This window comes from Sminthopsis crassicaudata, chromosome 3 (genome assembly GCF_048593235.1).
Source record: "Sminthopsis crassicaudata isolate SCR6 chromosome 3, ASM4859323v1, whole genome shotgun sequence".
Classification (NCBI taxonomy): Eukaryota; Metazoa; Chordata; class Mammalia; order Dasyuromorphia; family Dasyuridae; genus Sminthopsis; species Sminthopsis crassicaudata.
This window is the reverse complement of record NC_133619.1, coordinates 87,351,264-87,495,442: the sequence shown is the minus strand read 5'-3', so window position 1 is coordinate 87,495,442 and position 144,179 is coordinate 87,351,264. Positions and strand designations below refer to the sequence as shown.

Genomic DNA, 144,179 nt, shown 5'->3' with positions numbered 1-144,179 from the left:
TTTTGCCCCAGTAGTTTGAATTTTGGGGTTTATTAAATACTGGATTATTATAGTCATTTGTTTCTGTATTTTATATGCCTAGTCTATTTCTCTGATCAGATTATTTCAATGATTGCCACTTTGTAGTGTAATTTAAAAATGACAAGACTTCCTCTTTCACTTAAAAAAAATGATTTCTTTGATATACTTGATCTTCTGTTCCTTTAGGTCAATTTTGTATTTTTTCAAGTTCCATAAAGTAATTCTTTTGTAGTTTTATTTATATGGCACTGAATAAGTAAATTAATTTAGGTTATATTGTTATTTTATTAAGCTGATTTAGATTGCCTGTAAGCAATTAATATTTCTCCATTTATTTAGCTATATCTTTATTTGGATGAAAAATATTGTATAATAATGTTTACATAGTTACTATGTATCTCTTGGTAGGTAGACTCCCAAATATTTTATATACTATCTCCAGTTTTTTTTATTGATTGATTGATTGTTGAGGCAATTGGGGTTAAGTGACTTGCCCAGGGTTACATAGCTAGGAAGTGTGATATGTTTGAGATCAGATTTGAACTCAGGTTCACTTGACTTCAGGGCTGGTGCTCTATCCACTGTGCCATCTAGCTGCCCCTCTCCAGTTATTTTAAATGAAATTCCTCTTCCTGTTTGTTAATGACAAATTTTATTAGTAATAAATAAAAAGGTTGATAATTGATATGGATTTGTTTTATATCCTGCAACCTTGCTAAAGTTGTTCATTGTTTTGGCTATTTTTAAAATTGATTTTCTTGGGTTCTCTAAGTATACACATTTTCTGTGTAAAGAGTGATTGTTTTGTTTTTCATTGACTATTCTTACTCTCTTAATTTTCTTTTCTTTTATTGATATTATGTTTCTTTTGAAGTTAACTCAGGGGATTTAACTCAGTAGTCCATTTTAACCATTATGATAATTTTTAACCCAATGTAAGGGTCATAGCTTCTATGTGGTCTTTTCCTGAATCTTCTTATTGGCAATAGCCTTTTCTCCCTGGGGGACCATATAACACGTGCTGATGATTCTTTAGTAGACTGCATGCAACAATAACAACAATAATAATACTTTCCCTATATCATTTGATCCTCATGCAGGAGGTAGGTGCTGTTATTATCCACATTTTATAGATGAGGAATTAGAACCTGAAAATCAAGTTATTTGCCCAAGGTCACGCAACCTATAAATGTCTGAGGTGGTATTTGAACTCTGTTTAGTATTAAAGCTATCTATGTATGTCTCATCTTTGTATGAGACTAACTATAAGTTTCATGAGGGCAAGGATCATGCCTTATGTATACTATTTATTTCCCCCACTGTCCAGCACAGTGCTTCACTATTAAACAGTGATGCTTAATTTTGTTTGTTGACTTAAATTTTAGTAACCTCTGCAGTGAGGCACTAAATATAATTTCTTGTAACATAGTAAGTTTTCAATTGGATGCTGATATCACTTACCTATATAACTCCATCTCCAATTCCAGATAGTATATGAGCAATCTCGCCTGACATAAGGAGGTGAATACAGGTTTAACCTTTGATTAAGAAAATTCTTAAAACTTCATCTTGCTTATTCAAATAATTCTTCAATTACTCTCTTTTAAATTATTAAGCTAATGAAAGAAGGTTTTAATTAATTTAATTACACAGCAAAAATACAGAAAAGTTTCATATTTGATGCCATTGATTGTCATAAAAATATTTTCTGTTTTGCCACATGGGCTTATTTTAGAATTCATGACTTATGATCATAACCTCTGTTGTTTGAAGTTGCTATAAAATGAACTGCCTCCCCATGAGTCACAGAGTCTGCACAACTCACAATATTGATGAAGAGCAAGATCTGGGTTTATTTCTCCTTGTTGTAGCTCTGTGCTTTCCTGCTCCTGGTCCCCTTTCTCTGGTTCCTCTTTCTCTGATTCCCTGCCGCATCAATTCTTTTCCTTCCTCCTCTTTCAGTCTCTGATGCTTTGTCATTAGTTTAGTACCCACGCCTGGCACTGACCCTTTTCTCCTGGGCTTTGTGGTTATAGCAGTTTTCAGTGTAGGTGTGATTCAGTGTCTCTGCCTGACATCAGCAGATGTGCTCCAGATACTGCTGACTCCAGATCCAAGCAGTATTGCTCCATATCTGTCTGTTCACTATGACCCTCATAGCTTCTTTCATATGCATACAGGTCCTCTCTCACATTTGTGTCACAGTCCTGGCTGTCAGCCTTAACCTGATGCTTGACATATATCCAAAATACATGTAAAGGGATATATTCAAAGAAATATAAACAAAAATAAAAGGAAGTATAAGGAGAAATGATATTGCAGACAACAGTAAAGAAAGGAACTACCTCAATTTAACTCCATGATAAGGTTTTTCACTTCTAAAGAAGAGATTAAATGTGCTGATTTTTGTAGCAGGAATGTTCATTAGAGCAGCAGAGTGATTAGGGAAGTGAAAATTCAGCAAGCTAAAATAGTGAAGTGAGTGACAATTTGTTTCACACAGCTTTGCATTGCAAACAAAACAAAACAAAGCAAAAAAACCTTAGGTATAATCCAGAGAAAGGATTTAATTGGAAACCAAATAGCTTTTTTTGTTAGTTTTGTAGCCATGGAAGCAAAATCTGCCATTTGCATTGGGATCCACTAGACTCCTCTGTTATTTCCTGAAAGAAGAAGTGAGCTCCTTAAGACAACCTGAGAAATCAAAACTGACAGGTGCTCAGCCATTCAATGTGCCTATCAGAAATTGTTTATTGTGTCTAGAGCAAATGATGGTGGCTGCTTTCTCAGAATACAAGAGTAGCAAAACTGTCACCATCTCATTGATTCTAGTGCTAGAGTCCTACTGTCTGCTTATTGATTTCCCTAACATTACCTGTCTCATTGGAACGGCTGGAGACTAAGTCACTTATTAGAATTGCACATAGGTTTGGATTTTCTCATCAAAAGCCCATTGTGGCAGATCAAAGGATTATTTTTAATTTAGAATTCATTTATAGAAAATCCCTACTAGATACCAGTCCTTTTTTTTTTCTTTCTGTAGAATTATCAGTTCATTAGAGAAACAACAACAAAAAACCCACCACAACTGTGCAAGATTATATTTCTTCCCCTCCCCCCCAACTCTTCACAATACTGAGGAGCAATTGATTTTGCTTTGAAGCTTTGTTTTATGTGCCTGGAAAGGAAGTTGATATAAAGAGCATCCTCAAATGAAAACACCGACTTTCACTTCCTCTTGGATAATCCCTTTTCTACTTTAATGAGAGCTAGCTCTCACCAATTAGGTGAGCAAGAGACTGAGAATCAGGATTCTTCAAGTCTGAGTTTCAGTTTTATAACATATTATTTCCCTCTGGTCAAACTGAGAGGATTGTTGTTCGTTTTTGTCAAGGTCTAATATAAAGCCATGTCTGCATATGCAAAGCAAATGATAATACCTTGAAGAAACAGTGTATGTTGAGTTCATTCATTAATGGATCAGGGATATGAAACAAGTAAAAATGTTGCAGACAGTTAAATTGAACAGTAATTATTTGCAAAGCTTCTAAGAAAACCATCACATTAAAAAAAATGACAAATGTGAAGAACTGGGAGGAATATAGGAAGACTTGTATGAATTGGTGGAGAGCAAAACAATAGAAATGAAAAGTATTTAATGTCAGATTAAATTCGGTAACTATAGTTGATCTCAGTGTTTATAATGGAATACCTTTCCCTTTCTTCAGTGGAAAATTAAGGAACTTTGAATGCCAAATGTCTCATGTATTGTCTGAAAAATCACATTGACTTTTGTATAATTATTCTTTTTTGTTAAATGGGAGAATTTTTAAGATTGAGGGAATAGCTAAGACAATGACTTTTTAAAAATAAAAGTAATCAATAAAATGATTTTTAAATAAGAAAAAAATAAATTCATATTTGTAGTCCTAGCTACTAGAGAGGCTGAAGCTAGCAGATCTCGTAAGCTTAGAGACCTTGGGCTGATTGGGTATATTGAGTGTTCCCACTAAGTTTAGCATCATTATGGAGATTTTCCAGGAGTGAGGATTGTTTAAGGAAGAGGAAAAATTTCAGGTAAGATCAGGTAAGAAATGCAGTAAGTCAAACCTCTAGTGCTGACTAGTCATGGGATTTGGCTCATGAGCTTCCTTTACATCCAGACTGGCATACAAAAAAGGACTCAGTCTTTAAGAAGAATAAAGCAAAATTGGAGTCTATGGCTTGATTGGTAAATACTTCACTATACATTTTCCTATGTTAATCAATTTCCTTGTTTTGTCAAAGAAATTGTCCTTGTTTTCTCCTGAAGAACAGCTTTTAAAATTGCCTATTTTTGTGCTTTATTCTCTCTAATAGCTTTATATTTTCAAAATACATTCAAAGACAATTTTTAACATTCACCCTTGCAAACCTTGTGTCCCAAATTTTTCTCCCTTTCTTCCCTCCATGCCTCTCCCCTAGATAGTAAGCAATCCAATATAGGTTAAACAAGTGCAATTGTTCTAAATATTTTTTGCCTTGTTAATTTGTGACATTCATTAATTTTTTTTTTACTTCCTAATTATTTCCCCTCACTCCTCCATCCTGCCAAAGATTCTTTTTAAAAAAGGATGGCATAGAGCTTTCTTGTTTTTTAAAAATTTCAACAGTATTTTATTTTTCCAATTATACATAAATATAGTTTCTGATTCATTTTTGTGAGATTTTGAGTTTCAAATTTTTCCTCCCTCCTTCCCTTCCCTTCCCTCCCTCCTCTCCAAAATAGCAAGCAGTTTGATATAGGTTATATATGTACAATAATTTTAAACATATTTTGACATTAATTATATTGTGAAATGAAAATGAGATCAAATGGGAAGAAATCACAAGGGGAAACAAACAAACAACAAAAAAGATGAAAATAGACAGCATTCAGTCTCCATAGTTATCTCTCTCTCTCTGGATGTGGATGGCATTTTCCATTCCAAGTCTATTGGAATTGTCTTGGATCACTGTCTTGCTGAAAAGAATGAAGTTCATCACAGTGGATTGCCACATAATCTTGTTACTATGTATAATGTTTTCTTGATTCTTCTCATATCACTTAGTATCAGTTCATGTAAATCTTTTCAGGCTTTTCTGAAATCAGCCCGCTCAACTTTCTTATAGAGGAATACTATTTCATTATATTCATATACCATAATTTATTCAGCCATTCCCCAATTGATGGACATCCACTCAAATTCCAATTCCTTGACATTACAAAAAGAGCTGTTATAAACATTTTTGCACATGTGGGTCTTTTCTCCTCTTTTATGATCTCTTTGGGACACAGACCCAATAGTGACACCTGAAATAGACTTTTAATTGATCTCTTTGAATTCAGTCTCTTCCATGAACTACCAAGTTGATTTTCCCAGAAAATATGTTTGATCATGTCACCAATTGTTCCAAAAACTTCAGTGATTCCCTCTTACCAAACTCCTATGTTTGGCATTTAAAACCTTTTACAACATAGCTGTAGTCTATCTATCCTTCCTGCCTATTTATGTATACTCTCTCCTCTTTCCAAATTTTATTTAAAATGTTATAATTATTTCCCCCATATTTAGCATTTTAATCTTCTAATATCTATGTCATTGTACAAGTTACCTCCCATGTCTGGAATACTTTTCTTCATAACTTCTCCCTCTTAGAATCTCTAGCTCCCTTAAGGGCTTTCTTCAAGTATTATCTCCTACAAAAGCCATTCTTAACCTCTTCCTCCCTAATTATTAATTCTCACTCATGCTATATTGTAGGACCCCAATGGCACTGTTTCTAAACTTGGCACGCAAAAGTTAGATTTGGTCCCTGGGAAACATGAGCTATTCCAGGTGTTTTTTGTTTTGTTTTTGTTTTTGTTCTTTTAGTTTTAAAGAAAAATTTCCTGTTTTGACTATATAAGAAAACATTAACACATATGAAGAAATCAGTACCTGAGTTGCCCAAGTAATTGTTGCTTTCACTTTCATTTCTTTGGGTTACTATAGCAACTAATAAGTATATTTAAAGAAAAAGAGAGGAAGAAGAAAAAAGTCTTTTGCATTACTTTGTTTTTCTCCAGTACCACAATTTTTTTTGTTAGATGAAGATAGTCTGACTTCCAAACATTATGCAAAAGATATTCATGCAAAACATACTCAAATAATGTCTCCAGGAGCACAATGTTCACCCAACAGACTTGTGTTAGATGTATGAAGATGTATGTATGTATGCATACACATTATATACATATACACAAAATTTAGTCAGCCAATGACTAATTCCTTCAAGGAAAACTTCATACTTTGCAATAGGTTAACAAAATAAAAATATTTTCACCTTAAGACATCAATATTTCGTTGTTTTTATGACCTATCCCAATCACTTTCGCACCCCATTTTCTATTTGTTTTATATTTAATGATCTGTTAATGATATTGTCTCCCCTATTAGAAGAATGTTAATTTCTTGAAGGCAGAGATTATTTTATTTTGCCTTTGATTCCCTAGACCCTACCACATTATCTGACATATAATTTATTTTCTTCTTCAATAGTATTTTATTTTCCAATTACATGTTAAAATAGTTACCAACATTCATTTCTGTAAGTTTTTTTTCAGATTTTTCTCCCTCCCTTCCTAATCCTCCCCTCTCCAAGATGGAAAGCAATCTGATATAGGTTATATGCACAACTATGTATATTGTATATGCATAATATATATATACAAAATATATGTATATTATATATACACGTGTATAATAAATTTAAACATATTTCCATATTTGTCATGTTATAAAAGAAAAAATCAGAACAAAAGGGAAAAACCACAAAAAAGGAAAAGCAAACAAACAAACAAACAAAAAAAGGTGAAAATGGTATGCTTTAATCTGCATTCAGTCTCCATAGTTCTCTCTTTGGATGCATATGACATTTTCCATTGCAAGATCTGAAATATCCTTAATAATTTTTTAAAAATAGAACTGAAATTTTGCTTTAAAGAACTAAAACATATCAGTTTTTATAAGCTCCAATTGGGGGCTCTGCTCCCCTTCCTATAACATTTATAACAGTAGAAAATTTTTAAAAAATTAAAAATTATCTTCAGAAAAATCTAAATGTAGATGGAAAGTAAAGGCTTCCTCTTTTTACAAGATATGAAATATGAAGCATGTAGAGAAAATTAGAAATGTGCTCTTTGAGTTGAGATCTAATTTAACTAATTTTTAAAACTAACATCTCACCAGATGTGCTTGTTAAACCTTTTGTTCTTTCTTTAAAAAAATCTCATGCAAATAAAACCAGGGAAATATATAACTCAGCTTTTCCTACCAACTACAAGGTTTGAGAAATTGTAACTTCTCAAAACTTTGTTGGATGTGTGTACTCTCTTTTTTGTGAACCCCTCACTTATCATAAAATTACTATAGGAAACAATTTTTAAAAGATAATTCTTTTGGCAAAAATAAATATAGATTTCTGCTTTTTTCTTTTGGAAATTGCAAACAATGCAACAAACATTTATTAATATTTGCCTATGTCACTATGTACTAGATACTGAGAGTTGAGTAGTTTCCTGCTCTCGTGAATGTTCTAATCTCCTATGAGACATTTTCATAGGATTTAAAAGTTTACAATGTGCTATCCTCACAATAATCATATAAGGTAATAAAGAGTACAATCATAATTCCTATTTTAATGAGGAGAAAACAAGTTCAGAAAGAGGAAGTTATTTCTCCCTGTTCTCAAAGTAAGTATCAAAACAGAGTCAAACTTTGTTTCCTAACTTCCAAGTCCATGACCCCTTTTCTCTAAACCAGGTCCTCTTAACCTGGAGTTCAAAAACTTGTTTGTTTGGGTTTTTTTTTTTTTGACACACTTGGATAGGTATATTTCAATATATTTGATTTCCTTTGCAATTCTGTGTCTTTTATTTTATGTGTTAAAAACATAGTTTTGAGAAGGGGTCCACTAGCTTTGCCAGAATGCCAAAGAGTTAATAGCACACAAAAGGTTTAGAACCTATCTCTAATATGCTGTCTACCCTATCTTGCACCCATTTCAAGGACAGATTTTCCTCAGCAACCCTATCCTGCTCCATCCTGTTCTTCAGCTCTATAACTTAATATTATCCTATACACATAGATGCTCAGTCAATTGTTATTGCATAGATCCAATACTTAAATACTTAGGTATTTGAAATACTTAAAAGCATTTAACTACTTAAGTATTTAAATTACATAATATTTTAATTTTAGACAAGTCAAAATGGTACATTTTACACAAGAATGGGTTTGCTAAAGACACAGGTTTCCTCATGTTTCAGCATTTCTTTTGTTGAGAGGCAATTGTGACTAGCTGTTTTGCGACATCAGACTCCCCTATGGAGTTCTAGAGCAGCAATTAATTTCACTGGTGGCTTTCAATAAAACAGACCACAGATGGACATAGGTTGGAAGATAATGCACCAGGGTCTACTTTATCGCTTCTATTAGGTTTTTGTTCAGCACTTGTCATATAAAGTCATTTTTAAGTGCTGAAGAGGCAAGCTCAATGAATGGAATAAACCCTATTTGTAAGAATTTTATTAAGGAAATAAGAGGAGCCTTCAGTGGCTTTTGCAATTGAATGTGTGGCTTTCAAGGCCACTTTTAAAAGTTGCTTCTACTTATTATTTTTTTTTCCTTTTGTTATTGTCTTTTTGATCTTGCCCCTCTCTACTTTTTTTTTTTTTTTAAATCCTGCCGAGTCTCATTATTAGAAATCTCTGCAGGTGATAAAGAATACCAAAGTATTGTCCCATGGTGGAAATTTTTCACTGTTCTCATTATGCAGCTCATTACTGCCCCCTACCCATCCCATGATCATTTTTTCCCTTTTGCCACAAAACCTCCTCTTTTGCTTCAAGTATTCCCAACACTGAGAGGGTTTTTTAATTTCCATATTCAGGCAAATTGCCCTCATTTAAGATCCTTGTCTTCCTTTCCCCTGGGAATCTTCTTCTAGGGGACCCTTTTCCAACAATGAATCAAGCAAATTTTACCCTTTTTTCCTATTTCAATCTTCCCCTCTCCTACTTCACCTAGTAGCACCTTTTCTTTTTTTTTTTTGAGAAGCTACCAGATTTATTTTTCCTTCGTTGCTCACCATTGATTTGATTTGAGTTCATTCCTCACACACGCCTCTCTATGTACTGCACCCTTTGATTCACTGTCCTTTGTTCATTTTATTTAGTTACACACACACACACACACACACAAGAATCTATTTCCCATCAGAAAAATATATTAACTTTTCCATTTTGGATGAAAGTGTACATCTTCCTGAAACATTTCATTCTTTGAATCTTATGGTTACCTGAATATTTTATGAAGTCACACAAAAGAATTTGGTATCATGATCAAGATACCTTTTAAGGTTTATTTAGAACTTGCTCCCTGGTGCTAATATAACAGAAGTGTGTTGAGTACTTTTTCCTTCTTTTGATTAATTACTTTAATTTTGTTCTCTCCCTTGACACAAATGTCTTAGCTACCTTCAGATTCAGAGCATGAACAGGTATTCTGACCAGTTTTCCCCTTTACTTTTCACCAATTCCTGAGCCCAAAGTGAGATACTCAATGTGTCTCTCACTCAAATACAATCAGGTGAGAAAAACAACAATCCTATTCTAATTAGTCTCTTTTTTTAAAGCAGACTTCTCACCTCTGACTTAGTGTCAAATTGAAAGACTCTTCTTCATTCTGTATGGGAACCAGAACCAGAATACATCCATGTCTGCTCTGAATTGGGAAACAGGTAACCTCTCATATCTATGAAGTTTCAGAAACAAACTTTTTCCCAGGCTATTCTAAATGAACTTGAAGCAGGCATAACATACTGTGTATGCTTTGGGAATTCAATGGCTAAGTCCTCATTAACATACCATAGGCTAAAAGATTTACAAAGTAGTTTACCTAGAACAATATCATTATTTGAATATTACAAATATAATTACATTCATTTTATAGATAAGAACATCTGGGCTCAATGGAGAAGGTACCTAGGGGTTGGAATATTTTCTCTGATGTTTTCTAATCATATGTAGTTTGCTGTCTACTTTTACAGCACTGTGGAACAAAAGAAATGTTCTTGGCCTGCAGAGTTCTATAGCATTTTTTTTATTTTTATTTAATTTGGGTTAATTTTCTGACTAGGTATATGTAGAAACATTCTCCATGTAGGCATATATTAACCCATTGAGGATGCAGCCGAAATTAGTCAGGAATCATAATCTGCATAACAAGAAGGTAAATAAATCATTGTTTCCTTATGAGACAGGAAAAAAGAGGCAGAATCAATTTTTTTTGCTGAAACTTTTCTGGAGAAAAGCCAAACTTCTGTATATTGCACTAAGATAAGAAAAATCAATCAGTCCCAAAGCAGTCTTTTTTTCTTTGCAGTTTTCCATGTGAAAAATTACCAATAAATCTGCCAGTCATTATACTTTTTATAAATATAATAACACATTCATTCAAGAATAGTAGAATAGTAATTACACAGGGCAAAACTGTCAAGATACAAAAAATAAAGTATATCTCACCAAAATTGAGACAGGGAGAATAGGTGAATTATATCACAGTATTGCAGATGAAATCAATCAGTGAGAATTAGAAATAAAGACTACCTAACAGAAAAAGGTGAAAGATATTAGAAAGCAGACTTTATGTAAGAAGATGCAGGACTATCAGTAAAAATGCAGATTCTGTGGGGATATAGACTTCATCTTATTTGGAAACTAGTTGTGAGAAAATTTTTCTAAAGAAAAGACTAAGGATTTATGATGTGAAAACATCAAGGGGAATGGTGTTTGGGATCATGTGAAATGTATTTTGCCAGTCAGAGGGAAGAAGAGGAAGTATGAAAGGGCATGGAATGGGGATGCCTGGAAAATTCTTACTCTTGACTTCTAATGATCTCCCTCCTGTCCTTTAATATTACTTTTGATTTATACTGCACCTATCATGCATTTATATAATTATTTCTATATTTTCAGTTCATTAGAATGTGAGCTCCCTTGAGGGCAGGAATTATGTTTTTTTTTTCCTCTCTAATTTTTCCTTCCTTCCTTCCTTCCTTCCTTCCTTCCTTCCTTCCTTCCTTCCTTCCTTCCTTCCTTCCTTCCTTCCTTCCTTCCTTCCTTCCTTCCTTCCTTCCTTCCTTCCTTCCTTCCTTCCTTCCTTCCTTCCTTCCTTCCTTCCTTCCTTCCTTCCTTCCTTCCTTCCTTCCTTCCTTCCTTCCTTCCTTCCTTCCTTCCTTCCTTCCTTCCTTCCTTCCTTCCTTCCTTCCTTCCTTCCTTCCTTCCTTCTTTCCTTCTTTTCTTCCTTCCTTCCTCCATTCCCTTTCTTCCTCCCTCCCTCCTTCTCTCTGTGTGTGTCTCTGTCCCTCTTTATTTCCTTCCTTCCCCCACTCTCTCTGTCTCTCTCTCTGTCTCTCTCTCTGTCTCTCTCTGTCTCTCTCTGTCTCTCTCTGTCTCTCTCTCTCTCTCTCTCTCTCTCTCTCTCTCTCTCTCTCTCTCTCTCTCTCTCTCTCTCTCTCTCTCTCTCTCTCTCTCTCTCTCTCTCTCTCTCTCTCTCTCTCTCTCTCTCTCTCTCTCTCTCTCTCTCTCCTCCTTCTTCTTCTTCTTTCTCTCTCCCCCTCCCCTCCCAAATCTTAAGTCTGGCATCTAGCAATCACTTTTTCCTCCTTCATTTTTTGAGGAAGACCAATTACATCATTCATGTCTTGGCTTGCATACCTATTAGACTTAATTGAGGCACATCAGCCTCACTCTCTCTTCCACAATTATCAAAGTCTTGTAGCAAGACAAAAATCAGGAGACTTGGTGCAGGCCATGAAGCAGCGAATGACCTTGCCATCTTCAATGGCTTTGAATGTTTCACAGCCTCTGCTTCAGCTGCCTTCATGACTATTAGAACAGCTTGTTCTCATCCATCCATTCCACTGAAGGAAGACTTCACATGCTTGGGTAGACATCTCCCTAACTCAGGAATGGGTTTGAGGCTGGTCAATGACCCTCAACTTGTTTAGCTCATCTGTTGGGATGGTTTACTGGGGTGTGGCTGCTGTGCATGCTATAGTTTCTTGGAGCCACAGGTAAGAGTTGGGTGATAGGCAAATGCTTGTAACCTCATTGAATAATTTGCATTTACATAGATATTTATAGGATGCTGAAATAATAATAATAATATTAATTTTATTTAGTGCTTACTATGTGTCAGATAGTGTGCTAAGTCCTTTACAATGATCTTATTGGGAGGTAGGTCCTATTATTATCACTATTTTACAGATGAGGAAACTAAGGCAGAGGTTAAGTGATTTTCCCAGGATCACACAGCTTGTAAGTATCTGAAGTCAGATTCAAAATAGATCTTCCCAAATCCAGGTCTAGCATCCTATCCACTATGTCACCTAGCTACTTAATGTTTTCAATTTACCTTTCATGTCCTATCTCATTTGAGTTTCACAACAGCCTAATGTTATAGTCACTAAAGATAATAATAATAATAATAATAATAATAATAATAATAATAATAAAAAATAGCATTTACATAGTACTTAGGTTTTTTTTTAAAGCACTGTACATTATAAATATCATTTCATTTGATTCTCACAACAGCTCTTGCAAGTGAGTGCTATTATTATCCCCATTTTACAGAAGAGGAAATTGAGATATAAATTAAACAACATTGCTCTTGGTCACAACAGCTACTATGTATCAAGGTGAGATATTAATAATACACATTTTCCTGACTCTAAATCTAGAACCTATCCCAACTGTCTCTCTAAGTCTAAAATAATTTGGGAAGTCAAAACTGATACTGTCTGCATGAGCTTTTGTTCACTATCTGAAAGATTTATTTTGTTGAATAAGTACATTAAATACTTTACTATGAGGATTAATAAAGCATTCCTTACTACCTGACACTAATCTTGAAGAATTTAACATTGATACTTCCCATTAATGATTTTGCCATGTTCGTTCAAGGACTTCAAGGGCATCCATCGGTCTGGGAATCTCATCTCCAAATCCTGGGGGTTTATGGTACAGATGCTCTTTGCAAGACTCTCTGAAGTGTTCCATGGCCCTTCAAGCTTTATGAAAGTTATTTCTTTATTGTTTTCATTTATCCTTTTTTAAGCCAACTGTTCTTTCTAGCAAATAACTCTAAGAGCCAACAACCTTTTGTATTGTGTATCGGGAGAAATGCCATCTGAATAGTCTTCTCTTATGTACACCTCCAAAAATAAGAAGAAGCTTCAGGACTTCAGTGGGAGCAGAGGGAGTTCTGGGGGCATTTCCATGATCTAATTGCAAGCTATACACTATGGAATTCCTGAGGAATGTGGACAATAGAGAAAAATACTGGGTATTTTCAAAGGGCTAAATCAAATTTAAAAGCTATATTATATAATTTTTTTTCAGAAAACCTCTATGTTAGCAAGCCTTTTGTTGTAGACAAAAGAAAATAAAGTTAATGATAATGGTTGATAGCAATGTTTTTGATGGTTATGAACTTGTCTGCCTAGTCTGTTTATGGTTTGTGGTTCACTGCAAAATCTGTGATGCCATATAAAATAATAGAGCTGTGATTTGGGCCTTCCCCTGGACTGTAAATTATATTTCTCAGTGTGATCAATGGATTTTTATGGGATGCTGAGTGGTCACTAAAGATGGATATTATCCCACAGACTAGTTGGTATTGGTGGGAGATCTTAGACCTATCTTTAATTTAATTCAAATATATGTTCTGTGGATGTCTCTATTGCAAATGAATTTCCCTTTTTGCAACTTCTTTTTTTCTCCTCCTCACCCTGCCTTTTAGTATTGGTATAAGTTGCAATTTCTTTCCAGAAGATAGGGAATTGACTTCTTGATCAACAATCAAATATTGAAATTATTTGTCCTTTTAAATTAACTCAATTTTCTTAAAACAAAGTGCTGGGAACATAATAGACAATCAATGAATACTGACCAAGGTAAGAGAGGTTTCATCTCTTAATATTTTTTTCCAATATACATAGTAGCTGTTGTGACCAAGAGCAATGTTGTTTAATTTATATCTCAATTTCCTCTTCTGTAAAATGGGGATAATAATAGCACTCACTTCCCAGAGCTGTTGTGAGAATCAAATGAAATGATTTTTATAATGTACAGTGCTTTAAAAAAAAACCTAAGTACTATGTAAATGCTATTTTATTATTATTATTATTATCATTATTATCTTTAGTGACTATAACATTAGGTTGTTGTGAAACTCAAATGAGATAGGACATGAAAGGTACATTGAAAAAAGAATCCAATTTTGATCCATTTTTGCTATGATCTCTAACTGAAGTACCTTCGACTAATCCTTATATTCATCAATCTGAAAGAGAAATATCCATTTGAGATATTTCAGATTTTACTTGGACTCTAGCTATTTCAATTGGCATATGCCTCTATATTTATTATGCCGTATGTATATTTTCAAGCATGTATATATGCACCAGGAATATAGTGTATAGGATTACAAAGTAGAAAAAAAAGAAGGGAAAATTACTCCTAAATTAGAAAACAGTAAGCTTGAATACATTCTCATAGAGAGGTAGTGTGGAATAGTGAATAGAGAGCTAGCCTTTAGGACCATGGAGACATTAAATTCAAGTTTCATTTCTGCTAAATACTGACTATGTGAGTCTAATAGGGTCATTTAACCTCACAGGATTCTAGGCAACTTGCTAAAACCAGAAGTTACTACTTGACAAAGGTTAGATAGAGTCTCTTCATCTAGGAGTAGCCTACACATTTAAAATCACAGGTCAAGTTTATATCTCTTAATCTCTTACATTGTTATTAAGAATATTTAAGCTTCAATTATGTTCTTTCTTCAACTTAGATGTAATAATAGAAAAAATTCTGTTTTCACATTCACAGTTGAGGAAGACAGAAAAAGGTTGATTTTGTTCTTTGGTCATGTGATTTGACATGGATCTCTCATCTTCCCCCACATCCTTGGTTCCTTTTTGGATCTGTTATAACTAGCGAAGTGAATCTTGGGAAGTCTCACATTTCTCTGGTGTTGAGCAACATGGTTAGAAGAAGTACTTCTGATAATGTGTAAGCTATCATCAATAAAATAATATCTGTAGAGCTCTGAGCATAGTGATTGGTACATAATAGGTAGTTAATAAATGCTTGTTCCCTTCCCTTCTCCCTCCACATTCCCTACTGAGAAAACTTGGTTGAATTAAATATTGACAATTAGATATTATCAAGAGTAATTAAACTGTTTGGAGGAGAAAATTTCATTCCTTGATAAGCTTCTAATTGTGTTAAGAATTTTGACTCTAAAGCTACAGTAGACTCAGACTACTAGATATGGCAGGGAGTCCTTGGAGGAACAGAGTTGAAAACAGCAATAACAATGCTCATTTGCTATTGAAGAATTGTGCATCTTGCCACCAACACTGTATTCCACTTACCTAAAGGCAATAAAACATGCACCCTATGAGGATGCACCTTCACAGAAAACACTGCATTTAATACACAATGTGATTGTAAGAAGAAGAGACAGATGAGATGCAAGAATGACAAATATGCAGACTGCTGAACTGGTCACAGACTTATTCTCTCCAAGCTGAATATTCACATTCAATAAAAGCGGTAGCCCCAAGGCAAAAAGACTACTTGAAAAAATATATCACTCTTGATTAGAGAAATGAAAATTAAAACAAGTATAAGGTACCACCTCATATCTCTCAAACTTGCTAGGATGACAGGAAAAGATAATGATAAATGTTGAAGGGGATGTGGGAAAACTGGGACACCAATGCATTGTTGCTGGAATTGTGAATTGATCCAATCATTCTGGAGGGCAATTTGTAACTATGCCTAAAGGGCTATCAAACTGAGCATATGCTTTGACCCAGCAGTGCTACTACTGAGTCTGTATCCTAAGGAAATCATAAAGGAGGAAAAAAGGATCCATGTATACAAAAATGTTTGCAACAGCTCTTTTTGTGGTAGCAAAGAATTGGAAAATGAGTAGATGCCCATCAATTGGGGAATAGCTGAATAATTTGTGATATATGAAGGTAATCTAATATTATTGTTCTATAAACAATGATGAACAAGCTGATTTTTGAAAGACCTGGAAAGATTTATATGAACTGATGCTGAGCAAAGCAAGCAGAACCAGGAATATATTTTACATAGTAACAATAAAAATATGTGATGATCAACTATGAAGGACTTGGTTCTCAGTGGTTCAATGATCCAATGAAATCTCAATAAATGATCTAAGGTAATCTCAAACTTTGAATAGAAAATGCCATCTACATCCAGAAAAAGAACTACGGAGATTGCATGTAAATCAACACATGCTATGTTCACTTTTACTTTCTGGTTTTTTTTTTAATCTCTCAAGGTTTTCCCCTTTTGTTCTGATTTTTCTCTCCCAAAATGATCCATAAAGCAATGTGTATTTTTTTAAAAAGAAAAGAAATGGACATCTTTCAAGAATTTGATGGACAGTATACATCTGCTCACCTAGGTCAGAACATCAAGACTAATTTGATGAAAATGATGGGGAAATTCAGAAGGTGCTAAATGAAAAACAAGAACTCCATAAGGTATATTAGCAGGGTAGTTTGTCCATCTCTAAGAAGGTAGCATGCAATTCCATCAAAAGTAAAATACAATTGAGACTTAGAGACATCTAGGATTCTTGATTCAGTAAGAAGACAGATGAAATTCAGTTTTATGCTGGTGATAACAATCCAAAGTGTTATTATAATTCATTGAAGGCTATTTCTGGGCCCAAGATCTATAGTACATCTCAAAACTCAGAGTTGATAATACCACACTGATAAATGACAAACATCATCCTAGAGAGATGGGCTGAACACTTCCACAGCATTCTCAACAGTTCAATGCTGAAGCTATTTTTGCACTTCTTAGCTGAAATTCCAACTGAAGAAGAGGATGTAATTAGGCTACTTTTGTGTGGTACAACACAGTGTTGACTCTATTCCAACTGAGATTTACAAGCTGCTCATACAAAAGCTGACTGAAACTTTCCAGGTTATATGACAAGAGGAGGTTATGTCACAGGAGATCAAAGATGCCTCAAATGTCCATCTTCAAAAGGGAAGGGGAATAGATTTCCTGTGACAATCACAGGGTGTTTCTCTCTTAGTCATTGCTGGTAAGATTCTTGCCAGAATCTTTAATATACTGACCATACACCTGGAAAAAGGTCATCTATCTGAAAGCCAGGGTAGCTTCAGAAGGGATAGTGGATACAATCTTTACTGTCTGACAACTCCAGAAGAAATTCCAGGAGTAGAACAGAGGTCTGTATACAACATTTGTTGATCTGGCCAAGGCCTTTGATACTGTCAGTCATGAGGGCTTATGGAAAATTATGCCAAAATCTGGGTGCCAAGAGAAGTTTATCAGTATAGTATATCAATTTCATGATGGCAAACTTGCCCCCAATTGCTTCTTAATAATGGACAATGCTCTTAAGCTTTCCCAGCCACCGAAGGAGTGAAACAAAGTTGTATGCTTGCTCCCATGATTTTTAGCATGATGTTTTCAGCCATGTTGTCAAATGCATTCAATGAGGACAAAAATGGAATCAGCTACTGCACAGATTCCCCAACTTCAAGCCAAAACTAAAGTGGAAGGAGTATTGGTGCATGACTTTTTTGTGTACTCAATGCAGCCTCTGAAGCTGAGATGCAACAAAATATGGATAGATTCTCTGCTTCTTGTGCTAATTTTGACCTAGTAATTAATACCAAGAAAACACAAATCCTCCATGAGCCAACACCACACTAGCTATATGTGAAACCATTAACAAAAGGAGCAGTTTTGAATTCTGTGGATAACTTCTCTTACCCTGGTAACATATTTTTCAGGAAAGTCCACTTTGATAAAGAGATCAACACATAAGTTGCTAGAGCTAGCATAGTTTTTGGGAGGCTCCTAAGGAAAGTGTGAGAGAGGAGAGGTATTAGACTAAGTATTAAATCGAAGGTCTTCAGAGCCATTGTGCTGACCTGATTGTTGTTTGCCTGTGAAACCTGAATGCTATGAACTGAATCACTTCCATTCGAATTATCTTAGGAAGATTTTGAAGATTACCTGACAGGATAAGATACCAGATACGGAGGATTTTTCTTGAACTAAATTGTCAAGCATTCCAACTCTACTGCAGAGAATACAGCTCTGTTGAATTGCCCACATTGTTTGAATGTCAAGCATAAGCTAGCCAAAAAGATTTATTTTATGAAGATCTGACAAAGTGGTCAGAAAAAATAATATAAGGATGCTCTGAAGGTCTCAAGAACTTTAGAATTGATTGTACAAGATGGATGATACTGGCATGGGACTACCCAGAATGGTGTGCCTTCATCAGAGAAGGTCCTGTGTTCTATGAGCAAAGCAGAATTGAATTAGCTCAGAAGAAACATAAATGTGTAGTTAGAGAAGCCACCCTAAATGTTCATAGAGACTATTTTGTATCAGACCTGTGGCAGAGCACGCCAAGCCATTCAGTCACACTGTAATTCAGCTCTAACATAGTGATGTCATTTTGGTCCTCTGAGAATAAAAGGACAACATCCAACCAAACTGCTAATACTACTTTGAATTCTAGACTGATAAGTCTGGGTCTTATCCAATAGGGAACTATTATAAGTTTTCTGAATAAGAAAATACCATAGTATTCTGGAGAAATATGTGGTTTTGTAGAATGGGACAATGTATATTTCCTCTACTTCCCCTACCTTATTTATATTACCTCTCAATTATTCTCTGGTCTTCAACATTCTTTCTGTTATGGGTCACAGCACAAACAGCACTCTTGTGCTGTTGCTACAATGATCTCCTTCTTTTGGTTCCTACATCTTCATTCTCTCAGGGTCGAAGTTGCACAGTAATCTTAGATTTTGAGTTAATAGTAATACATGAATTTGTTTTTGCTGAAGTGCTATTTGTGACAAGACTCAAAACTTCAGAATTATAATAATAATAATAATGATGCTTACTATTTATATAATATTTTTAAATTTTGCTGAGCAATTTACACAGATTATCTCATTTGAATTATCAAGCATGAATTAGGTCGGGCCTTCTTAAACTTACTATATAGTTTGATGAATCTTCTTGCCTATCTCACAAAAACTATGTAGTTCTTAGAATAATATTGTTTTATTTTGTTTTGAATTTAATATAAATGATAGATTTCAGTTAGAGGTGGGTGAAAATAAAGATGTAAGTTATTTTCTCTCTAAATTCATGGACCTCCCTGAGATCTTGTCTATGGAATCTAGGTTAAGAACTACTTCATCTCTGTTCCCTTGGGAATGATCTTAGGTTCCATCTTAGCTCATATCTTTGCTACTGAGTTGGCATTTGGCATTTGGTAAGACAACTCTTGGGCACTTCATTTTTTTCCTTCTGCAAAATGAGCATAAAATATATTTTCTACTTATGTAAGATGTTAGTGAGAATGAAGAATATCACAATTTCCAAACATATCTTACAGAAATTCAATGAATTTATATTGTTTTCATTTCCTCTAATATTATTAGATATCATGAGACTGTCATGCTAGGCAAATGTACGGTTCTTATTTGCTCTGTTTCTGATAGTAATGGGCAGAAATGGGTCAATTCTTATTGAATTAAAACAGTTTCATTCCACTTATAAGAGCATTTTATTTATTATTTTAAATCCAACATTCTTTCTATGAGAATTTCTTTTAAAATAATAGTCACTTTTTTGTGACTCCCACAAATAACAATCTTCTGTCTTCTTGCTGCTGACTCTGCACTCAAGAGCAGTTAAAAACATACCAGTTCCCAGGGCTGTCTTGACAGTAGGCAGCAATGCTAATATGACACAGGCCAGATTTTTTTTCTTTCTGTAACAAAGCACTATCAGAGCTATAGCTGTTACGCTTAAACAAACTCACCGACCTGGTTGGTGTCAATTGCATTTAAAAATGCAGGATGTTTCATATTTTCCAAGGGCAAAAGATATAGTTATCATGTGCTTACTTTTGCACTTTACCTAGGGAATTGTACTTGGTGAAAGGTGAATGCATTATAAGTTATAAAAGGTAACTGAAAGACTCTTGGGATGAATATGACCATTTGTTATAATACAAACTTCTTAGTTTATTCATGTGATTTTGTTTTTATTTTTTTAATCTCTATTAGCCTGATTCTTCCTTTCAATAGGAAAGTATGAGTTGTTATAAAGCTCTAAGTGGAAAGGTATCTTCTCCTATGTGGGTTTATATAGCTGGTTAAGTACTACAGTGTGTGTGTGTGTGTGTGTGTGTGTGTGTGTGTGTGTGTGTGTGAAGATTGGGGGCAAGGAGAATAGAGGCTGCACTTCCCATTCTGTGTACTTCTATAAGGGGTTTAGTCCATGACTTGTCAAGGATTAAATAGATTGCAAATTATATTGCTGCAGTATTTCTGAAGTAACAATGATGATTTGAGCCATGTAAAAGTAGAGTGGGCTGCCTTATGAACTTGTTCTTGATACCTGAAGGTCATTAATTGAAAGGTATGAGTTGTGTTGGATTAACTCCTATAGTCCTTTGGACAAAAAGTAACTGTTGGAGGTTAATTCTGTTTTGTAGCTGATAGCTTAAAAATGCTCTGCCCTTGGTCCTAACCAGGACCAAGGATGAACCAAGTCCCCTGATCCACCAAGTGCAAATATGAAACAAGGGCCAAATGGTGACAGTCAAAGAACCCAAGGAGTTTTATGGTCCTTGATGACACAAGGCTGTAGGGGCCCTTTTGAGGCTACCTCAGACTGAATTCCACTCTGCAAGGCACCCCAACAGAAACATCCACATTCATAACTAAGACTGCAGTAAACCCAAACCAACCTATGGGGGAGGCTGGGATGCTGTTTGACTAAGTACACGTTTTAGTGGACTCAGCTCACATAGACAGAGCAAGCTCTTTCTCATGTTATTCCTGGAAGACATAATCTTGGCAGACAATCACCACGAGTGCTTTGTGGTCTCAGTTTCATTGTCTACTAGCTTACACGGTTTTCTTTTGTTTGTTAGGATTAACTGCCGTATGATCCAAGAGTTGACATTATATTCCACTCTGGAGAAGAGGGTTGCCAATCAAGAAGTCACATGGAAACTGCAACAGTATGATGTCTCTGGAATGTAAATCGAATTCTAAAATTTATATAATCAAAATTAGCTACATTTTATCAAGGGCTTTTGGTGTTTTGCCTCTTCAGAAAATAGAGGAAAACCAAATTCTAGACTTATGGACCTTGATAAAACTGGTGTCTAATTTAAAAGCAATCTTGATTTCTTGAGATGTAATGTTGATTACCATCTAGGTTCCTTCACTATCTGCTTCCTTAGACTTAAGTGACTGAATCTCATGGAAGGTATTGGGCTGTAAATTATAATGGCATCAATGTATTTATTTCACTGAAGCAGGAAAAAGCACAGTCAAGCTTGGGCTAATGGTGTATATTCCATTTAAAATTTCTGTCTGGTTTACTCAGCATATGTTGGAAATGAAAAAGAACATGTCAGTGATATCTGTATATTTGGTTATTCATACAACCTTTTTGTTGTTGTTGTTGGCTTTTTCCTGGCATTGTTCCAAGGCATCTTACAAGTTATCAATCTTGCCAGGAGGCAGTATTGTCTGACCACTTCCTTTTTGCAATTAAGGACTGTAACCACTCGCTTACGCACAGACTGAGACCATCATCTCTAACCCCAAAAGAGGCCAGAAACTCCCAGCAATTCCCACTGAAGGAGGGGACCAAGATGAAAACAACATATTGGGTATTTTAAAATTGAAACTCTAACTGTGACTGAAAGGACTAGGAACACCCATTAACACCTTGCTTTTACTTATCCTACTGCTTCCTTGGACCCAATAGCCATGGAGCAGAATTATAATTGCAACATGTTTATAAGAACGTTATTCATATGTTGATTTTTTACATGGCCATATTTCTAATATTTATTTTTAAATCATTATTGAACTACAGAAAAAAAAAAACCTAACTAAAAAAGAATTCTTTCCCCCACCCTCCTTTAAAAAAAAAAAAGAAAGAAAAAAGAACCCAAAGAAATCCAAGAACAACAACTGCCTGTCTTTATTTTCAGGATCACCAACAAATAATCTGGGTTGGTGTTGGTTGCCATGAGCCATATGTTTCCAGTCTCATTCCTAGAGTTGGTTAGCTGCTCCACAAATAAAATTTGGCCTAGACACACAGTGGGCAGGTTTTGTTCACATAGGAAACCTGCCAGTTTGGTGACATGGATAAAAGTCAGGTCACTGTTGGCGTGGTGAGCTTTTTGAGTTTGCTTATTGTCACAGAATCTTGGAATGTTAAAAATAAGAAACCTGGGAAATTATGGAGGTCAACCTTCCTTTTTGTCCTCTCGGTTTGTCCTTCTCTGTGTAATACTGTGTTACCCCTTTCTAGGTTGGGAGTCTGAGTTAAGTCTCCTAGATTATTGCATGTCTCCTTCTTTCTTGGTGGTTTAAACAAAAATAGGGAAGTAGGACAAACATAGTGAGGCTTATTGTGGGTAAGAGAGAACTGAGGAGATAGGGCTGATTTCGGTTGGAGATAGGAAGGTCAGGTTAAATTGCTTCGGGATCATCTAAGCAGTCAGGAAGCCCCCCCCCCCCCCCCATACATAGCCTTTAGAGCTGGAAGAGCCTTTAGAGATCATTTAATCTTACCATGTCTTTTTTATAAGTAGAAAAAAAAAGCAAGCCCCAAAGAGATCAAGATACATGGCTAGTTACTAGTAGAAATGAGACACAAACCCAGTTCTCATTCTGTACACAATAGTCTTTTTATGTATCTCATGGCCTCCTTTCTTATATCCTTTTCTATCTCTTGGACAAAAATAAAAGCTTCCTAAGGTATCGAAAGAGAGAAGCATTCACCAAAACAATGTACATGTAATGTAGGATATGGCCCATATATACTGAATATACTGAATACACTTTCACTATATTTGAATAGTTTTGAGATATTTATGCTATTTGCGAAGAACAATATAACTTATTTTTTATCCCTGAGGCAATTGGGGTTAAGTGACTTACCTTGGGTCACACATCTAGGAAGTGTAAAGTGTCTGAGACCAGATTTGAACTTGGGTCCTCTTGGCTTCAGGGCTGGTGCTCTATCCACTACACCAAATAGCTGCCCCATCTTAGGAAGATGAGGACTATATTTTCTCCATGAGTTTAAAGGAACTAAAATAAATTGGAAGAGAGAAGGCTAACATATATTTCAAGAATATAAAAGATATGGGATATAATGGTACACCCACCTGTCACCCCAGCTACTTAGGAAGTCAAAACCAGATGATTTCTTAAACTCAGGAGTTTTGAATTCTATATTTGTCAATCACATGTCTGCCCTAAAGCCAGCATCAATTTGATGGGTCTGGGAATAAAGGGTCAACAGGTTGCCCAAGGAGGATCAGAAATTTATCAAGTGAAAGCCATTGTGCTACTCAGTGGTTGAATAGGGAAAAGTAGTCAGTACTTCTGGGGTGGGAGACAGAGATAGAAAGACATTGATAGAGAGCAGAGAGACACACACAGAGAATAATGATAGTTTCAAATAGTTCTAAAAGTGTGATTTATAGCCTGAAGAATTTAAGTTTGCTATAAGGAAGACTTCTTTGAAAGTGTTTTTAAATTATGAAATGAATTCTCCTGGGGAGGGATAAGTGGATTGGGAGGGGAAAGTTAAAAATAGAATACACATTTATCTGGATAACATAGGACTAGAAGGATGGATGCTCCTGGACCTCTAAGCATTGTGAATTTAATAAATAGTAATTAAATTGTTGAATCAGGGTGAAGATAAAAAATGATAATATAACCAAAATTGGAAACTCTTTCCATTTGTCTTATTCTGAAATACTGACACAATATCCCTTCCCTTCTTTTTTCCACTGTCACCAGATCAAACCAATCATAATGATCATCTGCTTGAAAAATCTCAGAAACCTATTAACAAGTATTTTCACTGCTATATTCTCTTCCCCTTTCAATCCATTTTTCTCACTCATCTTTCTGATGTATAAATCCAAAATTATCATTCCTTCGATCAGTGTGGTTTAGAATAGGGGGAAAATCTGCTGAATTTGGAAGACTGAACATAAAGTCATGGGATCTTAGTTTTCACAAGACTCTGTTATTTACTACTTAAACCTTCGGCAAGCCATTTAACTTTTGGGGGTCCCTCATCTTCCAAACAAGGAGACTGAGCTAGATTTAAGTCTATGAACCTATAAACAAATGTTCTATTTACCTCTTAGATAGAAAGAAAGCACTTTGTAAACTTTAAAGTGCTATACAATCTTAGTGCTTTTAGTACAAATCTTCAATGACTCTTCAGTCCCTACTAAGCAAAGTAGAAATTACTTAGCCTATTATTCAAAGCTTCTTCTTAATTCTATAGGCAATCCTTGTGTGGATTATTTTGATTAGCATAGGTAATTTTATGTATCCAGAAGTTCTGGTCAGTTTTTTATGGTTATTTCTTATATGGTTATTTAAGATTTTTTAATTTGTCATTTTTAGGTAAAAACTATAATTCTTTAGTTGTCTCTATGCACTTTGTCTTCAAGTTCAATAAGTTTTATTTGTATTGAGATTTTTTTTAAAACATTATCGATTTTTTGCTTCTTTTCTTCCAGATTATCCTTTGCTTCTGTGTGTTTGGATTCCTAATCAGTTATTCTTTTTTTTTGTGAGATTTGCCACCATGGAATAAAATTTTTCTACTTTTTCAATTATTTCTGCTATTTAACCATGAATTCTGTTTTTAAAATTCTTGTTTTTTCTTAATTTATTCAGAAACATTCTGCTATGGTTCCAGTCTATCTTAGGTTTGAGTAATGGACTGATTATAGAATGGAAGAAAAACCAGTTGAATGGGTCTTCCCCTTCTAGTAAAATCTGAGTGTCCATGTTAACACAAGGGCATCTGAGTCAAATTCCATAGTCTATTGCTCTAAATTTTGAACAGGGAGGTGAGAGGTAGGGTAAACAACTGGTGATTTGAATCTCAAGAGCTCTTTAGAGATATAGTTCTCAAAATGTGATCTTTAGACCACTGACAGTTGAAAGGCTAGTCATATTTGGTACTAGGAAATCGTGTAGATTCCAAAGAACATGAGCCATTCATTTCTTCATATTCTTTAATAATAATTTATTTAATAATTTAATAATAAGCAGATAAAATAATAATAGTAATAATAATCACTAGCACTTATACAATGTAAAAATGTTTGGAAAAATCTAATCTTATTTGATCCTCATGTGAATTCTGTAAAGTGGTTCCTATTTTAATTCTCATTTTACAGATAAGGAAATTGGGGCTGAGAGTTTGGGTAACTTGCTCAGAGTCACTATTACCAGAGTTATCATTAGTAAGTATCTGAGACTTTAAGTCCCAGTATTGTAAGTACTGAGACTTTAAACTTTAACTCAAGTCTTCCAGACTCAACATTCAGCATTCTTACCTACTCCATCACTTAGTTGCAAAAACATTTATCTCAGTATGAAATGTAGGAGGTTTTGTTTTGTTTTGTTTTTAATGATGAGAAACTAAGAGAGGTAGGTCATTTTGGGGGTCTTCTAGTCTTGCCAAAAATCATACCTGGTTTATAATCAAGTCTTATCTGAATTTCTTGGGCCCTCCTAGGACAGTGTGAATTAATCCAGACTGTCCATTTTGAGATTAGGTGTGGTCTACATGGACCTGAAAGGTTCTGATTGTCTTTTGCCATATATTGTGTGAATTCCTCCAGGAAGTCCAGCTCAAACTTTGGGCAGAAGAAGAGCCAAGTGTTTTGAATGACTCTATTCTTCTAACATCCTTGTTTCTATTGCAGTAAAGAATAAAACATCATGTCCCCGTTAAGCAAGCTGAAGCATGACAGAGGAGTCAACAAATGGGTGACCAGTTCACTCCAGACCATGGACCTTGCCAAGATGGTAAAATTGCCACAACCTCTTTCGGTGTTTTGAGGACTGGGTGATCTCAGTCTTCTTCATTAGAGGATAGAGTAGAAAGATTTAGGAAAAATCCAGGAGCAACTTACTGCACTTTTGTGATACTGGTTGTTCTCCTTATTGATTCCCAAGGGAAATTTGGATGAACATTCATTCTACCAAATGTAGAAAAAACAGTCTTACAATTCTACCATGGATCTAAAACAATTTGAAACCATGACATTGTCCAGACTGACTGGGCAGTGGAGACCATTACTTACGATGTATTACAATTATATTTATTTGTCTAGACTCTTCTTGGTGTTGCAAAACTGACCCCCGTGGACAATTTTTTTTTAAAGTAAGACATTATAGCTTTATTCGTTTCACTATTCTCTGTGGCTCCAAATCTTGTGGTGAAGAAATTCAACCAGACTGCAAGAAAAACCCAGCCACAGTGGAACTAAGTCGACAGAGATGCAGAATCTACTAGAAGTGGAATATAGTGAGGAGTGGTCATTGAGGACCCTTCCTGCCTGGACTGGCTTTCCTTCTTGCGGCTATTTTACATTCAAGATGGGGAGGGTATCTGGGTCACTTGGGCAGAAAGGATCTTCACCTATGAATGGCTTTACAAAGTAAAGTTAATAAGAAGGAGCGAGGGGGAAGGGTAAGAAAGAGAGGAAACAGCACACATAAGTCTTTCCTAAATATCTTTTTCCCCTGCCCAGACTGTGGTAAAATAGCATGGAGACCAGCCAGCCAGCCATGTTTATCTAAGCTATTGACTAATCTCTGAGTTCATGTGGTGAGCTAGTTCATGAAGTTCTTGAACTTTTATTATCCTGGGGCTTCTGGCTGGGTGGGAGTGAGATAGAAAATTGGCACAAATGAAGAAGGGGACCTTTAAAAAGAGTCAGTGTGGCCTTGCCTTAAAGAGATCAAGAGATCTGAATTTTTCTCTCCAATTCAGCTATTCTCTGAGAGAGCTTGCAAAAACACTTAGCCAATTTAGGCCTTCCTTTCTCTGTTCCAGAAATGAAAATAAAATAATTTAAGAAGACTTAAGGACCTATACATAGATATATTAAATCATACTCATCCTTTAAAACTCAACTCCAATTATTTATTTCACTAAAATTTTCCCTGTTCTCACTCCAACCAGTTGTAATTCTCCCTTTTCCCCCTCTTAAATTCTGAAGAATTTAATACTCCTCTTATGACATTTATATCATTCTGCTTTATATTATAATAATTAGTTTACTTGTTTTAATACTCACTAAAGAGGGAGATAAATAAAGCATTTATTAAATACCTACTATATGCTAGTTACTGTGCTAATCATCACTAGAGTATAAGCTCCTTGAAGGTAGGAACTATGTCATTTGTTTTTGTACCTTTCCTAATTCTTTGCATAGTCCTTTTTATATATTTGCTACTCAATTCATGTTTGTTAAATTAACAAATAAAGAATGAAGTATTATGGACATCAGTTATTGCACTGGGTTATATAGCACTCAGGTGTTGGCCTTTATATGAAATATCCCTTAAACACTATTATTTTCAATAAAGCTTTTTTTTTTCCCCTAGTCCCCCCATTCTTAGCAGTACAGCAGTATGGACAGTATAAGCAGTACAGCTTACAGGAGTGAACCTTTTAGTCAATATGACCTTACTGTTCCCAATCTGCTGCCTTTCATTTTTTAAAAAAAAATTCACATATAAATGCCTGGAGAAGAACTCAGGAATATTGCTTCTAGCAAGTAATGTTCACAGTCTTGGTTTAAGCTATTTCCCTTGATGCTCAATGTTTTTAAAAATTAATTCCTACTAATGGTTGTGATATAGACACTCTGCAGATGTAAACCTTTGAGGAGTTAGGAAAGAAGTTTGGTACTGTCTTTTGGCACATACGCATTTGAGGTTCTGGCTGTTAAAAATTAACCTGATTCTTATTGTCATACATCAAGAAAGATTATGATTTTTAGACTCTCGAGACCCTGTCCCAAAAGAACATTACCTCTTATTAGTAAGCATGAAGTTGATTTGGTTTAGATGCTTGGGATCTGCATTTGCCATTCTCTACTGGTACATGTTGTCAGAATTAGAAAAGGATTTATCCTCATTATAAATTTCTTCTTGCCTCTGCACTTTTATAATTCTGGAAGAAAGAATGAGAAGGATGACTTTTTGCAACTTACCTCATGTGCATCCAATTGCTGTGTAAGTTAAGACATCATCCCATGATATCATGAAGAATTAACATCTTCTCACTGAAAGATTTCTCAGAATCTAGTGTTCCAGTAAGTAGAACTGTTATTACATGTTTCTATCATTTTAAATGGATTGAATGTGTAAATGTTCCAAAAAAATATTGAAACGAATTGATCAGAATCTTTTTTAAGAGAAGCCACTGATCTTCATCTTCTGTAATGAATGTGAACCTTTGGTGTATTTTGGGAACAATACAAGAAAGTCATGTGATAAGACAACCAGTGTTTCTGGATGGGTCTTGAGCAGCTACTAATAATGTGCATATAGGTACTTCTCAACCGTGGCTTGTTTATGATGATATCTTGTATGTTTGTTGATCATGAAAAATATTTGTTCAGTGATATATTTAGCTTCTTATGAGAACAGAATGATTATTCCAATACTTTGAATCCAGAAGGACCCAATCTGTCAACTGTTTAAAAATATATTTAGTAATACTTCATGATATTCTTTTTGGAAAATTAAACTGATCTTCTCCTAGTCACATCTTTGAATATTTTCTTTATGTTTCTTCTACTTTTCTCAAGACTAGGCTAAACAAAAATGACTAAGTGAAAGTAAATGCTTGCCCTGGAAAAATTGGGAGAGTTTTAACTCTTCCATCAGTCTGCCATAATTCCTGAAAAAGTGGGTATTATAACCTGAAGTGGTGCCAAGTTCAAATGGAAATGATTTCTATCAACAGCACATTTACTTAAAAAACACAAATTAATCTTATCTGTTATATTATACTTTCATGTATTTTGTTAAACATTTCCTAGTTATATTTTAATCTGTATCCTGTAGTTCTCTAGACTTTTGCTATTCCCAACTAGGTGTTGCAAGTTTGATACTTCTGGTATAGTGGATAGTATTCTAGACTGGAATCAGCAAGACTTGAGATCAAATCCTGCCTCTTCCTAGCTCTATTGATCTAGGGTCAGTCACTGTCAGCTTCAATGTTCTTATCTTTAAAGTGGGGACAAAAATAATATCTACCTTAAAAGGTCATTATGATAATCAAATGAAGTAATGTTTTGTAAACTAAAATAAAATGATAAGCTATTTTTGTTATTATTAGCTCCAGAAACTCTGTTAAATACTTGTAGAAGGAGTATCACCCTAGCAAATAATTTAATCTCAATTACATGTATGTGTGTATATGTATACACACATGAGTGTGTATGTATAATTATGTGAACAGCTAGGTAGCACAATGGATAGAGCTCTGAACCTGGAGTTAGGAAGACTCATTTTTATAAGGTCAAATGTGACCTCAGATACTTACTAGCTGTGTGACCCCAGACAAGTCACTTAACCCTGTTTGCTTCAGCATCCTCATCTGTAAAAGGAAATGGCAAACCATTATTGAATCTTTGCTAAGAAATGGGGTTGGAAAGAGTCAGTTATGATTTAAACAACAAAAATATAAATATGTTTCTATGTAATTATTCATATGTGTGTATGTAGAAATGGGTAAATTATAGCAGAAGTACAAGGCAATAGGAAGCATGTGCTTGTATATATTCTCAAAGAAGACCTCAACTGCCCTTCCTAAGCCTCAACTTGCCATTTGAGGTTCTTTTGGAAAAGATACTAAAGTAATTTGCCATTCCTTTGCCAGTTCTTTTTAAATTGAAGAAATAGAAGCAAACAGGATTAAATGACTTGCTCAGTTAGTGTCTGAGTCTGGATTTGAATTCAGGTCTTCCTGACTCCACACCAGGTGCTCTATCCACTCATTATCTTATTAGCACTTAGTAAGAACCTAACAGCTCCATGATATCTTTACCAAGTACCAAGACTGCTTGAACTGGAAGTATATTCTGGTTGATTTGTTTAATTTGTCCCTTGAAAATACTGTTTGGCAAAACAATTACCTGGGAGTCATTCATTCCATGTTTTTGTAATAGCAATGTTGCAATTGGTTAAACCATATTATAATAAGAAAGACCAGTGTTTTTTTTTTTTTTTATTATATATATATTTTATAATATTATCCCTTGTATTCATTTTTCCAAATTGCCCCCCCTCCCTCTATTCCCTCCCCCCGACGACAGGCAATACCATACATTTTACATGTGTTACAATATAGTCTAAGTACAATACATGTGTGTGAATATCATTTTCTTGTTGCACAATAAACATTAGAATCCGAAGGTACATGCAACCTGGGCAGACAGATATTAGTGCTAACAATTTACATTCGCTTCCCAGTGTTCCTTCTCTGGGTATAGTTATTTCTGTCCATCATTGATCAACTGGAAGTGAGTTGGATCTTCTTTATGTTGAAGATTTCCACTTCCATCAGAATACATCCTCATACAGTATTGTTGTTGAAGTATACAGTGATCTTCTGGTTCTGCTCATTTCACTCAGCATCAGTTGACCTAAGTCTCTCCAGGCCTCTCTGTATTCCTCCTGCTGGTCATTTCTTACAGAGCAATAATATTCCATAACCTTCATATACCACAATTTACCCAACCATTCTCCAACTGATGGACATCCATTCATCTTCCAGTTTCTAGCTACAACAAAAAGAGCTGCTACAAACATTTTGGCACATATATGTCTCTTTCCGCTCTTTAGTATTTCTTTGGGATATAATCCCAGTAGTAGCGCTGCTGGGTCAAAGGGTATGCACAGTTTGATAACTTTTTGGGCATAATTCCAGATTGCTCTCCAGAATGGCTGGATTCTTTCACAACTCCACCAGCAATGTATCAGTGTCCCAATTTCCCCACATCCCCTCCAACATTTGTCATTATTTGTTCCTGTCATCTTAGCCAATCTGACAGGTGTGTAGTGGTATCTCAGAGTGGTCTTAATTTGCATTTCTCTGATCAGTAGTGATTTGGAACACTCTTTCATGTGAGTGGATATAGTTTCAATTTCTTCCTCTGAGAATTGTCTGTTCATATCCTTTGACCATTTATCAATTGGAGAATGGTTCGGTTTCTTATAAATTAGGGTCAGTTCTCTATATATTTTGGAAATGAGACCTTTATCAGAACCTTTGTTTTTAAAAATATTTTCCCAATTTGTTACTTCCCTTCTAATCTTGTTTGCATTAGTATTATTTGTACAGAAACTTTTTAGTTTGATGTAATCAAAATCTTCTATTTTGTGATCAATAATGATCTCTAGTTCTCCTCTGGTCATAAATTCCTTCCTCCTCCACAAGTCTGAGAGGTAGATTATCCTCTCTTCCTCTAATCTATTTATTATCTCCCTCTTTATGCCTAAATCATGGACCCATTTTGATCTTATCTTGGTATATGGTGTTAAGTGTGGATCCATATCTAATTTCTGCCATACTAATTTCCAGTTTTCCCAACAGTTTTTTCCGAATAATGAATTTTTATCCCTAATGTTGGAATCTTTGGGTTTGTCAAAGATTAGATTGCTATAGATGTACCCTTTTTTGTCCTTTGTATCTAATCTGTTCCACTGATCTACCGGTCTATTTCTTAGCCAATACCAAATGGTTTTGGTGACTGCTGCTATATAATATAGCTTTAGATCAGGTACACTTAGACCACCTTCCTCTGAGTTTTTTTTCATTAGTTCCCTTGCAATTCTTGACCTTTTATTCTTCCATATGAATTTTGTTGTTATTTTTTCTAGGTCATTAAAATAGTTTCTTGGGAGTCTGATTGGTATAGCACTAAATAAATAGATTAGTTTGGGGAGTATTGTCATCTTTATTATATTCGCTCGGCCTATCCAAGAGCACTGAATGTCTTTCCAATTATTTAAATCTGATTTTATTTTTGTGGCAAGTGTTTTGTAATTTTTCTCATATAATTCCTGACTTTTCTTTGGTAGATGGATTCCCAAATATTTTATACTCTCAACATTTGTTTGGAATGGAATTTCTCTTTGTATCTCTTGCTGTTGCATTTTGTTAGTGATATATAAAAATGCCGAGGATTTATGTGGATTTATTTTGTATCCTGCCACTTTGCTGAAATTTTGAATTATTTCTAGTAGCTTTTTAGCAGAGTCTTTGGAAAGACCAGTGTTTTGATAAGGTTTTGTTACCATGAATAAAGAGTGCTATTTCATCTGTGTTATAGAATAGAAAAAGTACCAGACTTGGAGTTTAAAAAAAATCAGATCCAAATCTTAGCTCTATTTTTTTTTTTTTACTAATTTGTGTGACCTGGGACAAGCCATATAACTTATATGAATTAGATAATTTCTAAGATCCTATTTAAGTCTAAATTCTAAGACCTCCTCTATGGCTAGGGAATGGTAGAAAAATAGATTGAGTTAATTCATTTCATAGGTAGATCATAAATTGGGCAAACATACTGAGGTAGGAGAATGCAGGATAGGATAAAAGAACAACTAGTCATTTAGTTGGATTGGAATGGAGATAATAATAAGTAGATGATATTTACAAATGCAATACAGACATGATATTAGGCTCCCCCCGCAGCACAACAGACATTTTATTCTCTAATAACTGGTTTAGATTGGAATTTTAGAGTAGAGAATTCAGTAGAGAATTCAGTTTCAACAACAGTTTTTATGATTTTGGCACACAAAAAGAGGCTTACAATTTACTGGCTGAAAGGACATGTTCAGCAAGAGAGATTGACCACATTTAGATCCTTATTGTAATCCTGTTTGCAAGCTGTACAACAATGCATGATGAATGATGAATAAATAGTAAATAATTATAAATATTTATTTGCAACTCTATACAAGTTATATTATTTATCTACTAAGTATTTTTCCCATAGTTGAAGAGATGGTCTTCCCATTTTCTTTATAGTAGATATAAAAAAGAGCAGAATGATTGGTAATAGACCTGTTTTCTTTATTTCCATAGTTACTTGCCATTATTGAAAAAAAAATCCTACAGAACTTTCTTTGTATTATCTTTATTTGATTTGATATTACTGATTAAGTAATTTTGTCTGAAGTTTCTATTATTTAAATAAAATACTGATTTTATCGTGTCAAAAGGAGTTTTTGTTATAATTTGTCTTTACAAATTCATCATCAAAAAGTATGAGATTTGTATTAAAGAAATACTATTATGCTCCATACATGTTTTAAATGTCCACAACAAGTCAGATCACACGACCCTACAAAAGGAAAGATGTAATCTGTTGATATAGAGGAATTTTTTTAAGAATTCAGGATGAAGCTCTGGTGAAGAGGTACTCCAATTTTAAGTCATTTCTTGATATAGAGGGATAGAAGAAAAAAGAGAAAAAAAGGAGGAGGAGGAGGAAAAGAAGAAGAAGAAGAGGAAGAGGAGGAGCAAGAGAAGAAGAAGGAGAAGGAGGAGTTTAAGTTAGGCATGTAGGAACTGCCAGCCACTTCTTTTTTTCAGGGACATGATGTTCCATTTTCTTTGGGTTATATCCCTAGCATGCACATTCATTTTGGGCTGTTATTATTTTTTGGGGGAAACATACTTTTTTCATCAGACTCTTGGGAGAGACAAGAATGACAGAAGAAGGAATCTAATAAGGAAAAGAAAATCTTTTTTATTTAAAAAAATGTGCTCCAAATGATATCAATTCCCTTATGAGAAGAAATCCCTTAACATGTCAAACTAACCTTCCAATAGTGAGTTTAGGGATATGGACAAGAGTTACACAGGAATGGGCAGAAATATATTGATATTTGCTGGAGAAGAGACTATCCACCTCAATGAGAACAGATGTCCTTTGGAGTATTAGAGAGCTCCATACAAATGTAAGTATCTTCAAAAGACTTTGTAAATGCAAAGTTAGTACAATATTTCTGAGATATCTCTTGTTGGTTCCCCTCATATCTATTTAGCATATTAATGCTTAGATGTGACACAGTCATTTGAATTTTCATGCAAGAAATTTGAGTTATCATGTTATCATCAGATAGCCAACTTTCCTGGAATTTAATCTCCATCTTGGTATTTCCCTGTATAGTAATATTTTCCCAAGTTACTACCAAGATTTTTGTCATGATTCTGCTCAGGAACACATTTGTCCCTTCCTCAAGGCAGAAGTTAAGAGTCAGGTAGATTATATTGAGGCCAGAATGGAATTGCCTAATGGTGTATTGGCTAAAGCTTTACTACCCAGAGCTCCAAGATGGCTTAGCGTCAAGGTGGCTGTGAGAGGAGAGTGAAAGACAAAAATTAAAACAAAGAGCAAAGAGAGAATGCCTCATTTTTTTTCATCTGAGGAATGAGCACATTGGATTAGATTGACTCAGAGAGTTTCCAGCTCTAAATATAAGATAGTCAATAGTCAATAAACATTTAAATGCCTACTATATGTCAGGCACTATAGTAAATGTTAGGGGTACAAAAAGAGGCAAAAAATTGTTGGAAGGCAAACTCAAGAAATTTTACAGACAGAGGGGGAAAGTAGGAAAAGGAATTATATAGGAATATGATTATATGCAGATGGTATTTAGATAAGAGAGATTATCTGACAAAAATAGTCCTCTGAGTATATTGGCATTTCAAAGGATTTGCTGTAAGTCTTTAAAATGAGTGTTTTCCTCGCTCCAATCAAGTTGTAATAGTTTGTTAAGACATTTCCTAGACTTATTCAGCTATTAAATCTACAACTTAAATACCACCTGGGGTAAGGAGAAGAGCAAATAACAAAAAGAAATGAAAATGAAAATTAACTTTTTTAATAGATTAGTAGTGTCCTGACACAGTAGGTTGTCACTCAGAGCAAGACTAGGTACAGAATCATTGGCCTTGCATATAATTAGGAGATTCTGTGAAGTCACAAGTTTACCTTTTTGTTAACCAAAATTGAACTTCAGGTGAGTACTCTATTCACCTTTTCCAGCTCTGTGTTCCTGGCAGTATCAGTGGCCCCTCAGTTTTTCAAACACCTTGGCACTCTCTGGATATTCTTCCTGGGCTTTGATGCAACAAGACAAGCCCTTTGTTTGGAATAATTAAACACACACATATTGTGGCCATGTCATTAAGCATTGTCAGTTTGTTGTAGCGGTGGTTGATCATTTGCTGCATGATCTTGAAAGCTTTTATGTAGGTTCACTGAAGCCCACAGCAATCAAGTTGGGTCCATTCATGCTATGGAAACTTTTCAGATACAGAGCATCAGCCACTGGCACTGTGGAAACAGCTTAATCCCTGAAAGCATCAGCTAAGATTTCTGCTCCACATTGACTCGTCCTTCTGAAGAGACACACAAAAAAGTTCCTGTCTGTGAATAAAACATCTCCACCATCCAAGGCTTCATGTTCATCTGTCATTTATACTATGTTGAGCTGAAGGATTTCTAATGCTCCATTCCCCTGGCTCACTAGCCCAGATCAGTTGGGAAGGGCTGTCTCCTAGCTTACCACTGCCATGCCCTCCATGAACACACAATCCTGCAGACTCTAGTCCACAGCTTCACCACTTACAGTGCCATATAGAGCTAGTTTTCCTGTTTGGCCCAGGAGAAATCCATCTTGATGTCCTTTGCCATCAGAGCCCATGCTGGCCCAAGGAATTGGGCATTCTGTGCACTACAGTGGCGTGAGTGACCTAGACAAAAGTAGACAAGTGGCTGAAGGTGGTCATGGCCAGCTGCAGTTGAAATCTTATCTTAGTGAATACTATTAATAATATTAACAAATAATTGATATCATAGTGGTCAGTCTGCCCATCTTTGCCACCCACACCTCTTGCCTCCTCCAAGATATCATGGCCTGGGAGACTTCAAGAGGCTCTGAGTTTACAATAATATATCCATTGCACAGGGGCCACTCAAAGAAGGTCATTTTCCTCTTTAGTTCTGCCCTAAACTTGGAACAAAATTCCAGAGAAATATTAGAAATAAAAGGTATAGCTGGAGCCTGCCCAAATTGGCTTTCAGCATATATAATGGTTATTGGGTATGAGCAAACTTAATGTTTTTCCACAGAAAGTGTACAAGATGCTCAGGACTCATTGGAGCCCATGAAGAAGTACAGAACCAGAAAGCAAGCAAATAATTCTTCAGCCCCACCCTCACCTTCAAAGGGAATGTAACTTGGGGTGGCTGTAGGAACAACTTTCTTTTGTTCCAATGAATCTCCTTTCCTTAGAATTATACTAAGCAAACCTAAGACTCATTATACCACTCTGTCATTGAGACTTTACCACCTCTGCTCCTGCCATCCCCTGAAAGTAAATATTATTTGGCATTTACTGAATAATCTAACCACTTTAATGTAAGAAATGTACTAATATGAGTAAATAAGAGGCTTTGCCTTCCAAGCAAGATGCTTCACAGGAACCATGTGACCCATCTTCTCCCTTATTCAAGAAATAGGAAACCTTTTCTCTCTGGAACTAAATTAAAAAATGCTGGAAGCCTTCTTCTTGAAGTTACCCATAACAGTGAGCTTCAAAGCAGATCTTATATAGGAAATCTCCCTTTGTAATTCTTGTGACCTAAGAAGTTCAAAATTTCTCTCCTCTATAATGGGGTCATGAAGAGTTAGATGAATGAACAATAACAAAACACAGATCATGGAGTTAGAAGATTCTTAGCATGTCATATAGTTCAATAGACCCTTTTTTCCCCTAAAGAAGCAAAAAGAAAACACTATATGAATTAGGTAGACAGATAGGGAGAAAAGGAGACAAATAATAAATATTTAACAATAAAACTTAGGCCCTAAGGAAAGTTTATCAACCACTAGAATTGAATCTGGCAATGGGGGGGGGAAGCACAAGGTTTTGTTCTATTTCCTGTTAACTATGGATAGTTCTTCAAAAAACCTCAAAGACAAAGACTTTTGCAAGACTCACATAAAAGTAAGAGTAGCTAAACAATTTTCTATCAACCAAAGCAGAACAATGTACAAAGTCTTTTAAAATAAGGAAGTCTAAGCTTTATATAATGCAACACACATTTCCTGTAGAAAATATACAGCATTTGTGAGCATATTGTCATACATCAAACCCAATGTTGAATTCATTTATCATTAATTTCATTAATTTATTAGTAACATATCCCATCTTCTTTTATAATGAATTGGAAGTGTCTTCTGATTAATTAAAAATCAAAACATGAGCTGTAAAACATTAGAACAAAGAACTTTAAGGAAAATGACTACATACATATGTACACAATGAAACATTATGAAATAAAATGTGAATTTTTAAGATTAATTTTGACCTTCATGTTGACATTATAAATAATAGAATGAATAAATAATTTCCTTTTTAATTTTTTATAAAGGTCTCTATATTGTGATTCCAACTACCTTTCCAAATTTATTTTACATTTATCCCCTTCATGCACACTATGTTCTCACCAGTCAGTCTGATTTGTTATTCTCCACATTCAGCTTACTGCTTATGAATTACATTTCTTTGTACATGCTGAGTTCCATGTCTAAAATGTGCTCCTTCCTTACCTCTTTATCTTAAAATTATTAGCTTCATTCTAGATTCAATCTAGATTCTACTTTGTAGAAGAAATCTTTCATGTTCCCTCATTTACAGTAACTCTTCAAATGATCTTTTCTTTAATTAACTGTTTATACATTACACCCCTCAGTAAAATGTAAGCTTCTAGAGAACAAGGGACTATTTGGAGACTTTTGGCTTGGTATACCCAGACTTTGCCATGGTACAAGGGCATGATAAATGCTGAATTAGACTAAAAAATTGTCAGTGGAAAATTATGAGAATCTGCACACACCAACAACTTTCAAACAGAGATAAACATAAGCCACTGAAAGGGTTTTAAATAATCCTTTGAAATTTAGGGGTCAGATAGATTATTTCCTACTAAACCACCATGATTCTTTACTTACATTGCCTCTATAACCTGTTACCTGAACTGCAATGTATTTTTTAAGATTCCAACACAAATAGAATGTTTTTGATGATTAGGACAAAAATATCAAAACTAAAGGGTGAGCAAATAGCCTTATCTCTATCCTGCATCCTCTCCAAATCATCTGTTAAATAACAAACATGGGAATACAAAATCCTTGACAGAATACATACATACAAGCTAGTTTTTCTGAAGTGTTCTGGCTTTAAACGTAGTGCATATTTAAGTAACATTAAGCCCATGAATTAATAAGCTTAGAAAGAGAATATTATAGCTTGTAACTCACATAAAGAAAAGAATGGTAAACAATAACATCATCCTGCCATCAATACTGAATAAGGCTAAACAAAAACCAAAATATAGCTAAGTATGGTGATAGTTATTCATCTTTCTTTTTCAAAGAGGATCAATGACATCATGGGTGAGATCTTGCCTCAGTTGTGAGTTGGATTCAAGTGAAACAGGGTTACACAAAGTCATTAAGCCTTAGTTTTCTTGGGGAAATGAAGTTCAGTGGTGAGACAAAAGTCAAGACGATTGGCAATGTCCCAGGATGCAATGGATGACCTTGACATCTTTGAGTCTGACAAAACTTCAAGCGCCTTGCACTGCCCACTTCAGCTGCCCTCATAGCCGTTGGAACAAGTCATTCTCATGCACCTATTCTGCTGGGGGGGGAAGTCTTCACATGTTTGGGGTAGATGCCCCTTAACTCACAGACAGGTTTGAGGCTTGTCAGTTACCCTTAACTTGGTTTAGTGGTTTTACTGCCACACAAACTACAGCTTCTTGGAGCCACAGGTGAGAGTTTGGTGGTAGATGGACATGAGAGATGGATGAGAAACTCTGAAAAAAGATCAGCAGTTCTCATGAGAGAGAGACAGAGATAGAGACAGACAAAGAGATGGAAGCAGAGACAGAGACAAAAAGGAAGAAGGAGAGACAGAGATAGAGACAGAGACAGAGACGTATAACATGGCAGTGTGGTGTATTGAATAAAGAAATGACCTCTGAATGAAAAAGACCTGGATTCAAATTTTGTTTTTGACACTTGCTATCTCTGTGTCTTTGGGCAAATAGCTCAATCTCTCAGATTCCCAGCCTACTTTCCAGAGTTCTATATTATTTAGCAGCTGCCTCTCTGCTTGAGAAGAGAATATATTTACTTACTGGGCATTCCCCATATCAGTAAAATCACAAATCTGACTAAAAAAAAAAAAAAAAAGAAAGAAAAAGTGATAACAGTAACTGATTTTATACATTGTATGTAATGATGGCAAAACACTTTGTATCTTATCTGAGTCTCCCAACAACCCTGTGAAGTAGTCACTACAGGTTTTATCCCATTTTAGAAATATGGAAATAACCTCAGAAATAAAGTGATTTTGACTGCAATTTTGTCACAGTGGCTGAGCCAAGGCCCACCCTCAGGTTTTATGACTACAAATTCTTCTAGTGCACCAAGCTACTAAATTCGGATAGTTTGCTGTTCTTTTAAACATATTAATGGAATGCTTACAATATGTTCATTGGTATGCAAAGCATATATCAGGCATAATCGTTGCTCCCTGGAAATATATAATTGGCTTTTGAAAGTTCCAGAATTCTGCTACCTTGGCAGCATATTGTCAGGGTTCTATAACCCTTGAATGCCAAATTCTGTAACTATTCAGACAGATATACAGTGGCCCATAATTCCCTTGGCAGTTATTTCTTAGAGGAGGGCAATCAAGTACCTATATGTATGTCCCAAATGGGAGGACCCTTTTCCACAAATCTCATCTGGCTCTAGCCTTTGCTCTCTTTTCACATGCAAAAAAGCCTGTCTTCACAATGCATAGTTATAATGGCTAGCTGTTTGTTTAAAAATAAATCAGTAAACACTATGACCATAGCCAAAGGCAGATCAATTAACCTGGCCAAAGCTACTCTCAGTAATTAAGATATAGTGGAAGTCTCCTGCAGATGTTTTCTGTTCTGGCACTCCACAGAATCCTACCTATACTTTCTTCCTATTCTGTTGATACACCCTATTGGGTGCCCCAGTGGGAACTAAAGTGATATTATACAAGGAAAGTATATAAAAGGAAGGAATATTATAAAAGTCTCTAGATCTGAAGATATGTTAACTATCACACAATATAGTTAATGTAATCATCTCCTATTTCAAAGAAGGCTATTCCCGTGTGACTATGGCAGGTCCTATCAATTTGGGAAAGCTTTGTATATGGACCTGGTGACTGAATGTTCTTCATCGAGAGAGAGAGAGAGAGAGAGAGAGAGAGAGAGAGAGAGAGAGAGAGAGAGAGAGAGATGAAAATATCTCCTAAGGTATAGAAGAGTTGCAATCAAGAAGGGACAGTGTATTCTCATGAAATCCTTGATCTATAGAAGTTGGACAGAGGCTAAAATAACTTCTCTAATAAGACCCTTTCCTTTAGGAGAAAAACAAAACAAAACAGTTGCTATAGATACATAGGACAATGCAGCAGCTACCTTATAGTAAAGAAAGAAGCACTTAAGATCAAATCTAAAAGTTCAAAACAGACATTTTCCTCCACTTTGTTCACCAAAAAAAGAGAAGTGTGAAAGAAGTAGAACGGTGCTTTCCAGAACTCTAGGAAAATGCTAGAAGACCCAAGAAACTGAGAATTTGAGTATAAAGATATCAGAACACTAAGGTAGAGAGTAAGAGGAGGAAAGAGTGGTCATGAAATAAATTTTGCAATGAATTTATTGCCCATTTGGAGTAAATTTTGAACAGCACTTTTAGATGCAGTTTTGTAATAGGAAAAATGAAGTCCATTATGCTAGTATTTGTGTAATAAACTTTGATTAATAAATCATGTTTTTCTATTAGCTACATTTCCCCTTGTCCTTTCCAGCTGCACCCCTGATAATAAAGGTTTTTTTTTAAAAAGAGAAAAATAGGAAGAAGAGAGATAAAAAACTGGTAAAATGTGTCAACATATTGAAAAGTGATTGATTATTTGTTTTTAAGGAGGATTGGAAGTCAATAAGAATTTGGAAATGATCATACATTTTGATAGACATTATGTTGAAGAGGTAGTAAATAGTAAAATGATACCACATGTCCCCAAACTATGCAAAAAGGAAGAAAAATCAGATTACTTATTAAATGAGAAAAATACCCAAAATAGAAAAAATAAAAATAAATGTGGATTGAACAGATAGTTTGAATCAAAGAAAAACATTTTCTTAGAATATTAACTAATGATTTTTGGCCAAAATTGATTATACCTTATGAATTATTTTTTAGTTTATGAATTATAAAAAGTATATTTCTACCATGTTTGACATATTGGATTACTTGCCATCTAGGGGAGGAGAAAGGGGAAGGGGAAGGAAAATTGGAATACAAGGTTTTGCAAAGGTTAATGTTGAAAAATTATCCATGCATGATTTTGAAAATAAAAAGCTTCAATAAAAAATTAATTACAAAAATTTTCAGTGCTATTTGTTAACATCCATTCCCTAGGAGCAAAATTACTGAGAAATCATTTGATCACAGAATACTGTTAAGCATTGAAAGGATGTTACTTACTAATTCCTCTGAATATTATTTCCTTTATGACTCCTACATCTTCCCTTCACTAGATTTCTTGTTTGGTTTTCTTTAGATCTGTGGCTCATGAACTATGCCCTGTTGTCTTCATTGTCATTTCTGTGGTCTTGAAGACTGGCCCAATCAGCTCATAGTAATCAATGTACAAAGATCTCTAGCATTTCATTAGTAAAAGGTAGATGGAGAGAAAATAAAGTTCCCATGAAGAAAATGATGAAGCTGTCTACATCATTTTCTTCAGTGTACAAAGCAGTACAAAGTATTTTTTCTTACAGAAAAAAAGGCAGCAGAATCAAGAAGAAAGAGAATGTCATTAGAATACAGAGAGAATTCGGTTTTGTTAAAAGTAGCATCATTTTGTAGAATTTTGAAGTTAGAGAAACTTGACAAGGTGTAAATAAAAATTTATCCTTACTGAACTTGGAACCTTGCACTTAAGTGATTTTTCAGATTCAATTTCATAAATGGTGATGATGATTGCACTTGAATTATATAATGGTCTGTATTGTAGTGTATTTCACCTCAAGAGGGTTACTGCTAAAACCATAAAAGCATTTGAGTATAACCAAGTGCAATTAGTCTATCCCATGGAAACTAGCCTATCACTGTGAGGATGGGTTGTAATATGCAAGGCTACCCAGTAAATGAGTAGCTGTCTATATGCCTAGATGAGAGATATGAGTCTATACAAAGTAAGATTAACCACTCCACCTGAATTATAATCTGAAAACTTGTGCACTGGCAATTTCTTCTCCTTCTAGCCCATTCTATAATATTTATAGGCAGCTAGATGGTGCAATGGATAGAACATTGGGCTTAGAGTAAGAAAGAAAAGTTCAAATTTGATCAGACACTAATTGTGTGAATCTGGGCAAATCACTTAAAAAAATTCTGTCTCAGTTTCCCCATCTGTAAAAAGAAGATCATAATAGCAGATAAGTCCTATGGTTGTGAGGATTTAATGAGATCATATTTGTAAAGTGCTTCACACAGTGCCTGGCATATAATAGGTACTCTACAAAGGTTATTATTATTTTTATATTGGGAGTTTTTTTGGGGGTTCCTTTCACATAGAAAGGGAAACTAGGTGATTTAGTGGATAGAGTACCAGGTCTGGAATCAAGAAAACCTTATTTTAAATCTGATCTCAGACATTTACTTGCTGGGTGACTATGGGCAAATCATTTAACCTTGTTTGCCTCAGTTTCCTTATCTTTAAAATAAGCTGGAAAAAGAAATGGAAAGCTTCTAGGGAAAAAACCAAACGGGGCCATAAAGAGTCAGACATGACCGAAAATGACTGAACAGCAACAATTGCATTGAAAGGAACTTCTTGTTTGGAATTCATTGAACCATTTTGTGTTCCCAATCTCTGTGGATTGGGAAAGTTAAAAAGCACAAAAATAGGAGAAGAAACACTGAATGAGGGACAATAAGGAGGTCACTACAGCTGCAAATACTCTTTTACACATGTTGTGAGCCAGAATAAAGAATAAATAAAAATAAAGGGAATATAGCAAGGCACCAAGTCATGATGTTTGCTCTTCTATTAAACAACAACGACAACAACAACAACAATAACAACAACAACAAAACAACTCCTATGTTTGACATTTAAAGGTCTTTAAAACCGGTTTTCTTCTTATCTTTCCATTATTTTTGCAGATGATTCCCCTCCTTGTACTTCATGGTCCAACTATACCTACCTACTTGTTGGTCTTTAATTCATGTCTCTGAGTTTTTCTACCATCTGGTTCCCGTTCATAAAAATCACTTCTTCCTTTTGTCTTCCTCGAAAAATCCATGGCTTCTTTCAAGAACCAGATCGAACATCACCTTCTATCTGAAACCTTCCCTGATCTATCAGCTATAAGCATACTCTCTCTCCAAACTATTTTATTCTAACTTTGTATATATTATGCATATATGTGTGTGCAATACATGCAACATACATGCAATTACACGCAATTATATGTTTTACATATGCACATACATACACATATATAATATAATATGCTATCTTCTCCTTGAGAAAGCTGCTACATTTCCAGTAACATCTCTGTAGAGATGGGTTTTGTTACCTGTGAAACAGACATGAGGCCAGTATGATTAAAAGGCAAATTGTATATATTCTTCTCATTTTTCAAAAGATTCCTTTTTAATGTTACTATTTTGATTTAAAAAAGAGAATACATAGAATAAAAGAAAAAAAGGAAAGGGAACTAGTCTGAAGTTTTATCTTTCCCTTTTGAAATCACAAAGAGAAAGGGTAGTATCCTTCACAAAAATTAAAAGAAAAGGAGAAGGAGCAGTTTGTGGGGAAAAAGTAGCAAAGATGTATTAGCAGGGATACCAAAAACAAAAACAAAAACAAAACAAAACACTAGCTCAGCAACTGAAAAGGGCTATTTGCAAATCTCAGGCTGATATTAGTTTTTGGGAAGCTCAGTGTTAAGGCAATCTCATAATGTGTTTGCAAAATATAAGATATGATTATACTCTGTATTAATAAATAGATACGTAAAATATGAGTTTTTCATAGCAAGAATGTGTTAGGTTGGTTAAGGACTGAAATATTACCCCAAAGCACCTGTTAAAGACCGTGCCTAAGTGTGAAACCCAGAGAGTCTGTAAAGGTTTAAAGGGGACTGTAACATTAAGGGCAGGTCCTTTCTCCTAAAGCTCCCATAGCTGTGAATTATCACAGTTGAAGGAATTACAAATCATACTTTACTGAGGCAGATGTTGCTTATGAATTGGGAATGAAATAAATCAGAGGGAAGAGGGAAGAGGAGAGAGGTCAGAAAATGCAACAGTCTTCTTGTATTGTTATCATCCTCTCACATGAAAGTATCTATTCTGCTGATCAGCAGCCACTAGCAAATGGCTCCCATAAGTACCTATCTTCAGGATCTAGATAGTGCCTAGAATATTTCATAGGCTAGGATACAGCACATTCCTTTCTTTTTTCATTTTAAAAATTTACATTAATGCATATTCATGGAATAAACAAGCATTTCTATAATGTAGTACAATAAAAATGATTGCACATGAAACTGAAAGTCTACTATGAACAACTTACTATTTCTTTCAAACATACAAGGAAATGAGTAAATTTCTTGTTGTTCTTCCTTTTTTTCTACCTTCTTTCTCCCTTGCCATATTTATCTATTTATCTGTTCTTTCTCTGGATGCATATAGTGACTTTCTTCATATGTCCTTTATACTTAATTTGGGTATTTATTATGGCCAAAATAACTTATTCACTAAAATTCACTCTCAAAACAATATTGCTATTACTACATACAATTCCTCTTGGTTCTGCTCATTTTACTCTTCATTACTTCATGTAAGTTTTTCCATGTTTTTAAAGATCATTGAGCTCATCCTTTCTTATAGCATAGTAATATTCCATGACAATCATATACTAAAACTTATACAGCCATTCTTAATACATTTTTTTTGGCAAAGAGAATTCTTAATCCAACGGATTACTTTTAAAAATTAAATCTAGACTAAGAATAACTGGCATATTTAATGTGTTTTAATGTTTTTAAGGCATTTGACTCATTTCAATTGAGCTTTATAACAGTTACCTTTTACAGAGAAACGATTGAGAAAACTTAGTTGATTTGTCCACATTCACCCAAGTAGCAAAACATTTCAAATTTTATACTAGGCAGGTTTGTTGACACATATTTCTAACTCCTTCTATAGAGGAGGCTGATATTGGAGATTTCTTGATCTTAAGACTTTTGAGATGCATTGAGTGGGCTAAGCTGATCAGGTATTCTCACTAATTTCTGTAGTAATGTGGTAAAAAGAGAACAGGTAAGTACTGTTGACTGAGGTTGACTGAGAGGGGGCAAACTATCCTATGGTCACTAGAAAATGGTGTCCATTAATGTCCCTATGCTGATCAGAGTGAAACTAAAACTTTGAGTGGCCTCTGTACTTCTACTCTGGGTCTGAGTGATTCAGTGACCCAACTTCCAAACAAAACAAAACAACAAATAAAAACTTCAGAATAAATAGGGGGAAAAACCCCTTAGCTCAAGGCAAAATAATAATAATAAAACAAGTCATTTAATCAACAGATAAGAAATTAGCATTGACAGAGAAATCCTCAAAAGTCATTCATAGCTTAAGCATTAATTTAGAAAAATAATTTAGTTGGATTATTTTGTATTTACACTGTATAAATTTATGTGTATATTCTTTATCACGATGTCTCACTCAATAGAATTTAAATTCCTTGCAGACAGAGAACAGCTTATTTTTAACTTTGCAACCCCAGTACTCAACATAATACCTATATGCTTGTTGAATTATTGTTCATATATTTCCCAACTATATTCAAGCAGACAGATGCTTCCAACTTCTGAAAAAGTAGCTGTGGCTCCATGGAGGCAATAGTTTTATCACCATCTGTGCAAATGTTGCCCAAATTTTATTACCTTAGGAGACAGAAAATCCAGAATGATTCAGGAACAAGAGTCTTCCCCAGGACTCTGATCCAGTTGGTAAATGTACCCTTACTTCAATTTTCCACTCCATAATAAAAGGGTAGCATAGCCTCTTCTTCAATTTTATATTTTACATAAATAAAGGTAATGTTCACTGACTTTTTCATCTTCTTTTCTTCTAGCCAGCTCTTATTTCAGTACTTCCAGGAAGTTACAAAAACTGGCTTTGAAAGTGAAATGCCCCATGGCTTAATGCTTGCAGCTTCTCACCTTCTTCATTCTCCCCTAAACTGGTAATTAACATTTTGTTTGATAATACTTTCCATTCAAGAGATAACAAGTCTTGCCTTCCTTCTGTCTTAATACCCCCCTTTCTTCTTTTCTCATCTACAACAAAGCTTGGTGTTATAAATATAACAAATACTCAATTCATACTTGCCAAATAAACTGAGGATAACATGTCAGAAGAAAATGGACTTTGAAAAGCAAACTCAATTGAGAGATAGAACCTCAGAAAATATACTAAAGACTGTGATTATTCCGGAAGTGGGAATATGGATGCTTAATATGAAAAACTCTCAGATCAGAAATGCTTAAATACTTGATTCAGAAATTTTGGGAAACAACTTTTGTGGGATATAGTTAGGGGATATGCTAACAAATGTTTTAACAATGACTTTCTGGGGAAAATGCATCATACACTTTAAAAATTAGTCTACTTTAATCACATTTTATCTCTTTTAAATATCTAGACAATTAACAAAATAATAAATCAAGCTCTGACTTGCAACATTTGTTGATTTCTGAGATGCAAAATTGAATACTGAAAATTTAATAGTCTGCTCTCAAGTTAACTCCAGCAAACTTGTGGATAAAAGAATCCAAAAATCAAGAGGCCTAAATGGAATGAAATAGCACAGGCATTGTTTTACATATTTAATTTCAAATTTCCTCAAAGAATGTTGGATATAAATAGGATCTGGGGAGAGCCCATCTTACTTTCTGCATCTCTTTTTTAGGAGGAATATTAGTTGACCTTTGAGACACAAGAAAATGAAAACCCTTATTGTAGAGTGAAAAGACAATAAAAAATGATGGCAGAAAAAGATTAGAACTGAAAGCAGGCAGAACAACAGATGGTAGTTGTAGCAGTTAATAAGAGAATTGTAATTAGCAGGATCATTCTTTCCCCTACAAAGGACAACTTTATTGTTAGCCCCATTACAGTCTGGGTCTTCTGTTAGCTTTTAAAATTTTCATTTGTACCACTAAATTATTTGATAATGCTACAGAATTACATGGTCATTGATTTTTTTTTTCTGGGATGGAGAGAAATTGACAGTTGGTTGGTTATTCTTTATTCTTGATGATGACCAATATAACATCTCTTATGTTGGAGTCAAGGTACTGAAAGCCCAATTATGGCTGATCAGACTAATATTAGCTTGGAAGGTTCTATCACAAGTTGGGCACAAATAATTCATAAGAACATCGAGAGAGGAGATGGCTCTAAATTTGTAAAAAAAAAAAAATGATAAAATGGTATGGGTGATTTCTTTTGACTCATACATAAATTAGATTTAAATGAGGCACTTAAGTCTTAAGTCCTCAGTGTCACTTTCTTTTCAAGAGTTTAGTAGCAAGACAAAAATCAAAATGACTGGCAATGGCTTGGGATACAGTAGTGACCTTGGTATCTTTGTTATCTAACCAAACAAGCTCTAATAGCTCCACAAGCCCTGCTTCTGTTGCCTTCAGAACCTACTAGAATTGAATTCTCACATTCCATAGGACGTCTTCACATGCTTGGGGTAGACAGCACCACCAATTGGTTTGAGACCCCTTAGTTACCCTCAATGTGGTTTAGCCATCTACTAAAATAGTTTACTGAGATATGGCTGCTATGCATATTGCGGATTCTTGGATCTACAACTGATGGAATGAAGAATAGCAGCAGCAGAATGGATCAGAAACTATAATCTAGAAATATGTTGTTTTCAAGAAACAAAATTGCCAAAGGACACATAGAATTAAAATAAAGGACTGGAACATAATCTATTGTGCTTCAGATGAATTTTAAAAAAAGGAAGGGGTAGCAACCATAATCTCATATAAAGCAAAATCTTTACTTAAAAGGGATAATCAGGTAAAGGTGCATTTTTCTGGAAGGGCCATAGAAAATAAAATAATATAAAACTTTTTTTACAGATGGGTTTCTCTGGTAAAGACCTCATTTCTCAAATATATACTGAGTATATAACTGAGTCAGATTTATAAAATAAGAGCCATTATCCAGTTGATAAAGGGTTTTCAGGAGAAAAAAATCAAAGCTATCTATAGTCATATTAAAAATGTTCTAAATTATATTAATTAGAAAATGGCAAATTAAAACAATTGTGAGGAACCCCCTCACACATTATCAGAAATAACAAATAACAAATAGGCATACTCATGGGCTTTTATTAGAATAGTAAATTGGTCTAACCATTCTGAAGAATAATTTGTAATTCTGCCCAAAGAACTATGAAACCATGTATATTCTTTAACTCAGAAATGCCAGTGATAGATCTGAATCCCAAAAGTATCAAACTAAAAGAAAAAGGACTTACATGTACAAAAATACTTCTAACAGCTCTTTTGATAGTGGCAAAGATTTGAAAATTGAGATACCCATCAATTGGGAAATGACTGGAGAAGTTGCAACAATTGATTGTGATGGGGTATATTGTGCTACAACAAAATAAACAAGGGAAAAAAAACATGGCAAGACCTATATTAACTGATGCAAAATGAAGTGAGAAGAACCAGGAGATTATTGTATACAGTAACAACAATGTTGTAATAATGATCAACTGTGAAAGATTCCACTATTCTGATCAATGCAGTGATCCAAGATAATTTTACAGGACTCATGATGAAAAAATAATGTCATCCAGTTCCAGAGAGAAAACTCTCTGAGTACAAATTACAATACAAATAAAAAAGTATATATATATATTTTTTCATTTTCTTCATTTTTCCTGCTCTTTGGGAAATTATGGCTAATATGGAAATGTTTTGAATTTCAAATGTAAGTAAAAAAGTAATTTTTTTATCTGTCTATTTGAGATTGAGCAGAGGAAATTAATTTATGGGAGAAGAGATTTCTCCAGTTTATTATAGGGTAGGGGGATGGGTTGTGTCAATTAAAGAGCCTATTTATACAATTTTAGTAATTCCAGAGCAAAACTACCAAATGAATTTTGAACCCAAAGAGATACAAATTAATAAGAAGATGAATTAGTATCACTGAATGGATTGTAGGTTTGGGAGATTACATCTGAAAGAATCCCACAATGTAAACCTAAATAACAAGAGATTTTGGACACAATTAGTTAAGAGATGATTTTAATGCATTTTTAGGGAATCAGTTAGCAAAATAACATCTCTTGGAGGACGTGACATCTTCAATGGTCCTTGGTATTTCAGTTGTAGAGGAGAAAATAATTATATTGTTGCTATTTTTTTTGCTCCCAAACCAAAAAACATTTATTAAGTATCTCCACTATCAGATGTTATGGATACAAAGATAGAGGTAGCTAAACAAAAAAATAATATGGGGTACCATTTGCCTTCAATGTTTTAAAATAAGGCTTATGCTTCAAAATAGCTATCACAAGTGATGAAATACAGAATAAACTAATTAAAAAACAATGAATATTCCACTTCCAAAGATTAAATAAAAATAAAAAGTCCAGTGAAGGCTATCAAGCAAAATGGATTTGTTTCATATATGAATGTTTCAAATATGAAAAAAATTAATTTCTTTCTTAGAATACTTGAACAAATTAAAGGCATTTTCTTACTTTTGAATAAAATATTGCATTTGTATTACATTTTGTTACTATTCTTGCCTCAGTGTCCACATCAATATGACAGTGTTGATCAAGAAAATCAGGAAAGCAGAGAAAGTGCTATCTTTGACTAGTCTCTTTTTAAATACACACCACAATGTCAGCTATAGAGCAGGGCTATGATAATAAGTACTATATGAAAATGCTAAGATTTATTCAAAATGGCCCTAGGCTTTGATTTCCTCATCTGTAAAACATCAGAGATGGGAGTGTTAGATTAGATCTCTAAGGCCCCTTCCAGCTTTAACAGCTTGATTCTATAAGGTAATATGACTTTAAGTTAACTAGCCTGTAGGTGATCCTGGGAGCATGTCTCATTGTCAATGCTATCCTCAGATTTCTAGGACAAATTCCTTTCTTCAATGATTTTAACATTTGGTTTATAGATTTTCTCTTTTGGCCTTAACATACTTTGTGATTTTAATATTTATATTAATAGCTCTTCTAATATCTTGGTCTATTAGCACCTTAAGCTCCTCCACTTTTCTGGCTTCATTTCTATTCAATGTCAACCATTTATATGGGATGGCCACATCCCTTGAGAGTGCCTGACTTCCAAGACTGAAATTCATTTTTTTTACCACAGTCTACAGTCTTTCCATCACAAATATCTTCCCATTTTTCACTCTTATACTGATTTATTCATTGCTTTTCATTCTCTACTATACCCTTCTCCAAGCCCAACACTCTTGTTTAAGTTTTCCTTCCTTTTTTTCACCATCTGGTGAGTCATTCCAATAACCTATTTCTCTACCTTTGAACCTACTTAACTTCTTAACTTTCCAATGTTTCTTTGCCAGTATTACCTGCTTTATCATCTTTATTTCTATCCCTGAGCAAGAGCATGTTTTTGGAGAAATATTGTTGAGTAGGTCCTCTACAACAAAAGTTCTTTAACTGTAAGTCTTAGTTCCTATATGGGATCCTATAACTCAGTGTGGGGGGTCATAAAATTATGATTTATTACCAACAAATGTTTGATTTGCATAACTATTTTATATATTTATATACCCAAGTATACCTATTACTTATACATAAAAATTTCTCAGGGAAAAAGGGGTTGCAAGTGGAAAAACTTTAAGAAGCTCTGCTCTACAAATCATTCTAATTTCAACTAGAATATCACTTCTCAGTAATCATTTTATTAATCTTCTAGCATACTATGTTTCTTGTACTATTTGTCCCAGATCTACTCCTTTCTCCATAACCCTCTAAATTTATCCTGCTATTTTTTGGAGTTAAACTTCTTACAGTATTGGAAAAAGAGAAGCCTTTCCTTGTGAATTTTCTTAACTTGTCCTCTTTCACAAATCTAAACCTCTTCTGATCTTGTTTCCCTATCTTTCCCCTTCTCTTTCCCAAAGTGAATCCCTTGCTTGGAACCATCTCATACCCTTTCAACTTCTCCAGAACTTCACCCTATCTAATCTCTATAACTTTTCCCATCCCGCCCTCCCATTTTCTCAACTTCTCTCTTGTACGAATGTCCCCTAAAGCCCTGTTCTCCTTCACTTTCTTTTCTCTATATATATTCCCTGACACTTGACGATTTCATGCACACCCACTTCAATTACCACGTCTAGGAGCATGACTACTACATTTGTATTGCCCATCCTAATATCTTCCCTGATCTTTAGACCCACATTTCTAACTTCTGGTTAGACATCTAAGAAATCCTTACTAGAATGTCTTTTCTATACTTCAAACTTAATAATTTCCAAACTCAATTATTGTGCTTCCTCTAAAAGCAGATCTTTTTTCCATTTGTATTAACAACACTACCATTTCCCAGTTCCCCAACTAAAAACTTCAGAATCCTTGAACTTTTCTCTCACTCTCCTAGTCCAATCCATTAAATGGCCAAGTCCTATCAATTCTTCCTGGCAACAGCTCTGTTCCTTCTCTCTTTCATGGCTATTATGTCATATCAAGTTCTTATTTCTGCTAAACGAATGTTCTTCTAACTGGTCTCTCTGCCGTCAATCTCTCCATTCAAATTACTGTTTAGCCATAATATCTTCATAATTTTTTCTAGTACACATAATCATGTCACCCCTCTTTTCAAAACTCTTTGGTGGCTACTGAATGCCTATTGAATAAAATACAACTGGCACTCAAAGCCTCCACAAACATATCAAATTCAATATATCCAAAACATAACTCATTATATTTTCCCAAAATCTATTCTTTAAAACTTCCCTATTTATTATGTCAAAGGTACCAACATATGTCAGGTCAATAAAGTTTACAATTTTGATTGTACAATTGCTTCCTCCTTCTCCTTTTCCCACATATCCAACCAGTTCTTAAATCTTGTGGTATATCACTTACATTCATTACCATATTCCAGCCAACCCAGCCAACACACTAGCTTAGTCCATCATGGTCTCTCTCCTGGACTACTATAATAACCGCCTAATCCATTCAAAGAGTGTTTTTTTTTTTTTTTTTTTTTTTTTTTTTTGCAAAAAGTGCAGATTTGACAATATCACTCCTCTTCTTAATGCACCCCAATAATTTCTTATTGCTTCTAGGAATAAATGTATCCTATTCTATTTTGATTTCAAAAAACCATCAGAACCTGGTGCCAAACTACCTTACCAATCTTATTATATACATTATTCTCTTTTCTAGTCAAACTAACGTTTCTGTTCTTCACACACATTATTATTAACTCCTGTCTCCATACATGAATGCTTATATTGGCTATCCCTAATTTCTGGAATGCATTCCATTTTCACCTCTGCTTCTTAGGGTTTCTTGTTTCCTTCAAAATCCATTGCAAATGCCACCTTTTAAGAGATGTAGCATCTCCAGCCCCTTAATTACCTTGTGTTTATTTTGTACCCATTTATATGTGTATCTATCTCCTCCAAGGGGATGTAATAAGTAGGCTGAGAATAGGAAGTTCCATTTTTTTCACTTTTCATTCTGAACACCTAGTTCATAATTGATGCTTAATAAATTCTTGCTGATTGACTTACTTAGCTAGTTTTAAGAATACTCTCTTCTTTGGTCTATAAAGCAGCAATCACCAGAATCATTTGTCATTGGCTAAGAAATAGACTAGTTGATCAATGGAATAGGTTTGGTTCACAAGACCAAATAGTCAATAACTATAGCAATCTAGTGTTTGACAAACCCAAAGATCCCAGCTTTTGGAATAAGAATTCACTATTTGACAAAAACTGCTGAGAAAATTGAAAACTAGTCTGACAGAAACTAGGCATTGACCCACACCTAACACCATATACCAAGATAAGGTCAAAATCGGTTCATGATCTAGACATAAAGAATGAGATTATAAATAAATTAGAAGAACATAGGATACTTTACCTCTCAGATCTGTGGAGGAAGAAGGAATTTGTGACCAAAGAAGAACTAGAGATCATTATTAATCACAAAATAGAAACAAAATAGAAAACAATAGAAAAGTTTTTGTACAAACAAAAGTAATGCAGACAAGATTAGAAGGGAAGCAATAAATTGGGAAAACATTTTTACATTCAAAGGTTCTGATAAAGGCCTCATTTCTAAAATATATAGAGAATTGACTCAAATTTATAAGAAATCAGGTCATTCTCCAATTGATAAATGGTCAAAGGATATGAACAGACAATTTTCAGATGAAAAAATGGAAACTATTTCTAGCCATATGAAAAGGTGTTCCAAATCATTATTGATCAGAGAAATGTAAAACCCACTACAGACCTCTCAGATTGGCTAGGATGACAGGAAAATATAATGATGAATGTTGGAGGGGATGTGGGAAAACTGGGACACTGATACATTGTTGGTGGAATTGTGAATACATGCAAACATTCTGGAGAGCATTTGGAATATGCTCAAAAAATTATCACACTGTACATACCCTTTGACCTAGAAGTGTTATTACTGGATTTATATCCCAAAGAGATCTTAAAGGAGGGAAAGGTACCCACATGTGCAAAATGTTTGTGGGAGCCCTTTTTGTAATGGCAAAAAACTGGAAACAGAATGGATCATCAATTGGAGAATGGCTGAATAAATAATAATATATGAATGTTATGAAATGTTACTGTTCTGGAAAAAATAACCAATATGATTTCAGAGAGGCCTGAAGAGACTTACATGAACTGATGCTAAGTGAAATGAGCAGAACCAGGTGATCATTATACATGACAACAACAAGGCTATATGATGATCAATTCTGATGGACTTGGCTCTCTTCAACAATGAAATGATTTAAACAGTTCCAATTGTTCAGTAATGAAGAGACCCATCAACCCAGAGAGAGGACTATGGGAACTGAGTGTGGACCACAACATAGCATTTTTTTTCTGTTATTGTTTGCTTGCATTTTTGTTTCCCTTCTCAGATTTTTTTTTTCTTTCTAGATCTGATTTCTCTTCTGAAGCAAAATAACTCTATAAATATGTATACATATATTGGATTTAACATATATTTTAATATTTAGCATGTATTGGACTACCTGCCATCTAGGGGAAGGGGGAAGGAGGAAGGAGGAGAAAGTTTGGAACAGAAAGTTTTGCAAGAGTCAATGTTGAAAAATTATCCATGCATATGTTTTGTAAACAAACAGCTATAATAAAATAAAAAAAGAAATAAAAGGACAAACTGGAAATAATTCATAGAGAGAGGGTACAAGCATTAAGGAGAGTGGAAAAAAGATTTCTTATACAATATAGGATTTCAGCTGGCACTCAAAGCAAGGATGAGATGAAGAAGGGAAGTATTCCAGGAATGGGGAAATGGCCCAAATCGGGTGTGGGGTGTCTTTCTGATCATCTTCCCCACTAAAAATTTCTAGCATTACATTAAAAAGTACTAATCATTTTAGAAGTTACTTCCCTAGTAGAGGAAATACTGTCTCTTCTTTTGCCAGTGCTCCTAAGTGGGAGTGAGATCAGAGGAGTGTTGCACTAGGACAGGACAGAGAGGAAATCCCCCTAAATAGTTCTTTCCAGTCACCAATGACTCCTTTAGAGTTTTCCCAAAACTTGATTTCTGAAGAATTTATGACTTCTTCCATAGGCAATAGGGAGCCACAGAATTTGGCGGGTGGAAGGAATACCAGCATCGGGATGGTCTTATTACTGGAACGATATGCAAGCAATGGGATGAGGAGGCTGAGTTAGAGAGTTGGGTAAAGCGAGAGAGAGAACAGCTGGGGAGGGGGCTGCTCTTCCAGGAGTGGGAAAATTCTTAGCCTCTGCCGTTAGGACTTACTGTTAAAGTAGCCCCAGGCGGGGAGGAGGGTGTGCAGGGCTAGCGAGAGGAAGGGAGGGAGGAAACCAGGGGAGATGAAGAGGTGGGAGTGGAAGGGCCAACTTCTCCTCGGGCTGATTGGCTCCGAGACCCAGCCCTCTCCTCCCGGTTTAAAAGAGTTGGAGAGGCCGGCGCTCCGGCTGCCTGTGCCCAGGAGGAGGAGTCGCGGACCCCAGGCTCTCCTGCTCTCTTGTGACCTAACCCCCGCCTCCACCCTCGCAGTTGCTTTGAGTTTGCCGCCCAGGAGGAGGAGGTAAAGGGTGGGCACGGATCGCGGAGCCCAGAGAGCCATGCGCCGCGCCAGCCGAGACTACACCAAGTACCTGCGAGGTTCGGAGGAGATGGGCAACGCCGCCCCTCACGATGGTCCCCTGCAGCCCGCGCCACCCCCAGTTCCGCACCAGCCTCCGCCTGCCTCTCGCTCCATCCTGGTGGCCTTCATGGTGCTGGGGCTGGGCCAGGTCGTCTGCAGTGTAGCATTGTTCCTCTATTTCAAAACTCAGGTGAGTACCCGCCCGCCTGCATCCGTGCGCCCTCTGGGTCTTAACCTGGGGTCACTCGGACCCTCGGTCTCATTCCATCATCCCTTTCTCCCGACTCCCCAAGGGGCTGGAGCGGCCCCGAGAAATGATTTGTTAATTCTCCTCTGTTTTTTGTTCTTTTACTGTGTCAGAACTCAACTTCCCTCTGAACTCCACCTTCCTCATCCAAGTGATGTGGGATAGAGGACAAAGTTGCAGTAACTTCCAAGCCAGCTGTTGGCTGCTGGTTTCTGCCACTCTAGCAGCCTGAGTGAGAAAGGGACTCATCATTTATCGATCGTTTCTCTCTGTGTCCTAGTTTGACTCACCTGCTTTTAAATGACCTTTCCTCCTTTTTCTTTCCTTTTCTCTCTCCCCACTAATAGGAAGTTTATCCACTTCCCTCCTCTCCCCCTCCAAGGAGATGACTGCAGACTTGGATTTTATTACCAACTTGGAAAAAGTACTAACCCAAACTCATCTAGCAGAAAAGCTGGTCTCTCCTCGCTTAGCCTCCTGCTCCCCGTTGTCCCAGCCCCGATGGGGTTTTAGCGTTTGGTTCTTGGGGTTTTCTCAGGCACCCCCTCAGAATAGAACTCCATCCTGGGTATTCGAGAAACAGCAACCTAGTTGTGTCTCGGAGAGGAAGTTTCAGCGGTGCATGAAGCACCAAGTAGGCTCTTGAAGAATAATTCTTCTTTAGGGCTGGCATCTTGTGAAGGTCTGATGTGTGCAGAATAGAAAAACAACAACAACAATTAAAACAAAACAAACAAAACCCCCCCAAAATCCACTATACTTGTTTCCTTACTCAAAGCTGATGTTCCTGAGCCTTTGTATGCAATAGTTTCACTGAACCATACCAGTGGGTTCTCTCTGTGCTTTCCAGAGTGAAGCTGAACAGTGATTCCCTTTCTCTCTGAGATTGTCAGCTTGCAAATCACAAAAATCTGGCAAATACTCCCCTCTCCTTCTCCTCCAGCTGTGTGACCCAGGACAAATTGCTTAATCTCTCTGTGCTTCACTTTCTCATCTATAAAATGAAGAATTTGGACCTCATGACCTCTGAGGTGACTTCCAACTTTAAATCTGTGATTTTCGTGATGCAAGCACTGTTTTATGGATCAGAACTAGAGGAAGATAGTAAAAAGGCATGGTTAAAGCTGTAACATTATGCTTTCTGGTGGTTTATGCTTTTAAGTCCTTGTTTTCTTGGAAATTGCAGTGCAGCTGGTTGGATTCATTTAAATCCCTTGTCTGCTACTCTGAACTCTTTCTCAGAGGAAGTGGGGGGCTGACTGTGCATTTCTTTATGGGAAAAGAAAGAAAGTTGAAGTTGGGTTTCTTTGGCTTTTAGGCTTATGGAAAGGTGATTTGCAACTGAGGTGCACTAACGTGGGAGGTTCTGTGAGTGCTGAAGATGAGTAACAGGGGGTTTGTGTATGTATGTATGTGATTTGTGTGTGCTCACAAGTTTGTAGGGCTGAAAAAAGAGCAGTAACCCTTGGTTGTGGGATTTTTGTTGTGTTCATTGAAGGGTCTATTTTTGCCGAAATATTTTTTATTGTTTCTGAAAGGGAAAGTAGTTATATATCATGACACTCAGAACAGTAATATTAGAAGGTAACAAATTGGTTATTTTATGTTTATTTGGAATCAACATTTAAAAAAAGATTTGCTTTTAAGATTGTATAAATGTAAGCAATTGATGCATTAATCAAAATCATTTTAAAATGCAATTCATTCATTGGCAGATACTACTAACAAATGCATATACTGCCGTTGTTACCCATTCAGTAATTTTTTTAAATGTTCTAATCCAATTCAAATTTATTGAGTGCCTATGCTGTGTATCATGTACTACTAGGTGATATGAAATGGGAGTTCAAAAATGCATCATTTAACAAACATTTATTGAACTCTTAGCTATTTAGTAAGTGTTGTTAAGGGATACAAGAAAGAAAAACATGTTTGCATACAGTAACTACTTGCAAAAATTTTATATGATAATCTTGCTATAATAGAAATAAAAGATAACTCCTAAAGAATATCCTTTGTCAATGCTTGTGTTCAGCTAATTGAGTTCCAATGTCAAAGAGCTTATGATGAAAGATAGCCTCTCCCTTAAGGGCTCTGAAATCAAATTCAAGCAAAATAGAACAATATGCAGAAAAATAAATGGGAAGTACAAGCAATGTAATGTGGAACTTACAAAGGTAAGCAATCTGAAAGATATTGCATTATTTTATTACATTGATGTAGAGTAACCTGATTGAAGGTTTCCTAGAGGTGAGATTTTAAAGTGGTTGGCACATAGTGGAGGGGAAAACTGAGGGAATAGTAAGTAGGAACTCAGAGGACCATTTAAAACAGGCTTCTTTGTCAGGAACAGAATAAGAATGGGTTGAGCAGTAACAGGAAATAAACTTGGCAAGGTGGGAGGAAAGGAACTGGTGGTGTGCTGCTATCACTGATTTTTTTTTCCTAAGATAGTATCAGATTAAAAGTGGTTAGTGGTATGAAACTTCCAGCTGAACGAAACATCTATTGTAAGGGTAATGTCAGTAGTATTTTTTTAAAGCAAGTTTATGTAGCCTTCAAAATTCAAGTGTTGTTTTGAAAAAAAAAGACTACAATTTTTTTCTAAAGTCTGCATGTCTGTTGGTTGCAATTCAGCAAATGAATGTTTCAAAGCACCTACTATGTGCAAGAAAAGCCACAGGCACTGTAAATACAAAGATGAAAAATAATAGTCTCTGCCCTAAGAAAGCTTACTGAGTGGAATATAATGACATGGACAAGTGAATTCAAGTTAATTTGAAGAGGAAGAGACTATTAAAGGAATTAGAATAGTTCTATTGGAGGTGGCTTATTGATGGAGCATTGAAAGTATGTAACCATTACAAGAGGAACAGAGTAGAAGGTAGTATATTCTAGCTTGTGCAAAAACATGAAAGCTGGATATTTATAGCAAACAACTAGTATCTTAGCTTGGCTTAAATATGTTGGTTTTGGTATTCTAGGTTTGGTGTTGTTCAGTTGTTTTCAGTCATGTTCAACTCTTTGTGGCAGAGATACAGGAATGGTTTCCCACTTCCTCCTCCAGATCATTTTACAGATAAGGAAACTGAGGTAGAGTTAAATAACTTGACCAGATTCACACAGCTAGTGTTTGAAGCCAGAATTGAACTCAGGTCTTGACCTAGTGCTCTATCCATTGAGTTATCTAGTTGTCTCCTAGGCAAATAGGTTAAGTGACTTGGCCAGGGTCACATAGCTCAAGTTCAAGGCTGAATCTTAATTCAAGAAGACACTAGTCTTCCTGAGTCCAGACCCAGCTCTCTATGCACTATGGCGCCACCTAGCTGCCCTGGGTTAAGCATGGTCAAAAGAATCACAAACCAGAAAAATTTGAGTGGGAATGGATCTTGGTGGCAACCCAAAGTGAAAGGAACTCTTCTTTAATATAGCCAACAAAGTGTTATGTAGGCTCTTCTTGAAGACTTCCAATAACTCAATTACTCATTAAGACCATTTTGGACAAGAAGGCTTCTCTGACTTCAAGGTTTAAATCTCTATCTTTGCAATTTTTACTGAATTATTACTAGTTCTGTTCTCTGGAGGGAGAGCAAAACAAAGTCTATTCCTCTCACCCATAAGACAGATCTCTGAACCCTTGAAGAAAGCTTTCTTAACTCCTTGAAGTCTTATTTACTCTTGTTACACATAGCTTGTTCTTGCATCTTCTCATGAACTCAGGACCCTTTACATCTTGGTTGTCCTAGACTGGACACTCTCCAGTTTATCAGTCTTCCTAAAATGGGACACAAATGGAGCACAATACTCTAGATATCATCTGATCAGCGAACAAAGGGATCATTACTGTAGTTGGATTTAGAGGATATGATTTTAAACCATAGCTCTGTTGCTTATTGCCCTGTGGCATGGGCAAGTTAATCAATTCTTTTGGAACTCAGTTTCCTCATCTGTAAAATGATAGGGTTGAACTGGATTACCTCTCTTAAAAAGAGGTCCCTATGACCTGTTTGAAATCTTTTCCCTCCTAATGCAGCCCATGTTGGCAACCATGTCATACAACTGATTCAGAATCTATAGGATTCTTCAAAGAATGGTTTAACATCCTTTATAAATTGTCAATTTTAATTTGACAGTTCAATTAAAGGGGCATCCACTGTTTTTATCATATACGGGATAAAACTATTGTTATCATATGAACATGGTTAGAATATAAATTTCTTGAGAGTAGGGACTGATTCATTCTTTGTACCTTCAGTACTAGAAAAATGTTAGCACATAGTAGGTACTTAATAAGTGGGCAACTAAGTGGCACAATAAATAGAATCCTGGGCCTGAAGCCTGCAAAACTCAACTTTTTGAGTTCAAATCTGGACATTTACCAGATTTGGAACCCTGGGCAAGTCCCTAAACTCTGCCTGCCTCAATTACTTCATCTGTAAAATGAGCTGGAGAAGGAAATGGCAAACATTTTGGTATCTTTGCCAAGAAAACCCCATGAAAAGTGAGATGACTGAAAAACAACAACAAGGTACTTAACAAATGATTATTGATTGGTTGATTTGAATAGCAAAAATTAGCTTTAAGCTTTTTTGTATTATGCCCATATCTAGAGGGGAAAAACAATGTATAGCCATATTCTGTCATCTTTTAGAATGAAAAATAAAACTATGGTTACACATTTATTGTTTATTCTTTAATATACAGAAGGATATAATTATTTTCATAATGTTGCTCATAAAGAAATCTCCATAAGTTTAACTGAATGCTTAATTGGAGATGAAACTTTTCCAAACACTCAAACTTTTACCTATTCAATATTGTCCCTTGTATGCACAAGCCATAGGACTACTGTGACTTACAAAAAGTTATCTGATGTAGGGATGTGGGGGCTGCCTATTTGAACTTACAGATAACAAAATGCTAGAAATGTCAAGCATCCTGCCTCACTTAACCCTATTGAAATGAATTAGAAAGCTTTGGTGAAATATGAAAAGGTTAACTTATTTTATAGGAAATATGGAAACAGGTAATTGTCATTTAAATATCAATTATAGAGATAATTAAGATACAAAGCCATTCAATACTGTGACATATTTCAAACATGGACATTTATAATTACTCTGTACTCACTAAACATTGCTGAGGTTTTTCAAATAATTTACCTGAAATAGCAAATGATCTATTCCTCATACAGAAACTGTATGTTTGACAGAAATCTATTCATTAATTACTGAGTAATTATACCTAACAAGAAGCCGACTTTAAAAATTTGCTTTTGTTGATTGATTTAGTTAATTATGTACATAGTGGCCCAGGGTTCAGAAATGAAGGCTGCTGGGTAGCTAATATCTTTCCTCAACTTAAATTCTTTCTTTGGTATAGTCACACAGACTTGGAAGCCTTGGAGTACAACTACTTCCTCCTACAAGGCTGTGCTCTGTCTTGGCCTTTATTTTCAGGAGGGCAAGAACTGGAAAGGCACTAAGTTGAGATAATTATAACTTGTGATTTTTTTCTAAATACAATAAGTCTACATTCATCTCTAAATTAATTCTGAAAAATTTTATTAGCTGCCTACTATATACAAGCCACTGAAATTGGTGTAGAATATCAGGATTAAAAAAAAAACACATGATTTCCAAGCTCTAGGAATTTATTGAATGAGATAAGATTTACCCTTTTATTTTGTGACTCTAATAGAACTCTGATGAAATATTTCCTCTAATGAGGAAGATGCTTACTTACCTAATGTGTCTTCCCATCAGATTACACGAGTCGCTCACTGGATAAATCAATAGATGAATATAATCCTATGCATATTTTAAAATATCTGCAAGTAGAATAAATTAGATGTGTTTATAAGAATTATTTTATGCAGAAGAGAACAATATTTTGCTGTTTTTGGACATTTCAGTCATGTCTAACTTCATGACCCCATTTGGTATTTTCTTGGCAAAGATACTACAGTTTTTACTATTTCTTTCTCAAGCTTAATTTACATTTGAGGAAACAGGATTAAGTAACTTGTCTAGTGTCACTCAACTAGTAAGTATCTGAGGCCATATTTGATTGCTGGAAGATGAATCTTACTGACTTCAGGCCCAGAATTCTATATACTAAACCACCTAGCTGTTCATTTGAGCATAGCATGTATCTAAATGTAATAGTTTATTTGGAAATTTTTCTTTCTCCCCCTAAAAAGATATGGATGCATTTTTTTTCTCCTCCTGTGTGATTTTTGTCCATATTCTTCCACAAATACTCTATAGAAGATTCAACCACTATATTGGAAGACTTCTTCCAAGTGAATGAGTGGCTATCCATCTGTTATCCATTGTTCTAAACATGTGACTGGCCCATCTCCTTTTCCCAATCATATATTTCCCCAATGAGAATCATTGAAATATGCTTACTTACCTCTGTAGTTCATGTATCTTTTCATCATCCACTGGGTCATCCTCAACTTTGATTCTTCTGTCTTTGTAACATCATTTATATTCAGCATCACCATGCGAGTTTCTCCACTTGGGTCTTTTCATGGGTGTTTTTGCATCATTAGTGTCATTTTAAATACATACTAGTATCAAATTACATTAAAAAGAAGATGCCTAAATTGTTATATATTAATTGTCATCAAATCTCAGTGTTGCACTAATATCATGTACATAATAGACGCTTAATAAATGATTGTTGACTAATATTGTAATCTGTTGTGGTCATTTGTGTCACCTGAGGTCATCAATAGGTGGACTTTTGCTTTCATTCCAGTGAGATCCAAAAGTATGAAACCATTGTAACTGCCACCAAATATAGGTCAATGCCCTTTCTTCCCATTTTATCCTTTCAACCCCCAACTCTTTTAGACTTATTTGACATTTCAGTGTGATCTATAATCAATATTATTTGTTACTTCTTTTGCGGGAATATATGCATTTTTCCTTCAAAGATTTAATATTAGGAATTCTAACTATATTTGGAGATAGATCCTTTGAAAAGAAAAACAAAAAATCTGTTTTATTTTCTTTGTGTTGGAAGGTCATATATCAAGTTTTACATTGTCAGTAGGAATTAAATTTGACTAATTAACATATGAGAGTGCACCATAGACACAGGCATCTGCCAAAAAAATACATACATACTAAGGTCTCTATCTCTGATACTTTCCCTACTGTCTGATGCTACAGTATTCTTTTGAATTAATTGTCTTGGGTTTTTTGATGGGGGCAAGAATGTTATTAAGTTAGAAAAACAGCATTGTACTAAGTTAGGAGTGTTGGATTTTAATCTCATATCTGATGATTACTATCTGACTAATCTTGGGTAAAGCAATTTAACTTTTCTCTGGGCAGAGTGGTCCAATGGGCATGGGATCAGGAAGGATACCTAAATTTAAATCTGACCTCAAGTACTTGATAGCTGTTTTACTCCTAGTTTAGTCATTTAGCTTCTCTTTATCAAAGTTTCCCCAATTATAAAATGGGGATAAAAGTAATACATACCTCCCCGTGGTTATTATAAGGATCAAATGAAAACATATTTGAAAATCGGTTAGCTCACTACATCTGCATGATAGATGCTTAATAAATGCTAGTTTTTTCTCCCTTCCTCCCTCCTTCCCTTCCTTTCCCTCTCCCTCTTCCTTCCTTCCTCCCTCCTTCCCTTCTTCCAGTAATCCAGGGAAAGGAAAGGCATATTAGGTGAAGATTTGAAAAAAATTGTGCAATATACAGAAATGGAAAATCTTGGGAAACAGCCAAAGGTGTGCTGGTAAATATTTAATAACCCTCTTTCCAAAAGCGGTTAGCTCACTACATCTGCATAATAGATGTAGTTAGATAGATAAATAGATAGATAAATGTTAATTTCCTTCCTTCCTTCCTTCCTTCCTTCCTTCCTTCCTTCCTTCCTTCCTTCCTTCCTTCCTTCCTTCCTTCCTTCCTTCCTTCCTTTTATAAAATGAATTATTAGACTAAGTTATCACTAACTTCTTCAGGTCCTACATTCTATGACTCTTAAGTCACACCTTTTAAGTAAGCAGTTGTTATTTGTTAGTCAAAAATGTTCGTTCCTCTTGGGCATTCCTTGTATCTTCTGATTAGTGTCAGTTTTTTAAATGAAACATGGGAAATAAATATTTATTTTTACATCATTACTTTCTGTGTTCCTCTTTCTAACTAGTTAATGTATTACCAATGGAGATAATTTTCATATTTGCAAAAGTGAGAGGAAAATCCAATACATAGTTGAACATCAGTTATAAGCTTTCTAATTTAGACTTCAGTTTTGCAAAAATGAATAAAGAACCTCCTAGGTTCTTACTGTTGAAATCAGCAAATTTTTTAATAGAAAATTGGACCTAACAATTAAATACAGCTTTATTGAAGGGAAGATTAAAGCAGGGGTCTCTGGTATTATACTTCTATACCCACTTGAACCATATTGGTAAAAGTTAGGAAATGTTTAGGGTTTTCTTGAAAGAAGAATATTACTAGAATCATTATCATCATCATCATCCTTGTCATAGTCATTATCATCAATTACAATGATGCATTACATCTTCAGTTCTCTTCTTGTCCCTGATCGTGTAATTTTCCTTTTAAAATTTCTAAATAAGATGTTAAGGATTTTCTCACTTTTCACAAATAAATTGATTCTGGCAGCTGCTGGTAGAATCCCTTGAATTTTATTGCCTCAGGCTGTTGGCTACTGAACTCCAGTAGTTCTGTAAAGCAATCTTTTATTTTTTCCTTTACTAATCAGTTAATCTTTTTTTCCCCCTTTCTTTCTACATCTATTTGAGAGGCAATGTGGTGTGATCAAAGGGTTCAGATCTAACTCTGTAACTTTCTAGTCTTGGGATCCCTGTTTCCCCCCTTATAAAATGAGGAGGCTTGTTTTTGAAGCTGCCCCTAAGTGTAATCCTTTGATGTAAAGTTAGAGATTCTAGATTAAACACCTGAATCTGCTTTTTGCTGTCTGTGTAACTCTGAACAGGTCAGTTAAACTGTCTGGGCTCTCATTTTCCTCCTCTGTAAAAATGAGATGTTGGACTCTGGTCTTTTCAATTCTAAATCTTTGATTTGATGTTCCTAAAGTGGGCTTTGCCTTAAGAGATTTATAATCTCTTGAGAAGAAATTCTATCCTATTTAATGAAAGCAACACTCTTTCTAGGAAATATTTAATTTCTACAATTCTAATTGATTTCTAAACTTTTATTGAGCCACTGAAGTCTGAAAATAAAATAAAATTCAAAGACAATGACTAGTACCTAGCAAATAGTAGGTGCTTAATATATGTTTATTCATTTATTGAACATTATCCTGAATGTTATCCTATTCCCTCACAAATGGTCTTTCATTTATTTTTTTAAAGACTCACACTTAAATGCCATATTATTATTTTGGGTTTTTTATGTTTGTTAAAAGAGAAAAAAAATCCTTGAAATTTTTTGGCCCATTTCTTTGATTCTTAATATTTGTATTGATTCCAAGTTCTTACTATGTTTTATCCCAATAAACTAATAAAATTGTTTTTTAAAATTTTAGAGAAAATGTTTCTTTTTGGACTTCTGACATTTTTCTCTAAACCAAATTCATATCACTTTAAAAAAGGAGTGGTCTTATTTATATTCCTAACTTTTTTATTTAACTCTTGTGTAACAATTTCTAACATTTCATTCTTTCTGTTGTAGATGTAGATGTAGATGTAGAAAGTGTTCCTTTATTTAACCTTTGAAATTAACCTTTGTTTGAAGATATAAATAACCAAGTTGCCTCTACATTTAGATAGTTGAGGACCTCTACTTGATGGATTGTGGGGAGAAAGTTGGTGTATTTGTGGGTTCTTTTGCATCTCATAGAGAATAATTGATTGAATCTTGGTATAATGGATCTGAGTTGCTTTTTGGATTATAAAAGGAAAGAGGCAGATCAAATGAAAAGAGCAGATGAGCCATAACACAAACAAATTCACAAAATCAGAATACCTCTATTGAGAGAAAAGACTTTGTATTTGAACAAAATCTCCTGGGAGAATTATTCCTCCTGAAATTTGGCATTTATAAAGAGGCAGTAGAACCTCTCAGCTAGAAAGATGATGAAAAATGAGAGAAGTAGTCGACTGGTCAGAGTTCCTAGATCTAACTTCCTAGAAAGAAGGAGAATTTTTTTTAACAACATCAACTTCTTGGAATCAGACTGTTGAATATAAGAGAATCAAGGGCATGATCTCAGAGGTAAAGGAACAGAAAAAGGAAGAACCATTATGTGGAAAACAGACAAATTCCTTACCTTCAATTACTATTTTGAATTGTGTGCCCTCTGCAAGTCTAGTTGTAAAGGGGTTGATTAGCAATATCATGTGCAAAGTTTCCTTTTGGGGGAGCCCCAAATCTTAGGAAGACTATATAATGCCCTAAAGGAAAATAGAATTCAGCAGAGGATAAAAGATTATTTTTATTGACCTTTAGAGCATTTCTTTCTGAGGGGCATCTAAATCATAAGGTTGCACTATTAGTCTAGAAGACTTTCATCTTGGAAAACAGAACAAAAAATGGGACTAATAGGGATTTGATACTTAATATAAATACATTGTTTTTCAAATTAAATCTCTCAGATTAACAAGTACATATGAAAATACTGCCAGATGTGATTGATGATTTAAGATTGTAGAGATTAGGTATAAGGGAAAGAGTAAATGTCTTTATTTTAAACACACGGGGAAAATTTAGAGTATGTCCAGTGGTCCTCAAACTTTTTAAATAGGGGGCCAGTTCACTATCCCTCTGACTGTGGGAGGGCCGGACTAAAGTAAAAACAAAAGCTCACACTCTGTCTCTGCCCCTCAGCCCATTTGCCATAACCCGGCAGGCCATATGAATGTCCTCAGGGGGCCGCATCTGGCCCAGGGGCCAGGTTTGAGAACCCCTGATGTAAACTATGGGCCATTTTGCTTGATTTCAATTCTGGCAAAATTAGAGGACATAATAATAAGAGTTAATTGCTGAATATTTAGTAAAGATTATAAAAAGATGACTGTTTCATTAAGAAGGTCATGTCAAATAAACCTTTTTTTTTCTTTTGTTTTGTTTTGTTTTTTTTTAGCTAGTGATCCTAAAATATTAGAGGAATTATATGGATTTAATTTGTTTAGATTTTTACCAAAATATTTGATAAAATCATGTCATTCTTCTTGAAATGATGAAAAGATATGACAGTTGGAGTTGGGATTGTTTGAAAGACATCCATACTTGAAAAAATAGTTATTAATATTCCAATGTCTACTTGGAAAGAAGTCTACAATGTTGTACTCCAGAGATCTGTGCTTGACCTAGTGGTATTTAATGTTATTAATAATGATTCAGAATAAAAGCTTATAAAATTTTCAGATGATGCAAAGACAGGGGAAGGATAGTTAATACAATGGGTGACAGTAATGTTTCCAAAAGATCTTAGTATATTGGGCTGGAATATAAAAAGAATGAAGGCAAAAATCTCATATTTGACTTAAAAAAGTTGTTTCACAAATTCAGAATGGGGATTGTGTGGCTACAGTTCATGCAGAAAAAATAAAGATCTGGGAATTTTAATGAACTGCAAGTGCAAATAAGTAAACAGTGTGAGATATCAGTTAAAAAAAATCTAATTTTGATGTTTCTGAGTGGCATAGGGAGGCTTAACTTCCTGGAATAAAGATGTAATTGTCCTGTTGGACTCTGCTTTAGTAAGATCATATTTGAAGTATTATGTACTTTCTGAGCATTGTTGAGGAAGAAGATTGGTGAGCAAGAGAGTGTTTGGAGGAAGGCAACCAGTATGGTTAAAGGACTTGAGTTCATGCCCTATGAGAACTAGGGATGTGTGGCCTAATGAGGACTAGTAGCTGTTTTGGGTATTTCAAAGAGCTAGACCTTTCGCTCTTCCTCCTCCTTCTTCTCCTTATTTCCTCCTCCTCCTTTTTTCCCTCCTCTTTCTTCTCCTTTTCTCTGTGACTGTCTAGTCTTTATTCTGTCTGCTGGTCTTCCTTGTGGATCATTCTGATTCTCACCATTCTTATTTTCAATGAGATGAAATAAAGGCTGTGATTTCTAACATCAGATATCATCTAAATGGATGCGGTCATAAACTCATTTCAATATTTGACCAAGAAAAAAAAAAAAAAAGCTGTTCACTGTAAAGAACATTAATTGATTGCTTGCTAGGGATTTGAAGGACTTTTTAAACCTTTCTCTGAGGAGACAAACAAAATTATATTACCCTATTTCTACAGTAAACTAGACCCCAGATCAGGCAAAATAAAGCAAATTCTAAATTTTCCAGGGGGAAAACTTGGATGGAGAGGGGAGATGATGAATGAAAGTGTTATTCATGGGAAGGAAACTTCTTTGATTGAACTTGATCTGTGTAAACCCAGAAGCTGAGTTCTGAGCCATGGTTTATATTACTACAAAAAAGTAAAGCAAAAATAGAATTCTTTTTGCATGCTCCACCATTTTTGCCAAGTGTATTTTGTTATCTATAATCTTGAGGAGTAAATAAATGTATTATGTTCACTATGAATTCTTCTCACCCTACAAATAGGCGTAGGATTTCCCCATTGATTACTGTTTTGATTATTATTAGGAGGTAGTCTGGAATTTTGAGCATAGCTGATAAAGGAAAAGGAAGAGACTTTAAATAGATATTTATATCATGGTCCTACAAACAGAAGTTTTTCCAGTTCCAGCTTGTTACTTGGAAGCACAGAAACTCTATCTCAACTGTATTCTTTACTAAGAAAAAGGGAGAAATTATGCAAAGAAATATGGTTAACCAAAGAGAAATCATAGTAATTATTAATAAAATAGCACTTTAAGATTTGTAAAGTGCTTTGCAAATGTTATCTCACTTGCTTCTTACTACAAGCCTGGGAAATTAGGAGCTATTGTTATTCCATTTTACTAATGAGAAAACTGAGGTGGATCTAAGTTTATTGGCTTGCCTAGGGTCACAGAGCTAATAAATATGTTAGAACAGACTTGAGCTCAGGGCTTCCTGACTCCAGTTCTAACATGCCATCTACTTTGCCATCCAGCTAACTTGTCACGAGGTACATACTCTATATGCTACCCTGCTGCATCTCTTTGGTATGTCAAGCATGTTTTCAATTCCACAAGCACACATTTACTAAATGTCCTCTATAGGTAAAATACTGTGCTCTGTGCTAGGGATACAAAGACAGGATCAAACATCTCTGCCTTCAAGGAATTGACACATGAACACAGATAACTAAATTGAAGAGGGTATGAAAAATGAGAGAGCAGCAGATCAGAGAAAGCTTCCTTCTTTCACGAGGATGCCAAGGTTTCTAATATATGGAGATGAAGACGGGAATTCATTCTAAGAATAACACAAAATCTCTTAAAAAAAAAGTGAGCCAATTTGAACATAGAACTTTGAATATGATATGTAAAGGAGAATAATGTGGAAAAATGGCTGGAAAGGTCATATGGATCTGGCTCCTTGAAGAGATTTAATTAAGTAGCTGAGGGGTTTGCATTTTATCCTAGTGGCTATAAACTGTGGGGAAAAAAATGTACCCTTCTCCTCCCTCTACTTGCTATGCAATGAATTAATCAATTCATACTTTCAGCCAATGTTTCACAAACATTTATAGTAAAGGTGGTGTGTTAGACATTATGAGGAATACAAGGAAAACTTGGTTCTTCTCCTTATGAAGCTTCAAATTATTTTCTCTTACTGTTAATATTAAAATCTTTAATATTATGACAAAAGATATTTAAAGAATTTTACTTTTTCTCAACACTTCTTTGAAAAGTATGTAATCACTCTTCAGCCTGAACTGAAACAACTTGAATTATATTGAACAGGTTTTTAATATGCTTCTGGGGAAAGGAGACATCTTGAAGTAATGACTTTGTCATACCTAAGTTCCACTTTGTTAAATAGCAGGATGAATTACAGTTTCTCTAACATTCTTAAAAATATTATTTCAGATGGACCCAAATAGGATTTCAGATGATGACACCTGTTGCTTTATAAAACTTTTCAAACTCCATGAAAACTCAGATTTGCAAGATTCTTCTCTGGAAGGTCAGGATGTGAAATTAATGTCTGATCCCTGTAGAAGAATCAAGCAAGCCTTTCAAGGAGCATTGCAGAAGGTGAGTGGGCCCCACTCTCTATCATTGAAGGGTCATGGGTAGAGATTTGCTTTTCCAGTTTTCAGAATTAAATTCATTCAGATACAGCCATCTTTGATGATTCTTTAAGAAAAGAAAAATCACTTGTAAAAGAACCAGGCTGTGTTTTTCTGTACAGTTAACATAGAAATGCATTGGTCAATACCTTCCTGACATCACAGGACCTCAGAACTGGAAGGAGTTTTAGGAGATGTCTATTCCAGTCTCTGGATAGATCAGAATGTCCTCTTTAAGAGATGTAATAAAGGGTCATTAAGTGGTCCTCTAGGAAAGGAGAACCCACTCCTTCCTGAATTGAACTTTTGGATAGCTTTTTTCTTAAGAAGATTTCTTAATGTAAAATCTAAGTTGCTTCTTTGCTACTTCCACCCTCTGTTCTTAGTTCTGCCTTCTGGGGCCAAGCAGAACTACTTTAATTCCTCATTTCCTGTGATGATTCATCAAATACTTAATAATCCCCAGATTAATTAATTCTGAGTGAATGCTCTCATCTTCCATCTTCCTTCTCTTCCCCTACTTTCCTCCTTTTTTTTTTTTAATGTTTTTAAGAAGATGAATTTGAATTCATACTTGGAGGAAATACATGTTGGTTTGTGGTAAGTTGATGGGTCAATTTTCTGGCTTGAAATCAGTGACCCAGAAATTGTTGCCCCACTGAATGACTTCATTTTTTTATAGGTATACATTTTTCATATTATATTTTTTTCCTTTCCAGTGAAGATAATCATAGCCCACACTTAAATGTCACTATTAAAATTTTTATTTCTAATTCATGGAATAAAATAGACATTTCCACAATATAGTACAATAAAATAGATGATTATACATCAAACTGCAAATTCCTCATATGCAATTTTTTATTCCCTTAAAACATACAACAAAATTGTCATGTAAATTTATTCTCATTTTTATCTACCCCCACTCTAGAGATGACCACCATTATACACAAATAAGGACATATACATCCACATCTACATATATATGTAAATGTAAGAATCATTCTATACGAATGTCCATTCTATACTAATGTCTATTTATCAACTCTCTCTGGATGTGGGTAGTGTCTTTCTTCATATACCCTTTATAAGTAAAATTGAGTATATTAATTAAAATTACTTAGTTGCTCAAAGTTGTTTCTTAAAACTATATTATTGTTACTGTATACAATGTTAGAAAACCATGGAAAGATTTGCATGAAATCATTAAATGTGACTTTATAGTTTACAAAATGTTTTGTAGTAGCCATGTGAGCTAGATTCTTGCATAAGGAAATTGTGGCTACTTAAGTGAGGAGAGAAGAGATTGAAGTGACTCATTAAAAATTACATTGATGGGAAGTGCTGTAGACAGAATTTGAACCCAGGTCTTGGGACTTCAACTCCAATGAGAAGACTGCATTTAGTGATTATTAAATAGTTAACAATTAGGATAGGAAATGATAGAAGGTGGGGAGGGGGAAGAAGAGAGAAAACTGAAGATAAAAAGTAGTTTTTTAATAAAACTTTACTAAAAATAAAGAAAAGAAAGTTAGGTAGGCATTAGTAGGGCAAAGATAAATGACATCACTTCTACAAACTAGGAGATATTGGGAATCATGGAATCAATCATAAATTAGAAGGACAGAATTGAAATTTACACATTGCATTTATTATATTTTTATTTATATTTAAATATGGATTTTAAAAAAGACAAGCAGTTGCACAGAATTGAAATTTGCAGTTTCATTTACAGCCTTCTTTTTTTGTAGTATATATAGAAATATCCATCTTATTTAGCATTTTAGCTCAGAATAAAAATATTTTTTTAAAAAAGGAGTGATAGAATATTTCAACTTTAAGACACCTTAGAGATTGTTACTCAGTGAATAGAATCAGAATCTCCAGTGCCTAGAGTCAGGAATTCTGAATTTACATTTGAGCTCAGACATTTATAAGTTGTGTGATTGTGAGCAAGTCAGTTAACTTCTGGGGATAATATTATATGGGAATAAAAATAAAACTTTACAGTTGGTTATAAGGATTATATGAGATTGTATTTTTCCTCTTTTTTTTTCAAATCTTAAAGTGCTATATAAATGTTAACCACAATAATCATGATGAAGAGGAGGGATCAGGAAGATGAGAAAAGGGAGACTAAAGCTTAAAGTGGGAAATAAACTGTTTATAAATATGTAAAACCAATTATTTCTCTTAATTTCTAGGAATACGGTTCAGAAATTCTTTCACAACTAGGTCTTTGCTTCTCTTGACATTGTTTAGATGTTTGATAAAAGAATTTGTATATACCTCAGTGAATAGAGAACCTATACATCTCAATCTTAATTTTTGGATGTTCCCCCCTTGTCCAGGTTTCTTCTGTTCATTTCATTATGGAAGCATCAACAAGTCTTCCAAACCAAATTACCATTTAAAAATCTCACCAGTAATTTTGATTGAATGTACATATTGGAAGGTTGGGAAGAGAGAAAGAATCAAAGTCAAAAACAAATTAAAGTCTCTCTACATCTCTAAAAGGTTTGGGTTTTATTGTTCTAAAATTTCTAAGAGGAAAATATATTGGTAATAAAAACCAAAATTTTCAACCACATTGGGTATGTTGCTATGCTAACATAAAATGTCTGCTTTCATTCTTGCAAAATCAATGAGATTCAAGCACGTCAACAAGTTGATTGGCTCTGTGGCTTTTAGCAAAAATAGTAATATAACATTGGGAACTTGCAAGAATTTAGGGGGGAAAATCCATTCTATAAAATTAAAGAAGTTGTTAGTTCCCCTTGCCACCTACCAAAAAAAAAAAAAGTCACCACTTTTTAAAAGTAGACCACAAATATCAGTTCCTTTCCAAGTTGCTGCTGCACTACAGAAATATAATTCTCTTGTGGGAGGAGCTTGAATTTGCAAAACATTTAATCAAAACAAGATCTCTATTCATTATATGATATCACTCAGTTTATCTTTTCCAATTCTAGATGTCTTCCATCTTCTATTCAGTTTGATGATCTCTTCAAAAAGTCATGTGAAATTCTAATTGTCTTCCAAAGTTTTGTCTTTAAAAAGTTTCTCATTAATTTTTTGTGGAAATATTTAAATTTCTCTCACATCCTCTTCCTGGTGTCCTGGTGTCCTAAAAGAAATTAATGTTCTCTCGGAAAAAAATATAGGAGGTAGAAGCAGAGTCCCTGAATATTCTTTTTAAAAAATAGTATTATATTTCTCCAATACATGCAAAGATAGTTTTTAACATTCACCTTTGCAAAACCTTGTGTTCCAATTTGTTCTCCCTCTCTCCTCCCCTGCCCACTTCCCCAGACAGCAAGCAATCTGATAAAGACTAAACATATTTCCGTATTTGTCCTGCTACACAAGAAAAATCAGATCAAAAGGGGGGAAAAAACACAAATAAAAGCAAACAAAAAAAGCCAACCAAAAAGGTGAAATACTATGTTTTGATAACACATTTAGTCTCCATAGTTCTCTCTCTGGATGTGGATGGTTCTTTCCATCACAAATCTATTGGAATGGCCTTGAATCACTTCCTTGTTGAGAAGAGCCAATCAAGTCCATGACAGTTGATCATCACATAATCTTGTTACTGTGTACCATATTCTCTTGATTCTGCTTACTTTACTTAGCATCAGTTCATGTTAAGTCCTTCCAAGCTTTTCTGAAATCAGCTTGCCTGACACTTCTTATAAAGCAATAATATTCATTATATTCATGTATCACAACCTATTCATCCATTTCCTAATTGATGAACATCCACTCAACTTCCAATTCCTTGTCACTACAAAATGTCTCACAGGATTGTCATCAGCTTTGTCTGAAACTATGTACATAAATCCCTTTGTGAACCTAAAGGGTAATATCAATCATCATTGATCATCATCAATTATTAATGGTAGTAGAAGTAAACAACAGTCATCATCATATATTGTAGCATTATTGCTTTTAATAATGTTCAAGTAAGACATTTTTCAGTTGTGTTCAACTCTTCATGACCCACTTTCAGAGTTTTTTTAGCAGAGACAACTAGAGAGATTCATCCATTGCTTTTCTAGCTTATTTTACAGATGAGAAAATTAAGTAAACAGAGTGAAATAAATTACTCAGAGTCACACAACTACTAAGTTTCTGTGGTCAGATCTGAATTCTAGAAGATGGGTCTTTTTGATTTCTAGCATCCTATCCAAGGTGCCATCTAGTTGACCCATATAGGTTACAGGCAAATATGTTATGATGGATTTAGCAGCTATGAGAGAGACTATATAGGTTATTCATTCTCTCTCTCTCTCTCTCTCTCTCTCTCTCTCTCTCTCTCTCTCTCTCTCTCTCTCTCTCTCTCTCTCTCTCTCTCTCTCTCCTTAGTAGAACAAAAATGTTGACTTTCGGAAACTCAATGTCCTACTTCGAGAGACTAGACATTTTTCTCTAAAAGCATTTGTTAAGCTTCAGCTTGTAGTTTGCACTGAAAAAAGTGACAACTACATACGAGCCTTCTTAATGCTCTGCAAAGTAAGATATGATGATGCTAAAAGGTAAATAGGGCTGTTCAAATAACAGAAGAAAAATATTACACTTTTTATAAACATTATAGTAAAAGTACATCAGAGACCTAGAGGTCTTCACTGCAGTATCATGATTAAGGTGATATAAGGAGTTTCTTTTAATAATAACTGAACTACTTTGGACAGGTTGCATATAATCAGCTCATGTTTATACCAGCATATTGATTATGTTGTTTCATCAAGCACTACTATATTTATAAATGATATTAAGGATCAAATGCTAGCAAATAACTAAAGCATGGAAGAACAAATAGGAAATTCATTGTTTGAGATATCATTTACAATCTGGTGCTAAGGCTATATATTTATTTAAATAAAATATTCTATCTTAATTAACATCATGTCCATGAATCATATCAATATAGGTTTCAATTTCCATGTACTTTATATTTCAAAATTCAGGCTAAGGCATAATTATTGCTTTTAGGTACTGTTGCATAGAATCAGATCTGGCTCTGAAAACTTATTAAATTGGCCAAATGTCTACTGTTAAGTTGGTTAAATATGTTTTTAGTGTCTTCTGACCTCTCCCTCTTGCTCAGATCTCCTTATGTCTTGTTAAGTGTCCAGTGCCCTTATGCTGTCTCTTAACTATTTAGAAGCCCTATTATTATGTCTTCCCCTAATACTAAATCATACCTATTCTATGTCCCATTTCTCCTCTTCCTTTTTAAGGGACTGACTAGTGATAAATTCGTGTTAAGGTGTTAAAGGAATATCCTTCAGAGGAAGTGATGAGTCCTTAAACTATTGAATTATAAGAACTGTACAGGACTAGTAACTTAATATTATGTAACATTTGCATTTAAACAGAGACCTTTGGGAGACATAATACAATCCCTCATTCAAAGGAATGGTTAATGCTAAGAATTTGAGGTGCTATAAGTCAGTGAGGAGAAATTTGGAACAGGCAAATCTTTTAGATTCATTCAAATCATACTAGTGGGAATAAAAGAATAAGGTCTGACATAATGGGCAAATGTTCTTCTTAGCAAGATAAAGACTCGCTTCTCAAATTTGCTCATTATACTTTCTTGTATAGTAATTGTTCTCACTCCTTTTTAACATAAATAATATACTAATATTATAATTAATACTATAACTAACAAATAATATTGGACTGCTGTGGTGGAATAGTGTCAGGCCTGGAGTCAGGAAGACTCATCTTCCTAAATTCAAATCCAGTCTCAAATATTTAATAGCTGCATGACCCTGGGAAAGTCATTTAATCCTGTTTTTCTCAGTTCCTCATCTGTAAAATGGCTGGAGAAGGAAAACCTCAAATGGTGTCTTCAAGAGTTAGACATAACCGAAATGACTATACAATAAATAACAAGGGGAAATTCTTTTGTGGGGCCAAAGAACAGTGTGTTTGTATCTCTCTCTCTCTCTCTCTCCCTCTCTCTCTCTCTCCTTTTGAAATCCCTATACCCAAATAGAAGGGCAACAATTAAAAAAATCTCCTTTCCTCCATCAAAAAACTTACTTGAAGGAGATTATTTATTCAGTCAATAAGCATTTATGGCCCAGCACTGTGTTTATAAGAAGTTGAATGAACTCAGTTATGTCTAACATGCTGAATTTATTTGGGGGATAATTATTATTAAATTATATAAAATTTTGCACACACTGCAAAATAAGATTTTTTCCTTTAAAATAGGCTAGTTCAATTTCAGAGTATACTTAAAAATATCAATAATTGCCACGCAATATTTTTTAACAAAACACTTTGTCATCTCATTTAATTCTTACAACTATCCTGAGTTAGGCAGTGTAAACATATTTATATTTATTCTTATTTTTAAAAGGAGGAAACTGAAGATCCAAGACATTAAATTATTTACCCAAGATGATATCAAGTAAGGTGGCTCAAGCCCACTGTCTAGTATTGCAGCTATTTCTTACTTTTCAAGGATATTCAGCTTAGTTCTAAGAGTGAATATAAAAGTAATCTTCAAACAACATTAATTTGGGAGTCCTTATACAGCACAGTTGCCTCAGACATTATGAAGGGATCAAACTGTTCATTGGAAACAGATATAGGACAAAATTTTACCTCGGATGTGCTCATGAAAATGTTTACATAGTACGTCTTTGGTCAGACAAGTAATGCTGTTTTTTCTCTTTCTTTTTCATTTGTGGTTGGGTTTTCTTGGCTTTTTTTCCCCTTTAGCACAGAACTCTAAAAGCCTCTTAGTGATCCAACCTTACCAACTGCAATTTATGAAGTCTATTATAACAGTCTATGACAATTTAAAAAAAACAAAACTATTACATATCTGGCACCCAATGTATAAAGTTATTTCATTTCTCCCCTTGTTTCCCACTTTTGGCAATATTCCCAGTCCTTGCTGTCTTAGGGAGTGAAGTAGCCAGCTTGGGTTTGAGCTCAGAAATCCTTTGCACAGTAACAAGAACAGTTGGCCACCAGACCACTCTTTCACCCGTTCTTACCCCTTGTCCTTATAAAAAGACATTTGTTTATTTGCTGAACAAATGTGGAACACACAGGACTGGTAACAAGGTCAGAATTATGAGTACACTGGCTAAAAGACTACTACCATTTGTATTTAGAATGTCAGGCAGTGAGTTATTGTTTCTACATTGGGCAACACCACTGGGAAACAAACATCGAAAGATGGCTTCAGAGAAATTTAAAGGGATAGTCTGTACAAGGGACCAGGATCTCAAAACTGCTAAGCACTTTGCATTGGAAAATACTGCTGGATCCTTTGGGTAGCATCAGAATGGTGCCATGTATTGTCTGCCTTTATTTTCTCATCAGTGAAATTAGAATAATAATAGCACTTACCTTGTAGGGTTGTTCTGAGGATCAATGAGATGTATGTAAACTTATTTATAAACCTTAAAGTGATTTATAATTATATATGCATATATAATTATATATAATATAATGTAATTATTAGCTATCATCATTGTCATTGGAACCTGAAGCTTATTTGATTGACTCAATTCTTTTCACTTATACAACTAGAGCCAAAGTAATTTATGTACAACTTTATGAGTCATAACACACTTAGATATAGATGTTATTACTATTAAGAGTAGTGGACACAATAACCTAGGGAAGCATTCAGTCTATGCTTTTTTCATTTTTTTTTACCTCTTTTTGTCTGACAATTTCAACCTAGACCTGCTATGGGGCTTTGATAGACTGCACAGATGAGTGAGATTCATACAAAAGTGAATGATTCTGGATTGTATTTACTATGGGAGGTAGGTATTATATAAGTCTCCAAATATTAAAGCCCCACTCCTAATCCCATAGCACCATTACACTAAGTTTCATTGTCTCTACCTGGTCTTACATTGGTGGATTGAGTTAATTTTGGGGAATGAACTTGGAAGAATTTCAGAAGGCCAAAGTTATTACACAGTGAACCTTAGCTGGAGTTTTTTTCTTTGTTTCACTTTTAGGTAGATACAGGACAATAAGAATAAAGCAATGATTTAAACAAAATAAAGATATAAAATAAACCACTATGAAAATCTCAAAGAGCATTGACTTTGGATTTTAAAATATCTGGGTTCAATTCATTCCCCCCTTACTTACCACTAAAAAAACCTTGACCAAATAACTTCTTCAGGCCTTAGTTTCTTATTCTTTAAAATAAAAGCATCGGACCACTCATCTTTATCTCCTGAAACTTTTACAATTTTGCATAGTGATGACTGATGAATAGAGAGTAATGACACTGAGAATAGGCAAGTTTTTTTGGTTATCAAAGAAATATTTAGTAATATTTATCTAAACCTTACTAAATCAGCAACATGAACCAATATATTTTTCAAAGACTTTTAGCAAAAGGGGTTAAAAAACAATGGATTTTCTACTAAGTCCTGAAATAACTTTTATGGTTAGGAAGTCTTTTTATCATCCAAAGGTTAAAGAAAATCTGGATATCATAGACTAAAAAAGACTTAGGGTTGATTTAATAATAATTAACTTAGAGAGTCTCAAAAGATTCCTTTTAGGCTTATGTACTTAGAATATCTATGTATTCTTGGGTAGTTAACTACATATTTCACCTTTAAAAATTCAAGTTTTGTTGCATTTTGGAGCTTTAAAATAAAAACAAAACTAGAAATTGATGGAATAAAACTTTTTTGATGTTTTATATTTGCTGATCCCAGCACCTCAGTCTAACTCCCCTAAACAATATTTTCCCAAACTTCAAAAATGAATAAGAAATTAATTAAATTTAGGAAGGTATAATATGCTTTCCACAATTTGATTGCATCTGTGATTCTAATGAATGGAATTTTTTGATTCAAACCATATCTTATTTTTTATATGGTTAGCACACACACACACACAAGCAAGGAAAATAAAACACTCATATTTTTTTTGGTTGTTCTCTTAGCATAGATAGAGCATACGTCCCAAGGAGGTTTCTTGTAAACCCACAAGGAAACTTGAGTTTCTGGGGCTCTGGTGTTCCCAAATCAAGATGTTAGTCATGTAGTGGTTTTCTAATGGGATTTCATTGTCCTTAGCCATAACACTTTTGGGAAGTGCAATTCAAAACTGATCATACTTAACTTTTGTGAAAGCTGTCTTTATGGGAAAGTTGAAGCAATTCCCACATTTTCCCCTACAAAACATCTACCACCTTATTGCTTTTTTGCCTAATATCTTGGCTATGGTAACCTGCAACTCAGTAGAAGATTGAGAAAACAGGATCATGTGCAAATGGGGCATATTGCAGGCCAGTCTTGTGTGGGTTTGTATGTGTATATGGGGAGTAGTAGTCATCCTGATGCAAGAGGCAGTAATCCAGGGAAAGAAAAGACATATTAGATGAAGATTTGAAAAAAATTATGCAATATACAGAAAATCTTGGGAAACAGCCAAAGGTGTGCTGGTAAATATTTAACATCCCTCTCTCCAAAAGCATGATACACTTTCAAAACTGGTTTGCATAATTAACACCTTCTCTGTTACTTTGTTTAGCCCCAAAGTTAACAAAATAATCAAACCCTCATTTTTAGTAGCCTTTGCCAATTTCTGAGTGGCTAAGTGACAGTGAACTAGATGGTGTAGTATATAGAGGACAGGTCCTAAAATCAGGACCTATTTTTTCTAATTTCCTAATTTCAAATCCTTCTCAGACAACTAAATGTGTGACCCTAAGCAAATCTCTTAATCCCATTTGCCTCGGTTCCCTCATCTGTACAATAAATTGGAGATTATCTCCTATATCTCTACCAAGAAAACTCCAAAAAAGGAACATAAAAAGTTGAACATGACTGGAACAACTGAACAACAATGAGAAGTGTAAATACTCACACTGAAAATTTAACAGTCTTCCCTTCTGAGAGAGCTAGCTCCAGTGTCCCTTTAAATGCAGCTTAAGATCTCTTAGACTAAGTAATGTGTCACTGAAGGATGAGCTCAGTGTTTACTGATGGAATGGAATATTATGATTATCTTGGAGATGAGTATAGTTTATAAGGAGAAAAGTCTATATCAAAATCACTTAAAATGTAGGTCTTGACCCCATATGGGGTTTCATAACTGAATGTGAAGGTCACAAAATTATGATTTATTATCAGTAAATGTTTGGTTTATATACCTATATACCTAAGGTTGTAAAAATTTCCATTCCTTCTTCATCCAAAAAATTTTAAGCTGGCTCTCTCAGTCCTGACTTATATAACTTGAAAACCAAACATTTAATATAGTGAAAAGGGCACCATTGATCTCTGTAGTTAGTAGCTATGAATCCACCTATTTAACTCACCATGTGAAATGGAACAAACCATCTCAAGCCATCATTATGCGTTTGTTAAGCATCTGTGTGCCAGACACTGTTTTCATTTATCTGTTCAGTTATCCTGCTGTTTTTATGCAGTTTGAGGTGAGGTTTGGTGTTCCAGAGTTCATATGAGGAAAGATAGTAACACAAGGATAGAAAGTACAGAAATGAAGTTTTATCTGGGGGAAATACTCACAATGAGAAGGGATAGGTCCATGGGGGTAGGGGTGTAAGCAGATGGAATTGGACATGGGTTTTTAATAGGGTTCTTTTTCTATCTGGTTGTTTTGTTTATTTGTTTGTTTTTATATCTGAATTTAAAAAAATTCAATAATATTTTATTTTCACATGTGAAGATAGTTTTCAACATTTATTTTTGTAGGATTTTGAGTTCCAAAATTTTTTTCTCACTATATCCCTTACCTCCGCCCTACCCAAGAAAGCAAGCAATTTGATATAGGTCATACATATATAATCATTTTAAACATATTTCCGTATTAGTCATATTAGGAAAGAAAGATTAGAACAAAAGGGAAAAACCATGAGGAAAAAAAAAACAAAGAAGGGTGAAAATAGTATGCTTTGATCCACATTAAGTCTCCATAGTTTTCTTTCTGGATGTGGATGGCATTTTCCATCTCAAGTTTAATGGAACTGTCTTGCATCACTATAATGCTTAGAAGAGCTAAGTCTATTATAGTTGATCATCACATAACCTTGATGTTACTGTGTACAATGTTCTCCTGCTTCTGCTCACCTTCATTCATCATCAATCCATGCAAGTCTTTCCAGGCTTTACTGAAATCAGCCTGCTCATCATTTCTTTTATTATTATTATTATCATTAATAGCTTTTTATTTTTCCAACTACATGTAAAGCTAGTTCACTTCACTTAGTATCAGAATCAATATCAGTTCATGAAAGTCTTTCCAAACTTTTAAAAAATCTTGCTCATTATTTCTTATAGAACAATCATTTACCATTATATATCATACCTTCTTCAGCTATTCCCCAATGATGGGCACCTACTCAATTTCCTATTCCTTGCCACCACAAAAAAAGAGCTGTTACAAACATTTTTGCACATGTGGGTCCTTTCCCATGATCTCTTTTAGATACAGATCCAATAGTGACATTGCTGGATCAAAGAAGATGCAGTTTATAGTCATTTTATAGGTTTTATAGGGTCCAGCAGGACCAGTTATTGGGGGAGAATCTGCTGTGGAGTCATGCTGAGGGAATTGTTAGTTGGCTGATACATAAATTCCCCACTATCTAGAAGAAGTTTTGGACCATGACTCTAGCAGGGTGACAGAGATTTTGAGCCTCTCCTGGGTTGTTTTTTTTTTTTTTTTTTTTTTTAGCAAGGTGGAAAGGCTAATCCCTAGTCCTTAGTCATTAACATTTATACCTATGCCCCATTATATGAGTTGTCTTGATATACTTTTAAATTATTAAAGCTTAAGACTGGACTGTACTAAGACTTTTGGGACACCCCATATGGCATTTTTATTTTCACAATAACCGTGGGAGGTATAGGCTATTATTATTTTCAATTAATAGGTGAGGAAACTGAGGCTGGGAGAGGATTAATGATTTTCTTAAGGTCACATGGATGGCTGTGTGTAAGGTCACATTACGCACTTAATTTATATGAATTCAAATATATGTGCTCAGCAAAAAATGAAGAGATACTGAGACAGACAGAGGGGTGAGGAGAAATAATGATACAGTCTATCATTTGCATTGTACCTTAAAATTTGCAAAGTAATTTACATATATTATTTCATTTGATCTTCCTAACAACCCTGCAGGGTAGGCACTAGTGATATTTCTCTTTTACAAATAAGGAAACATGAGAAAATTTTAGTGACTTCCTTAAGATTATACAGATAGTAAGAGTTTGAATTCATAACTTCTGTCTCCACAAACTCAGAATTTCATCTCAGGTATTCCTAACTCCAAGTCAGTGTACCATTGATTTAAATAAGGCAGAAATTCCACTTGCCATTTTACTCAGTAACTGTATACCAGAGGAATGAATGAGTATGAGTATGAAGACATGAAAATTCTTCCCAGTCTTCCATATGTTGATGTCTACCTCAAGTAGACCCTTGCAAATCTGAGAAATATATATGCCTTTTTCGGAGGGTTCAATCCCATCTTTAGCTGATGTGACTCAAGCCCTTACCCTTTAAGCTTAGAGTCAACCTTATCATGGAGTTTCAAATCCTGCTGGTTGATACTAAACTTCCTTCAGAGAGACGTTAACTTGCAGAAGAATTTTTTTTAAATTTATGTACATATTTTAGAATCTAGCACTCCATGTATGATGCATCTTCTCCATCATAAGAACAGTGGATTTGGAGAAAAAAAAATGCATCAATTTACAATATGCTTGCTATGTTACTCTCTCTGTGGCTTTGTTTTCTCGTTAGGACACGGGGATTGTGATACTAATGATTCAGAGGGAATGTATATAAAATTACATTGTAAATAGTAAAGTTCCTTAGATATTTCAGTTATTGCTATTGTTACTTACTGGACAGAATAACTGAAGAGAGTGCTTTGTAAGCTATAAGGCATTTTAAATGTGAATTATTTTTGGAACTTAGGAAATTTTAATTGTACTTCTTGATTTTACTAGTATTAGTTCTAATTCTGTGATTTCAGGGAAAACACCACACTTCTCTGAAAATTACTTTGCTCGGGGGCAGCTAGGTGGTGCAGTGTATAGAACACCAGCCTTGAATTCAGGAGGACCGGAGTTCAAATCTGATCTCAGACACTTAACACTTCCTAGCTGTGTGACCCTGGGCAAGTCACTTAACCCCAGCCTCAGGAAAAAAAAGAAAAGAAAAGAAAATTACTTTGCTCACCTGGGAAATGAAGAAATTCAATCAGATTATCCCTGAAGTCACTTTCAGATTTAAACTCTTTTGGTCCTATAATGATTGAATTGTTTATTTTTTGTTATGTGCTTTGCATTTTCTGAAGTTAGAATCTCTATCCCATCTCTTTCTTATTTCTTATAGATCATTATTACTTCTTATTGACTCTTTGTGATCCCATTTTACAGTTTATTTTACAGATGAAGAAACTGAGGCAAGTAACATTAAGTGACTTGTTCAGGATGACACAGCTAATAAGTGTCTGAGGCCAGATTGGACTTCAAGGAAGTTAAGTCTTCCTGACTCCATGCCCAGCATTCTATCCACCAGACTATTTAGCTGCCCATTGTAGCTCTAGTGTACAGTTATATCTTTTTCTTTCTCAGAGCAAGATTCCAGGCAGCCAGAAATTTCTACAGTAGGATCACTCCCCATTCAGTTAACCATTCTGTCAATTGGTAAATGGAGTCCAGACATGGGAAATAGTTAGTCTTTACTTGTTAAACTGTAGTTATTCTTCCTAGACTTGAGATTAGTCTTTTAAAAGAACATAGTAGCTTAAGACATTTTTAAAAATTGGGCTCTTTATGAAGACTAATATTGCTGTCATAAGCCTACTTTATGAAAACTCAAGGGGACCTTTAACTGTAGCAGAAGCTTCCTCATTTAAACGATGAAGGTTAAACAATAAAAACTAATTTTCTATTCCCAGCTTGCCCATAGTACTGCCAAGAAGAACATCATTTTGCCTCATGAAAACAAGCAAACAAGGCCACCTTATTCTTCAGTCCTTCTGTGTGCAACAAACATTTATTTTTAAAGGCACATTTTAAAATCAGCAACTTTCTAGCTGAACAAATGGCAATTTCACTAATCACATTCCTAGTATATAACACATTGTATGGAATAATTCTTTACTAGCTATGCTAATTTGTGTGTTATTTCTCTGCTATCTTGTGACCAGAGATTGCATATGGAGGAGGAGGCAATGGTTAGCTGGTCAAATAGAAAGGTGTTGGTAGGTCATTTTAAAGTTATATGTCCAGTCCTAGATATATGACCTCAGAAGCAAGTAGCAAATTATTCTAAGCCAAAGAGTGAGCTGTCTCAACATAACAAGAAGTCTGGGGCTAGAGATGGGAAATATGTCTGAGAGTTCAAAGTATTGATGAGAATAATATCAACGGTGGGATCCGAAGGGCAAAATAGGAAAATACTAAGTCAAGCAAGAATGTAAGAAACCAGTCTAAGTAGACTTGATCATATTTTAAATTTGACTCAATGATATATATGACAGTGCCAACATCTTAGTGTGTGAATTTGTATTCACACTTGATCTAAAAGAGTTTCACTCCTGTACAGTTTCCAATAAAACTAGTTTTTCCCACGGGGCAAGCAGCTATATTTGCATGGTGTTGGAGGATATGTAGATGTCAGGTTTATTTCAGTAAGGGGAAAATTATTTTGAGAAGAACCTGGCCTTATGTCAAGATGATTTCTTAATGCTTTTTATTAAAATATAAAACATTGATAAACAAATTTAATACTAGAGTTATAACATCAGAAAAGACTCATCTCAGGAAAAGGGATGAGTCTACCCCTTATATTACCATAATCCTTTCTATAGATTAGTTTTTCTTGCATATATTCTAAGAATATTCAGGACTCCCTATTATTTTTTAATCTATGAATTCAGTTTCACCTTGAAAATAAAGGTATTTATTTTTATCAAGTGTAGGACTAAAGTATACATTGATCCCTTCAGGAAAATTTTAACTCTGAAACAAATCCAGAATTTTTTTTCTAAACCAGAAAATTGATCCATCCAGGTAACTACCTTGAAGAGGATCTTAGGTCAGTATTTCAAATAATCTGTGATTTCATCAGTGTGGGTACTTGCTATCAATACAGGTTGCAACCCATCATGAGGCACATTTGAGGACAGTCAGTAATCCAATTTAACTAGAGTAAATTAAGTACATTTAGGGGAAGCAATCAGAGATAATGTTATAAATGCTTATACTGTGGTAGGTCTTGAATTCCAGAATAGGAAGCCTATTTTTGTTGTTATTATTGTTGTTTAGTTATTTCAGTTATGTCTAACTTTTCATAACCCCTTGGGGCTTTTCTTGGCAAAGATTCTATAGCAGTTTGCCATTTACTTCTCCAGATCATTTTTACAGATAAGGAATTGAGAGAAATATGGTTAGGTGACTTGTTTAGGGACACATACTAATAAGTGTCTGAGGCCAGAATGAACTCAGTTGAGGCTAAATATTTCCTGATTCCAAGCCTAGTGCTCTATCTACTCTATCACCTTGCTTTCTCAGAGCCTATTTTTACTTTATTCAATAGGAGATGGAGGACCCAGAGAACATTTTTAATTGGGCAATAATATAGTTGTAACTGTATTTTAGGAGTATTAAATATTAGTAATTGGAATATAATTTGGCTTGGAGAGAGAAAGTCTGAAGATAGGGAGACCAGTTGAGGCTATTTCTTAGACCAGATAAGAAGCAATGAGGTTTGGATTAGATTGGTATTATAGGGAACATATAAGAGTCAATGAATAGGAAAGACATTAGATAAGAATTAACAAGGTTTGATAACTGGATATAAGGAAGGAAATGAGTTCAAGATAAATCCTCTGGGCTAGGAAAATCATGGTGTCATAAAATAGTCCAGAGGAAAAGCTAGGAATTTTGGGGAGGAGAGGGAGTTGCTAATAAAAGAAGAATATGAATTCAGTTTTGGGCATGTCCCTGCGAAGCTAAGAAAAAAATCCAACTAAGTTAAATAATAATTTGAATTGTGAGGATCAAATGAGATAATAAATATATGTCATTTTACATACCCTAAAACACTAAAGAGATGTTTTTTTTATTAGTGTTGTTGTTATAGAATGTTACACTAGAACTCATGACAGATATCTGGATTTTGGTGTTGTATGCAGAAAATGATATTCGAAGTCATGTTAATGGATGAGAGAATTGAGGCAGAAAAAAGGAAAGAAGAAAAGATGATTTAAGGGGAAAAAATGTCCAAATGAATGCAATGCTCAGTAGCATCACGTTTCAACAATATTTAGAAAGATGAAGACTGAAGGAAAAAACCCTTTACTTGATGATTGGATCATTTGTAACTTTTAAAAGTGCATTGTCAATTAAATGTTTAGGGAGGAAGATAGGAACTGAGAAATGCATCAATGGCAAAGTAGAGACAGTGAGAATAGAGTTAAAGCTTGAAGTAGAAAGGGAAGTCAGAGATGAGAACATAACTTGCGGTAACAGGATGCAGAAAGGATTTTTGGGGGGATAGAAGGAATTCAGAATTGTGCTGGAGGCAGCTAAAATTGGCTAAAGAGATCTTCTTGTTGAATTTTCAGTGGGATTATTTATGCGTCAGAAGCCAATAAATGCTACAAATCAGAACTTGATTTTTTGATTATCTAGACTTAAGAAACGATGGAGAAAATGTTAATGAAAATTAAACTCAAGTATGTTGAATCTATAGTTTCTTCCCTGAAAGTTGGTTGTTAAACATTTACCAGCGCATTCCTCTAGAAATCTGAATATATTTATAATAGTAGGGAAATGACAAATAAAGAATAAGGAAAAAGTGTTCTTATTTCTTTCTGGAATTAGAAAGGAACGTGGAGGCAGGCTGGCATGCTTTACAGAATCTTGAAATACTCTTGTAGACAATGGAAAAATGGCAATTTTTATTTTATTTTATTTTATTTTTTAGCCAAGTGATGGTAATTTTATTGGGCCTCTTTATCCCTTGCCCTCTTGACTTCTTTGGAAAGTTTATTCTATCAACCATTCACTTATTCATTTACGTGGCAAAAACAAGATTAAGTGACTTCCGGGAGGGGAGTCAGATCTTCCTGACTCCAGGTTCACTGATCTATTCACTGTACTACCTACCTTGCCCCACAAAGAAATGCAAAGCAATTTTAGAAGCAAGAATTTAGGAACTTGAATGAGGGAGCAAGTCTCATTTGGAGGAAAGAGGAAGCTAGACTGGTTTGCAGGAAACTAAGTAAGAGATTGATGCGAAGAGGGAACACATTCCACTCTTGGGAGATCATTTGTTCAAAAGCACTCAATCTTTCTATCCTTACTTTTCTCATCAGTTAATTGGGGTTAATCATATGTGCAGTGCCTGTAAATTTCAAAGGAGTCCATGTGTGCTTAAAGTTCTTTGTATATCTTCAGATGTTATATAAATGCCAGTTATTATTCCTCCACTTCTGAAGCATATATTTTCTCCAAAACTCAGATTTATCTTCTTATTTTTCTAAAATGGCAGCAGCATTGGGGATTTCTATTAAAGCATGAAATTAGAGAGTATGGGAAGTTAGTTGGTTTTATATTTGGGTTATTTGCCTGATTTTTCCCCACTTAGTCAATGACTGTATGAAGAATTGGCTGTTCATTTTCAGTAACTACAAAATATAACAGTCATATGCTAACAACATTCAGTTGATTGGAAATCTTAATACACTAGGCTTGTCACAGGGTTGTAGAAGAATTAGGAATATGGCCTCATTAAGATGTTAAAATGAATGTGTTGCATATGTTAACAAGTGGCTGCACCCTGTGATATATCTGGCAATTGGAGTGTTAAATCCTAATTCATCTAGCCAGATGTCCCTGCAGCTGCTGCTGGTATTGCAGAGGAAGGCAGTCACCTGAGACCCCAGTTATGAGCTATGAGCTGATGACAGTGGCTTCAGTAACATCTGGTTGTACAAATGACTTTTTTGAGATTCTGATTGACAGGGTTTGTACATGACTTGTGTCATCATGAGCATTTTAGGATTTTTAGATGGGCAAACCCAATTTGCAGACCTAAGAATCTTGACCTTCATAAAGAAGGAAAGTCCCCAATTTATAGCTTAAACCTGTTTACTTTATTTTGGATCTCTTGAACATAGTGAAAGCTTATTAAAATCAATTGAATAATATTCATTACTAAATTGGAAGAATGTCAAAATTTTGTTTTCAGAGAGTGATACAGCTGAGTTTGCAAAGGGAGGTTTACAATTTACTGTAAATGTTTAAATGACCTACAGCAAAATTCCCAGTGTTACTCAGAAGAAGGGAAGGTGTGTGGATAAACATTTAACTACATGTACACAGTATGACTTTTTTTTTAAAAAATAAGGCTTTAATATACCTAGATCTAGTTACAGAAAGTGAAATCTTCTTCTCTATCCCTTTTCCAGTCAGAGGATGCTCTTAATTCCCCTTGAAACTTAATAATATGGCAGGACTTTGAATCATTATGATAAACTTTGGGTGTGGTGGGCCACTAGGCTGTCTATGGAAGAGCAAATCAGCCCAGCTTAGAAAAATGGAGCAGGTTCAAATTTCTTCATATTGGGAATAGCCTGTGACTTGCTACATGATTCCAACTTGGGTTTCATAGGAAGACCTAGTGTTTAAAAAAGTCCTTGTGGGTCAATATATTCCATTCACTCTACCATATTGGATCTTGCCACTTCCTGTTCCATGTGCTTAGGAAATTATTTAGAACATGAAGCTGAACATTTTTCATCATATTTCATGGAGAATTAAGCTTAGGGTTTTTGGATGTCAAATTCGGAATGAATTAATGAAAGCCAACTAAGAGAGTCCAGTGATTTAGATCTTTTGTATACTTATTTACTAGGGGAGAAATTGTAAAAGTCAAAATATTTATGTAGGCATTAAGTGAGTGTGACTTTGGGGGAAAAAAGATAAAAAACAAAAAATTTGGGTTCCATATAAATGGAATTATGTTAGTGAAAAGTTGTGAAATAAAAGTTAATGCAACATGAAGGGGAAAATGATCAGCTATTGCTGATTATGACCCTTAATAATTCCCAACTCATGAGCTTTTTGTTAGAGACTTTGAGAATAGGGAAGGATTTGCATTTGTAAAAGCTGGAGAAGGCAACTTTATTCCAAGATCTTATCATATTATAGAATGGCCACGAGATGGCGGTGTGAGGAAGACTTGTATTTTTAACTTGGCAGCTGTTTTCGTAGATGTTCTGCCAAGATAATTTTTTCTAATAGATTTTTAAGGCTAAGTGGACACTATCATAGCTTAGTAAGTCAAAATTATGCTTATTTTAAAAAATGGCAGCATCCTTCTCCTTCTGTTGATGTGGCTAGTCCTGAAACTGAGTACATTAACCATCCTAACTATAGATAGTGTCATTCATTCCCATTAATTTGCTGAAGGAATGACTCTAAATAACAATACCTATTATTTTGGGGAAGTTCATGGAAAGCTATTGGATTACTTGATAGGCACCTGGACCAGGTTTAGTCTCTTGCATGTAATAAAATAGCTGACAAATAGGCTGTAGTTGGGAGAAAATAGGTAGCCTTGTTTTATAGGATGGCAGGGCATTATGGGCAGTGTAACAGTGGCAGTTGTACAGGAGCCTTCTCCAAGAAAGATGAGAAAGCAGGGTGTATTTGCTTGGCTTCCTCACCCTGGAAACTGTCCCTCCCATATGCTTGAAGCTATTTGCAGGGTCTTGCTTCAAAGACTACTGCCCCTACTTTATGCAAATCTATTTTAATTAGGGAGTGGAAGAGTTCTGATCTATAATTGCACAGGATGTTTAACAAAAAAAAAAAAACCTGACCAATTAAAATAAGTTATTCATAGCTGAGTTTAAATAAGGATAAATTATAGGCATTTTTTTCTTTATCTATTATTTATCCTATTATTCATAGGAAAGAAAGAAGTTGGGACTGTTCTTTGTGGCATTTCTACCTTTCTCTTGGACATATAAAATCATTGTACCTAAACAGAATTTTATTCATTCAAAGACACCATCTAGAATTCAATGAAAATACACAAAATATAATTAGAAAAAAACTTCAAAAGTGTCCCATGATTGATCCAGGGGCTGGTTCTTAACCTTTTTGAAGTTATGAATTCCTTTGGTAGAAGGCTACAAGACCTGCCTTTCTGAGAATAGAGTTTTTTTTTTTTTAAGGTATAAAGGAATACAATGACAAAGGAAACCAATTATATTGAAATACAGTTATCAAATATGTTTTTTTTATTTTTGCACCTCAAGCTAAGAACATCTACATATGAAATCCTTTATAACTGTCCATTGTGACCACATTTTTCTACCAGGTACTCTACTAAGGAGTGATAAAAATACAAAAGCAAAATCCTTGCTCTTGATGAACCACATTCTAATAGAATGAGTTTAGCTTTATAAAGAACAATTATAACCAAAGAAATGAAAAATATCAGAAAAGACAAAGGGAGTCTGAGGTTCATTTAGAAGTTTTTCATTTCCACCTCCTTTATTATTAGTCCTAATAACTCACATTTTTGTGACATTTGAAATGCTTTCATCATAGAAATCTTGAGTTATTGGCAAGTATCTGCTGGTAAATATATAACAGCTAGCTCTCTGGAACAATTTTGTGTACAACTTACTTTTTAGTTTAATATGCATTGTTAATATTTTCTTCATTGTTGCTGTAAGTCTAGACAATAAAATAATACATGATTTGTAGCTTTTATCAATTTCTGTGGTGTACACTGAAAATTTAATAATGAGTTCTTAGGATTAGGCTCTAACCACATCTAGTACATCCCTGTTCATAGGTACTATATGTCTTAGTTTTATAAAAGGATATATAGAAACAGGTAAGTTTTTCACTGGGCAATTTGTTTAGCTTATTAACATACATGGATCTCAGATGTAGAGTAGACCAGCAGAGGAAAGTTCATTTTTTAATGATATTGTAGAAAAGGTTTTCAAGTTAGTCTGGAAAGCCCTTCTAAATCAATCTCTCTGGGGTACAGACCTAACATTGGTATACTGAATAAAGATATATGCAGAATTTACTACTTTGGGGGTTATAGTTTCAAGTTACTTTCTAATAAGCATATATCAATTTATATTTTTCAAAATATCAATATATATCTAATCTGTTGTGTTTATATATTTATATATACATATGGGCTCATACGTATCTACATAACTATAAAATACATTTTATGTATTTATGTATGTATTTCAGAATGCATTGATATGCCTATTTTTTTTCCTGTAGCCCCTCCAACATCTGTCATTTTCCTTTTTTTTTTTTTAAAGTTTCTCAATCTGATGAATGTGAGATAAAACTTCAGAGTTGCTTTAAATTTGCAGTTCTCCAATTATTAGTGATTTGGAGCATTTCTTCAAATGGCTTTTGACAGCTTAGATTTCTTCCTTTGAGAAGTACTCATTCATTCTCTATCAGTTGGTGAATGGTTTTTATTCTTTCACATTCAAACCAGTTCTTCATATATTTGGAAATGATACTTTTATCACAAAAAATTGGTACAAAGATTTTTCCCCTTGCTTTTAATTTTATATTGATTTCATTTGTATTTAACCTATTCATTTTTATAATAAAAATTGTGCATTTCATCCTCTGTGATCCTCTCTATCCCTTATTTAATCTTGAGCTCTTTCCCCTAGCCATAATTTCTTCCTTGCTCCTCTAAATTTTGCCATGATATTGAGGATTATCTTGGTATATGACATGAGATGCTGATTTATACTAAAATTGCTTTTGTTTTCCTAGTAGTTTTTTCAAATATTGAACACATATCAATATAATTAAGGTATTTGGGTTTATCGAACCCTAGTCTCCTATTTTTGTTTTCTTCTATATGTTACATATTTAATCAGCTCCACTGATGAAACTCTCTAGCATATAACCTGTTTCAAATTTAATGATTACTTCTTTGTAATATAATTCATATTTCTAGATTGCCTTTCTTCTCAATTTTTCTCATTATTTCCCTTTAAATTCTTGACCTTTGGTTCTTTCAGATGTATTTTATGACTTTTCTAATTCTATGAAGTAATCCTTTAGCAATTTTATAATAACTTAGAGTAAAGTCATTTTTATTATATTGGCTCAGCCTTCCCATAAGCTATTACTATTTTTTCAGTTATTTATGTCTGCCTTTATTTCTGCAAAGAGTATTTTATAGTTGAATCCACATATTTATATATAGTCTCCATGAGGTCCTGAGTAACTCGGTGGGATTGTCAGAGAAAGACTAATGTACTGATAAGATTACTTCCTGAGGCAAGCAGAGAAGAGTACAGATGGAGAACAGTTCAACTTTATAGTCTCACCCTCAGTGAAGATCGCGGATAGCCCCACCTTGTTGTATCCAATCTGAAAAATAAGTTATATCAAACCTCCGGGTTAAATTTCCCCTATAAATCTCTCCATGGTTCATGCCATCTTTGCTGATTCCCTTTTTGATTAGCCATGAGGCACTCTGCCTTTCCCCCTCTCCATGTTTCATGCTATCTTTTGCTTTCTTATAGCTAGTTAACTCTTTTAGGGTGCTACACTACTCTATGATTTTAGCCTGCCAGTCAATGGTATATTCCTTCTCACAGAATATTTCTTTTTTCCTAGTTAATTGTGAATTCCACCAGGAAATTTGTCTTTTCCATCATTAATTGTTAAATGTCCCTTTTCTTTTAAATATATGCTCTCCCAACTCTATTTCATATTTACTACTCTTTGTGTCTATTGTACCTCTTCATTTTGTCTATAACTTCTTCACCTAAATAAACCTGTCTTTTGCCAAATAGAATGCCTATAGTGAATTCTTCATGTGACCGAATCCTAACATTTGGTGCTGAATCCCAAACACATCATTTGGAATAATTGTTACCCTGAACACTTCATTTGTTGCCAGTTGCTCTCCTAAATCTTATCATTGGGTGGCTAAACTTCAAATACATCAGTTGTACATAACTATTCACATTAGACAGCTAGGTGGTGTAGTGGATAGAACACCCAACCTAAAATCAGGGAAGTATGAGTTCAAATCTAGCTTCAGATGCATGCTAGTTATATGATCCTGACCAGTCACTTAAACTCTTGTGTCTGTTTCCTCATCTATAAAATATGGATAATAATAGCACCTGCCTCATAGGGTGCTATGATCATATTTTGAATATGAGATCATATTTTAAAAGCTAAGCACATTTTGTAAATCTTTCAACTTTATAAATGGTATTATTATTATCCCTGTAAAATCTCACTTAATAAATGATTTTACCTTAAAGGGGCACTACTGATTCTAATTTTTTTTAATTCCCCCTCTCTCCATGCCTGGCTATACTGGAAGTACTCCTGAGAATAACTGCGCTAGTTATTGAAATCTGTTATTTATCTGTAGTCTGTCTACATATCTAACTGTTGTGTTTATATTTTTATATATACATATAGGTTCATACATATCTACATATCTATAAAATATATTTTATGTATTTATGTATGTATGTATGTATGACATCACAAGCTTTTAGCTTTTAACTGGAGGTACCTATAGAGATGGAGGAGCCCTTTCCAGCCTTAAGTTTAGTCAATAACTTAAGACTTTTGCTTTGTGTTTCTACTTATGGAACATCTGTTTGCTAGAAACTAGAATAAAACTTAAGCCTCAGTTATTTCATCTATTTCAGTTATTTCAACTTCTGTTGGGGTGGTGAACCTCCCTTCCTATTCATTCCAGCATTATGATTTTATGATATATTCAGCTTTTCCTACCTTCTAGTTGTCAGATGGCAATTATTTTTTCCTGTAAAATTCCTCATGTTAGGTATAAACTTAGAGGTACCCAAGACATGAAAGACTAGAGAGTGTTTATAGCTTTCTCAATATCCTAGCATGGAATGTTCCATGAAACTTTTAAAGAATTTCCTAAACTTCCGTATATACTTCTGCAAAATGAAGTATCTAAGGAATAATTTAATTTTAAATTAATAATTTAATTAAATGGAATAATTTAATAATTTAATTTTATCTAAGTGCAGTGGTCTCCCAAAGGTTATCTCATATGAAATATATTGATATGCATGAATTATCCCTAATTTCTAATGCTGCAACTATGCAGTGTAATACCAGAGAAACTGAGGCAAGCAGAGATTGGTTTTTAATCATTAATGTGGCATTTAAGCTAGCTGATCATATGGGACTCTTGTCCAAAGCAGTGCAGATAAACTGAGGCAGGGAATTTATATAAGGTTTTAGCTAACTAAGGTTTGCAAACAGAATACATAATCTGAGTATACAATCTTATAGGGGAAACAAAGGCAGATAAGGGGAGGGTGAAGACTCTGGGAGGATGGACAAGCCATAATTCCAGGAAAGAATCATAACTTAATCCTGACAGGATGGAGTTCAAGATAAGAACAACGAGGGCAGGAGACGGAGGCGAGGGGCAATACTCAAAAGGAGGGGGAATTGTCCTAGTAAGGAGGGGGAATTGTCCTAGTAAGGAGCGAGATAAGGCACCTAGAGTTTATGACACAGTGGTATGTATGTAAATGTGGTCAGAGCTTCAAGGTTTTTCCCAAGTTATTTTTTTAAACCCAATTTCTAGTCCTAATGGCAAGGAAGAGGGGTGGCTATGATTTTTTTTTTAATTCAGGGCTCAACAATGTAAGAGGCATCATCAGTTAAAAAAGGAGATATAAAATCAGTCTCTATAGAATTTAAGCAAGGGCAAAAATGAGGGTATTGTAGGATTCAGTGCCCAGTGGGGGCTGAGAGGAGACTTTTAGGGTTTACAGTGTGCCAGTAGAACTTGTTAAAGAGCTGGGCAAAGGCTTAGATATCAGATGGAATAGGAAAAACTTGTGGTTCAGAATGAGTCTCTCATCTTAAAGGTTCTAAAGTAAAATGTGATTGTAATTTATTTAAAACATTATATTGCATTACTTAGAAAGACTATGTGATTCCTCAAAAGCGTGGGAGTCTTTAAAAATAGAATTGATTCTCACCTCTCTGAGATTATATAGTATATTCTCGTCCAAGGTCAAGGAAATGGAATATTATTTTTTTCTGATTTTTTCCAGCTTTGTAATTTTAGAGAATATAGTCATTGCTGATGCTTAGTAATGATTAGGATATTCTTCCTTAGAGCATTACAAAACATGTGACTGGATGGTATACATCCTGTTTTTTGAATGATGATTCTAACAAATGATTGGCATGAATTAGCCTTGCTGATTTAATGGATAGTTGAACTAAGTCACAAAGAGGTTAAGTACTCTCTCAAGATAATATAAAGTCAGTCAGTTAACATTTAGAAGGTCTGGATTCAAATGGGGACTAATTCTCCAGCTGCTCCCTAAAGGACTTAAGACCACTATTTTCAATGCACAAATCCAGTACTTGAGTACTTGCCTAGCAGGACATCTAGAAGAGGTCTCTGAGTGGCTTTGATGAAGTAGCAGCCTTGAATTAAGATGCAAATACCTGTTATCTTTATGGACATCAGTATACTTTTTCTGGTCTTTTTTTTGTAAACTTTTATTTGCAGCAATATTTTAAGTTAATTACGGGCATTCTAAAAGCTCCCACACTTCTGTGTAGTACTTTTTAATGCACTGTGATTAAAAAAAAATTAACCACTGGTTGTTGACCATCATTCTCTTTTCTGTGGGCTGCGCATAAGTAGTATACCAACCATGTGCTCTAATGAAATGGACATAAAAAGTATTCCCCCAACGATTTAAGAGAACCACATATTCCATGTAATTGTTATTTTCCTGGTTAATCTCCTTTCCATTTGTGTACCTGCTGACTATTTTTAATTATGCTTCAATTATCCCATGTTTTATAAATAACACAGTCTTTTTTTTTTTGCTCTTATTAGCTTGGATAGCTTGCAATGCCCCATGTTATTATGCAAGCATTGTATAGTTTCCTAAAAATAGCCAGGTAATTTTCTATGGTGAATTTATTCAATCAACAGCACAACTAGTAATGAAAGTACAAGATTTACATGCACCTAATATGAGAAACATTTCATCATCATGCCCTGGCATCTTGTATTCTATCTACTTTATATAAAGATGGTCATGTTCTGTCAAGTGAGTAGCCATGTGTCCAAGGTGCCTAAAGTTATGATGAGGATCTAATGAGATAACAAACATGTAAGAACACTTCAAAGTATTGTAAGACACTGGACCCATGTAAAATGTTGCTATTGCATTAAAATTTTGTGGTTTTTTTTTTCCTTTTGATTTTAGGAGCTAAAGCACATGGTTAGATCAGAGAACACAAGAGCAGAAAAAGGTGAGCACTGGTCAATATAAATATTTGATATTCTGATGAATTAATGTTCTTGGATCTAACATGATTTCTTTTATCTTCAGCTATGATGGACTATCCTTTGTTGGATTTCTCCAGGAAAACCCAGCCATTTGCTCATCTCACCATTAACGGCACCAATATTCCCTCAGGTAAGTTATCTGGGCATCCAGCCAAAAAAAAGCTTTTTAGAGACTCCTACTAGCCATATGAATCCTCAAAGCTTCCAACTAGTCACTAGATCACTGCAAACTCTTTGTTCCACCAAAGGGCATTTGCTCTTAAGATGATGACAAAGATTGAAATTTTTCCTTAGAAATAGATTTTCAGCTTTACCAGAAAATGCTTAGTTTGCATTTTCAGCTGATATTGCATATTGATATTGCCAACAGGTACTTATTGATACCACTTTGGTCCATGAGAATGCTGTGCTCACTCAAAACTAAAAAAGTATAACTATTGTTGAAAAAGGTAACAGATGCCTTTTGAGAATTATTTGTACTCTTTCACTTAACTAGATTATGTTGACTTAGTTACCTTTTGCAATGGTCTAGCTGGAGTCTAGCTAGTGGGAAAACTCTGTTTCTGTCATAAAAATGAAGCACTTTTGACAAAGTGAGGAATATTATAACTTTACATTGCCATTCCTGTGTAAGAAGCAATATTTTAAATTATTTCCACAAGAAAGATTTAGTAAAAAAAATTCTACTAATTTTTATTATAATTCTACTAATCAATTTTCTGGGACATGAGAGAGTTAGACCTGAGACATCAGCACAGAAAACTCCTAGTATGGAATCTTCCTCATATAGTACAGAAGCTCAATTAATTATGTCTTCTAGAGTTGCCTGGGGGTCTTGAGAGATTAAGGGAGTTGTTCTCAGATGTATAGTTAGAAAATGTCAGATATATATATACACACATATATATGTATATATATTTTTTTAATTAAAATAGATTTGTATTTCAGTCAGAACTATTATTATTATATAGCATTTAAAAATAAAACTTGCAGAATAACATAAACTGAAGAATCATAGAAATTTATATACAATGCTATTTGTAACATATCAAAAGAATTTCTATAAAATTCCATATATAGCATGCAAATAGTGGAAATTTTTTATAGCTTTTTATTTACAAGATATATACATGAGTAATTTTTCAGCATTGACCCTTGTAAAACTTTCTGTTCCAACGTTTCCCTTCCTTCCCCCCCACCCCCTCCCCTAGATGGCAGGTAGACCAATACATGTTAAATATGTTAAAGTATATGTTGAATACAATATATGTGTACATATCCATGCAGTTATTTTGCTGCAGAAGAAAAACTGCACTTAGAAACAAGATAAAAATAACCTGAGAAGGAAATAAAAAATGCAAGCGGACAAAAACAGAGGGAGTGGAAATGCTATGTTGTGGTTCACACTCATTTCCCATAGTTCTTTTTCTGGGTGTAGCTGGTTCTCTTCATTATTGAACAAATGGAACTGATTTGGTTGATCTCATTGTGGAAAAGTGCCATGTCCATCAGAATTGATCATGATATAGGACTGTTGTTGAAGTATATAATGCTCTCCTGGTCCTGCTTATTTCACTCAGCATCAGTTCATGTAAGTCTCTCCAGGTGTTTCTGAAATCATGCCAGGATATATATTAATGACAACATTAACATATCTAGATTTTTCCATAGTAGGTATGGTTATATATGTAATATATATATAATATATGACTTATAATAATGATATATATAATAAATATAATATTGATATTATATAATAATATTATATTATTAATATAATATTTATGTATAATATATATAATAAAGATACATAATAATAAGAGTAAGACTTAACTATCTAGAACCCTCCAGAAATGAGTTATTCTGCATGGCTACAATTTCCAGATAAGTGAGAATTTATTACTTTAGTTACCAAAAGTTCAAAAAATCAATTTTGCATTGAAATCTTTATGAAATAGATATTTCCCTGTAGGAATAAGCAACATATTCTGAATGTCATTTAAAATTTTCTTGGTGACAGCATTATAATGATTAACATCATTATGACACTAATCTACAGTGACATCATCAGGCATATTGTTGTATATACTAAATAGTTTACTTTTTCTATGCTTTTAGTACTTGTGTCTGTTTTCCTTTCATGGTTTCAGCTTCCACCTCTCTCTGCTGTCAGGAATAACTTTTTTCCTACTTTTATTGTGTTGGTCTTTACTTCCTATAGGTTTAGAAAGCCAGACTCATGAGAAACATGAAAGTGTGGCAAGTACTTTCTGAGTGAGGATTTGAGGTGTTCTATCAGTCAGGTACATATACTTTATTTGGTGTGCCCAGATCTTGTAATATCTGTTTTGGATTGAAGTGAACCTTGAGCTTTTTGATGATACCAGATACATGAGTTTTCCAGATAGCTGTTACAGTTTGGCAAGGTATTTTTGAAACTCTAAATATCTGACAACTTTTGAGACCAATTTTCAAGCTCAGTATCTGGGAACATAATGTATTAATTGGTACAGGAAAGTTTTTTTTTTTTTTATTTTAGCAGGCAATGGGACAATTTCTTTGAGGGTAAGCTTGTGCAGTTTGTGGTAGAATATGAAAATAGAGTTCCTTACAATATGATCACCTTAACAATGAAATGGATTCTAAATATGTTTCATCGACATTTTATCTTTAGTTTCTCTCCATCTCCAAATATTGTATACTAATTTGCTCTAATGACTGAAAGACTACTTTACATATTAGCACATTTAAATACAATCAGCTTAATAATGAAACATCACTGTTTACAATATGAAAATACTTTTCTACATTTATCTTTTCAGATTGTTTTAAATGACCTGTGATAAACTTTATGCTACAAGATATGCTGAAGTCTATTTGGCCATGGCAACCATACTTTTAGGCATAAAAAGTTCTCAACAGGCACCTCATATAAAATAATTGCTGAAAAGACATAGCAGAACTCTTGGGTATTTGTGAGGTTTACTGAGTTTGTGCCTGAGTGAAATGATTTGTATACTTTACTATTTAGGAAAATAGGATTTGCTCTTCTAACACAAATCATTTTCCCAAGCCCACTTATTCTTTAGTTTTGGCAGTTGTCAATAATCAAAGGATCAATAATTCAGAGGAAAACTGCTATTAAGTTTTTAAAAATTGATTCTGATGGGGCAATGAGAAATAACTTGGGGTAATAGTGTCTAAATCCTGTCACTGATTCTTACTAGTTTTATAATTATAGGCAAATTACTTAATTTTTCTGAATCCTTGCTAATTCTTGAAAATTCTTAAGTATCAAATGTGATATAATTTGCATTGCTGAAGGGAATTTCGACCTGAGACATACCTAAAGTGCCTAAGTCAATAAAATCATTGATTTTGATGATATTATGGGGCTATATTTTCTGCTGTGGGACAGTACCAAATAAGCATATAACTACAAAGAGAAATGAGAACCCAGCTCACTGCTAGCAACAATATAGAAGTCTCAGGCTTTAGAAGGCATAAACATCATTTTGCCCTTATAATATTCACTATTTCATTTGTGCTATACTGGCTATATCGATTTCCACTGACATCATTTCATTCTGCTTTCACATTTGTTTACAGTTATGATAGTGGTGGTTGGGGTAAAGAATTGCTCAAGCCCCATTAGTACAAAGTTCCTTGGCCAAACATTCCAAATTCTCTCTAGCCTGGATTCAATTTATCTCTTCAACCACTATCTCTTTGAACCAAATTCTTTAGCTTGACTGATCTACTTAATGTCTCTTTAGCTTTCTATACGCACTTCTGAATAGAACATTGTTCTTATCCTTGGTCAACTTGAAATATTATTACTCCGATCTTTCTCTGTCTCCCCAAATTTCATGCATTCTTCTCAATGAATTCCTTCCTAATGTTTCTGTCCCACCATGATCTCTCCTGCCTTCAAATTCCCCTGCCTTTACCTAAAGCACTTGTTTAACAGCAATGATACTGTATTCCCTTACATTGCAACGTGGTACATTCACATTCACAAGTGGCTTGTGCTACTTACTAGCCCTATGACTTTGAACACTTTTTTTTCAATCTTATCCAAGCCATTGGATTCTATATGTGATCTGACCTGCCTACTATATAGGGTTGTTGTGAGGATCATAAAAAAAAGGAAAGTACTTTGCAAAGCTAAAAGTTGCTATAAAAAGAATGAGAGGGGGCAGAAAAATTAACTTTCCTTATTTCTTTGTCTTAGTTACCCAACTAGATTTAAGTTCATTGAGATTAAGGTGTCTGTTTTATCCCCATAGTGTATATGTGGTATACTATTGTTCTTGTTCTGTCTGTGACCTCTTTTGGGGTTTTCTTAGCAAAGATACTGGAATTGTTTGCTATTTCCTTTTCCAGCTCATTTTACAAATGAGGAAACAGAGACAAACAGGGTGGAGTAACTTACCAAGAGTCACATAACTTTTAATTGTCTGAGGTTGGATTTGAACTCAAATTTTCCTGCCTTCAGGCTGGACACTCTATCCACTGTTTCACCTAGTGTAGCACTTATATACTATGTATTTGGTGAATAAATATGGAGCCTTCTTTAGTTTTTTCTGGTAATCACATCTCTCATTAGACTAAATATACATCGCAGGAATATTGAAGCCCAGCCATCACCTTTTGTCTTCCCTATTTAATCCCTCTTTCCAAAATCCTATAACTTAGATCTTTCTATCTGTATTGATTAACCCAATATGTAGAGAAACTAGTTTTTCCTTTAAATTTCCTAATGCTGCTTACCTATTTGACCTGATGAAGCATGACAGAGGACAGGACATGGTATCACTGTGGTTGTTATTATCCATATAAATAACTATACTATAGTATGTCATATCAGAATAAATTCCTTCTTTAATCTTTCAGTCATGACAAGGAAAAATCTCTGATTCACAAAAGCTGCAGTTATTTGAGTACAAGTTTAAGGCAAGTTCTCCCAAGCCAGAAAGCCTGGTGATGAATTGTGTCTGTTGCCCAAATGCCAGACCAAGTTCCCAGTGCTTATCTCCAGAAGAGTGAATACTCCATGATTAATTTTTTTTTTTAGTCACAACTAAACAGACTATCTCCTAATATGGATAGTAAAAGGAGTAGGTTACATTTTGCCTTTGTCAAGGAAGTACCCACATTGATAAAAATCACTGATCCTTTGAAGTAATAAAGAATGGCAGACTTTAGGGATTTGTAGGGATGATGAGATGAAAGGAAGCCTTCAGAAGAATCAAATGCTATGAATTTCTTTTTGCTTCTTCAGGGCACTATATTGCTATTTGCAATCCTGGAAGAGTTATATTTTCAGGAAGAAATCACAATTAGAGAAATTTTCTTTCTCATTTAACTAATTAACTTTAGGACCATGATCTTAAATAGTTAGTTTGTGTTTGGAACTTAAAATAGTTGGTTCCAATGAGGAAGCACCAATAAATCGTCTCAGTGTGAATCAGTCCCTTTATGTTGTTTGTTTGGGTTTTTTTCCTGGACTTTCTTTTCTCCTCAATTTCCCCCTTCATCCCTACCATGAATTCTTCTGATTCCATAATGATAATCACTAGCATTACATAGGGTTTTAGAATATAAATACAAAATGCATTATATTTATAGAGACATACCAAAAGTCTCGTTTTAAGCTTTAATAGTTTAAACTTCACTAAGACTTTTTGGAATACTCTAAATTATTTTATTTGAACATCACAGACACTCAATGATGTATGTACTATAAATATTATAACTATTTTATTATAGTTGAGGAAATCTTGGAGAGATTTAAGTGATTTATACCTTGTTCACACAGCAAATATTGAAGGTGGGATTTGAACCAGGTATTCCTGAATGAAAGTTCAGTACTCTATTCCCACTCTGATTTTTCCTTGCTCTTTGGCATCACTGGGCAACAGAACTATCAACTCATATTTTAAATTTAAAGGTGGCTTTCTCTAAAATATCCCAGCATGAAGGACTTCTGTGGAGGAATATTGGTCTTATAAATCCCTGAGTAGCTCTGTGTAATGTTCTGTTTCTCTAAATTGTGATTGTTCTCTTGGGAGCAGATTTCTTAGGGAGCTTCTGGAGGTATCATTCCTTTCAGTTAAGTTCTATAATCCCAAAATTCAGCCAGGAGTTAAAGTCCAGATCCTATATTGTGTTCTTCAAAATCCTGAATCTTTTCCTAGCTTCCGGTTAGCTTCAATAGAGGCCTATCTCTCTTCTTGACTCCTGAGAGCTCTTGTCCGAATATCTCCAAATCCAAAGGTTTGTCCTTCAGCCTCCAGCCTCTGGTCCTCCCAATCTCTCCAGTCAGTATAAACATGGAAGTTGGAATGAATCAGACTCCTCCTCCCAGAGAGTGGGCTTGTGGGTACTCCCTGGGCTTGAGGGAGCTTCTCAAAAATATGCTCTCTTAAAGGTGTGAATCTCATGGAATTTTAGTAAATACGTTACTGAACTAGAGAATTGTTAAGTACCATGCTAAATTAGATAATTATGCCCCTTCCAGTGACTTAGCACCTTGTAAGAATCCTAACAATTCTGTACAAGTTTGGAGAGTCACTGAAGGTGTGGAACCATCAGGAAATCATTGGTTTTAATTAAAGTTGGTCTTATGTTTTGTGAACCTTTACAAATAATATAGATTCTATCTTAGATGATCTGATAGCTGTGAACTAAATCAAGAAAGATGGTGAACTATAATGGAAGATTTGGACCTATATTTTAAGTCTAATTAATTTTTTGCATATCAGAGTCGGGGTGGAGAATAGCAGAACCAAGATGGTTCAGCTCAGCTGAACTCTTACACTTTCCTTCAAACAACTTTAACTCCTCAAATCAAGTTTTGGATTGGAAGTATCAATAATAGGTCAGAATGAGACATTTTACCTAAGACAACCTTCAAAATCAGTGGAAGACCTGGAACACAAGAGTGGGGCCCACACCCACAAAAATGAAGGAATGAGAAAGAGGAATGCACTGAGAGAAGGGGGAAGGGAAAGTTAGGATGGAGAATATATTTCTCTCATAAAAAGGTGTTCAAAGAAGGGGGAAATGAGGGCATTACTTGAACTCTAAAGTAAGAAACTCTCAAGTAAGATTACTCTCATTAGAATTGCTTCAAAGAGGAAGAAGATATACACACATTCAATTGAATATACACATCTATCTTATCCAGTGGAACAATAGGAGAGAAAAGGAAATAAGAGAAAAAAATGGAATAGTGGGAAATACATAGTTAGTAAGAAATGTGAATGAAATAAACTCACCTATAAAATAGAAATAAATATCAGGATGGATTAGAAACCAGAATCTAATAATTTGTTGTTTAAAGGGAACACACTTGAAATAGAAATGCACAATTGAAATGAAGGCCTGGATCAGAATCTATTGCATTTCAGAAGAGGTAAAAAAAGTCTCAAATGAGCAAAGGCAAATAGCCATCTAATTTAAAAAGATATTCAGGAAAATACATTTTGCTAAAAAATAAAATAGCATAGACAATGAAGTAACATGAAAAATTTTATAGCAAGTTTCTCTGATAAAGTTCTTATTTCTCAGATATGTTAGGAAATGATTCAAATTCATAAGAACCATTTGCCAATTGGTAAAGTGAGAAAAGGATATGAACAGATAGTTTTTTTTTTTAAAAAAGAGTAGTCATATGAAAAAAATGCTCTCAATCACTATTGCTTAGAGAAATGCAATTAAAACAACTCAGAAATACCACCTCATAGCTATAAGAAATGACAAATGCTGGAAAGGATTAGGGAAAATAGATACACTAATAAAATGTTGGAGTTGTAAACTGGCCCAATAATTCTGGAAAACAATTTTAAACTATGCCCAAAGGACTGAACAACTCTGCTTTTCATTTGACTTAGCAATAACATTGCTAGTTCTGTATCCCCAAGAGATCAAAGAAAAGGATCTATATGTACAAAAATATTTATAACAATTCTTTTTGTGGTAGCAAAGAATTGAAAATTGAGGGGATAATCACCTATTAAGGAATGACTGAACAACTTGTGGTGTATGATTGTGATGGAGTATTGTTGTGCTATAAGAAATAATGAGGGAAGTGGTTTCAGAAAAGAAAGTACAATGTGGCAAGACCTATATTAAGTGAAACAAAGTGAAGTGAGAATTGTGCAATCATTGTGCACAATAACAGCAATGTTGTAATGATTATCCACTGTGAAAGACTTGGCAACTCTGATCAATAAAATGATCCAAGATAAGACCTCATGATGAAAAAATATGCTCTACCTCTAGAGAGAGAACTGATAAAATCTGAATGTTAATTGAAGTATAATTTTCTGTTTTTATTCTAATTTTTTGCTTTTTGATAATATCTAATATAGAAATATGTCAAATTATTTCACATATATGATATCATTTTGCTTGCCTTTCTCAGTGAGTGGGGAAAGGAGGGAGAGAATTTGGAACTCAAAATTTTAAAAAAAGAATTTATAAATAATAAAATTGAAAAAAAAATTAAAGTCTTCAGGTCTATCCTTTCACTTTTGTTTCTCTTGCCAAACTGTATCGAGTTATTGGGTTGACTGGTTTCTAATCCATTCTGTTATCCACTTCTATTTTATGGGTGAGTTTATCCCATTCACATTCACAGTTATGATTTCTAATTGTGTATTTTCCACTATCCTCTTTTAAAAAATTTATTCTATTCTCTATTTTTATCCTCTGTTCTCAAAAGTATGTTTTATTTCTGACCACTATCTCTCTTAATCTACCCTTCTTTTATATCATCACTGCAATCTATATCTCTTATCTCCCTTCCCCTTCTATTGCTCTATTGGATAAGATAGATTTATATATTCAATTGGTGTATGTATTCCTTTGAACTGATTCTGATGAGAATGAGGTTTAAGCCTGGTAAGGAGATTCTAGTAGTCATAGGAATGGGGTTTCTTGGTATTAAACCTAAAAGACAGAGGTATTGATTTTGTGTGGTCTGTCTTGGTGATATAAATGACTTTTCTAATTGGAGAGAGAGATTGTTAAGACTTTACTTTAGACTTTGCACCATGTTCTAAAGGGAAGTTTGTTCTCTGCACTTGAGAAGCATTTCATATATAGTAAAATCTTTCTTATTTGATATGGTTGGATTTGGTTGTTTTGCTTAATTAAATGTGCTGGATAATACATGACTTTTGTCAGGGAGAAGGTTGTGAAGTAGACTGATGTAATTGGCATAGGCAGCTTCTAGTCAGGAAATTTCCTCTTCTAATTCAAGTTTACTGCTTCTACAAGTTATGGTCAGAAAATTTCCTGTAAACACTCAAGAGTTTTAATGACTTTCCTAGAGACACATGGTAGATGTAAGAGGCCATATTTGAATCCTGACCTTCCCAAATCAGACATATTCTCTCTCTCTCTCTCTTTTTATTTTTTAAAACATATGTTTGGATAATCCTTTGACATTATCCCTTACAAAACATTGTAGTCCAATTTTTCCCTTTCTTCCCTCATTCCCTCCCCTAGATGGCAAGTATATGTTCAATATATGTTCAGCATGGTAGAAATATGTTAAATCCAATATATGCATATATAATTATACAATTACCTTGCTGCACAAGAAAAATCAAATCAAAACGAAAAAATGAGAAAAAATAAAATGCAAGCAAATAACAACAAGAGTGAACCACACTTCCACAGTGCTCTCTCTGGGTGTAGATGGCTCTATTTATTGCAAGATCATTGGAATGGTCTGAAATGTCTCATTGTTGAAGAGAGCCACATCCATCAGAATTGATCATAAGAAGCGATCATAGTATAATCTTGTTGTCAGACTTATTCTCTATCCATAATGCTTTAAGAGTTACTAAATCTGTTTATTATTCGTGAGTTATCAATTTGCAATCAATTTAAATGTAATACAAATTATTTGAACATGATTTTGTCCTTGATTTAGGAAGCATGTCAGATATTCTATGATCATTAGGTATCATTATATAAATAGACATGTGGAATTGTTAGTTAGTATAGAAATTGATCAATACTGAACATTGGATAGAAGTGACTACCATTTTTTGCCATGTAGGAATAAATTCATTATCCTGATAGGCAATGTTCTGAATAGGAAGTAAATAAACTTAGAGGTTTCATGTGACATTTCAGAGAATATTAGAAATTTATTACACAACGGATCCTTAGAAATTGAATTTAATCTCTTGCATTTGTACATGAAGAAACTAAGGTCCAAAGAGATTAATAGTTTGTCTAATTTCATGTAGCAAGCTAGTCAGAGCCAGGCCTTCCCAGATCCCTTGATTTCCAGTCAAGTGTTGTTTCCAAAAATAGCCCTTTGCTTTTTTGTTACATACCAAGTAAGTTTTCTCCTCTGTTGAATTGTAGGTTTCAGTTATGAGTACAAATTAAATTTGTAAAAAGAATAAATAGGGAAAAAGGAAAAAAGATACTAGGCAGCAATATGCTCACTATTCTGATTCTTTCCACAGAGCCATTGGAATTCAGTTTCTCATTTCCCCTTTTATGCACCTCAAATATCTCTTCATGAAGTGAAAATGAAGTTTGAGATAATTGAGATGTATAAGCAAATGAAACAGTCAATTCTGGTGCAAATTTTGAGGTTCAATTACTTAATACTTTGGAATATTTATTGGTAATTTGCTTTCAAGTTCAAAGATGTTGAATATCATACTCAGGAAAGGAACTAAATTTTAATTCTTTTTTTTTTTTCTCTATTGTGCATAGGCTCCAGAAAAGTGAATCTTTCTTCCTGGTACCATGACAGAGGTTGGGCAAATATATCAAATATGACTTTCAGCAATGGGAAACTAAGGGTCAACCAAGATGGCTTCTACTATCTCTATGCTAACATCTGCTTCAGACATCATGAAACTTCTGGTGGTCTGGACACAGAATTTCTTCAGCTGATGGTCTATGTCACTAAAACCAACGTGAAAATCCAAAATTCGGATACTTTGATGAAAGGAGGAAGCACTAAATACTGGTCAAAAAAATCAGAATTCCACTTTTACTCCATAAATGTAGGAGGATTTTTTAAACTGAGGGCTGGTGAAGAAATAAGTATCCAGGTATCCAATCCATCATTACTGGATCCTGCTCAAGATGCGACTTATTTTGGGGCTTTTAAAGTTCGAGATATAGATTGAGCCACAAGTTTTACTGATAGTAATTGTACATTTCCTGGGGTGTTGTTAATTTTTAAAATATGTCAGAAAGATGTTTCATAGCTGTGTCAGACTACTAGGAGACGTGAACTAAAGCCTTCTGAGCTTACCCTCAGATGTGTGCATTTGACTGTGTACACATATAAAGGGAGTATTTGAACTCAAGATATATTCCAACATATAGGCTTTATTACACAATGGTTTATATATTTTGTAATAAATTCCTAGAATTAAACTGGAGTGTGGCATTTATGGTTACCTTCATGGAACGCTGCATTTGGGCTGTGAGAAGGGGCTATATTTGACGCCTAGTCTTGTTGAAGTTTCATGCCATTAGGATAGGATTTTATCCTAATTGTAAGAGGGGGAATCATGAAAGGTTGAGTTCTTTTGAATTGTTACATCATGCTAGAACCTGCAAATAATTTTTTTCTAAAGAGGAAAGAAAAATATGTATTTTTATATAATATCTAAAATTATATTTCAGATGTAATGTTTTGTGCAAAATATGTAAATTATATTTGTGCTATAGTATTTGATTCAAAATATTTAAAATGTCTTGCTGTTGGCATATTTAATGTTTTAAATGTACAGACATATTTAACTGGTGCACTTTGTTAATCCCCTGGGGAAAACTTGCAGCTAAAGGAAAGAAAGATTGTTTGCTCATAGCAAATGTAATATATTTCTTTGTTCTTTTTAACTTAATAGATTTTTCAGACTTGTCAAGTCTATGCAAAAATTAAATGAATTCCATGAATAACGAGTAGAATGTTGGTCACCAGGTGCCTTTCAAATCTAGAAGCTAATTGACTTTAGGAAGCTGACATTGCCAAAAAGAATACATAATGGGCCATTGAAATCTGTCAAGAATATTTATGTAATTATTGAACAGGTGTTTTTCTACAAGTGCTGCAGATTATAGATTTTTGATTTTTCTTAAGTGTAATGTTATCAAATACATTTTGGCCAAAGAAACCATCTTCAATTTAATAGGGATAATTTTATATTATGCAATGAAAATATTTCCTTTTTCCTTTTGGTATAAAAATAAATTTATATTAAAAGATACTTTTAGATGCTGTGGTTTCCTGTTATACTTGTTTTTCTTTCTGACACTTTTCTCCTCATTATACTATTTTTTAGTTTAGCGCTCTTCCCAAATTTTATTGGGATTCAATTAAAAGTAATGAACCCTTGAACTCTGATAAAATAAATGAGAGATTTGCATGCGTGTTGGTAATCATTAGTCAAAGAGGCTTTGCAAGTTAAAAAGGGGGAACCAATACATATACTGAAGAAGAAATGTACTTAACACCAGGTCAAAGTACCCTTGGGAACAATCAGCCATTTGCTCAGTGACCTATGGGATCACCTGCCATTTTAATACTTTTTTTTTTTCCATTGTGGAAAAGTAAGCAATGAATGCCTCATGGACTAGCATCATGGGAATTTGCCTTTGGGAAGCTACTTAATGTTGGTGGACTAATTAAAGCAAATGATATAAGAAAAGGAGCCACCTGATGAAGATCGGTTTTAATAATTATGGTGTAACCTTGACTCTAGAAGACATGGAGTTTTGTGGTACTGACAGGAGGGAAAATAATGATCAAATGATATTGTAAGAAATACTGAGTAATACTGAACCTCAAGTCATACCTAAAATATATTAATTCAAGTTTATTTAAAAAATAAAAACTAACCATGTTCTCCAGAAAAACTCAACATACTTCAAAATAAGTCTGTGAGGAAGACTGATCTGTTGAAATCTACTTGAGAGCAGGAATATTTTAATCATTTTTGTCTTTGCATCCCTAATGCCTAGGACAGTACTTAGTACATAGTAAGTATGGTAAATATATAGGTAGGTAAATATACAGATGTGTGTGTGTGTGTGTGTGTGTATAGGTAAATTATCTTGAATTGAATTGAATTTTTTGTTCCTGTAAAGTGTAATGTAAATTTAATGTAAATGAAATGTAACCTCCTTGAGGGCAGGAACTGTTTGTTCTTAACTTCATTATCATATTCTTAATGCCTAGCACAGATTGGATTGAAAATATAAAGTTGTTGTTTTTTTTTTTCCTCTCCAGGAATGATATGTTTGACTAGATCATCTAAAGTGCTAATTGCTCCTCACTATTGACCTTCTTTTTTCCCCCCACCAAAATATCTTTGTTTTTCTCTATCTTTTCTTACTTTTACAGTTTTTCTTTTCCTTCTTTCATTTATTTTATCCTTTCCTCAATGGGCTATTTGTTTTACAGAAAGCATTCTGTAAGCTTTTAAGCTCTGAATAAAGGTGAATTATTATTCTACCCTGTCCATGCCCTAGGATTTTCAATGGCATGGAGGAGGATTGCTTCTTCGGGCCAGTAGATCTTAGGCTCAAAGGGCTGCCAGCCTGTGGAGAGATTCTCAAATTGGGTCAAGCTAAAAGCTGGAAACCAATTATTTTGGAAGCTTAGTTACAGTATCAGACACGCATGGGATGAATACCAGAAAACAAAAGCTTACCAAATCTTGTGGCAAATCAAATTGTTTCTTTTCTTGATATAGTAGAATGAATGTTGGATCAAAAGTCAAAAGCCCTTGAATGATATTAGCTTTGTGAGTCTGGGTAAGTCACAATTTTCATAACTATAAAATGGAGAAAATAGTATATTTACTACCTAACACAAGGTTATTCTGAAGGTAGAAATTTGTAAAATTCTGTATAAATGTGAGTTCTTTTTCCTATAACTCTTCTACCCGAGGGAGTTCTTCAGTTAACTAAAGGTGTCAATATAACACAACTAATTGGCACAAGATGATCAAATTATGGCTTGCAAAATTGGAGAAATGGAACTCCATTTTACTATGCCTTTGAAATTGAGTTCCATTTCTTCAATTTTGAAGCCATAATTTGATCATCTTATGCCAAGTGCTTGTGTTATATTGATAGCTTTAGTTTGGCTTGAGATATTAATTATTGGTTGTATATTGACATTTCAATTTTGTTTTTACATGCTAAATCTAAATTCCCTTATGTAACCAAAATTGTTCCAGAAATACCAGAATTCTCTAATAGAATCACCAGTATAGATGTTCTCCTAATTTTTTACAAGAATCTGTCTTTTATAATTGAAGACTCTTTAAATATTTGAGCTAGTGACCAGATGAACTCAAAACACACAAAGATACATAAGTATACATAGGGATTTTTCTTTGAAAATTCAGGTTGCTATTATCAAATACATACAACATGTTGATTACTTTAGAGAAATTTCAGTTCCATACCAAACACACTAATTTACCAAGTAATATCTTTGGGGAATTTTAGCTCTAATGCGAAATCCTAACCATATTTTTATGCAAAAACACATGCATTCAAAAATATAGAGAAAAGGATATATATTTCCAGAATTATGATATAATATTTGATCTTATAATACAGGCTACTAGAAATACCACTGTTATTAAGTAGGGGAGCTGGGGATGAGCAGGGGAGAGAGAAAGAGATAAAGACAAAGAGGTAGACACACAGAAGGGAGAGGGAGACAGAAAGAGAGACAGATAAACAGAGAAAGATAGGAGGGAAGGGGAGAAGGGGAAAGAGAGAGGAATGGAGGAAAAGAAAGTTAATAATCAAATAGAAACAGTTGGAATTCTTTGTCTTCCAAAAACACTATCCTAAGTGAATTAAAATATGTGAGAATATTTCACCAGTGATTTGGCAAATCATTTCAGCTATAAAGATGCTTCTGGCATTCATAGTGTAGTGAACCGGGTATGGGGAAACACTCAGCCCATACTTTATGTAGAACTACTTCTCTGACCCAGAAAGAGCAAATGTTTTTCAAGGAACCAAGGAAAAACAAAAAGCTATCTTAGATTATTACTTATATGCTATTCTTTTATTGATCTTACTAATTTCTAAACTGGCAAGAGTCACATTCTTCCATACTGTTGTGATGATGTTCCTTAGATTATTAGGCTAGTAAAATAGAAGAGAGTAATCAAAATACTATGATTTCATTTTTCTTCTCAATAGCTCATTGTTCTCCATTTGGTAAGTGTAGAGGAGAACTGATGCTGCATTTTTAGTATATATTTAAATTTCCTTAAATCATCAGGTTGGGAATGGGGGTAAGGTGTACTCTACCTGCTGAAATTTCAAAGTCAGCTGAGATCAGAGAACAGCATCTCAGTATACAGCATTTTCTGTATTCAGAGGATAAAATTTGGTTAAGGAAATTTGGAAGGAAACTCAGTGGGGATCTTATTGGACCTCCTGATTTTACAAATGAAACCAAGATCCAGGGAGGGTTTGCCTTGCCCATAGTTACATAGCTAGAAGTAAAGATTCTGACCCCAGAGCCTATTTTTTAATCACACCTTTTTGTCTCATATGCCCTTTGCTCCAATGATTTTGCCTGAGTAACCCATCCTTCCACATTTACTCAAGCTAAATTATTGCTTCCCCAGTGCCCCACCATGCATGCCCTATAAAGTAGATAGAATTCAACTAGGCATCAGTTACTTCATTGGCATCCCATCTGTGGTAGTTACCAGCACTTGTCAAGAACAGACTTCTTTTCACTTTGGATGCTATAAATCAATTGTCCAGCTTCAATGCTATGAAATTGAAATATGTCTCCCTATAGCTGCATTTATAAATGTTAATTAGTTATTGATTCACATTATTATGATTTAGTCTTGTGTCCATTTTTACAATCAACACTGTGTATACAGTGAGTGTTAGATTTCTGTTTTACGTCTTAAAAAATATATCTTGTCAGAGATTATTGATTAATAATGTTTCTAGGACACCCCTACTCTTTCTAATCCAATCTTCTCTCCCCTTTTCTATTTCCTAATTACTCTCTACCCTGATAAATGATTTCTTTTTACAAGAATATGACATAGTTCCATATTGACCACATATTTTGGCTAACCATAGTATCAATCTTGTTGATATGATCAAAATGTTGCAGTTATGACATGGCTAATAGCTGAATTCCTTCCTGCTGAAGGAACCCAGACAGTGTTTTCCCTAAGAGAATTTTAAGAGGCTAAACACTGAGGGAGAGGAAAGGGATGAACCCAACCAATTGTTGCCTAAACCACCTGCACCAGTGAATAGTGATTGTCCCAATAGAGACTCCTTATGGGGAATAATAAATAAACTTTCCTTTTTATTAAATGACTCTGAAATGGATGGCCCCAGTGCATGGACCTCAAATCAGGGAAACCCAAATTCAAAACAAACCTCAGATACTTAGTTGGGTGTCCCATGCCACTTAACTTTTGTTTGCCTCCATTTTTTTCAATATAAAATGAGGGTAAAAATAGCATTCACCTTAAAAGTTTGGTGTGAGGATTAAATAAAGTGTTTGTAAATCACTTAGCACAGTGTCTAGCACATAGTAGGCTCTTAGAAAATACTTGTTTCCTTCCTTCAGGAAGCCATAGCAAACTTTTTTTCCTCTTTTCTTGAGGTTCTTAAGGTTCCATTTTTATAAAAGTCTATTTTTTTTTTAAAAATCGAGATCTTATTTAGACTGTAGTTCTCAAACTATCCAGTTCTAGGATCTATTTCCTTTGCATTTATGATCAATCTAATTCAGCCTCCTTTTGCCCTAAATATATAAATTATTGGCTCAACTTATCAGTTTATAGCTGTATGTCCAGAAGAACTTCAGATGCTAGCTAGTCTAACTTTTTTATTTCATAGATGAAGAAACTGAGAAACATGAATATTAAGTCATTTTTCAATCATTAGAAGCAGAATATAAATCCAAGTTTTCTTTTTGTTTTTTAGTTTATTTTTAGTAAAGCCTTATATTTTCAAAACATATGCATAGATAGTTTTCAGCATCTATTCTTGCAAAACCTTGTATTCCAAATTATCTTTTCCCTCCTTTGGCTCCACTTTCTCTTCCTCTAGACAGCAAGTAATCTAATATATGTTAAACATGTATAATTTTTCTATACATACTTCCACAATTATCATGCTGCATAAGAAAAATCATATCAAAAAGAAAAATAAATGAGAAATGAAATAAAATGCAAGCAAACAACAATAAAAAGGTGAAAATACTATGTTGTGATTCACACTTATTTCCCACAGTCCTCTCTCTGGGTGTCGATGGCTCTCTTCATCACAAGTTTAGTGGAACTTGCCTGAATCATCTCAATATGGAAAAGTGCCATGTCCATCAAAAGTGATCTTTGTATAATGTTGTTGTTGCCATGTATTATGATTTCCTGGTTCTCTCACTTCAGTCAGCATCAGTTCATGTAAGTCTCTCTAGGCCTTTCTGAAATCATCCTTCTGATTATATCTTATAGAACAATAATATTCCATAACATTCAGATACCCTAACTTATTTTAGACATTCTCCAACTGATGGACATCCATTCAGTTTCCAGTTTCTTGTCACTACAAAAAGGGATGCCACAAACATTTTTGGACAGGTGGGTCCTTTTCCCTCCTTTATGATCACTTTGGAGTACAGGCCTAGTAGAAACACTGCTGGATCAAAGGGTATGCACAGTTTGATAACCCTATGGGCAAAGTTCTAAATTGCTCTCCAGAATGATTGGATTAGTTCACAACTCCACCAACAATGTATTAGTGTCCAAGTTTTCCTGCTTCTGCTCCAACATTCATTATCTTTTCCTGTCATCTCAGTCAATCTGAGAGGTATGTAGTAGTACCCCAGAGTTATCTTAATTTGCATTTCTGTGATCAATAGTAATTTAGATCACCTTTTCATATGCCTAGAAATGGTTTCAATTTCTTCATCTGAAAATTGTCTGTTCATATCTTTTGACCAATATCAATTGGAGAATGGCTTGAATTCTAATAAATTTGAGTCAATTCTTTATATATTTTAGAAATGAAACCTTTATTAGAAACCTTGAATGTAGAGATTTTTTCCCAGTTTATTATTTCCCCTCTAATCTTGTCTGCATTGATTTTGTTTGTACCAAACCTTTTTAACTTAATATAATCAACATTATCCATTTTGCATAATGTACTCCAGTTCCTTTTGGCCACAAATGCCTTCCTTTCCCACAGATCTGAGATGTAGACTATCCTTTATTCTTCCAATTTTCTTATAATATCACTCTTTATGTCTAAATTATGAACTCATTTCGACCTTATATTAGTACAGGATATTAGATATGGATCAATGCCTAGTATCTGTCATACTAATTTCCAATTTTCCCAGCAATTTTTATCACATAGTGAGTTATTATCCCAGAAGCTGGGATTTTGGATTTACCAAACACCAGATTACTATATTCATTGACAATTGGGTCCTGTGAATCGAATCTATTCCACTGATTAACTAATCTATTTCTTAGCCAGTACCAGATGATTTTGATGACTGCTGTTGTATAATATAGTTTTAGGTCTGGTACAACTATGCTATCTTATTGCATTTTTTTCATTAGTTCCCTTAAAATTCTTGACCTTTGTTCCTTCAGAATTCAGTGGTCCTCTAACTTTTTAAATAGGGGGCCAGTTCACTGTCCCTCAGACTGTTGGAGGGCCAGACTATAGTAAAAACAAAAACTCACACTCTATCTATGCCCCTCAGCCCATTTGCCATAACTCGATGGGCTGCATAAATGTCCTCAGTGGGCCCCAACTGGCCCGTGGGCCGTAGTTTGAGAACCCTGCTTCAGATGAACTTTGTTATTATTTTTCTAGCTTTATAAAATAAAGTAATTTCTTGGGATTTTGATTGGTATGGCACTGATTAATTTAGATTAATTATTTAAATTTATTTAGTTTAATTTAGGCAGTATTGCTGTTTTTATTATATTAGCTCAGCCTATCCACAAGAACTTATATTTTTCCAACTGATTAAATCTGACTTTATTTGTGTAGAGTGTTTTGTAATTGTGTTCCTATAGCTCCTGACTTTGCCTTGGCAGGTAGACTCCCAAATATTTTATATTCTCTACAGTTATTTTAAATTGAATTTCTCTTTGTATCTCTTGCTGCTAGACTTTGTTGGTAATATATAAAAATGCTGATAATTTCTGTGGATTTATTTTGTGTTCTGAACCTTTACTAAAGTTGTGAATTGTTTCTAGTCATTTTTTAGTTGATTTTCTAGGATTCTCTAAGTATACCAACATATCAACTACAAAGAATGATAATTTGGTTTCTTCATTACTACTCTAATTCCTTTAATTTCTTTTTCATCTCTTATTGCCAAAGCTAACATTTCTAATACAATATTGAATAGTAATGGTGATAGTGGGCAACTGTGTTTCACCCCTGATGTTATTGGGAATGGTTCTAGGTTGTTCCCATTACATATGATGCTTGCTGATGATTTTAAATAGATGCTACTGATCATTTTAAATATAACTCCATTTATTCCTATACTTTCTAATGTTTTTATTAGAAATAGATATTGGATTTTATCAAATGCTTTTCTGCATTATCTCAATAGATAATCACATAATTTTTGTTAGTTTGGTTATTCTTATAGTCAATTATGCTAATAGTTTTCCTAATATTGAACCAGCCCTGAATTCCTGATATAAATCCTACTCAGTGATGGTGTATTATCCTGGGGTTAACTTGCTGTGATCTCTTTGCTAATATTTTATTTAAGATTTTTACATCAATATTCATTAAGGAAATTGGGCTATTATTTTATTTCTCTGTTTTCATCCTATCTGGCTTAGGTATCAGCACCCTATCTGTGTCATAAAAGGAATCTGGTAGAACTCCTTTCCTTATTTTTCCAAATATTTTGCATAATTTTGGAATAAATTATTCTTTAAATGTTTGGTAGAATTAACATGTAAATCCATCTAGCCCTGGAGATTTTTTCCTTAGGAAATTTATTAATAGCTTGTTCAATTTCCTTTTCTAAAATGAGACTATTTAAGTAATTTATTTCCTCTTCTGTTAATTTGGGCAACCTATAACTTTGTAAATATTTATCCATTTTGCTTAGATTATCAGATTAATTGATATATAGTAGGACAAAATAGCTCCTAATATTGCTCTACTTTCCTCTTCATTGATGCAAAATTCTGCCTTTTTATTTTTGATAGTAACAATTTAAACTTTCTCCTTTCTTTTTCTAATCAAATTAACTAAAGGATTATCTATTTTGTATTTTTTATAAAACCAACTATTAGTTTTGTTTATTAATCCAATAGTTTACTTACATTTAATTTTATTAATCTCCCCTTTTATTTTCAGAATTTCAAATTTTATATTTAATTGAGAATTTAAAATTTATTCTTTTTTTCTAGCTTTTTTAGTTGCATGCCTAATTAATTGATTTTTTTTCTTTCTCTATTTTATGCCAGTAAGCATCTAGAGATATATAAAACTTCCCCTAAGAACTGCTTTGGCTGCAACCCATAAATTTTGTTATGAGTCTCATTATTATCATTCTCTTAGAAGAAATTGTCAATTATGTCTATGATTTGTTGTTTTACCCACTCTTTCTTCAGGATTAGATTATTTAGTTTCCAATTAGTTTTTTATCTATTTTCCGTTGGCCTTTTATTGCATGTAATTTTTATTGCAACATGATCTGAAAAAATGCATTTATTGTTTTTGCCTTTCTGCATTTCATTTTGAGGTTTTGAGATTTTACTAAATGCTCAATTTTTGTGTAGGTCCATGTACTGCTGTGAAAAAAAGTATATTCCTTTCTGTCTCCATTCAATTTTCTCCATCATATCTAACTTTTCTAAAATTCTATTTACCTCCTTAACTTCTTTCTTATTTATTTTGTGGTTCATTCTATCTAATTCTGAGAAAGCAAAACTGAGATCATCGACTAGTATAGTTTTGCTGTCTAATTCTTCTTGCAGCTCTCTTAACTAGAAATTTGGATGCTATACCACTTGATGCATACATATTTAGTATTGATATTATTTCATTATCTATGGTACTCTTTAACAAGATGTATTTTCCTTCCTTATCTCTTTAATTAGAACTATTTTTGCTTTTGCTTAATCAGGATCACTACCCTTGCTTTTTTTTTTTTTTAATTTTTTTATTTCAGTTGAAGCATAAGAGATTCTGCTCTAGTCTTTTATATTTATTCTACATGTATCACTCTATAGTAATGTGTTTCTTGTAATCAACATATTGTAGAATTTTGGCTTTTAAACCAGTCTGCTATCTTCTGGTTTTTGGGGGAGTTCATCCCATTAACATTCACAGTTAAAATTACTAATTCTGTATTTCCTACCATCTTATTTTCCCCAAGTTATCCTTTTCTCTTTCCTTTCCCCTTTTCCCTCCACCCTAGAATTTTGCTTTTCACCACCACCTCCCTCAAACAGCTCCCCCTTTCTTACACCTTTCCCCTTCTACTTCTGCTCTCCTTCCTATTACCCTTTCCCTTTACTTTTTCCTTTCTCCTCCTATTTCTCTATAGAGTGAGACAAATTCCCCTGTGAATCTAAATATGTCTGATATTTTCTTTGAGCTAAATCTGATGAGGTTGCTTATCCCCCTCCCCTTTCCCCCTCAATTGTAATAGATCTTTTTTGTCTCTTCATGATATGCAATTTTACCTCCATTTTCCTTTTCATTCAGTCAATACACTTTCCATTTTTCATTTCTTTTTTATATCATCAAATTAAATCAAATTATACCTGCACCCTCTTAGTGCAACCATAATAGAGATACAGTTCTCAAGAGTTAAACATATCATCTTCCCATATAGGGATATAAACTTTTTTTAAATTTAAAAAGAGTCAGTTATTGTTATTTCATTTCTTGAGTTCTATATTTGATGTTCTATTTTTGAACTTTGAGTTCTATATTTGAAGATCAAAATTTTTGTTCAGCTCTGGTCATTTCATCAGAAATAAATGAAATTTATCTGTTTCATTGAATGTCCACCTTTTTCCCTGAAAGATAAGGCTTAATTTTGTTGGTTAGTTGATTCTTGGCTGTAATCTAAGTTCCTTTGCCTTTCGTAATATCAGATTCCAGATCCTTCAATACCTTAAAGTAGAAGCTGCTAGGTTATGAGTAACCCTGATTGTGGCCCCTTGATATTTGAATTGTTTCTTTATGGCCACTTGCAATATTTTCTCCTTTATCTAATAATTATGAATTTCTAGGATTTTTTCATCTTTTTTTTTCAGATAATCCAATAATTCTTAGATTGTCTCTCCTAGGTATATTTTCCAATGAAGTATTTTCTATTTTTTTCTTTCTTTCTTTTTTTTCTTTTTTTTTTTTTTTTTTTTTTTTTTTTGATTTTGTTTGACTGATTCTTGGTATCTTATTGTGCCATTAATTTCCATTTGTTCAATTCTATTTTTAAGTGAATTATTTTCTTCAGCATGTTTTTTTATCTTCTTTTGATTTGGTCAATTGAACTTTTAAATGAGTTGTTTTGTTCATTGAATTTTTTTTTCCATTTCACAAATTCTGTTTTTAAATGAGTTGGTTTCTTTTTCAAATTTATTTCCATTTTTATTCCATTTCATTATAACTATTTTATAAGGACTTATATGCTTTTTTCTATTTCATCAAATCTTTTTTTTGTAAAGAGTTATATTATTTTAAAATTTCACTAAATCTGTTTTTTAAAGTTTTCTTCAGATAATTTGTTTCCTTTTCCAAACTTTCCTGCAAAGTTTTCATTTCCTTTTCCCATGTTTATCTTAACTCTATTTTAAGATCTTTTTTGAATTCTTCCAAGAAAGCCTTGTGAGATGGGGACCAGGGGACCAGCTCATATCACCCTTTGGAACTTCATCTAGAAATGATTTGCCTTTAGTGTCTTCAAGGTTTGAGGTCTGTTCTCTGTCTTCATAAAAACTATCTGTGGTCAAAGGACCTAGCTGCCCTAGGACTAGGACTGCTGACTTCTTCCTGTGTTGGGTGGGTGTGGCCATCCCACATTATTCTGGAGCTCAGAGGCTCACTATTTGCCTTTTGCACTTGTGTTGGATGTCTCACAGCTAATCTGCTGATCCAATGGCTTCTGAACCAGGAATGAACAGCCAATGCTGCTGTATTTTAGCTAAGAGCCTCCTGGTAGATTCCCCAGCCCATGGAAGCCACACTACCTTGGATCCCTGTGTTGCATCTGTGCTTGGCTGCTTCTCCCCCTTTCCTCTCATACCCAATTGAAACACACATTTTCTGTAGTTTTTCCAAAATATTTGTGGGTTCTGTTACTCCAAAACCAGTTCAGAGGCTTGATCTGATGCTGATCTGAGGGATGCCAAGAAGAGCTCAAATAAAGACCATAACAACTTGTCTACTCTCTGTCATCTTAGCTCTGCCTCACAATTCAGGTTTTCTAACCCAATCTCTATCACACCATAGACATAACTAAGAAAACAACCATTTTTTCCCAAATAGGACATGATTTGGGGTTGGAGAGAGGATCTGGTCTCTGGAGTCATTCAGAGAAAGGGTTAGAAGAGATGTTTGAGGAGAATGTTATTGAGAAATTGTAGCATTATTTAAAAATAGCAACCTTTTTTTAATAAAAGGAATACAGGATTGGAAAATTTTTGTTTTCTTTTAAATGAAGATCATGAAAATTAAATTCTTAGGAGCACCCAAATAAAAACTGTAAGTAATGATTTTTTTGTAGAGCTGAGGGGTGAAGGTAGTCAAATTATTCAGCAAATAGGACAAAAAGACTTGATGCAGTTTCTTCACTTCTTACCTTCTCTTTTTCTTTATTGTCAGTTTACTCCTGGATACTCAGGATTAAAAATTAATCTGTTGACTTAACATTGTAGATTTTAATGCTAAAGACCAGTTGATAAGAACTTATTAACTTTTTGAAACAGTTTATCCTAGTGCCTAAAGGAAGGTGAGTCAGCATAAAAAGTGAGAATTGCAGAGAAGTAGCTTTTTTGGCACCTGGAGAATTGGTATTCCCTTAGTGACTGCTCTCTACTATTTAAAAGCTTTGGCTAATGTCAAATTTGAAAAAATGTGTTTGGATAATGTGGTATAAGGTCAAAACAGAGTCAAGAACTTCCCCCATCTTTTATTTCATTATTCTTGATTTATCTCTTGTCAGCTTTCTTTTTTTCTCTATGTATGTTTCCAAAAGAGATTTCCTAGATTATCCACTCAAGGGAATTTGGAAAAGTGGGGTTGATTATGATCTTGGTGAAGAACATGTGGAGTTTTTTTTGACTAATTCTTTTTCAACTTCTAATCCTGAAAGAGATTTCCTGGGGCCATTCAAGGGAATTTAGAGGAATGGATTGATTATAACTTTGGTGAGAAATATTGTTCTTCTATGCCCAAAGGGCTATAAAACTGTTCATACCCTTTGATCTTTCAGTCTTAGTAATGAGTCTGTATCCCAAATCCCCACATGTTCAAAAATGTTTGTAGCAGTCCTTTTTGAAGTGGACAGGAATTGGAAATTGAGTGGATTCCCATCAGTTGGAGAGTGGCTAAATAAGTTATAGTATATAAATGTAATGGAATGTTATTCTAGAAGAAATGATGAGCAGGCTAATTTTTGAAAAGACTGGAAACACACAAACTGATGTTGAATGAAGGGAGCAGCATCAAGAGAACATTGTACACAACAACAAAAAGATAATGGGGTGATTAGCTGTTATAGACTTGGCTCTTCTCAACAATGTTGTATTTTAAGACAATTTTAGAGTTGGGATGGAAAATGCCATCTGCACCCAGAGAGAAACCTATGAATAGTGAATATGGATTGAAGCATAGTATTTTCACCTTTTTTGTTTGTTTTTTTCTTTCTCATAATGCTTTTTCCCCTTTTGGTCTGATTTTTCTTGCACAACATGACACACATGGCCATATGTTTAAAAGAACTGCATATATTTAACTAATATCAGATTGCTCATTCTTTTGGGGAAGGGTGGAAGGGAGAAAAAAATTCAGAAAACAAAGTCTTACAAATGTTGAAAATTATCTTTATATGTATTTGGAAAAGTCAAATACTATTGAAAAATTTAAAAAAAGATAGAAAAACATTGTTCCTAATTCTTGAGAGAGAGAGAGAGAGAGAGAGAGAGAGAGAGAGACAGAGAGAGAGAGAGACAGAGAGAGAGAGAGAGAGAGAGAGAGAGAGAGAGAGAGAGAGAGAGAGAGACAGAGACAGAGAGACAGAGAGACAGAGAGAGAGAGAGACAGAGAGAGAGAGAGAGAGAGAGAGAGAGAGAGAGAGAGAGAGAGAGAGAGAGAGAGAGAGAGAGAGAGAGATTTTCAGGAAAGGCTTGGTCTTTTTTTTTTTTTTTTTTTTTTTTTTTTTGGTAAAATAGACTTGACAGCTTGCACACCTTGCTTCCTGTCATCAACAAGGGAGTAAACACATCAGACAGCAACAAATTAATTGAAATGAATCCCAAACATGCAAGCTGTCTGGGCAAAGACTGTAACTGCAAAGTATGGCGGCTTAATGAGGCATGATTTTTTTCATTCTTTCATTCTTTATTCATCATTCATCCATTCATTTACTTGTTTGCTTGATTTTAAAAGATATATTGAGAAGGAATTCATATAGTCAAGAATATATTTTTGTCTTAGATTTAATTGAGGTTTGAGAGAAATGTTTTTTTAAAAATAAGCATTTTCCCATTTGAGTCTAATAATGTGATATGTTTGCTTGGCTATTGGGCCCCATCAGTGCTGACATGAATAGAGTATTTATTGCCCTGTTAGGAAGTTAACCTCTGGATGAAACACGGACACTAACCCAAGCATGTCACCAAAGAATAGTTCCTGTAAGTTACGGTTGGCTGATTAGTGAGACAGGCAAAGGAGATGTGAACTAGCTCCCTATGATCTATGTACCTTTCCTATTCCTCTTACAGTGAATTCCTTCAAAATTCTTAATTAATCATGAATATTAATGGAATCATATCATTAATTATTCAAACAACCCACAAGCAACTTGAAGAGCTCAGTAAGACTCCTTAGTCAACAGTGAACCTTAGAAGGAATGTGTTTACAAACTTTGCAGTCTCAATGTATTTCACTATATACGCCAGTTAAGACTTCCAGAAAAAATCATTTCTCTTTCTACTTTAAAAAGAGTTTTGAATTGTCTAAAATCGAATTAATAAAAAGTCCTGTATACTTTATCTTAACTAGAACAGAATAGGCAAGACGCATATAGCCCTTTCTTTCATCCCTGGGCATTCACAATACACTAGTCTCATCACATTTATGAATAATGACACGTCCCTTTCCTTTCTTGCTGTTCCCAGTAAATTCATGACAAACCTTCTGCAAATTTGTACCCTCTTTCCTACAGAAGCACATTGTATACAAACTTTAAGGCCCAGCTCAAATCCCACATCTTCTCCCAAGTTTTCTGTGAATACTATAAACCCCACTCACCTTTCTCATCTCTAAATCTAACTGTTTGAACTATACCAGCTAATATATATATATATATATATATATATTCTAGTAGTAACCATGTGGATACTATTCTCAATAGTTTCCTTAATACTTCTAGCATTTTGTAACATCTTGCCTTCCTGTTTGAATGATAAGCTTCTAGAGGGCATGGGCCATTTTCTATATATTTTTCACTTAATTTTCCTGTCCCACATAGGTCCTAACACCGTAAATCACATGATAGACACTCAGTAAATACTTGTTGAGTGATGAATGATATTCAATATTATACATTTGGGCAGCTGCCACACAAATATACTGCTTATTCTGTCAAGATCCTCCCATCCAGTCATCATACCCATTCTCCACTCAAAAGAGTCAAGAATTGATTATGTGAGAGCTATGCATGAAGTCATGTATCTCTCAGCTCAAGTAGTAGCATTATATATATATATATATGTATATGTATATATATATATATACGTATATATAATATACATATATATGTATATGTATATATATATATATATATATATATATATATATATATATATATATATATATATATATATATATGATGTGGTAGAAGAAAGCACTGGACTTAAAACATTGGGTGTAGTCCTGGTTCTGTCTTTATACAGCTTTGCATCTTTTCTCACTTGTAAAATGGGACCACTTAGTTGAAAGGATTAGTATAAGAATGAAATGACATTATAGTTATAAAATGGCTTTAAAAAGTATAATGTACTATGTAAATATAAGTATCATTATTATTATTATTTTTATTTTTATTCCTCACATTAACCAGGATAAAATGTCTCTAAGCCATGTGGACAACAGTGAAGGCAGGGTATAATGATAATAACTCATATTTATATAATGTTTCAAGCTTTACAAAGTACTCTCCTTATAATCATAGCTAGTTTGGCCAGATTTTTCACTCTCCACTTCATTCATTTATTCTAGCTTGGGGCTCCCTTTTCTTGTCTGATTATGAATAGTGATCATTTCAGGCCTAAAGGGTTAGAGGGTCTCATTGGGGTCAATTCAGACTCTGGTTTCTATAGCAACACAGATCCTCAAATCAATTTTATTTTTTTATTTGAAATTTTAAATGGCTTTGCTCCCAGTCAAGTTCTGGTCTGGCATTCAGGAGACTAGGATCATCAATTCCAACATTTCCTTTTTTTTTTTTTAGAAAAGGGAAAGAGAGAGGGGAAGTACATTTTAATAGCAGTAGTAATGGATCACCTTCTTTTTTTTCCCCTTAAGGCAAAATAAAAATGTCCTTAATGTAGAAATGAATTAGCATCTCAGGGTCAAATCCATCTTGTTCTGCATCTTCCCAAAGCACTTTTGTTCTTTCTCGTTGCCCACGCAGTGGAACTGCTTTAAAACACTGAAAAAATCCTAAAGAAATTACAGAATCCAAAAGGATGTAACAAAAAGAAGGAAATGGTGGTCAAAGATTACGTCTTAAGTTAACAATAAAAAATTATGAAGCATTATACCAAGCACTTGGTGAGATTTTTTAAAGTTCAGATAAAAAAACAATCCTAGTCCCCAAAAAGTTGTACATATAGAAAGAGGCAAAAGATATCAACACAGATAGGAATAGTATTCATTATTATACAATAAGTACAAATTTATATATTAATATATATATATATAGTTTCATTCATAGATCTTAATCTTTTCATGGGCTGGTCATGTAAAATAGTAAATTATTATCATTTACATTTATAAAGTCCAGTGATATATAACTATTTTCCTCTTTTACTATTGTTTTGTGAAGTGATATTTGTTCAGGAAATATTTCTGTAAAAATTTAATTTGTTATGCAGTTTAAGAACTTCAGTTTTCTTCTTTCTGACAAAGAAATATTAATTTTTCTATAGATGCCTTGAGAAAACCCTGGGTTTTCTTAATATTGTATGAATTTTTCTTTGGATACTTCCTAAAACTGTTCTCTATTTTGCTGGTGTTGTGAAGGTGTTAATTGTTCTTGCATTGAGTTTTGACTTCAGTATGCCAGTAAATCTCTTGACATGTACAGTCAATATTTTGTCTTTCATAGATTGTAGGTGAAGATTTTTGCCTGGTGAAGATATTACATGATATTTATAAGCTATATGTTTTATCCATTGCTTCTATTTGAAATCTTGATTCAAACTCAAAGTTTTCAGTATATTTTTAAAAATTTATTCATACTTTGAATTTTATATTTGTTGAATCCAAATGACATTTTGATAATGTTAGAGAAGGATGTTTTTTGAAGGAGCTATACACTATTATCCATCTGTATCAAGTGATTAATATAATATAATAATATATAATATGATAATTCCTAATAATTTTGGTACTACTCTTGCTTTGCTTTATAAGCTTTAATGTTTTATGAGTTCTATTATTTTTAAGAGACTTAGGCTGTTCCCCTGAAAAATCCTGTGCTTCAAGTCAATTATTGTATTAGTAACATTTTCAAATAGAGAATGGTTTTCTACGTAGAAGTCAAGTGCTGCAGTATTATCACCATATGCATGAATAAGTCATGAGTGCAGAACTGAGTCTAAAGCTTTATAATAACGACTAAAAATATTACAAAGATTAAAGTGCTTTTAGAAAGCTTACTCAATAATTATCAACAATAAGTTATAATTTACATCATGGGAAATTTTTGCTCCATCTTTTTTTTTTTTTTTTTATCTTTAGCCAGTATATAGGTTCCTTGTATTTAAGAAAAAGCCGGTGAATGATACAAGAGATATATTCCTTGTATAGACTATCTAACCATATAATTGTCTCATATTTGAAAGTTCCATTGGTCTTTCCATCTTTTGTTATGGTATGTGATGCCTTTTGTTAAGGAAGATGAGATTAAGTTTGTATCTGAGGAGAAGCTAGTAAGATATTTTGAAAGAAATTCATTTGTCATTTTGAAGCATCATTGTCAATAATTATCAATTTTCTTTGTGCCTTTTACTTTCCTGTTGTTGTTTTTTTTTTTGTTTTGTTTTGTTTTTTGTTTTTGCTGAGGCAATTGGCGTTAAGTGACTTGCCCAGGGTCACACAGCCAGGAAGTGTTAAGTGTCTGAGATCACATTTGAATTCAGGTCCTCCTGACTTCAGGGCTGGTGCTCTATCCACTGCACCACCTAGCTGCCCCTACTATCCTGTTTTGAAAAAAGAAAAAAAGAAACAGTTGTGCTCAGTTATTTTCCTTGATATAGAATTTCTATGAAATGAGAGCAGCAAAACTATTTATTTCACATTTATCCCAATTGTGTGTTAAATGGGCATACAATCTTACAATCATAAACATTTCCGTGTCTTTCTTTTTCTAATTTCCTTGCTTCTCAAATTTCTAAAGTAAAGCTTTTGGTTAAAGTTAAATTGTTTATTTTGTTCTCTGTGCTTCTTTGACCCTTATTTACTTTACATTTAAAAGACACCAAGCATAAAAGAATAAATAGAATAATATTATATTTTTATGAAAAGGAAAAGCTAGACTTAAGATTTCACTTTCAACTGTTGATTGAGGAAGGTTAGAATTTAAAGCATGCTTTGATTGAACATATTTCTTTTTTGTTGCCTTCAGTTGGATAATGATGTAATCCTCCAATCTCTTCAAGTCTTCAATAATTTTCTCAAGCCCCTTCTGCCATGGTGGTGTTGGACATCCATCTTTGGCAGTATTCCTTGAAGTCTTAATTTCTCCTCTTATAATCCTTAACATGGCAACGTCTGTAGCATGTATTGTCATGTGAAAATCCTGAACTTTTTTCCCATTTTTTGACAAGTGCTATGGAAGAATGAACTTATTCTCAAAATTTGAAATTGAGGGGAGCAGCAGCATAAACAAACAAATAAATAAATATACATGATGTTTCCAACTTTGTTGTAATAACAGTAATACTTAATGAAAATGTTCATGTCTTTAGTTCATTTCGTGCATGGTCATGTTTTAGCTACTTTGGTGGTTATTTGTGATAACTTTTCTTATTGTTAGTGCTATTAATTAGTAATGGCAAACCATCAAGGAGGTAGTGGAAGCTAATACCTCACTGAGTAATACATAACAGTGGCAAACAACCAGATTAAGCTTAAACATAGAGGAAAGGAAATCAGAATAGGGCCAATGAACTGAGAGAGAAGAGTTCTTTTGGCATGTTCTTAATTTATTGTCTTGTATTGAACACTTAGGAAATCCAAGTGATGTCAGAGAGTAGTATTCCAGCCCTGTATTATGAACAGTAAATAACTCTAATGACAGAAAATTTATTAAACTACACTGAGATGTGACATAGGAAAACACGAGAAGTGTATGATAATCTTGACACTGGGTTATAAATCAGTTCAAGAAACAAGAGAATTTTAGCAAAATAAGTATTTGAATCAGTGGAGACTTATTTTACTATGAGAATCATAGAATTTCAGACGTGGAAGATATCAAGTTCAACCCAGGTCTGAACAATCTCTAAAAAGTTATCATAACCACCTTTGCTTGAAGACACATTCCAAGCATTTTGGAATAATTGTAATTATTTGTTTTTCCTGGTATCAAGATGAAAGCTGCCTCTGTAGTATTTGAATCCAGGGTTCCTCATTCTGGTCAAGCAGATCAAGCCCAATCCCTTTTCTTTGTGATGACCCATCAAATACTTGAAGAGACCTATCATCCTCCATGTTTGGGATTCCTTCATTGCATATTCCTACTTAGTAGAATCCATCTCTTCCTTTGAGGAGCTGTTCAAACTCCATTCATTCTCTTCCTAAAGTCTTTCTTTACTCTGTAAAACTTCCTTTCCTACATTGGTATGGATTTCCTCCCAAATTACTTTATCTTTAACTACTTATATGTAGTTGTATTTAGTCCCATTAGATTTATGTTATATAAATATATTATGTAATATAGCATACACACAATAGTATACCTTTTGTACACATATGTTCACACACATTTATTGTCTTCCCTATTAGAATGGAACTCACTCTTTGTGAATAGGAATTGTTTAATTGTTTGTATACCTATTTTCTAGAACAATGTCTGGCACATTGTAGATTCTTAATGAATCCTTATTGATTATTTGATTGATTAAAATTATTCCTAGTCTTCTCTTCTTCATCTTAGATACCCCCAGTTTCTTTAACTATTACCAATGAATGAATGAAAAAACTTCTCTTAAGAGGTTACTATATGGCATACTTTTGAGTTCATTCCTATTTCCATCACCTTTCTCTTAACCAATTCATCTGATCAATGTAGCACTTCTAATTGGCTACTAGATGTGATCTTTTTGTAGCAGAACACCTCTCTAGACATTGTGTTTCTGTTAGCATTCAGCACCTATTTATTCATTGTCTACTTTGTATACTTGGATTCAGCCTTTTTCCTTATGGAAGTCTTAATAGGAGAATCATATTGTATTTCTTGTGGTTCCTCACTCATCTCACTCTTCCATCTGGTTTTCACATCTGTACTTAGAAACCCTTCTTTATTTTCCTCTGCCTCTTGGATTCCCTGCTTCTTTGTGATGCCTTTCCCAATCCCTCAAATTGCTAGTGTCTCTCCAAATTACCTTGTACTTTGTGTATATTTTATATATGTTGTAAGTATGCACATTGTTTTCATTGATAGTATATAAACTCCTTGCAAGGAGGGACTAAATTATATTTGTCTTTGTATCACCAGTACTTTGCCCATTGTAAGTGAATTAAGAAGTGCTTATTGATTGGTTGTATACAGAAGAGATCATAATAAGATTCTGAAATGCCAAGTGAAGTCTAAGAAAGCAGAGAGTATTTTCACCTAAGGAAGATCAGGGACTGCTTCTTTGAGGAGAACCAGGTATTATAACTGGATCTTGAAAAATAGGTAGGATTTCATGAAATAGAAAACAGAGTGAAGATCAGGAAATCACTCAGGGTTGGTGTGCAAAGCATTGCCATTATAAATTTGTTGATATGTCCTGCCCCCTATTTATGAGCCACTCCTCCTACTTGTGAGATAAGGACTCAAGAGACATTTTGACCAGCTTGCTGAAAACAAAGAGGTGTTTAGAAATAGTAAGGTAAAGGCAAGACAGATGACCAGTGTCTCCCCAGCAAAGGGGACATAAAGATGAGGGCCAGGGAATATAATATCAGAATCAGAGATCATCATTCTGGAAGGAACTTTCTATTTAGAGCAATTCTTTCTCTGTGGAAAACTTGAACCAGGAAGGGAAGTAGGAAAGCCAAGTCATTATGTTCTTTGGTGTTAACAAGAAATATCAATGAATGATATCAATAAATTAATTCTTGGTGAAAGAGTGGAATGACCCCTCATGGAATCAAGTGTCAAACAAAGACACAAATAGAATGTTGGTTATGTATGAAATACTCCCATCAATGCAATTTGCCTATAGTGTATGTATGGAGAATAGACAGAGCAGTGGACAATTCAGAAAAAGTTAAATCCAACTAAAAGCAAAATTCATCTTGCTACATTATGCTTTCTAATCTAATGATGTCCTAATGTTGTGATATTACCCTCGTTTAATTATAAGAGCAGATCAAAGAGCTGAGTAAAAGAGAAGCTGGAAACATGCCATATAATTTCTGCCTTTCAACCCAAAGTGTTATGCATTTATCAGAGTTACTCACATTCTATTTTTGAATTTCTGGTTCCCTTACAGTGCCTGCCATATAGATTTATTCAACTCTGGGCAAGTCACTTAATAATAGTATTGGACTTGATGCCCTAAAAAGTCCCTTCCATCTATAAATCGATGATTCTATAATATTAATTGATTAATTTACTGATTGATTCACATACCAGAAGATCCAAATAATTGATATCTTCTTCCTGCATTTAAAGAATGTATATGATGCAATCACTTCCTGTTTATCCAATCTTGCTTAGAAATATCTAGTTACTTTGCTTTAACCCTCTTTATTTGTCTTTTCATCACTCTATGGTTTGTGTCTTTCTCTAAGGGTGGGGCACAACAGTGGTTAGAAAGAGGAGAAATATGAATTAGGCATTTTGGCTTCCTGTGAGAAAGATTTTTAAAAATAGTGGGCAGAAGGTTTGTTTTTTTAATTGCTTGTGGCTGACAAAGTACCTAGTTTACTTCCCACCTCCCACCCGCCTACTCCTTCCTCCTTCCACAAAAAAAGTAGAAGCTGGATTTACTCTCATTCCATGCAATAATCCCTCATGAAAACCACTATCTGGTTCTCAAGGAATTTTATCATCCCTGTGGGATTAAGCAAGTGGAGTTAATATCCAGTCTCTGCAGAACCAGTCTTATAGTAGGGGAGCAGATGGTGGAGGAAAGAGAAAGTGGATACTGAATTTTCGAAGGGAAGAGAGAGGCACCTACAGGAGGAGGCTAGGAGAGAAGTTAGGGATGCTAAAGATTTGCTTCTGATTATTCAGAAGGTCAGCTCAGACTCAGTGAGGCATAATTGCTTGACCTTTCTTAATACTCAGTTGTAAAATTTCAATGCATCAAGGTAAAAAAGACTCCAACTTTTTTCTGTTTGCTTGGAAGGGATAGGACTTTATCTTTGGTCAAGTTTTGTTGAATTTGAGATATATCTCTGAGGTATTGTTTCATTCCCTATATTTGTATAATTGGATCCACAGATCTAGTACAGTGTCTAGTACATAGAACTTAAAAATACTTACTCCCTTAGAATTCTTTAATAGATACTTAATAAAAGCCTGTTGATTAACTGATTGATCTCAGGTCATTGGTTCCTACAGCTCTCTCTTTTCTTTCCAAAGAAAGGAAACTAATTTTTAAAAAGTCCTCCTTCCCTCATCATCAAGTATTCAATTTTTGCTAGTGGAAGGAAGTGATTGCCTCTACTTCTCTCCCCTGGTTTTGAAAAGAAAATGTGCTAAATAAGAGCACAGTGATAATAATAATCACCAACCTGAGTTTAAGCCAGAGGTCTCAGAGGACCTGGATGATGAAGAGAATGGAATTCAGCAAACTCCACAAACTAGACCAAAATTGGAAGCCAAATGAGGGGAGAGAGAGCAATCCTCCTGTCTTCAGCATGGAAACCTCAACAAAGATCAGAATAATGTTGATAATACATTCTCTGCTCTTTGTCCAAGGAGCCTCAGCAGCCTGATAGATCTTTCTGTAGCATAATCTACCTGTAGCTAAATGACCTTCACCTGAACCACTCATTGGATTTATCTGAATTAAGAGTAATGTAACATATTTGGGCTTCATTTACAACTAGAATTCTACACTTTATTATTATTATTTTTGTGTGTTGCCCATTGAGTCAAAACATTCCCTAAATTTTCCAGATATTAATCACCTTTGTGAGATCACAGGAGAAAGAAATTCTGATCTATAATTTCTGGACTTTTTATTTTTAAATCCCAAACTTGTCTTGAATCTTGGAGGTCATAACTTTTATGACCAAAATCACCAGACTTCAAATTATGTGGTATTTTCTGGCTATCTCAGCAGTCAATTTGGATCAATTGCATGACTGATTCAAATGACTGTTTAGAAATTTAGAAAGACTGCCATCTTAATGGCAGAAAAACTTTTCAGCCAAAGAACAATCATCAATTTAGTGACAGTAAATTGACATGGTCACAGTGGCAATTCAATCTGGTGCAGTTTTTCTTATCATACACACAGACACACACACACACACACACACACACACACACACACACACACCCTTACTAATATTGGCTAGGACCAGAGGCCTATCAGAACTAGCTCATACCATCTCTCAAAATCCAATTGTTAAAATTTTGGTTGGATATTTATATTTCAGAAATTGACAAAACAGAAAACAATCAACTGTGGCTGGATTTATTGTTCTATTGGTTTTAGATTTTAGAATATGATGGAATAAATTAATAATGCAGATTAAAAGTAAAAATGTGACTTGAAAACATTTTCCCCAGAGATAAAGTTGTAATTTTTTAAAAATATATTTATTTTTAATTTATGGAATAAAAGAAGCATTTCTATAACATAGTATATAATTTTAAAAAAAGATCATTGCACATGAAACTGCAAATCTATTAAGTACAACTTGCTATTCCTTTTAAATATATAATAAAATTATCATGTAGTTGTTAAGCATTTACTAGCATATTGCTGGAATGGAGCACAGATTAAAAATAGAAGAAAATATTAGTAAGTGGAAGAATCTGTCAGACCTGTTCATAGTAAAAGAGAAAGAAAAGAGGGTGGATACATGAATGGGGGCAGAAAATAGCCTAGCCATACACAGTCTCATTTCTATAAATAGAAACTGTGGCCAAATGAACAGTGATTAAATATATAAATTGCCAAATATGACATCTATGACTCCCATGACTTTTTCATTTCTTTTAACTCCAATTTCATGTCCCAGTGGTTTTAGAATTAAAGGAAATGTGTTCCAAGCCTGGTTTTGCTTCTTATTTCTTATATAGACTTGGGAAAAAATCCTTCAACTTGAGTCCCAATTTCCTCATCTGTAAAAGTTGAAGATTGTAATACTTGGACTCTGAGCTAGCTTCTAACTCTAAATCTGAGGTCTGGTGACTTTAATGAAGTTATGTAACCCCTGTGGGCTCCAGCTTTCTTATCTTTATAATGAAGAACTTAGATTAGATCATAGAAACATAAAATTTTCAAAGTGGTCTTTAGTGCCCATCAAATACAATCCATTTGTGAAAAAAAATAAGCATACCAACAAGTGTTCATCCAGCTTCCCACAAAGATCTTAGGGAAGGGAAAGGATAAGCCAAGATCACATAAACATTTTTGGGTCACATTGTTGATTCATATTGAACTTAGATCTCCTGGGTTTTTTTTTTCAGAACAACTGCTATTTCTTTATGCTTGCTCTATCTTATATATGTGAAGTTAATTTTTTATATCCAAGTACAAGACTAACATTTATCCCTACTGACTTTCATCCTCTCACATTCATCACAATATTGAACCTGTTCAAAGCCAGTGTATTAGCTATCATTCCCATGTTGTTTTATCTGTAAATTTGATGAGTATATATATCATCTACATTTTTATCTAAACCTGGGATAAAAATGTTAAAAACCAGAAGACTAAGCACAGATGCTAAGTTTATTCCACTGTATGGAACCATTTGGAATACATCTAATTGTATCATTATCTAATTTGCATCTTTCTATCTTCTCCAATAAGTAGTATAAGTAACTTAATCAAAAACTTCACTAAAATCAAAGTAAACTATGTCTACAGCATTCTCTTCTTTTACTATTTAGAGAATCCTGTCAAGATTTTTTTTCCTCAACAGTATTTTATTTTCCCAAATATATAGTTTTCAACCTTCATTTTTGTAAGATTTTGTGTTCCAAATTTTTCTCCTTCCTTTCCTTATCTCCCCTCTCCCCAAGACAGCAAACAATCTGATACAGGTTAAACATGACAGTCCTTTTAAACATAATTTCATATTTGTCATGTTGTACAAGAACAATTAGACCAAAAGAGAAAAAAATATGAGAAAGAAAAAGCAAAGCAAAGAAACAAACAAAAAAGTGAAAACACTATGCTTCAATCCACATTCAGTCTCCATCGTTCTCTCTTTGGATACGGATGGCATTTTCTATTCCAAGTCTATTGGAATTGTCTTGAATCAACACATTGTTGAGAAGAACCAAGTCCATCCCTTTTGATCATCATCTAATCTTGCTCTTACTGTGTACAATGGTCTCTTGGTTATATTCAATATCAGTTCATGTCTTTCCAAGCTTTTCTGAAATCCTCCTCCTCATCATTTCTTATTGAGCAATAATATTCCATTATGTTCATATACCCTAACTTATTCAGCCATTCCACAATTGATGGACATCCTCTCATTTTCCAATGTCTTGCCACTATAAAAGTACTGCTACAAACATTTTTGCACATGTGGGTCCTTTTTCCTTTCAAACAACATTTTCCAAGGGATTCCTTGACTCAGCTATAAAGATATGCTCCATTCATTTTATGAACTATATTCAAATCTTTGCTCTCATTCTTATAAGTTGTCTTGAGTATGGTCATTTTTTTCCTTCCAGACTCCCAAATTCTTTGCTCCTATCCTTTCTCTAGTCTTGAAACTTAGATTTCATCAGTGACTCCCTCATGTAATTCTTTTGATCTCCTTATCTCCAATGACTACAATAAGCAATCTCCCCATCTCCTACCCACCCCCATCTGCTACCTCCATCTCAACTCTTTACCAGTCTCTGAACAGAGACCATTACTGTTATCAGGCCAATACTCACATTCACTTTATTTTCTGATTGAAACTGTGGCAAATTTTCTGCACAGAAAACTCAAGTGGCGTTCTAGACTATTGAGTTAATTGAAGGTATTCTTCCATTGATCCTCCTCTTTGATTAAAAACTATCTGATAAGTCACAGCAGATAAATAAAATTCAACAGTAGTTGAACAGTAGCCCAAAGTCTTTTACTTCTGCATCCAATGCTATGAAAAATACAAAATCTCTTTGTCCTAAAAATGTTTGGTTTTGCATATACAATCAGAGCCATATTTTCCCTGTCTCTATCCCTAGAGGTTCATTATATGAATCAGGATCTTTTTTTTAATCCAATGATGTTTTTCTAAATCACAAAGACATTCTTGATGTGTTACAGTATTTGAAATTTCCTCATTCTTGTTTAACATTGAGGATGGAAAGAGAAGATATATGGCTGAATATATGTGTCTGTACAGACATGATATGTGAATAGATGTGGAGATGAGATGGTGGTTTATCTACATAGATGATCATGGAAAAGGTGATGTCTCCTTCATGTGTCTGAGAAAATTCGCAAGTATGTGGGAGGGTACCAATTCACTGAGGTACTACTTGAAGAAAATGTAGGGAGGTCTAAGAAGCCAGCAATATATTCCCAAATAGCCTTACAAGAGATTGACTTAGATATAGAAATCACAAGGGCATTTGCAGGATTCCAACAGTGTGCTTCAGATTCCTAAATATGGGAGAAAACTGAATATTTGGAATCAATGGTTATTTGTCTTCTGAATGTTTATTCCTTCTACATAAGCACATTTAAACATATATGTGTCATGTATATTTTTTTCAAAAACTGTATTTCAGTATAATTGATTTCGTTTCTAATTCTAAGTATTCTATTTTATATATTTAAAAACATGAAGTTCACAGACTTCCCCAGACTGCCAAAGGGATCCATAGCATGTAAAATATTAAGAAGTACCTAAAGGCTGAAAAACTAGAAAAATGAATATTATTAATGATTATGTGTATAACACATATGTTATGTATATGTGGACCCATACATAACCTACATATTTCTTATACACATCCACTTACATATGCATATTTATAATAAACATACTCATTTATTCATGATTTATTTTACCAAAGAGTTTTAGTTATTAGATGATTGCCTAAACCAAGTTTTCTTAACATTTTGTGTGTTATAGCCTTCTTTAGCAATCTGGTATAACCTACAGATTCCTTCTCAGAATTATGCTATTTTTAATTAATAATATAAAATATGTGGGATTAACAGAAAAGCCTATTCTACTGAAATGATTTTAATTAATAATATAAAATACATGGGGTTGACAGCAAAGCCTATTCTACTGAAATGATTTTTAATTAATAATATAAAATACATGGGATTAACAGAAAAACCTATTCTACTGAAGTAATCATACTTCTTTCTGTGAATTGGCTATTTATTTAATAGTTATTTAGTTTAAAGGTCAATGCATTCTCTGTATTAGAGCAATAAGAATTAGAATAATTATAATAAGAAGAAAAATAACTGATATTTTGCATAGCTCTTTATGTTTTACAAATTGCTTTTCACATAATATCACAATTTTTTTCATGATAACCTTATGGGGTGGTTTTATTATTAGCCCCATTTTACAAAAAAGGGCACAAAACCTAAAAGGTTAAATGATTTTCCAGTGTCATGCAGCTCTTAATTAGGTGATATTCCAGACCAAGTCTTCTTTATTACAAATTTAATGCTCTACTTATTAGGAAGTAGTTGTGCCCAATACCCTGTGGCAATATCTCTCATTTGGCATTTAGTATGTAGTGCACTGTTGTTGTTGTTTTTGTTTGTTTGTTTGTTTGTTTGTTTTGTTTTGTTTTGTTTTTGTAGGGGGGAAGTGAGTGCATTTTTATATCTGACCTACTAGAAAATAAGCTCTTAGCTGTTAGTGATCCTACCTTACACATATTCTTTGTAGACTTGGAATGGAAAAGTAGATAGGGTTCTGGACTCAAGTCTTAGGTATAAATATTATATCTTACAGTAATTAGCTGAGTGACTCAAGGCAGGTGATTCATACATATCATAAATATCAGATACAGTGCTAACTACTGGGGATACAGAGAAAGTCAAAAGACAATCCCTACTGTTAAGAAACTCACTTTTTAGTGGAGGAGATAACATGGAAAACAATATGCAAATAGTAAAAACAAAATGAAAGCATTAGCAGTAAGGGAGATGAGTAAAGTTTTCTTAAAAGATAAGGTTTTAACTAGAACTTGAAGGAAGTCAGAGAATCCAGAAGTCAACAATGAGTACTTCAGAGATGGGGAAGAGCCAGAAAAAATCCCAGGCTAGAAATGGAGTGTCAAATGTAAGAAAGAGCAAGAAAATCATGGTCACTGGATTCTTATTCTTTTTTTCACTGAAATTTTTTAATTTTGCCAAATATAGTTACTAGGATTATCAAAATGTCACTTAAATTGTAAAATTGATATAGATAAGTCTATAAAATGATGAATGCAATTTAGATATCACCAACTGCTGCAGTCCAGCATGAATTACACATTTTAAGGAGATATAATTTAAACATTTAAATCAAAGTAACTAAGATCAAACTAAGTACATTCATTTAAGTATAGTAAATTTAGCTTTTTTAGTTTTATAATCATTAGTTAATAACAAAACTTTTAGGTGCAATTTCACATGTTCTCATAAACTTTCCAGTTTAGTTCCCCAACTAATAAAATGTTTTTGTGTACTCCATTTATCACATGATTGTAGATTGGATCATTGAGAGTGTGGAAGGGAATAACATATAAGAAATGGACCTGGAAGAATATTAAAAGTTAAACCAAAGATGCTATATTCGATCCTGAAGGTGGATTTCTGTTGCCTTCAGAAGCAAATAAAAATGCTATTTGGCATTCAAAACTCTTCATAACCTAATTGTCTCATACTTTTCCATTCTTCTTATACCTCCTCTTCAACACTATTCTCTGACACTACCCTGCTGGTTTTTCCATAAATAAAAGCCTCTATTTCCTGGTTCTAGGTATTCTCTATAGCTATTCCCAACCCTTGGAATGCTTTCCCTCCTCCACTCCAATTACTTACTTCCCTTTCTTCCTTTAAGTCCCAACTAAAATCCCACTTTTTTACAGGAAACTTTTCCTAATTCCTCTTGATTCCAAGGCTTTCTGCCTATTAATTATTCCCTTATATTCCATATATAGTTAGTAACATAATAATTATATCAATTATTCTATATATTGTTTGCTTTGAATATATTTGTTATATCTCCCCCATTGGATTGTAAGTTTTTGAGGGCAGGGGATATATTTTTCCTCTTTTTGTATCCCTAGATTTTAGCCCAGTGTCTGGAACATGGGTACTTAATATCTATTCATTGAATCATAAGTTTATTGAATTGAATTAATGGAGTGACATAATCAGACCTGAGTTTTAGGAAGGTTACTTTGCATTTGAGTGGAGAGAGACTTATGGCAGAAAGAACAACTAGAAAGTTATTACAATTCAGATAGGTTAAGTGTCTTTTCTGAACTTCTGAACTTTCTGAACCACTTACCTCAAAGAGTTATTATAAGGATAAAATAATTATGTTTAAAGAATTATGTTGATGTTTCCAATATTTACTCAAATGCATCTGTGATTTTACCCATGTCTATTCTTCCTCCAATGATACTAACAAAAACTGATATATAATGGCCTAGTCTAGGTGATTCTTATCCATGACTTTCTTTATGTTCATTGCAGAATGTTCATCCAAATTTGGGGGGCTTTATATTCTCCTCTCACCATCCCAAAGATATAAGTGGTGCACACCAGCTTTCTATCATTTATTCTTTGCTCTTACCACTTGACCAATCCATTTCCCCTTTTCACACATATTTCTTTGATAAAATACTATACTGCATCTTCTTGCAATCCCCATATTTCTCTTCTTCATTGCCTTTTGGGTAGTCCTTAATTTCAATTCATTGGAGATTCTACTGTTCCATAATTCACATCAATATTGTTGCTATTGGATTTTCCCCTCTATTTGCCCCAGTCCAATGCTATATGCATGGTAGGAATGCTAAGTTCTTCTGATGATGGAGACAAATTTGCCCAAGTTTTGCTCTCCTCTCTTATTCTTGGGGAAAATCTTTTCTCATTCCAGAACAATGATTACAACTACATAGCATTTTGCAAAGAGCTTTACATATGTCATTTTCTTTATCGTCATAATAATATTGTAAAGTATTATTAACTCACATTCTCATTTTGCAGATAAAGAAACTGAGGCTAAAATGTTAAATGTCTTGCTCTAGCTCACATAGCTAATTAGTGTCTGAAGCAGGATTCAAAAGTATATCTTTTTGATTTTAAGTTCAGCATTCTCTCTACTACCTTGCTACATCCAAAGTGACATTAAGCTTCTTAACCAACTGAAATTACAGAACAGTCATTAGTAGCCCAAGATGACATTCTGGACTCACAGAGTCCATTTTTTCATCAAGAATTCTGAAGTTTCACAAGGACGTCATGGACTGTCACCCCCATCATCCTTATCACCAGCAAGAAGTACTTAGGTGTCTTTCTGCCCAGTGAACTGTACCAGACTACATATAGTACAGAGAATGTTAAACAGGCTAAGACTTTGTCATTCCAGAATTCAAAATCTAAAAGTATGATGCATAAATGTATAAAAGTAAATACCAGGACACAAACAGCTAGAGAAACAGTGTTGTTCCAGAGTTGTTAGTTTATACTTAAATACACACACACACACACACACACACACACACACACACACGTATGTATAATCATAATATATACAAAGGGGAAGGCACATTTTATGAAGAGAGAACAATAGCTTTTACAACATCTGAACAAGATGAGGATGTGTTTTTTTTTTCCAGGGCAAGGGGAAATTTCTCCACTTGAATTTCTCCTAAATCAGCTCTTCTGAAGGCCCCCCCCCCCCATCTTCAGGTAGTCCTGAGGTGGCCATGGTGAAACATGAGCTAAATAGACACAGCCTCTGTCCTTTAGCTGCAGTTAGGCAAGAAGCACAATATATAGCCAGATAGATTTAAATAACATAGATTATAGACAATTGAGGTGATATTGCTGATAGGCACAGATTAAACAAACAAACAGTGGAATAAATCCTTCAGAAAGAGAATAGTCATATTATACAATTGGTGAATGAGTCAGTAAAATCGATGAAATAAGGTTGGCAAACCAGTTAGATTAGAAAGGACTTAGAAGAAAACATAATTATTTTAGAATTTTTTTCTTTAAAGAGTAACTTTGAAACTTAGACCCCATCATAATGTTCTCCATCAAGGGCACACATTTCTCCATCCCTGTGCTCATTCCTTATGCTCTTCTTGAAAAACATATATTTTTTTCTAAGTCTTTGCTTTCCAAAGAGGAATGTTGATTTCTTGCTTTTCCTTGTAGCCAGTCAACAAACACATGCTGATTGATTGATCTTCCAATCGTATCTGTGGAGACTTGGCTTTCTACTGTAATGTTCCCCATTCTGAACTGTTCATATTCAACAGAAATAAACATAAATCACTGTCAGCTCCTCTAACCAGAATGTGTTCTTTACACTTTTTTATCATATATTGTTTAATCACTCTCCAACTGATTGGACAGCCTCTCAGTTTCCATGTTTTATTTTTTAAAAAATTTAATAATATTTTATTTCTCTGAACACATACTAGTTTTCAACACCCATCCCTGAAAAACCCTGTGCTCCAAATTTTTCTACCTCTCTCTCTTCCTCAACAAGTTTCAATATTTTGATACTGAAAAAATAATATTGAAAGAGCCAAAAGCGGGGTCAACATTTGAACTCAGCCTCCTTGAAAGAGGGGGGGAAAAAGCCCTCGTTCTGGGATCAAGATTGAAGCAGAGCAAAGAAATAATGAGAGAAGTGGTCACAACATGAATAAGAAAACTTAGATGTTGCCTTTCATTAGGAAAAGTGAGGTAATGAAGTGGAAAAGCAGGTAGCGTGTTGAACTCAGTGTCAGAAAGGCTTCAGATACATCTTAGATGTGTGACCCTGACAAGTTACATAAATTTTCTCAGCTGCTTTTCTTATCTGTAAAATATTGTTAGTAATATCTACTTTACAGAATTATTGTGAAGATTAAATAAGAATAATATACCTAAAGCACTTTATAAGTTTAGAGTGCTATATAAAATTATTATTGTTATTATTACTAATGCTATACTTGTAAAATGAAAATATAAACTGGACAATTATTTGTTGGGGCTGAGCATAAGTGCCTCATCACTCTGCTTTGGAAGTTCTGGACCCTCACAAAGTAATATCAATCTAGGGAATACCTATATATTGTGATGAAAGAGCTTGCAAAGAATTTTCTACATTACCATAGACTTTTCCAAAAAAGAACAATTACTATGCTAAGTGAGCATAGACATACAGTGAAAATCTCAAAAGACAGATACAAAATGGAGGTCACTGGACTTGAAAAAGAATTTGGTATGATATACAGGGACTTTACAGAGGGTGAAACTGGGAATAGCCCGGACAATTTAACAAGATTATAGGATGAGCCCTCCTTGATGGATTTGGCCATCCATACTGATGATATGTTTGATGCTTGGACTCTCTCTTACTCTTGGGGTATTAAAGATAACCTTGCCCTGAGGAGTTAATAGAGATGATTAATGAGTAATCTTCCTGAGTTTAATACTGACTTCTGTCTGACCCTGATTAAATCACTACACCCTTTTTGCCTCAGTTTCTTCATGTATAAAATGTATTGGAGAAGGAAGCAAAGGAATGGATCAAAGAACTGCAGTATCTTTGCCGAGAAAACCTAAAATGGAGACATGAAAAGTTGGACTAAACAACAGCCTAAATTTGTCTCTGAAACTTCTATATAATGCTCCTGGTTCACTTTCTCTAAGACTAAATACAACTAATTTAACCAATCTTCTTTTTTTCTCAATAGTAATTTTTTCCAAATACATGTAAAGATACTTTTCAATAGTTTTCAACATTCATTTTTGGAAGACTTTGTATTCCAAATTTTTCTCTCTTCTTCTCTTATTCCCTTCCCAAAGACAGCAAGAAATCTAATATAAGCTAAATATATGAATTCCTTTTTTTTACCTTCTTTTCTTTCCTTTTTATTTTTTCTTTTTTAAAAATTTTATAATTATAACATTTTTGACAGTACATATACATAGGTAATTTTTTTACAACATTATTCCTTGTACTCCCTTCTGTTCCGAATTTTCCCCTCCTTCCCTCCACCTCCTCCCCTAGATGGCAGGCATTCCCATACATATTAAATATGTTATAGTGTATCCTAGGTACAATATATATGTGCAGAACCGAATTTTGTTGTTGTTGTTGCAAAGGAAGAATTGGATTTGTAAGGTAAAAATAACGTGGGGAGAAAAATAAAAAATGCTAACAATTTACACTCATTTCCCAGTGTTTCTTCTCTGGGTGTAGCTGATTCTGTCCATTATTGATCAATTGGACTTGGATTAGCTCTTCTCTATGTTGAAGATAAAAATATATGAATTCCTTTTAAACATATTTCCATATTTGTCATGTTGTGCTTTTCAGACCAAAAGGGGGAAAATGATGAGAAAGACAAAATAAACAAATATACAAACAAAACAAAACCAAAACAAAAAAGGCTAAAATACAATGCTTCAAACCACCATCAATCTCCATAGTTTCCATCCCAAGATTGTTGGAATTGCCTGCATTGTTGAGAAAAGCCAAGTCCATCACAGTTGATCATCACATAATCTTGTTATGATTGTGTTCTCTTGATTCTGCTTACTTCACTCAGCATCAGTTCATGTAAGTTTTTTCAGGCTTTTCTAATATCAGCCTGTTCATCATTTCTTATAGAACAACAATATTCCATTACATTTAAATACTATAACTTACTCAATCACTCCCCAACTACTGGGCATTCACTCAATTTCTAGTCACTTGCTACTATAAAAAGAGCTGCTATGAATTTTTTTGCACAGGTGGGTTCTTCCCCCCTCTTTTATAAATTTAATCTGTCTTTGAAATGGAACCCTTCAAATAGGTGAAGATAACTTTCATTTCTCTTTAAGTTCTTTCAAATGATTATATGATATGGACTCAAGACTTTTTACCTTTATGGATACTTTCCAGTGGATGTTTTACAAATAACCAGCAACATCTTTTAGAAATTGTGATTCTTAGGACTGAAAACAATACTTGAGATGTAATTTGACCAGTTGAGGATACAACAAGATTATCTGATTAAATCCTCTTATTCCTGGAAATTATGCTTTCCCCTAATATACATTCCATTAACTTTTTTGTGTTTTTTTTTAATATTTCTAATTCTTGTTGAATCCACTAAAAGTCCTAATTCTTAATCAGATGAGGTGCTGCCAACAAAGCCTCTGCCCACTTGTACTTATGGTTGATTATTTGAGCCCAAGTGTAAAGTTTTACATTTATTCTTAATAAATTTAATCTTACTGAGTAACTCAGTAGTTTAACCTACTAGTCTGGTTTCATTTTGGATCCTTAGGTGGTCATCCATTTTATCAATTATTCCTTCCAGCCTGATTCTATCTAAATTTTTGATAAGTGAGATATCTAATCCTTTCTATAGCACAAAAATGTGTGCAGTAGATTTTGATAAAAACATTATTTTTGCTATTTTTTTCTACAAAGATTTCAACTCAAGTTTGGGGTTTTTTTTTTGGATAATTTGATTCATTTCTTTCTTTTGATCAGGTTAATTAAAAATTTACTGGTTTTTGTTAGTCATTTTAAAAAATAGGCTTTTATCTTTGTTTATCATTTTTATATTTTATAAAAAAAAAATCCTTTCTCTAAGTTCAAGACCTTCTCTTTTACGATTATTTTAGGTTTATTTGTTGACTCTCATGTGAGTGTATGACTTTTTTTTTTTTTTTTGCTTCCTCCCCATTGGAAGAGGGCACCTTTTAGACTAGAGCCAAAGTACAATCTACAGGAAATACAATAAAAATACAAAATACAATTGGGCAGCTAGATAACATAGTGGATAAATTCATTATCTTGAATTCATATCTGGCCTCAGACACTGACTGTGTGACTTAAAGCAAGTCATTTAACTCTGTTTGCCTCAGTTTCTTTATCTGTATAATCATCTGGAGAATGAAATGGCAAACCACTCCTATATCTTTGCCAAGAAAACACCAAGCAGGGTCTTAAAAAGAAGAATGAAATAACTGTACAACAACAAAATATAGTACATTTTCTTAGGAATCTCAGATCTGGAAGTCCTCTTTTCAGGAGAGGAGCAACCTCTAAACAATAAGTCTAGAATACTCTGAGGGAACAGGTAAAGGACTGGGATTGGTGAAGATAGACACTTAACCTTGCACTACCTGGGCTAGCTATTAGATAATAAATACCATTTATTGAGTGTTTACCATTTACCAGGTACTGTTCTAATCACTTCACAATTATATCATTTGATCATCACAACCACCTTGGGAAGTAGATACTAGTATTACTCACATTTTACAGATGAGGAAACTGAGGCAAATAGTGATTAAGTGATATACTGAGGGTTACACAGCTAGTAAATTTGCAAGACTGGATTTGAATTCAAGTTTTCCTGACTCCAGGACTTGTGTTCCATCCACTGCATCACTGTACTGTCCTTAATATATGTTTTCAGATTTTTCCCTCCTCCTTCCCTACCATATCTTCACGACTACATTAGCTCAACCTAGATCTTTTGTTATTTCAGTTATTTTCTTTTTATGTGGTTAATTTTTCT

The 144,179-nt window shown here is 34.2% G+C and overlaps 1 protein-coding gene, 1 long non-coding RNA gene and 1 pseudogene across 2 annotated transcripts; 2 read left to right on the top strand and 1 right to left on the bottom strand.

The window, feature by feature from the left end:
• The first annotated feature begins 9,737 nt into the window (after nt 1-9,737).
• LOC141564866 (uncharacterized) lies at nt 9,738-21,646 on the top strand. The gene is made up of 3 exons (XR_012488766.1): nt 9,738-9,822; nt 12,683-12,786; nt 21,150-21,646. It is a non-coding gene; the product is annotated as an uncharacterized LOC141564866 (long non-coding RNA).
• A 13,373-nt stretch (nt 21,647-35,019) lies between these two features.
• LOC141561890 (N(G),N(G)-dimethylarginine dimethylaminohydrolase 1 pseudogene) lies at nt 35,020-35,905 on the bottom strand (annotated as a pseudogene).
• Nucleotides 35,906-55,483: 19,578 nt separating this feature from the next.
• TNFSF11 (TNF superfamily member 11) lies at nt 55,484-108,725 on the top strand. Its single transcript, XM_074307707.1, has 5 exons — nt 55,484-55,872; nt 69,924-70,091; nt 96,456-96,501; nt 96,582-96,668; nt 107,291-108,725. The coding sequence occupies exons 1-5, from the start codon at nt 55,660-55,662 to the stop codon at nt 107,710-107,712; spliced, it is 936 nt and encodes a 311-aa protein (XP_074163808.1). The 5' UTR covers nt 55,484-55,659; the 3' UTR covers nt 107,713-108,725.
• The last annotated feature ends 35,454 nt before the right edge of the window (nt 108,726-144,179 follow it).

What these genes read in the sequence shown, in the direction of transcription:
- TNFSF11 (XM_074307707.1), top strand. Translation starts at nt 55,660, where the DNA reads ATGCGCCGCGCCAGCCGAGACTACACCAAGTACCTGCGAGGTTCGGAG. An exon ending in GAACACAAGAGCAGAAAAAG is followed by an intron (nt 96,502 to 96,581) that starts GTGAGCACTGGT and finishes TTTTATCTTCAG; the next exon opens with CTATGATGGACTATCCTTTG. An exon ending in CGGCACCAATATTCCCTCAG is followed by an intron (nt 96,669 to 107,290) that starts GTAAGTTATCTG and finishes TATTGTGCATAG; the next exon opens with GCTCCAGAAAAGTGAATCTT.